General features: G+C 52.5%; 7 protein-coding genes across 13 annotated transcripts; 3 read left to right on the forward strand and 4 right to left on the reverse strand.

Annotated features, from left to right (window-relative positions):
* Positions 1 to 15,896: 15,896 nt before the first annotated feature.
* DQX1 (DEAQ-box RNA dependent ATPase 1) lies at positions 15,897 to 23,834 on the reverse strand. Of its 2 annotated transcripts, XM_063309773.1 has the most exons (11): positions 23,475 to 23,831; positions 22,168 to 22,361; positions 20,464 to 20,839; positions 19,887 to 20,123; positions 19,152 to 19,251; positions 18,890 to 19,048; positions 18,594 to 18,785; positions 18,308 to 18,433; positions 18,026 to 18,216; positions 17,180 to 17,370; positions 15,897 to 17,007 (listed from the first exon to the last, which is right to left on the reverse strand). In XM_063309773.1, exons 1-11 carry the CDS (start codon positions 23,721 to 23,723, stop codon positions 16,818 to 16,820), a joined length of 2,205 nt encoding a protein of 734 aa, XP_063165843.1. In that variant the 5' UTR covers positions 23,724 to 23,831; the 3' UTR covers positions 15,897 to 16,817. The 2 variants fall into 2 exon arrangements, with proteins under 2 accessions (XP_063165843.1, XP_063165844.1); XM_063309774.1 differs by lacking the exon at positions 17,180 to 17,370 and having other exon boundaries at positions 16,918 to 17,007; positions 23,475 to 23,834.
* Positions 23,835 to 34,802: 10,968 nt separating this feature from the next.
* AUP1 (AUP1 lipid droplet regulating VLDL assembly factor) lies at positions 34,803 to 38,240 on the reverse strand. 4 transcript variants are annotated; one of them, XM_063310845.1, is made up of 12 exons: positions 38,093 to 38,239; positions 37,870 to 38,013; positions 37,621 to 37,765; positions 37,349 to 37,536; positions 37,187 to 37,259; positions 37,020 to 37,093; positions 36,813 to 36,879; positions 36,604 to 36,712; positions 36,176 to 36,316; positions 35,436 to 35,581; positions 35,257 to 35,345; positions 34,803 to 35,142 (listed from the first exon to the last, which is right to left on the reverse strand). In XM_063310845.1, exons 1-12 carry the CDS (start codon positions 38,152 to 38,154, stop codon positions 35,094 to 35,096), a joined length of 1,287 nt encoding a protein of 428 aa, XP_063166915.1. In that variant the 5' UTR covers positions 38,155 to 38,239; the 3' UTR covers positions 34,803 to 35,093. The 4 variants fall into 4 exon arrangements, with proteins under 4 accessions (XP_063166915.1, XP_063166913.1, XP_063166914.1 ...); XM_063310843.1 differs by having other exon boundaries at positions 37,020 to 37,259; XM_063310844.1 differs by having other exon boundaries at positions 37,349 to 37,765.
* On the forward strand, positions 38,153 to 40,198 carry LOC134502422 (serine protease HTRA2, mitochondrial-like). The gene is made up of 5 exons (XM_063310762.1): positions 38,153 to 38,676; positions 38,765 to 38,969; positions 39,231 to 39,425; positions 39,899 to 40,007; positions 40,173 to 40,198. The coding sequence occupies exons 1-5, from the start codon at positions 38,153 to 38,155 to the stop codon at positions 40,196 to 40,198; spliced, it is 1,059 nt and encodes a 352-aa protein (XP_063166832.1).
* Positions 40,199 to 40,201: 3 nt separating this feature from the next.
* On the forward strand, positions 40,202 to 41,441 carry LOC134502473 (serine protease HTRA2, mitochondrial-like). Its single transcript, XM_063310847.1, has 3 exons — positions 40,202 to 40,329; positions 40,853 to 40,948; positions 41,053 to 41,441. Exons 1-3 carry the CDS (start codon positions 40,307 to 40,309, stop codon positions 41,216 to 41,218), a joined length of 285 nt encoding a protein of 94 aa, XP_063166917.1. The 5' UTR covers positions 40,202 to 40,306; the 3' UTR covers positions 41,219 to 41,441.
* A 1,579-nt stretch (positions 41,442 to 43,020) lies between these two features.
* On the reverse strand, positions 43,021 to 56,785 carry LOXL3 (lysyl oxidase like 3). Its single transcript, XM_063309879.1, has 13 exons — positions 56,368 to 56,785; positions 55,887 to 56,050; positions 52,552 to 52,763; positions 47,386 to 47,614; positions 47,096 to 47,276; positions 46,690 to 46,844; positions 45,708 to 45,881; positions 44,824 to 44,983; positions 44,310 to 44,553; positions 44,064 to 44,179; positions 43,797 to 43,933; positions 43,313 to 43,424; positions 43,021 to 43,190 (listed from the first exon to the last, which is right to left on the reverse strand). The coding sequence occupies exons 1-13, from the start codon at positions 56,780 to 56,782 to the stop codon at positions 43,117 to 43,119; spliced, it is 2,373 nt and encodes a 790-aa protein (XP_063165949.1). The 5' UTR covers positions 56,783 to 56,785; the 3' UTR covers positions 43,021 to 43,116.
* A 9,239-nt stretch (positions 56,786 to 66,024) lies between these two features.
* On the forward strand, positions 66,025 to 72,595 carry DOK1 (docking protein 1). Its single transcript, XM_063310337.1, has 5 exons — positions 66,025 to 66,151; positions 69,348 to 69,644; positions 70,571 to 70,667; positions 70,985 to 71,157; positions 71,383 to 72,595. The coding sequence occupies exons 1-5, from the start codon at positions 66,083 to 66,085 to the stop codon at positions 72,418 to 72,420; spliced, it is 1,674 nt and encodes a 557-aa protein (XP_063166407.1). The 5' UTR covers positions 66,025 to 66,082; the 3' UTR covers positions 72,421 to 72,595.
* A 447-nt stretch (positions 72,596 to 73,042) lies between these two features.
* On the reverse strand, positions 73,043 to 116,553 carry M1AP (meiosis 1 associated protein). 3 transcript variants are annotated; one of them, XM_063309797.1, is made up of 10 exons: positions 116,462 to 116,553; positions 113,753 to 114,036; positions 111,697 to 111,882; positions 94,043 to 94,217; positions 81,279 to 81,455; positions 78,187 to 78,334; positions 74,643 to 74,784; positions 74,110 to 74,319; positions 73,844 to 73,987; positions 73,043 to 73,574 (listed from the first exon to the last, which is right to left on the reverse strand). In XM_063309797.1, exons 2-10 carry the CDS (start codon positions 114,002 to 114,004, stop codon positions 73,347 to 73,349), a joined length of 1,662 nt encoding a protein of 553 aa, XP_063165867.1. In that variant the 5' UTR covers positions 114,005 to 114,036; positions 116,462 to 116,553; the 3' UTR covers positions 73,043 to 73,346. The 3 variants fall into 3 exon arrangements, with proteins under 3 accessions (XP_063165867.1, XP_063165866.1, XP_063165868.1); XM_063309796.1 differs by lacking the exon at positions 116,462 to 116,553 and having other exon boundaries at positions 113,753 to 114,910; XM_063309798.1 differs by lacking the exons at positions 73,844 to 73,987; positions 116,462 to 116,553 and having other exon boundaries at positions 113,753 to 114,910.
* Between the last annotated feature and the right edge of the window lie 13,842 nt (positions 116,554 to 130,395).

A 130,395-nucleotide genomic window follows, 5' to 3' on the forward strand; every position in this document is an offset into this window, starting at 1 on the left:
GAAGTAAAAAGAGGCAGCCTTTGACTTTACTGATGGTCCAGGATATGCTGAGTCATCTTGTGGGGAAAACACACATTTGTGAATGGGAAATATGACTACTGGCAGGTACAGCTAGATAAAGCATCAGCAGAGTTGCCTGTACTTAACTTACTGGGGGGGAGGTTTTATTTTAATCATTTGATCTTCTTGTCTCTCCTCTCAATCACTGAATGAATCAACCCAGAGTTCTCTCGAGAGGCATAAAGGCCCAGGTTCAAACTAGCCTGGCTTGGAGGTGTTATGCGTGGACCTGGCGCTCTGGCAAAATCGTAACGCTGGGAAAGGTGGGAGGAAAGAGAAGACAAGGACAACCCGCAGCAAAGGGGATGGACGCGTTGCAGCAACGGTGGATGCAGGGCCGCAAATAGGGTCTGTGTTACCTGGGACAAACATGGATTCCATGCCCATTTTGGCGCCCCCCAGCGCGGCGCCCAGGTCACATGCCCCACTTGCCCCCCCCCAGTTGTGGCCCTGGGTGGATGCCTTGATGGGAGACTTGGAGGTCGGAGGTCGGAGGCAGATCATCCTGGAGAAAGCCCACCTATGTGGTGGCTGACTTGATGGCACATAATAAATTGGTCAGCTGGGAGGGGCATGATCATGTCATACATTCTCCGAACCACACCTAAGTTGTGCAAATGGCACTACCCGACAAAGGTACACCTATTCTACCAACATATACTTCACCGTAATCACGCTTTCTGGTTTTGCTCATGCCCCTTCCCTGCCCCCAATTTCACCCAGGGATGCCTCTGTTGCACCAGCCCTGGAGGTGGTTTTTCTGTCTGCTGCAGAAGAACTTGAGGTTCAGCTCCTACCTCTCATCTAAACAGCACTGGCACAGCAGCCCCAGCTAGAGTGGCAGCCACAGGCCCAGGGTGCTTGAAGTGCTGGCTGCAGCACCTCCGCACAAAGCACCTCTTTGTCTCTTTTGGCCTGCTGACTCAGACTCATTTTGTTTCACACGCTTTTGTGAACGGTTTTTGCCAGAGCATTTGCCACACGTGGCACCCACAGCTAGGCAGTTCCTCGGGGCGTAAGCTTTTCCACACAGTGTGCAGGTAAACGCACAGCCGCTCCTTTCTGCCAGGAGCTTGCTAGCTGCTGACTCAGCTGGAGCATCCACAGGCTTCACGGCCTGGAGGGTTGCCCACCGGGTGTCTGTTCCAAAGCTAAGCTAACTCACAAAGGTGTTCATTTTGCCCCCGGGGCCCCCTTAATTTGCATCTGAGATCTTGTGGCTTCTTCTGCCCTGCCTATCTCTACTGTTTTATCCAGAATCACATCATGCACTTTGCACAACCTCTCTTTCAGGCTAAATTCACACCACACACAACCTTGCTCTTCCTATGTGACTCACAGAGTTATCTGAATGAACATTTCATTCCCAATTGAGAAAGTCTGTTTATAACATGCAAAGTACTTTCCTTTGCCATCTTGAATTCTAGCAAAGAACATCTATCTCTCAAAAGTCATGTCTCTCCTAGGGACAAATATGCAGCAAACTTTTCTGTTATTATTGGCAGTTTTTGCTTATCTGCTCCTGCGAGAAATGAAACAACTGGCAAATCTCCCAGGCCTTGTTGCCATCAAGATGCCAACCACAACATGCCAAAGCATTACTTCTTTTTGCTGAGACCTTCTGGCAGCTGGAGCCATTTACTCCAATTCTCTGCAGAGTTTTCTGTTCTTACATGGACACCGAGGTTTGGAAGCGAGGCTGTTTGGAGTCTGCTCACTTCCGACAGCATGGATCATTTGCTGGCCCAGCACCATCTCTGAAGTGCTACCTGGAACCTGGGATCCACGGAAGGACTGAAGACATTAGTGGCCTGCTAGGTCCACCTAATGGAGCAGAGCTTAACACAGCTGAGAAGCTGCACACAGAAAAAGAATATTATCTTAAATAGCTTCATTGAGCATGTCAGAGAAATATAGGTTATTGATCTTATACGCTTAGCTCTCCCAAGCATAAAGAATCACACGCTTACACAAAGTAGGTTTAAGATAAGTAAAAAGATTCTTACTGACTTTATTGTTGGCTCAGTTACATCCATCTTCGGTGGAAAAATGAAGTTCCTTGTTTCTTCTGTTCTTTCCTTATACTTGAGCAACCATCCATAGGCTAATGAGGCATGCTGGATTTGCCAGGACTTCCAACAAGGAAGACTACTAAGGGCACGCAGCAACTAGCAGACAAAAAATAATGGTGGGGGCCATCTCAGAGAGCCACACCATCCATATAGAACCAGTTACATGCATTAAGGGCATTTGCTGACCAACAACAAATCTTCTTAAAGATAGAACACCCATATGCCACACTTCTCATGGGCACTGCGGTCCAGTATGGTCCCTCCAACCCCAGCCAAGGGCCTTTGATTTTTCCTCTCCAGATGTCAGACTCTGCATCTGTGCCTGTTGAAAGTCATCTTGCTGGGTTTGGCCCATTGATCCTCTTGACTCTTAATGGTCCTCCAAGGACTGCTGAGAAGAACATGCAAGGCCCCTGACTGACAAATTTGACTGGATCTGCTCCAAATGGGACACTGGCCTTGATGCAGGTCCTATGGAGGTTACTGGGGCTTGGCCTGGGTCAGTTACCTGGGGGGAGTTTGACCCTGTTGGCCTGGGAAAGTGGCCAGGGTTCTTGTATTAGCTTGGCCACCTCTGTGCTAGACCCACATCCCTCCTGGCTGGTCAGGGCCACCTGGAAGGGGATGTACGGCTGGGTTCGGGTGGTGGTTAATTCTGCTTTGAGGAGCAGGGTGGTGATTTGCCCCCTCCTCAAGAGGCCATTGCTGGATCCAATCATTCTGGACAATATTTGTCTGGTTCCTAACCTTCCCTTTTTAGGGAGGGTTGTGGAGAATGTGGCCATGTTGCAAATACAGAAGACTGTGGAAGAATCAGGTTATCTAGACCCCTTTTAATTGGGGTGGAGTCAGGCCTGGGCATGGGACCAGGACTGTGTTGATTGTGTGACCTCTGTGGGGGTGGGATGGGGGTGGCATGTCCATCCTCACTCTTCTTGACCTCTTGGCAGCCTTCAATACCACTGATCAAGGTATCCTTCCAGACGGGCTCTGGGAGTTGGGAGTGGACGGCACGGTGTTCCGCTGGTTCTCCTCCTTCCTCCAGGGTCTGTTCCAGTTCATGCTGATGGAGGAGAGGTCCAGCCCATGGCCCCTGCATTGTGGGGTGCCTCAGGACTCGATGCTTTCTTCTCTCCTGCTTAACAACTACATGAAGCTGCTGGGTGAGGCCATCCAGCAGTTTGGAGTGAGTCATCACAGCATGCCGATGACACCCAGCTTTACTGGGTGAGGTTGCCTGAATGATGCTGTGGAGGTTCTGCCTTGGTGCCTGGAGGCTGCAGGGGCCTTGGCTGGTTGACCTTTTGCAAGGCTTTGAAGATGTGGCTCTGGGCTTGAACCTGTGGGACGGACTTGTCTCCTGGTTATGTGGAATGTCTGATTGTGGCTTTTATAATTTTTCTGGCTGCTATGAGTTTTATGTTTTTTGCATGATTTTAATCATTTTTTAATACTTTTAGCTGCCTAGAATCATATATTTGAAATGGGCAGCCAGATAAATCTATAAAGCAGATAAATAAATAAACACTGGCACTGAGCATTTCTGTCCGTGGCATCTTTCCCAGTATGTTTCTAAGCTTGCTGAAATGGGCAATTTTGAAATCTCCTGAGCACATATGACTGAAGTCCAATTTCCCTTTCGGTGGTATTGTGACACCCAAGACAATGTGGCCACTTCCTCAGAAAGTTCCTACAGACTCTACCTCTTCGGTCTCTCTGCCATGGAGAAGAGGGCTGGTCCCTTTGTGTCTTTTGAAACCTTCTGCAAAGAAACGGTCAGCAAGCCAGACATGGAATAGGAGGGCAGGTCACAGGCTAAAGAACAGAGAGCAAACAGGAGGAGTAAATGGGCATTTCTCACAACAGAAGGATGTAACTAGTGGGGTCCCCCAGGGTTCTGTCGTAGGACCAGTGCTTTTCAACATGTTTATAAATGGTCAGGAATTGGGCGTGACCAGTGGAATAGCCAAGTTTGCTGATGACACTAAATTGTCCAGAGTGGTAAAAAAAGTACAGGACTGCAAAGAGTTCCAGAGGGTCCTCTGCAGATTAGGGGAGCGAGCTTCAAAATGGGAAATGTCATTCAACATGAGCCGTGTACATTGGTGCCAAAAATCCTACCTACTCATACAAATTAATGGGATCAGAGCTAGCAGTGACTGATGAGGAAAGAGATCAACAGTTCAATGAAGGTGTTGACCCAGCATGCGTCTGCTGTTAAAAAAAGCCACAGCTGTAGAAATGACACCATCAGGGGACCTGAAGAGCTGGCTGGTTTAGTTCCTGGACCCTGACTCTACTCCACAGAGACCTGTTCTGGAATTGGGCTTCCAGAGGTGGGACCAGGTGCCCTCTGAACGTTAATTCAGGCTGGATGGCAGAACCTGACATCCAAAACTCTGGGGGGCATCGGGTCACTGTGCTCCAGAGTACTGTGAGGTGAGAGGCGTTGCAAGGATGCTTTGGGGTGGGGGGATGGAAAGCCGATAAAAGTGTTCCTCCCACAAAGGCAGCGTCCTTCCAAGGGCAGGCCTGAGCCTTGGGCTAAAGGATGATCCTGCTGTGCCAGTTGGATTCCTGGGGTGGGGGGGTTCTGATTTTTTTTAGGTCATGGAACCTGTTAGCTCAAAAAAGATCCCAGAATCCCCAGTCAAGGGACAAAGCTCTAGTAATAGAAAATGGGCTGCACTCAAGGGAAATTTTGTTTTTGCTGGTAGTCTGTCACAGAACCCCACCAGGTTCTATGTGACACAGTTTGGAGATCCCTACCTTGGGGAGCCTGGAAACTTACCCACAGCCTCCCTGAGGGCAGGGTAGAAGAACCCCCTTTGCTAACGGTCCTTGCTTCTTGGGGAAGGGGTGATGGCAGAGCAAACTGCAGTGGGGTCTATGCTGTGGATGAACAAGCAGGGGTGGGGAGGGGGAGTCATTTAATGCTGGGAAGCTTTTTCACTCTCCCGACCAAAACTTTTAGTGTGATCTTGAGATGGGAAATGACAAAGGAGAGGCTTTAGGAAAACAGATTTGGGGCTGGATGATAGTCTCATCCAGACTGAGCCAACCCAGAGGTAAAAGGAGGGAAATGGAGGGGAGCCTGCCCTGCATCCTAAGACACATCCAGGACTTCACGCAAAATGTAACTGTGGTTGAACCAGCTGGGAACAGGCTGAGCCTCAACTGACGTTTCAGCAGGAAATGCCAAAGGGGTCCTGTCCGGGCCCAGCTGACACAGGGACAGGAAATCTGGAGTCTTTCCCCGAGGTGAGCAAAAGGGATTTTAATGCTCACCTGAAGGAAATGAAAACAGGAAACAAGGGAGGCAAAAATGACTCTGAGGAGGAATAAATTGATAATAATATTAAAATCAACAATAAATCTGGCTGGACAGATCCCTGGACCAATAGGTTATAAGAGCATTGCATGAGTGCTAAAGGACGACCAAGAGAGTGCTGAAAAGTAGAATTAATTGGGTGTCCTGCACTGCTGGAAGCTCACGGCTGCTGGCCAGGACATGGCCGAGGGCTGGGCTGTCTGAGGGGCTGCCCGCCTCCTGTCGTCCCTGCCTGGCCAATCTGGTCCAATGCTCTGGGCTTCTTCCATTAGGCAATGCCATCTGTCGGGACCCCAGAAGTGTGCCCTTTGGAAGGAGGTTCCTCAAGATTTGGCTGACTCCCACCCTACCGGCTTTTCAAAGGGCTCTGAAACCTGAAACCCTGGCTTTCACCCAGGTCTTTGGCTGGGGCAGGTGCAGCCCCTTTCACAGGGTGGGTGTGTTTTGTGGCTTCTAGGTTGTGGCATTCTTGCTTCTTCTTTTACTCTTGCATTGCTTCTATAGTTCTATAGTCGCTGTAGAGTTGAGTGGCCTTATAAATTTCTAAATAAAATAAAACAAGGGGGAGAAGACAGGATTTATCAAATCTGTGGATGATGAAAAGAGGGGAGCTAGAAAGGATCCACTGAGCAAGTGCTCAGGACTCCGGCAGGGGGTTCTGTAGGGGAGGCCAAGGGAGCCCTTTGTTGCTGCTGTCGATTGCTCATCAGAGGATCACGTGGGGGGGGGGGCTGCTCGCATGGCCCGCAGGGGTCTGCTGCCTTTGCTTCCCTTCCTGAAGACGCTGGCTGCCAGTCTGGGCCGACTGCCCTCCGGGAAGGGTTGGGTACAGGGCGAGCTTTCATGGGGCAGCAGCACCAAGAGGACGGGAGAAAGCCAGGTGGAGGGGGCTGCGGGAAGAGCTTGGGCGCTTTGGGCCTTCAGGATACAGTTCCAGGAAGCCTGGATGCAGCTGCCAACTCCCAAGAGACATCAAGGGGAGCATCTCGGACCCTTGAGAGGGGCTGGAGCAGCCAGCAGTGGGCTGGGCAGCCTTTCACGAGAAGCGAGCCACTTTCCAGGGCCACGTGGTGGGGAGGCCCTCCAGATGCATAACTGGCTGACAAATATTCTGTCCTCCAGTCTGGGTGGAACAACCAACACAGCCTTGAAGAAACTGCAAGGAACTGTGAAGTGCTAGGCAGGAAAGGAAAAGAGCTGGAACCACCCGTGGTGTTTTATTGAAGGACGTGGTCCACGAAAAGACAGAATACCTCAAGCGAAGAACTAGCTAAGCCGATGATGCTCCCAGTGGGAGTTGTTTGGATTCTTCAATGCTAAGGTAAAAGACTTCTGCCAAGACAATGGGCTTGAAAACTAGGAAGAATGTTGTATTTTATGTTTATTGTTGATATGTTATTATATGTCTGTATTATTTGTGTAAATAATTTAATAAAGACTATTAAAAAAAAAACTAGGAAGAATGTGTTTGGAAGGGCCTCAGTGTCAGGGTAGCCTTGCTCCGAATAAGACACGGACTCACTTAAAGTGTTTAAGGATTTCCGGGTTTATTGAAGCAGAATGCATACGGAGAAAAAGACGGGAATGCGGGTGTGGTATCAGGGTATCCCGTTTATACCCCAGTGGCGGACCTTGTTCTCCCCCACCCCTTATTGTCCCCCAAGTCAGGTCCGGATGGGTGATTAGAGTTGGTATGGGTCTGACGATGGGTGATTCGGGCGATCTCCGACATTTCCCTTTGTCTCCTTGCCTTTGTCCGGTGCAGGTGCGTCCCCCAGGGTAATGGGTGGGAGTTCCCCCGATCTGTTAATGGTTTCCAGGTCCTGTCCGAGGTGCGCTCCTATTGTCCTGGTGATTTATTCATGGGTTTGGGTGCTTAAGGGATGATGTGTGTGTTTAAAGGATAATGGTTATCCCTTCCTCTTTCCTGATGTGCATGTTCCCCGTTGTGATGCACTTATGCCTTGCAACGGGGAACATGACATGCTGCCCCCCTAAGAGAATTCTAAGGTGCCGGTTTGTCCGGGTATGCTTTGTGGAAGTTTTTGATCAGCCGTTTTGCTGAAACATTTTGCACTTGGACCCACTCTGGATGTGGGAAATGTTGCCATTTGACGAGGTACTGTAGGGTGCCCCTTTGCCTCCTGGAGTCTAGTACCTCCTTAATTTCAAAATGTTGTTGCCCATCTATCATGATGGGTGGAGGTGGGGGGGTTTCATTGTGCCATTTTGAAGGGGTGGCCGGTTTCAGTAGGGCACAGTGGAATACTGGGTGTATGCGCCGCAAATTGTGGGGTAGGTCCAACTTGAAGGTTACTGGGTTGATAATTTGTGTGATTTGGAACGGTCCAATGAATTTGGGTGCCAATTTCTTTGAGGGCTGTGGGGACTTGATGAACTTAGTGGAGAGGTAGACCCTATCTCCCACTTTGTAGTTCAGTTGCGCCGCCCTGTGACTGTCTGCAAACTTTTTGTATGTAGCTTGCGCGTCTGCGAGAGCCAGCTGGATGACGGGCCACACCGTGGGCAGTTGTGCCACCCAGTCATCTGGGGAACTGGGCGGGGTGTCTGGTTGGGGCAGTTCTGGGATTGGCACGAAGTCTCTGCCATAAACCACTTTGAATGGGGTGTGACCTGTGCTCTGGTGCACTGCATTGTTTAGGCTACCTCTGCAAAAGGTAGGAGGTCCACCCAGTTGTCCTGTTGATAGTTGATGAATGATCATAGGAATTGCTCCAGGGTGAAGTTAAGAATCTCTGTAGAGCCATCTGTGTGGGGGTGCCAAGCCGTGGACAGTGCCTGCTTGGTCCCAATAAGTTTTAAAAATTCTTTCCAGAACCTAGATGTAAATTGTGTGCCCCTATCAGTCACCAAACGGGAGGGGGCGCCGTGGAGTTTATAGATGTGGGTAAGGAATAGGCAGGAGGGACGCGGTGGTGCTGCGGGTTAAACCGCTGAGCTGTCGATCGGAAGGTCGGCGGTTCGAAACCGTGCGGCGGGGTGAGCTCCCGTTGCTAGTCCCAGCTCCTGCTCACCTAGCAGTTTGAAAACATGCAAATGTGAATAGATCAATAGGTACCGCTTCGGCGGGAAGGTAACGGCATTCCGAGTCGTCATGCTGGCCACATGACCTGGAAGTGTCTATGACAACGCCGGCTCCAAGGCTTAGAAACAGAGATGAGCACCGCCCCCTAGAGTCGGATTCGACTGGACTTTATGTCAAGGGAAACCTTTACCTTTACCTAAGGAATAGGCATGCCAGCTGTTGTGCGGAGGGAATGGACGCGCAGGGTATGAAGTGTGCCTGTTTGGAAAAATAGTCTTTTACCACCCAGATGACCGTTTTTCTTTGGCTGGGTGGTAGGTCTACAATGAAGTCCATGGAAATTTCCTCCCAGGGACGGGAGGGGCTTGCTACTTGCTGCAGCAGTCCTTGGGGCTTCCCCACCTTTCGTTTTGACATGGCACATGTGGGGCAAGCAGTGACATATTCTTTAACGTCCTTTCTGAGAGTAGGCCACCAGAATTGTCGCCTCATTAAATGTAATGTTTTGACGAACCCAAAGTGCCCGGCTGTCTTGTCATCATGGGAGCGGTTTAAAACTTCTGCTCGCAATGTCTCTGGCACGTACAGGTTCTTCTGTCTCCAGGCTAGGCCATTCGTAACAGATACATGGTGTTTGTTGGTTTGCAACCATGTATCTGTCTTGAGGGCTTGAACGAGCCATTGTTGCCAGTTCGGTGAAATTGACCTGCGTCTCCCTCCGTTCGCGGGTGTTTGTGCTGGGGTGCGTTGGGTTCTTGTTTGGCTGTGTGTGACAGCAGGGCAGCCCAGCTGTGTGTCGGTCCACACAGTACCCACAATGTCCGATGCCTGGCTGGCATCCTGAGGCCGTCGGGAAAGAGCATCTTCTAGGAAGTTCTTCCTCCCCGGTATGAACTTTAATTTAAAGTTAAACCGGCTGAAGAATTGCGCCCAGTGTACTTGCTTTGGGCTGAGGCGTTTTGGAGTGCTGAGAGCCTCTAGGTTTTTGTGGTCTGTCCAGACCTTGAAGGGGCAGGAGGCCCCTTCCAGAAGGTGCCTCCATGTCTCTAGGGCTGCCTTGACTGCGAACGCCTCCTTTTCCCACACGTGCCATCTCCGTTCCGTTTTGGAGAACTTGCGGGAAAGGTACGCGCAGGGCTTCAGCTGATTGTCAAAATCCCGCTGAAGCAGGAGTGCTCCGATGGAGAAGTCGGATGCGTCAACTTGCACGACGAAGGGTCTGGTGGGGTCGGGGTGTTGCAGTACTGGCTCTGCTGTAAAGAGGCTTTTGAGGCATTCAAAAGCCCTTTGACACTCAGCTGTCCAGTTCAGGAGCGCCCCCAGGTTCCGTGATTTACGTGTGTCTCCCAGGCCCTTTGTCCGGAGTAGGTTAGTTAGAGGCAGCACAATTTCCGCCAGCCCCTGGATAAAACCCCTGTAGAAATTCGTGAAACCAAGGAAACTTTGGAGTTGCCTCCTCGTGCGTGGGCGCTCCCACGCCAGTATGGCTTGGACATTACTTGGGTCCATCTCGATTCCCCTTGCCGAGATTCTATAGCCCAGGTAGTCAATTTGGTCCTTGTGAAACTCACACTTGGAGAGCTTGGCGTATAGCTCTGCCTTGCCGAGTTTCCTGAGCACTTGCTTTACTAAGCGTTCGTGCTCTTCTTCGGTCTCTGAATATATTAAAACATCGTCGAGATAGACAAGCACCCCCTTAAATAAGTGGTTGTGCAAGACCTCATTAATTAACTGCATAAACACTCCTGGTGCCCCCGCCAACCCAAATGGTAAAACTTTATATTGAAAAGACCCCAGCGGGCAGTTGAAAGCCGTCTTCCATTCGTCCCCCTCCCGTATTTGTATTCGGAAGTAGGCTTCCCTCAGGTCCGGTTTTGAGAATATCTTGCCCTTTGCCAGGTGGGCAAGAATGTCCTTTATTATGGGTAGGGGGTATTTATTTGAGATGGATGCGGCATTCAAACCGCGGTAGTCGGTACAGAGCCTCAGTGACCCGTCCTTTTTTTCCTGGAAGAGGACTGGGGCTCCGACTGGTGAGTTTGCAGGCTCAATAAAACCCCGCGCTAAATTTTTATTGACGAACTCCCTTAATGCTGCCAGCTCCTTCTGGGTCATCGCATAGATTTTGGGCTTTGGTAGGGGTGCGCCAGGGACCAGTTCTATGGTGCAGTCTGTTTTCCTATGGGGTGGGTGTTTGTCCGCCTCCTTTTCGCCAAACACATCTGCAAACTCTGCATATCTGGCTGGCAGACCCACCAGGGTTGCTGCCTCCAGATGCATCGAGGTAGTCGCCGCCCTCCCCATTGCAGCATGGGGAACCCGATCCCCTGTGGATGCTTGATAGCGCCCATCCGAAAACGTGATTTCCCTGGTTGTCCAGTTTATTTGTGGGTTGTGTTGCACTAGCCATGGGATCCCTAGGATGATTAAGGGTTGGCCCACCGGTGCCACGATGAAGGGCAGTCTTTCCTTGTGGCTGCCGAGCTGCAGTGCAACTTTGTCCGTGTATTGGGTGACCGGGCCCCCTCCCGCTGCTGATCCATCCAACTGTGTAAAAACAATATGGTTCTGAAGTGGATGGCAGCGGAGGTTTAGCGCGGCCGCCAGGTCCGGGTGCATAAGGCACTTGAGCAGCCAGAGTCAATTAGTGCCCAGACTTTTTTCGTCTTTCCATCATGGGTTAGGGTGACTTTCACATACAGTGTGGGACAATTTTCACTCACCCCGAAGTTGTCGCGCCTCTTGTTTCTTTCCACCTGTCCTCTGGCGCTCCTTAGGGCAGGTGGCTGGCGTTTTCCGCTGGTTCGTTGTTGTCGCTTTCCTCTTCTTTGGTGCAGTAGGGGAAGTCCTTTGCTGTGGTTTCACCCATCGCGACTGGCATTTTTCTGGGTGCTGGGGTTGGCTTGGTTGGTGCCTTCCACGAGCTGTCCCTTGCCTTCACTTTTGGGCAAGCCGCCGCCTTGTGATCCTCCTTCCCGCACCTGAGGCACTGACCCTTGGCGAACCGTCGGTCTCTTTCTTCCTTCCAAGGTTGGGGTCTCGACTTCGCCGGTCCTGCAGCTGTGCGGGGACCTCTTGCTGCCTCTGCATGCTGCGCTTCCCTTTTTGCTTGGAGGGAAGTGTCCTGGGCGTCCTCTGCCTCTCCTGCCAGCCGGATCCACTCCACCAGAGTGTTGGGGTTATTTCTGCACAGTGCCCACCTGAGCACGTTCAGGTTTAGACCCTCCTTGAACGGCTCAATGACGGTGGACTGGGACCATACTTCGACCTTACCGGCCAGGGCTTGGAACTCCATGGCATAATCTGCCATGAAGCGCTGTCCTTGTTTGAGGGTTTTCAGGGCTCTTTTCGCCCTCTCCCTTTCCAGGGGGTCCCTGAAGTGCAGTTTCACTGCCCAGAGGAATTCATTGCAGTCCTTGAGTTCTGGGGCGCCTGCCTGGCATAACTGGACATACCAGTCGGCAGCCCGACCTTTTAATTTGATTGCTAAGGCATTTACCTTGCCCTTCTCTGTTCGGAAGTAGGGGCCCCATTCCTCCATATAGTTCCTCGCGTTGGTGAGGAAAAAGGAGAGTTTTGTGGGGTCCCCATTGAACTTAATGCCGAAGTCCTTGATCGCCGCTCTCGGTGGGCTCCAAGCCGCATCTGGGCGTCTAGGTGTGCTTTGGGCAGTCGGGGCTCCGTGGTCTTGACGTGGGGATTCCCTCCGTTGGGCGTCGGGTGGTGTTGGTGCCATCTCTTGCCAGCTCCCGCTTCGTTCCAGTCGTCTCGCCATTGGGGTGGGAGGGTGGGGTGCAGCCCATCTGGCGGGTTCCTGGAAGCGGACTCTGCCTGGTGCTGCGTCGTCCTCTGGACCTCTCCTCTGTCTCTCCGGCTGGTGCATCTCCGAGGGGGGGTAAGGGGTGTCGGGCATTTGGTGCCTGGTCCTTCCGCGCCCCAGCTGTGGGATTCGTACGCCTCTGCTAACCTCTGGAGCAGCTGCCGCATCGCCTCCAGCTTCTCCTCGACCGTGCTCAGCCTTGCCGCCGTTCGCGAGCCCTTCTTGGTGCGGTCGCCCCTCCGCTCTCCTTCGGGTGAACATCCCGCGGTTCCTCCGGGGTTCCGGGCGATCCGGGTGAGGATCTCGTCGATGGTGGCCCATGTGCCGTGGGACTCACGGTTGGCATTCGTCATTGCTTCCCCCTCCGAACTCGACCCCGAGCTCACCTGGACCTCGCGCCATCAGGGCCTCGAGCACCTTCCATTCATGGGGATGGGAGTTCCGCTGCTGGTTGCCAGGTAGCCACCTCGCCGTGAGATGAAATCTTCCATCACCAGCTTGGTTCCCTCACAGATTGGATCTGGACTGGTGCTAGTGGAAAAATTTTTTTCCGATTCCCATCTTTATGTCAGGGTAGCCTTGCTCCGAATAAGACATGGACTCACTTAAAGGGTTTAAGGATTTCCGGGTTTATTGAAGCAGAATGCATACGGAGAAAAAGATGGGAATGCGGGTGTGGTATCAGGGTATCCCGTTTATACCCCGGTGGCAGACCTTGTTCTCCCCCACCCCCTATTGTCCCCCAAGTCAGGTCCGGATGGGTGATTAGAGTTGGTATGGGTCTGACGATGGGTGATTCGGGCGATCTCTGATGTTTCCCTTTGTCTCCTTGCCTTCGTCCGGTGCAGGTGCGTCCCCCGGGGTAATGGGTGGGAGTTCCCCCGATCTGTTAATGGTTTCCAGGTCCTGTCCAAGGTGTGCTTCTATTGTCCTGGTGATTTATTTATGGGTTTGGGTGCTTAAGGGATGATGTGTGTGTTTAAAGGATAATGGTTATCCCTTCCCCTTTCCTGATGTGCATGTTCCCCGTTGTGATGCACTTATGCCTTGCAACAGGGAACATGACACTCAGGATCTTGGTCTAGATCTGTGTCAAAGAAGCCATCAAAGAATGGAAGCTACTCCATGGGAAGAAATGTGACTTGATTCCGGACTTGAAAGAAAGGAGACACAATCGGCAAGGACAGTGAAGCCTCCTTGCCCTCTTAGAGGGGATCATCTGATACCCCAAAGTAGGGATGACTTCACACGGCACAGGGACCACCTGTGGAACCCAGCCACTGCAAGATGAAGCAGGAGACACCAGTCTAGCCAGCTGCGTCAAGGAGATAAGAGGAGGCTCCTGGTGAACCTGACGTGAACCTGAGTGGCCAGCCTGATGGCTTCCCAGTCCTGCTTTGGGGCAACCATCAAGGCTGTTGGCGGCTCCAGCTCAGCACTCTTCGGATGCCTGCAAGCCCCTGGGCTTCAGAGTCCTTTCCCAGCCATGCCCTAAGCTCAGGCAGGGTAGCTGCTGGGGTCCCCAGGGCTGGGCTCTTCTGCCTGGGACAGTCCTGAGGGCCCAGGGCTTCCCTGCCTGCCCACGCACTCCCACTGCTCTTGGCTTGCTTCTGCCAGAAGGGGAAACTGTGGTGGTGATGGGAACTCCCCCCTCCCCCCAGCACAGCCTCCTCAGCTCCAAGCGCCTCCACCCCATGGCCCACCCACTGCAGTGGATTTCCCAAAGCTTGGAACCATGCGGGGGTGGGTGCGTGGGGTGTGGGTGGGGTATCCTTTGCTTCCTTCTTGCGGAACAGGCCTCTGCCACCATGCCCATCCAAGTTGCAGGCTTCATCCTTCAGGCTTTCCCAGCTCAGCTCTGCTCATGGTATGGACACCCCCGGGGTCCAGGGAGGGTGCCAGGAGCCCTCTGGGTGCTCTACAGAAAAGCCATTTTTTCGTCTTCTTCCAAATGAACCACAGGACAACTGCAAAGTGCTCCACAAGAGGTCAGGGCAGGACCCGGGGACTTCGCTGCAGCCTGCCTTCTTGGGTTACGCATCTGAATGGCAACTCTGCACCCTTACTGGCACCAGGTTCTGGCAGAGGCAAAATGCGCTTTGGGGACCCTTGCAAGCAGGTGGGCGGGACTCAGGCGGGCCATTCCAGAAGCCGAATGTTCAGAGGAGATTCAGAGCAACGCAGGTGGTTCCAGATCCTCCCCTGCCTAGCACTCCTCGTTCCTTGTAGTTTCTTCAAGGCTGCATTGCTTGTTCCCATGCACACTGGAGGACAGAGCCATGTGCGGGGCCCAGGATCTTGGCACGCAAGAAGCACATCCTCTCCCGTCTGCCAGTCACCAGGCACAGAGGAACAGCTGGTTTGGGGAACAGCAAAGGGGTTCCCCTACCTGTTACTGGGTCTTTCAAAAAAAGCACCGTTGCATGTCTTGACCCCCTGCCTTCCTTGAAATGCTTAGGAGCATCACTCCGACTATCTGTGGTTTCCAGCCCGCCCCCTCGAGGAAGTCATGCCACTCACGGAAATGATGCCTAGAGATAAGCACTCTAGAGATAAGTGGCTCAGTGGGGCTGTCCTGGGGGCTTCCTTAGCTGAGAGCTTCTCCAGCTGCACCTAGCCAAGGTGGTGTTTGGCCTAGGAAGCTGCCAACGGGCGAGCCTAGCAGCCCCAGCAGAGAGAAGGTGGAGATCCCGGCCACCCCCACACCCGAGGGGCCCCCTGCTTGGCACTGGCTGAGGGCAGCCTCTACCAACCGCAAGCAGCAGTTGGGACCTGCAAGAATGTGGGTGCACTTCAGCTTCTCCATAGGACTGAGACCCACCTTGGCGGCCTGCCCTCTTCTCCTGCCCAAGGCCCTGTGGCCATAACAGGCCAGCCCGTGTTTGCTGGCCCACGAGAGATGCAGGTGGGCCAGGGGGGCATTTTTTGGTGGTACTTGCCCTACAGGGCAGCCTAGGCAATGAAGGCCCGGAAGGGCAGAGGGCACAGACTGCCCACGTCTGGCCTCCAGCCTGCCCGGCAAAGGAAGCCCCAGCCTCTAGCCGAGAGGACTGGGGTGGGCCGAGTTGCTTGGCCTCCAGCGAGCTCCAATTTGACCTCCAGACAAGCCTGCCTTCATCAGAAATGCTGCCTGTCCCAGGCCTGCCCGGCCAGGATGCCACCTGGGGATGGAACCAAGCAAGGGTGCCACTGCTTCCTGCTCCCCCTTCCCCCAACTCCCTGAGGACAGACGCAGTGGCAGAAGAGGCCAAGCGCAAGGCAGCCTCAGCCATACTGTGTGGCAAAGCCTTACATGGCCTGGGCATTCCATTCGCACTCAGCCCCCCATGTAAACTGTGCGGGAAACTCTCCTGCCCTTCAAGCTGGAGATGTGGACTTTAATCCCATGCAGTGCACGGCCACTTAGGGCCCCAGGGGGCCTGGGCCAGCAGCCCTCTTCCCACCCAACAGCCTTTCCCAGGCAGGCAAGCGACCCCATGCCCCTCCCCACCATTTGTCTTTCTTTCCAGTGCTTCAGCTCCAATGCCACCAACCCCCTTCCCATTCCCAATCCACATCAGACATACATTTGGATGTTTAAAAGAATTTAATTCCCACAGGCAGGACTGTCCAGAGCAGCCAGGCCCTGCGGAGCCTGCTGGGGTTCGCCCCACAAGCGTACGCATACCCACTGTTCCCAAGGTGCACAAAATGCTTTTTAGGCACATACAAAAAAGGCAAGGCTGCTCCCCAGGCTTCTTCCCTATCCTCAGCAATTAACAAAAATGGTCAGGACAGCTCAGCAGGAGCCTCCAGTTGAAGCTGAAGGCAAGTAAGGGGGACAATAAAGCCCCCCCCCCCACACATGCTCTGAGAAAAAGGGAAAGGGGCTCTTTGGAGAATGGGGGAGTAGCTGGCAGCTTCTTCCTGTACCAAGCAGAAGAATGCTATAGGGGTCTCCAGGCCTGTCCCAAACCCCCAGCAGAGAGGGGAAAGACCACCACTGCTGGAGTGCCCTGTTGCTTGCCAAGGCTGCCAACTGAAGATGCCTAGAAGAACCTAAGGGGCCCCAGCTGCCTTGCACCTCTCCCTGAGGAGGGGATTGGGGCAGGGGGGCAGAAAGGCCATTCAGACCCCAGAGGAGAACCCCCTCGCATTGCCAGACAGTAGACCCATAGCTGGCTATCTCTGCCCAAATGGGAGCAGGGTCACCAGTCAAAAGGACAGGGCTCCAGGTGGCCAGATGCCCTCCTCCTGCCCTCCACCACCCAACGGTCCCAGCTAAGGTGCAATCCCAAAAGCGGCCAGTTTGCGGCCAGGCCACTCAAAGTGGCAGCCTCCCTGCTCTGCCCACTCTTCCCAGAGAGCATGAGGAGCTTCGCAGACATTCGGACAGCCTCGGTTGTGTGCTGGGGGAAACCAGGGCAACTCCCGGCAGGTCCAAGGCCTTTGCTGTCCTTGAGTGGCAACGGGACTCCACAGACCCTTCCTTCCTGCCTTCCTTCCGAGTCACTGCAGCGCACAGGAATCTTCCCCATCCTCGGCAGCCTTGTGGGTCTGGGGTTTCTCCCCTTGACCCGAGAGGGGGGCAGGTAACTCTGCATCCCCTGCCAGTTTCCCCCGCAGCTCCAACAGCAAGTCCCGGCTCTCGCTGGGGGGCAAATTACTCAGGAAGTACTGGGGGGCCAGTTCAGCCACACTAGAGAGAAAGAAAATCAGGACCAAGCTAAGTGCTGGCGCCCAGCACAGGATCCACATCGCCCCGTGGCTGCCCAATGACAGACCAGGCTCTACGCCTTTGGGAGGGGGAGAGCACAGAAATGCATGACTTTGCCCCCCTCCCCCCTGCCCCACCCCCAGTGGAAGCTTACAAGTCTGGCTGGACCTCAGAGACGACCCTCAGGCAGTTGTCCTGGGAGATGGTGAACTCATGGTAGAGCACCCAGGAGGGGGGCCGTGGGGGTGGGTGGCGCAGGCGGTAGCAGCAGCTGGGGGGCAGCTGGGCCAAGTGCTTGTGGGTCAACAGCAGGTAGTTGCCCGAGCCATCAATGTCCCGGGCGACCTGAACAGGGGAAAGAGGGTGGCTCTCTCCCACGCGCGTCTACTCATAGGGGGCACCTCCCTGGTGCACCCAAGAGCCCAACCGCAGCTTGAGGAGAGGGAAGGGAAGGATGGGCTGCAGAGGCCCCAGGCAAGAGGGAGGGGCATTCCACCATCTCTCGCCAACTGGCTCTGGAGCACAGATGCGCCAAGCCTGGGCCCAGGCTGGCAGGAAGGCTGGAAAGGGGGGCATCTCCACTGCTTCCGTAACAGTTGAGCCCCCAGCTGGGTGAGATCGAGGCCTTGGCGAGGGACCTCTGGAAGCCAGAAGAGCAATTCCTCCCTTCCTAGTGAGCCAATCAGGATGCTTCAAAATGCTTCCTTTTCGCCCGGGTTGAGCTCCCTTCTCCCTCTGGATGGCAGAGCTGCTCTCCCGCCCTCCCCAAAAGAGAGGACTTCGGCCGCAGGGCTTCCTTTGACTGACAGCATCATGGCCCTGGCCACGGCTTGGGTCTCGAAGCCTTCTTTTCTGCCTGGCAAGTAGCTGGGCTTGGCCCTCCCCATGGGGACCCTGCTCCCACTTCAGGCACCCACACCTCCCAGCCACATGCCCGAGAGGCGGCAACGAGATGCTCCAATCTTTCTTAGCCATGGCCGGGGCGCGCCAACAGCTCTACCTTGAGAAAGAAGCCCGCAAGGAGGGCTCGTTTCAGCTGCAGGACGTTGCTGTCGGTGCCAAAGGCTGGCGGGGAGACCGGAAGCTCAATCCGCCGCATCACGTCCAGGAGCTCTGCCCGCACGGCTCTGGCCAGCTGCAGGGCCACTTCGCTCACCGCGTGTTTCCGGCACCAGCTTTCGGGGTCACTCTCTAGAGAAAGAAGAGGGAAGGGGGGGTGGAGAGAGTTGGCCATTGACCCCTGCCCACCCTCGGAGCTGCCCACCCCTCACCTGGCACTCACGCTGGTGGAATGCATTGAAGACGTTGATGAGGGTGAAGTGGTCTCCTGCGGGGTGCAGCAGGGCTTGCTGCCGGGCCACCACGGCATCCTCCCAGCGCGCAATGGGGGTCTGGAAACATGGCCAGGCTGCAGGGAAGAAGGCGGCAGGGTTCAGGAGGCCGGGAAGGGAGGCCGGGAAGGGCCCCTCCCACAGCTGTGCAAGGTGTGCCCGTCCTCCCTCAGGAAGAAGGGCCGAGGGCCTTGCATCGGGCAGCCCAACTGGCCCTTGATGCACCGAGCCCCATACCCGTCAGCATGGCAGCCAGCGTCAGCATCTCCTCCACGCAGTCAAATTCGCAGGAGGCCAGGAGGGCCTTGGCCAGCTGGGGATCCAGAGGGAACTCTGACATAATGATGCCCACCTCAGAAAGGTTCCCGTCATCATCCAGGGCAGCCAAGTAGTCCAGGTCCTCCAGGGCCTGCATCAGGGACTCAGGTGCTGGCAGGGGAGGAGAGATGTCCATGAAATGGCTGTTGGAGCCTGGCAGCGATAGCTCTTCGTGCGTGCCCCACCCCCGCCAAAAGCCAAACTGATGCCCGCACCTGGCCTGTCCAGAAAGTCACACTGGCCCACGTCCGCAATGTCCAGCCTCTTGAGCAGCAAGATGGGCCGGCGAAGGTCAGCCTCCGTGAGGTGGGTGGGGGAGGCGGCTGGCAGCCTCTGCTCATAGCAGGCCTCTGAATAGAGGCGCAAGCAGGTCCCTGTGGGGCAGGGCAGGGTACGGTCACTTGAAGAGGGCCAGGAGGAGGCACCCGCTCTCTAAGGCCTCTGCAGGAGCAGCCAACACCCAACCCCACGGCTCACCTGGAGGTGTCCCGGCAGCCCTGAGCCGCCGGGCCTCGGCCTGCCGCTTGCTTATGGGGCGCAGCTCCTGTGACACAGCCCGGATCCGTGGGTTGTACACCTGTCCAGGCGAGAGCAGCCAGAGGCCGCTGAAAGAGGAGCTGGGCAAGAGAGAGGGGGAAGACCCGGGGGACTTTCCTTTCTCGTGCACGGCAGGGGTCCAAGTGGCTGGGAGGCTGGGTGCCCGGCAGGCTGTCCCTCCCCACGGGTGACGCTGGCTGCACTTTGGCTGCTGGGAAAGGGCCGCTGGAGGAAACGGAGGGACCTGGGAGGGGGACCCATGGCCGTGCTTGCCTTCACTTCTTCCCCACCCAAGGAGGAAGGCAAGCTCCCATCCCAGAGGTGCTGTGCCCGCAGGCTGCCTGGAACATGCCTGTGGGCTGGATTAAAGCCCCTGAAATTTCCCCTGCAGACAGAATGGGAGTGAATTAACGTGCCAGGATGGGGTGCATGCATGTTTGTGTGTGTACGCCTGCCTGGGGAGGGGGCAGAGGACCCCACGGGCTGCCTGCTGTCTCCACCTTCCACGCTGGGGCTGCAGGTCTTCCAGAGACGTCTCAACTGGTCCCTGCCAGCCTTGGCTGGTGCTCAGCGACACTGGGAGGCCCGTGGCATCTTCCCCCTTGAGCCTGAGGGCAGGAGGGGTGTCCCAGAGAAGGTCCCTTCCTGCTACAGACCAAACCTTCCACCACTCACGTTGCGCAGCTCCATCCCTGCATCGATGACATGCCTGACGCTCCCCACAGAAAAGGCTGCGTCTGCCAGCCAGTGGGTGATGATGACTCGGCGTGCCTGGTAGTCCAGGCTGTCCTCATACAACTTCTGCATGTCTCTCCCCACAGCCGGATGCAGGGGCAGCACCAGCAGAGGTCCCAGGCTGGCCTCCAAGGTCGCAGCCTCTGTCCGAAGGGCTTCACAACACACACAGATCTCCTGGAGGAAGACAGACAGGACACGGGACTAGAAAAACGCTCCTTTCCTCCATGAACAGAACCAGCGGCCCCCCAGAAGAGCCCCAGGTAGGATGCTCAAAGACTGGACAGTTGCTCCTTCAACTGGCCACAGCTCTTTTCGCTGCATGCATTGCCCAGCCCATTGTTTGCTGTCTTTAAGGCTGGCCTTGTTGGCCTCCCTTGCAAAGCGGCAAGAAACCAACCTCAGGAGCCCACGTTCCACCCGGGACCCTTGTGAGGTTGGCTGCATGCCCTGAGCCACCCGCAGTGCAGCTCTGGAGGGCAGCATCTGCCCTGTGTCAGTGTTACCAAAGTCCCACCTGCTCACTGGCCATGAAGATCATCACGTCGCCAACCTCCTTTCGCTGATGAAGCTCCAGCACAGCTTGGCAGGCGGCAGGGATGTGCCCCCCCGGGAGGGGTTCCCTGTAGGTCAAGCATGGGTCCGGGCTGAGCCCCGGGACCCGCACCACAGGGGCATCCTGGCAGAAATGGCGCAGCCGCTCCTCCAGGAGGGGCTCGGTCACCACCACCAGGCGCAGCTCCGGGCGCTGGTGCCGGACATCCTTCAGCAGCCCCAGCAGCAGCTCTGTGGCCACAGTACGCTCCTGAGCCTCGTCTAGCACCACCACCCCATACTGCTGCAGCAGTGGGTCCGAGGTCATCTCTTGCAAGAGGACTTCGTCCAAGCAAAACCTGCAACACACGAGTTCCTGTTTGGCACGTGCAGCAAGAGGCCGAGGGCAGGGCTTGCCAGCTGACCTGGGCGCAGGGAGGCTCCACCACGTCCTTTCCAGATCCTTCTGCTAAAGTTCCGAAGCCTCCGAAGGCCCCTGCCCTGCACGATCTGCCCCGAAGGATTGCAGAGCACCGTAGGGGTGGGGGGTCCCCCACTTCAGCACATGCCCTTCCCCCAGTGCCAGATGCTGATGGAAGAGGGCACAGGCCTGCCTCTCATCAGCCAGGGGCCAGACCAGCCACTCCCCAGGGCATGGGAAAGAGAAGGTGCCGGAAGCTGGTAAGAGGGGCAGCTCGGCCAGACTCCATGGCCGCCTCTGCGCTTGGGTCTCCGTGGCCCCTTCCGAACCGCCTGGGCGCCTCATCAAAGCCTTCTGTGCTGGAAGGATGGAACGCAAGGGCTGGGAGCTTTTGTGCCTCTGCTTACAGTTATCTGTCAGGACTCTGTGGTTAGCCTGTCTTGTTAGTTTGGGGCTTTTTGCCAGTTGGCAACTGCCTGGACAAGTCCCTGCAGCTTTCTTGGTAGCCTTTTCAGGAGTGCAGTGGCTTGGCTACCTCCTTCCCAGGGCCGAGAGGTGGGGAACGCCTCAAAGCCACCCAGCTGGGTTAGTGCCTAAGGCGGGCCTGGCACTCAGAGTCTCCTGGTTTCTTAACTGCCCCTGGTTCCCAGTCACGGATCAGTAGTCTCGTCTCTATATTTTTAATTTCTCTGACGGGAATAACAACAACAATGGTGATAATTTTCCTTTAATCCAAGGCTGGTTCATCTGAGAATATGGTAGCCAGCCACCTCTTTACAAATATCCAGTTTAGGCTGATATGATCTTCAAGACTTGATCCCACAGTTGCTTCTCTGCCCACCAATCAGGAAGGCAAATACTCCAGCCGACAGACACCAAGGGCACCAGGGCAGAGAAGCAGAAACCTCCAAATGAGGATGAGGGAGACCCTGCAGGGTCCTGTCTTAGACCCCCCAGAACATGATCGCCAGTAGGCTTTCCACAGCACACCCTTGATCTGCGCTCTGGGGAGCTCCTCATCCTGCTTGGAAGCACTGCAGGACATCAAATGGGCGGCCTGCTGGTCTGATGGAGCAGATGAGGACGGCAGCTTTGTCAGCCTGGCCCGCTACCCCAGACTTCTCCTTTTACCCCAAATGGAGAGCTTTTTCAGCACAAGAAACATTGGTCAAGATAACCCAGGCCCCAACACAGAGACCCCAGGAGAACAAAGAGGGAAATGGCTCCTCTGAATGCAAATGCCCTTGAGGCAAATGGGTCTCTTACCTGAGCAGGGTCTCTGGGACACAGCAGTCCTCGTAGGGCACACAATAGCCAACCTCATGGCCCACGTTGAGGTCCATCTCATCTGCCACACGCAGTGCCAGGCTGAGGGCTGCCAAGCTATGAGGTTGGGTGCAGACCACGCGGCCATGGGCAAACTGCACCGAGAGGGCTTGTTCTGCACACCACTGAGGCACCTGGGAAGAGAGGGCAAGCGTAATAGCAAGGCAGGTGCTGTTCCTACCCCCGCAGAGGGGCGCTTCCCCGCCCACGCCCCCAGCAACAGGCAGAATCAGTCAGCTCAGGGCCGGAGAGAGAGGAAGGTTGCCCACTCCAGTCTGGCAAATGGGTGAGCCAGGAAGATGGAGCTGGGGAGAGATCTTGAGGTTGGCATGGCAGGGCATGCCAGAATTCCAACAGCCTCCCGCCTCACACTGGGCCAGGCCTCAGCCCAGGATAGTCTACCTGCTGACAACAGGAAAACCTTCCATCTCTGCAGACTCAGACCTGCTTTACTTGCCAGTCTCCACATCCACAGCAGAGGAAATATCACCAAGCAGTGACCCACCACCAGCTGAGAAGCCCCTGTTCTCAGCTGCACCCCCCCCCCCCCCCGAGATTGAAGAAAGCTAGGAAAGGAAAAGCTAGCTCAGCACCGCAAACGTTGCTGCCAATTCCTTGCCGTTAAGTGCAGGAAACAAACGAGATCAACGTCCCCCCCCCCCCAAAAAGCCTAACCCTCAGCCAACTCCAGCCCTTAGACAGGCAGCTGAAGAGCCGCATAGGCCGGTTTCAAAACTGCCCGCCCGCCTCTGCCCAAGCCTCCGTGCACCTGCAAACATCTCCTTCCGTGCGGCGACCCTACACCTCCTCGCGTCCAGCGCGGGGACCCAATGGCCACCGAGCCGGTCCCAACGCTTCGAAGTGTCAGGGCTTCGCGGTCCCCCGCGCGCAGCTCCAGACCCACAAGCAGGGGAAGTCCGCAGCGATGGGCCGAGGAGAGTCCCAAGCCTCGCCACCTGCAAACCTGCAAACCGCAGGGCATGGACACCCCTCGCTTGGGCCGGGGCTTGACCGGCGGGGCGGCTCGGAGGAGCAGCAAACCCGGCTTGCATTCCGGCCTCCCTCCTGCCTTGTCTCGCCTCGCCCACCAGGGAAGGGAAAGGCCCCGCTCGGGCAAAGTCCTGCCGCGCGGCTCGCTCGCAGAGGCCAGAAGAGCCGCGCCCTGCCGTGCCGGGGGTCGCCGCGCCGGCCCGGCCCGGCCGCAAGGAACCCGCCGCTCGCAGCAGCCCCCCGGCGGTCTCGCTGACCTGCGTGCTCTTGCCGGTGCCCGGCTCGCCCGAGACCAAGACGGGTCCGGCGCCGCCCTCCAGCTGCTCCAGGAAGGCGAACCGGGCGGCCCAGATGGGGAGGCGGCGCCGCCGGCTCAGCAGCTCGTAGTAGCGGGAGGAGAAGGGCAGTCCGTCGAAAGGGTTGACCTCCAGGTCGCCGCCGCCGCTCGCCGCTTCCACCGCCTCGTCCCGCAGTAGCGGCAGGGCGCTCGGTTCCGCCGCCGCCATCGTAGCTCGGGCGAGGCCTGGCTCCGGGAATCCTGCGCGGTGGCCGGCGGGGCGAGGGCGGCTGCTGGAGGCCCGGGCCGGCCCAGTCTCCCTCCGCCGCCCGGGCGACTGCCTCTGCCTCCGCCTCCGCCGGCTCGCCTCGCCCGGTCGCAGGTCCCCGACGCGCTCGCCCAGGCCGGGCCGCCACTACCTGCCGCGGGCGCGGGGCGGGGGGGGGCTCTCGCGCGGCGTCGCGTCGCGTCGCGTCTCGGGAAAGCTGCGGAGGCGGGCGGGGCCTAGGGGCCGCGCCACGCCCCTTCTGCGCGTCAGGCACACCTGGCGGGGGGCAGGTCACCGAAGCCCCGCCCCCCCGGGATTCTTCTCCCGGACGCGCGGGAGTCCGCCGTGCCGGGCAACTCCGGAGGCTTCTGCAGGAGTTGGGTCCGCTCCGAGCGCCGCGCCGGTCAGAGTACCTGGGGCTGTCCGGTCGGCGTGGTTCATCGCCGGGGCACGCACCTGCCCTGCGAAGAACGAGGCGGTGGTTTGCTAAAGGGCAAGCCCAAAGAAACAGGCTCAACTTTGCGGCCCCGTCGCTTTCTACGCGGCAGCATCCCAGGCAGGCGCCGAGGAGGAGGGAGGTGCTTTAACGCGGCGTCTCCAATTAGCTCTCTAACCACGAGGAGCTGCGTGAAAGGGAGCGGAACCTTGGGTGCTCTTGACTTACTTTTGGCAGCTAGGGAGGGAGGGGAGGAAAAGCAAGCAGGTGAGCCGGTTTCCAGCGGGGTAGTGGACGAGGGGGCAGCTCCGGGTTCTGACAGGCAACCATTTCCTGGGCAAGTGCCCACTTCAGTTTGGCTTAGGGCTTTCGCTTCATGAAGGCTGAGCAAGGCAGAAGGGCTCCTCCTGAATCTCTTCCCCCTCCTAAAGGTGCCCCAGGATGCAAGCACCTCTGGGGCTACCAACAAGGCCGAGCCCAGCAAGAAGCAGCAGGCCCTGCACTGCCCACCCTGGAGGGAGTTCGGGCCTTCCGAACCCAGAAGGCTCTCCAGGCTGCCTCAGTTGGCAGGTTGGTCTCACAGGAGTGGGGGAAGAGCAGAGCAAGCCCATCCCTCCTCTGCAGCCATGGAATGCCCTGGCCCTCTTGGCACCGAACCAGAAGTTCCCTGGCCAAGGAGGGAGATGCTGGCTGACTGGCTCCCAGGGGCCCACGTGGGCCAGGCCTGAACTAAAGGGACAAATTTCAGGTGACCCCTGTTGGAATGATCAGGGATCAACTCAGCATTGTCTCATAAGCATAAGGGGGTCGCTCTAGCAAATCGCATCTCTATTCTGCTTGTGGGATATCACGTGGGTCACCTGATTTCCTCTTCCTCCTCCTTGGGCTTGGGGATTAACAATCTCCATTACCTCGTGGGGAGACATGCAAGTAGGAGCTGTTGCAGGAATGCAGCCCTCCCCCAACTACCCTCTGCTACCAAGAACCAGTGATGATTAAATGCTTTCTACTATGAATCTACTTGTATCAAGATCTACTGAATAAAAGTAAGCTATGTCTATTTTTCTTCATCTAACTACAATGTGAAGACTGAATTTATTTCTGAACATAATTAACCTTAATGTGCAAGTTCCTTTTGGTTCATGCTTCTACTCTGCAAGATTGCTGTTAGCTGCTTGGAGTTCTTTTATTAACCTTTAAAACTCCATCAAGGGTTATGGGCCTAGTACAGACCAGTGCAACCTAGCAGAGTCCAGTATACTAACCAATAACTGATTTTTGAAAAGGCTTTGGCCTCACAGCCAAAAGGAAAGCAGCTTGGACATTTAAAAAGCAAAGTTCAGAAAGTTTTCTTCTTCTCTCTGAACAATGGAGAGAGAGGAGGGAGTTCCCCCCATACTAAGACTGACTGAGGATAATTACTACAGCATGGCTATTCAGATTAAGGATGCAGCTAGATTTTGAAGATTGTTTAGATCCTCTGGATTTACCTGAACCTAAACCAGTGGATGAGGAGGAAGCCAAAAACCAATGGAAGAAAAAGGACAAGAGAGCTAAAATTCTTATTGCCAGATCCCTTCCAGATCACAGATTAGCAGAGATTAAAAATATTGCTACTGCTGAGGAAATGATTGAGAATTTATGCACCCTGTACTCAGAAGCTGATGCTCAGAATGTGATCTCTTTGTTATGAGAACTGCATGCATGCAATTTGGAAGACAATGTAAATGTAAATGACCACCTGATCAGGCTACAGGCAATCTTTGATCAGCTGAGCACAGTCCAGAATCTCATGAATGAAAAACTTAAGATGTCTTTTGTGCTGAGTACTTTACCAAATAATTTTTTTCCATTTGTTGCTGATCTGAATATAGAAGGGAAAAATCTCAATTTTTTTGAATGATCAGATCAGAAACTTGAAGATAAAATTTGCATATCAATAGAGATGCTGGCAGAGACATAAGTTACCTAGCAACGAAGGTGAGCCAGAGCAATCAGTGACACATCAGAAAAACAAAAGGAAAGAAAAGAGAGCTATTGTGTGTGATTCATGTAAAAAGCAAGGATATATTGCAAGGTTCTGCAGAAACAAGGATTTTTTCAAGGATAAATTCAAGGAAAAATCTTTTAAAGGTGAAAAGGCTTTACACACTATTTATAAAGCTGATACCAATAAATGTCGTAGATGATGGGTAATCGATTCAGGGGCCAGCAGGCATCTATGTGGGAATAAAAGTGACTTTTGTGAGCTAAATGAAACCACAGAAGGAAGCATAACGTTAGCAGATGGCAATTCAACTTTGATTCAAGGAAAAGGAAGTGTGCCATTGCGATGCATCAATGGAAGTTAATACAAAGATCTCATAGCAGAAGATGTTTTCTATGTGCCAGACTTAGAAGTTAATTTACTAAGTGTTTCAACATTGAATAACAAAGGCTTTGATGTAATTTTTAATGCTAATGGAGAATGTAAAGTCACCAGTGGAGAAAAGATTTATGTTACAGGCTTTCAAAAGGATGGCGTCTACCAGGTGCACTGCAAACAACTGCCACCAGATGTCAGCCTCGCCTGTCAGCAGCAAAAGGAGGACAACAGCACTACCACCTGGTACAGACGTTTTGCGCACCGTGATTTTAACCCAATTTAAAGAATAAAAACTGAAGGCATGGTAAGAGACTTTGAAATAAGCAACCATGATAAATGCCAATCAAAATGTGTGATATGCATCAAAGGAAAGGCAACAAGACCAGCCATACCCAAACAAAGGGGAAGGCAGGCAACCAAGCCACTCGAACTTATCCACACTGATTTGTGTGGACCTCTTCAAGCATCAGTGGGTGGAAATAAATGTGTCTTATGCTTTATAGACAATTTTTCCAGATACTATGGGACCTACCTAATGAAGGAGAAATCCCAAACAGAGGACATGCTGAAAGCATATGTAGCCATGGTGACCAACAAGTTCAACAGAACCCCTCAAGCCCTCCAAAGCGACCATGGAGGTGAGTTTATTTCACAAACCATGCAAATATATCTAACACAGCTAGGTGTAGAACACAGACTAACCACTCCATACACACCTGAACAAAATGGAGTTGCAGAAAGGAAAAATTGCTCACTGATGGACATGGTAAGATTTGCTTTTAGAAGCAGATCTGCCTGACAAATACTGGGCAGATGCTGTTTTAACAGCTACATACTTACAGAATAGACTGCCAACCAAAGCCAACAAGGTAACACCTTTTGAGCTATGGCATGAATGCAAACCAAGTGTAAAGCATCTGAGAGTGTTTGGATCCAAGGCTTATGCACACATACCAAAGGAGAAGAGATCCAAACTAGACCCCAGAGCTGAAGAAGGCATCATGATTGGGTATGCTCCAGGAAGCAAGGGATACAGAATCCTGAACCCAAAGACAGGAAAAGTAAGCACATGCAGAGTGGTGTACTTAGATGGGCGCGAGAGAGGCTACCATAGTCGTGCTGATGATGACTGCAGAAACCAACAGTGGCAGTTAGCAGCTTGAGATGTTTAGCCCAACGTTCGAAGACACAACCACCACGCCGACCCAGGGGGAAATAAAAGCCCAGGAAGAAACTCCACTAGAGTCAGATGATGAGGCCACAGATGCAGAAGGGGTTGAACCACCAAGCGCCACTCCTGAACCTGCTCCAAGACACGCATCACGACCCAACAAAGGAGTTCCAGCCAAGAGACTCACCTACCTCACAAGGTCATCGTTACCCAAAGAACCTGCATCGTGGAATGAAGTGCAGCAAATGCCACCAGTTGAAGCAAGCACAAGAAAAGCTAGAGGCTCTGCACAAGAACAAAACATGGACTTTGACAAAACTACCAACAGGCAAGAAAGCCACCGGATGCAAATGGGTTTTCAAAGCCAAACAAGATGAAAATGGAGAAGTACAAAGATACAAAGCTAGACTAGTTGCAATTCACAAAAATATGGACTTGATTACGATGAATGTTTTGCTCCCGTTGTAAAACATACCACAATCAGAATGCTCCTGAGTCTTGCAGCTTCCAGGAATGTGAGTGTTGAACACCTAGATGTAAAGACTGCATTTCTACATGGAGAGATAGAGGAAGAACTGTACATGCTTCAACCTCCAGGCTTCACCAATCCCAAGACACAGCAACTCATAAATCCACTAGTGGGCATGTATTTTTCTATGGGGGTGGAGCAGTAAGCTGGGGAAGCTGTAAGCAAGCTACAGTGGCACATTCATCCACAGAGGTGGAGTATGTGTCAGCAGCAGAAGCATGCGAAGAGGTTTCATGGCTCAAGCCTAACTCTATGAAAACAACCAAAGTTGTATTAGACTCTCACAGTCAGAAAAGATTAACGGGAGAACTAAACACATTGACGTTAAGTATCACGTAGTAAAGGACATGCAAGAGCAAGGAATAAGTCTAAACTATTGTCCCACAAGGAACATGACTGCGGACATTCTCACGAAGCTGTTGCCGAGGAGCAGTTACCAAGAACTGCGGAAGAAGCTGAACCTTCTGGACTCTGAGACATGCGAACTTGAGAAGTGGTGTTGGAATTATCAGGGATCAACTCAGCATTGTCTCATAAGCATAGGGGGGTCGCCCTAGCAAATCGCATCTCTATTGTGCTTGTGTGATGTCACATGGGTCACCTGACTTCCTCTTCCTCCTCCTCCTTGGGCTTGGGGATTACCAGTCTCCACTGCCTCATGGGCAGACATGCAAGCAGGAGCTCTTTTATTAACCTTTAAAACTCCATCAACCCCCACCAGTCCCCCCTCAGGTGGCCATGAACATTTTTTAATTTAAAACTTTAATTTTTTAAATAAAACTTCATTAAATTTTTCAACATTTAGTAGAAACTAAAAAGCATGAAAGAAAAAACCTACAAAGAAAGAAAAAGAAACTAAAAAGGTGTGAAAATAAAAGATTACTACAAAGTGACTTCCGACTTTCTATAGCAAAGATATACATAAATCTATATTAATCTCTTACTCCAATTTAAACTAAAATAAACATTTCTATAAAGCATTTCAATTCTCAATACAACATTCCCTCTAAAACAAACTTGCCTTCCCACTTGTTGTTTATTCATTCAGTCGCTTCCGCCTCTTCGTGACTTCATGGACCAGCCCACGCCAGAACTTCCTTTCGGTCATCAACACCCCCAGCTCCCCCAGGGACGAGTCCGTCACCTCTAGAATATCATCCGTCCACCTTGCCCTTGGTCGGCCCCTCTTCCTTTTGCCCTCCACTCTCCCCAGCATCAGCATCTTCTCCAGGGTGTCCTGTCTTCTCGTTATGTGGCCAAAGTATTTCAGTTTGGCCTTTAATATCATTCCCTCAAGTGAGCAGTCTGGCTTAATTTCCTGGAGGATGGACTGGTTTGATCTTCTTGCAGTCCAAGGCACTCTCAGAAGTTTCCTCCAACCCCACAGTTCAAAAGCATCGATCTTCCTTCTCTCAGCCTTCCTTATGGTCCAGCTCTCGCAGCCATGTGTTACTATGGGGAACACCATTGCTTTAACTATGCGGACCTTTGTTGTCAGTGTGATGTCTCTGCTCTTAACTATTTGATCGAGATTGGTCATTGCTCTTCTCCCAAGGATTAAGCGTCTTCTGATTTCCTGACTGCAGTCAGCATCTGCAGTAATCTTCGCACCTAGAAATACAAAGTCTTTCACTGCTTCTACATTTTCTCCCTCTATTTGCCAGTTATCAATCAAGCTGGTTGCCATAATCTTGGTTTTTTTGAGGTTTAGCTGCAAGCCAGCTTTTGCACTTCCTTCTTTCACCTTCATCATAAGGCTCCTCAGTTCCTCTTCGCTTTCAGCCATCAAAGTGGTATCATCACTTCAACATAGTTTTTCACCTAATAAAGAGTTAAATATTATCCTTCTTCACTATAGTATTACTCTGCCAACTAAACTAACAAAAAACAACCTGCCTACATCTTATTACTATTTGTAATAATAGTATCTTATACTATTGCATATATATGTAACTTTGTTAATCTCCTTTTACCAAAAATAAAAGCGTTATCCAGAAAGCAAAAGCATCCATCTAAACTAGCCTTTCTCACCCTTCTGACCCAGGAGGAACCCTTGAAATAATCCTGGCCCCAGGGAACGGTTGCACATTCAGGCTTAAATATGGGCCAGAAGTTACAAAATTCTTCTATGTGTTTCATGGGTAGGCCTGTATGTATACATTAACAGTGTTCTTAAACTGAAAATAAAGAGTGAAACTTACCTCTTTAACGTGAAGTTGCCCGAATTTGAAATAATTTTTTAAATAAATCATGATCTCCCAGGGAACCCCTAATGACCTCTCACAGAACCCGAGGGTTCCATGGAACCCTGGTTGAGAGAGCCTGACGTAAACCCTTAAAAAGCCATCCTGATAAACATATTTAAGCAATTATCCCACTTCAAAGTAAATGAAAGCATTTACATATCTCAACATTATACACAGAGCTTTCCCCCCATAAGTCTCCAATTTTGCAGCCTGCCTTGAAAAGTCCAAATATTCTTCATGAACCTTCCAGCATTTGAAGTCCAATTCTTTCTTGATCTTAATGTTGCAGTGACAGTCTTTCTCAGTTCCTTTTTTAGATCCAAATCAATTTCTTCTTCAGATTTCCACAATTTTTCCCCCTTCACTTTTTGATTCTGAGTCACAAATCCTCATCTTCTTCTTTGGAGAAGCAGGTTTGTATTTGGGATAATTCTCCACCTTATCAGCCTCTTCCAATTGTTGGCACAATTTGAACTCCAGAGGTTCTGAGAAGTGGTGGTGAACTTGAGTGACTTCAAGATAAAATTCTTTAAAAATTGTTTTAATTTCCTCCATGTCCCTCCACAGATTATGGCGCCCTCTAGTGACTCAAGAAGGTAAAGTCCATTAAGGCAGTTGTATTAAAAATATCCTCCAGCTCCTTATCTTTGGAAGTAACCAATCAGCAAAGTAGAAAGTGAAAACAAAGGCAATTCCCACAGGAAAGTAAAAGCAGGTCGAAATTCAACTCTGCAGATTCATTGAAGTAGGAAAAATCTTTCATAGTCCTCAAAACTTAAGTTTATGAAAAAAATGGCAATAGAAAATCTCAGCATTACACTATGTATGTAGTATATAACAACAGGCTTTGACTGAATCCTGGTAAGACGGAGTGGCTGTGGGTCAGAGGCTCCTCTGTATCCGGGAACTTACCATCTCTAGTTCTGGATGGGGTTGCACTGCCCCAGACAGACCCGGTGTGGAATCTGGGGGTCCTCCTGGACTCATGACTCCTGCTTGAAGAGCAGGTGGCAGTCGTGGCCAGGAGGGCCTTTGCTCAACTCCGTGTTGTGCCCCAGTTACGCCCTTTCCTGGACCGAGAGGCCCTTTGAACAGTCACTCATGCCCTGGTCGTCTCCCATATAGACTACTGCAATGTGCTCTACACAGGGCTACCCTTGAAGAGTATCCGGAAGCTACAGCTGGTCCAGAATGTGGCCACACGGGCAATTCTTGGTGCCCCAAGATCAGCACATGTAACACCTTTGCTGCACGAGCTGCATTGGGTACCAGTTTGCTTCCGGGTACAATTCAAGGTGTTGGTTATCACCTTTACCTACATGGCATGGGGCCAGGTTACCTAAGGGACCGCCTCTTCCCCATTACATTTACCCACCCCACCTGCTCCTGCAGAGGGCATGTTGCGGACGCTGTCTGCAAGAGAATTCCATCTGGCGGGGTCCAGGAGGCAGGCCTTCTCTGCAGTGGCTCCTGCCTCTGGAACACTCTTCCCCCAGAGGTGAGGCTAGCCCCATCGCTCCTGGCCTTCCAAAAGATCCTGAAGACCTGGCTCTGCCGCCTCACTTGGGGCAGGGAGGGGAGTAGTTATTCTTGAGTATGGCTGGTGCCTTAGAGTGCTCCTCACATAATATGAACTGAGTTAGAACTTTTACTGCCATCTGGATTTTATTTTTTTATGTTTATATTTTGTATTTGTATCTATATTTCATATACTATTTATGGTTATTGTTTTTAGCTTGTTAGCTTTATTGTAATCCACCTGAGTCCCTCTTCTGGGGAAAGATGGGCAGTGGCAAAATTTGAAGATATACTGTGTGTGTGTGTGTATATGTATATATATATATATATACTGTATATATACTGTATATGCCAAATTTCCCAATTAATAAATCCTGAAAATAATGAACATCACTGAAATTCTGCATTTCTTTGCTGTAAAAAGCCTGTCTTAGGTAACAAATATACAAAAGAAACCCTGGTTTTTTTAGAAATGGGGTGGCAAGATTTAGTGTCTGTTTTTTGACTTCGGCACAGCCCCAAACTCGAATTGATGACAGCCTTGCAGCAGTCTCAGTCACAGACTGATTGCAGGAACTCTGTTCCACAACACACAGCCCCACGCGAGAAACTGCTGTCTGGAGAACAAAAAGGGTGATTTCCCAGATTCTCCTTACCTTCGGAGAATATGCTGCACCACCGGCACTGCTTCCAAAAGCAGAACCAATCAGTCTACCAAATTGCACTGGAAGCCGAGAGGGTGAACTTCTTAACTTCTATTTTGCATGTGCCTTCATCCGGGAGAGAATTGAAGCCCAGCTGGTCCTCCTCATGGCACAGGGAGGAGGGAACTGTGAGTCAGGACAGACCAGGGGACAAGGACAAGAGACACTTAGCTACTTTAAATGAAATCAAGTCTCTATGCCCAGGGTACCGTTGGAACTAGTGCAGGTTAACTGCGAACTGTCATCTTTGTGAACGTGATGCAAAACGTACAGCCGCATTCTCTTTATAACATGTACCTCTTTATTCTATTCTCTAGTCGTGTTCTCCTGTTACACATTCCCCCTGAATGCTACTATGCTTTGTGTGTCTCCTCCTCCTCCTCCTCGCTGGCTGAAGAAGAGCAAAGAGAAGAACCGGTTAAGAATGCTGAAAAATACATTTAGAGCTGATAAACAAATGAAACATCTATCGTGGTTGCCTGGCTGAAACTAATAAATCTTTCCTTCCTTGAGAAAGGAACCAGCACATGAAGAGGAGAGGAGGCATGAGGCCCGAACCAAGAGTGCAAATCAGCACGTGTCCTGTCACAGTAGGGAACGTGGCAGCCTGCACTGGAGAGGCTGAGATTCTTCCACAGAGCTCTTGGTATCTTCCAACTCCCTTTTGGCCATGGGGCTGGCAGAGGAGAAAGCTATTCTATTTTTCTCTCTGCTTTTCTTCTCAGTGTGCATGCAGTGCACATGGGAAAGGACGTGTCTGCCTGCTTGTTTGCAGAATATGGTTGTAATTTATATGCAAGCAGGTGCAGCCTTTTGCACCATCGTACTGCTAGACTGCTTGGTGGAGCCATCTCTGTCCCCGTTCCGATATTGCCTTTAAGACCCTATACACGTTGCAATAAGCTCTGGGAGGACTGGTGGGGTCCCAGAACACTGGAGGGGAGCAAGTATTATTTCTATTGTCAAAAAAAGGGAAGGGGGAGAACCCAGCAAATTACAGACCTGTCAGCTTGATGTCTGTATTGGGCAAGTTCTCTGAACAGAACAACAGTGCACTTGTGAGCTCTTGGACAGGAATGCAGGGATTAATGACAGCCAAAGAGAGGAAGCTTAAAAAAAGCCCTTCCAGAAATGGCTTTGCCTTGGGAGGTTGTGCCCAGAACACTGTTTGGGTCCCCACTGGGTGCTGAACTGCAAACCAGCCAACCTTATTTTAGCTTAGTGTGTTGTGTGACCCCATCAGTGCAGCTGAGTATGGTTCAAAATGCCCCACCACCCTCACAATCTAGGTTAAGTGGTTTGTAGGCAAAGTTGCTGTACACACACAGTTAGGAACTGATAACAGTTGAGCAATCAAACTTGGCTACCACTCCTGGCAGCCTCCACCCACTTGGCTGCCAGCAAGCAATGCAGGGGCCCCTTTCAGCCCCCTGAGGGCTCTAAACACAGCCAGGGCCAGGCAGCTGGTCTGGAAAGCAACTACAACTGTCCATCAAACGTCCAACTCGATGCCTGGGTTTGCCCGACTCTGAGCCACAAGCTAACCAACCTTGGTGAAGCCCAGTAAACCATGCAGCCTAGACAAAGCCCCCTAACAATAAGCCAGACTCTCATCCTGTGGAAACTCTAATCATCAGCAGAAGGCAGCTAAGAAAATGCAACAGCAACTAACTTAATGCAAAAATCTCTCTCCGCAGCTGGCAATGATCAAACACCTTCCAGAAGCAACCCTCAGAATTTCCAAGCCAGTTTCGTGATTCCTAAAAAATCAGAGAGTTGGTCTGGACACCTGGAACATCCACTTTTTGGTAAAAAGCCCAAAAAGAACACGGTGGGAGTCCCAGAACAGGCTTAACACACAACATATATAGGCTGGTCCCCCCTGCCTACCCACCACTGACGTAAGATCAGCCACTGGTGCCAGAGCTTGTCCTCTGAAGCAACACCCCAGCAGTGCCGAAGACCTAGCAGGAGGCCGCATGGGGCAGTCAGGAGCCTCCAAAGGTTCTACAAGAAACGCGGCCTTTCCAGGGCACTCTCACACCAAAAGCAGCAGCACTGGGCCAAGAAGACGAGCGTTAAGAGTCACATTTATTTTGTTATTTAAAGCCCCCCCGCTCCCCAACTGTGCAGTCTTAGGCCTGGCAATGCTAGGTCCAGGCGTGGCAATGGCAAATGCAGGCAGGCTGGGAGCCTCCCCTTCGCTGGAGCTGCAGCCTCCTCATCTGCAGAGACAGCCCACAGATGGCACGTTTGCCAATACTTGTCGAGCACTGCCGCCAGGGTCAACCCAAGACAGCAGCGATCCCCACAAAGATCCATTGTCAACTGAGCCACAAGTTCAAGACAAGACACGCGCTGGTCAGCAGCCCCCCTCGGCGTGGGTCATTCCGTACTTCTCTGTGTACCTCCTGAGAAGAGAGGAAAAAACTTTCAGTGCAAGTTGCCGCTTTCTGCCACCCCTAAAGGGGCTGCTTCCTGTTCTACAGGTAACCCTCTGCCCACAGAAAAAGGGGGTCCACCACCTCCTGGCATAGTCCCGGAGCGCTTGCTTTCGTTCCTGGAGAGAGAGCTGCCTCGCTTCCGCAGACCTGGCGAAGACTTTCCCCGATGCCTGAGGAAAACAGACGCCTCTTTAGGAACCTGCCCAACCACGCTTCCCATAGAAAAACACACGTGGCCTCCTGGGCCTGACTGCAAGTACCGGGGCCATTTGGGAGGTGGAAGGATACTGAGCGCCATAGAAGGGTGGAGCCGCAGCCAAAAAACCTTCAGTCTCTGCCTCGGGTGTGAAGGGAACCCGCCCCTCCAGAAGATTGGCAATTGTGGTGTCCACGCAGTTAGTCTGAGCTGAGGAAGGAAGGGAATGAGTAGCCCTGTTTAGCGAAGACAAGCAGCGACTCAGGGTCCCCTCCCACAACCACACAATCCCTCGTAACAAAGGCCTCCTTCCCCACAAGCATCTAGGCTAAACTGACGCCCTACGTGTTCCTTCTGTTGTACTTTGTCCTAGGATGACGTGCACATGCTCAAGGAACTCAGTCAAACATGTGCCTGTGCAGAGAAAATGCTTCTCAACACTTCTGAAATATCTCAAATGGAAGATGGCAGAAAGAAAAATAACAGTTTTTATCCCTGAAAATACTTTCTCTCCCCTAAATGCACTTTTACCACCTGCTTGCTGGGTTCCCCCTACAACCGTTGCCCCATTATGGACACACGGACATCCTAGAAAGACACACTCTACCCTCTTCAGGACCTGACAAAGTGCTACAAAATCTGCTCAAAGCCCTCTGTGCTACAAACGGTACTTACTGTTCCCAGGTTCCCTAGCTGCAATCCTGTGCCTTCCCCTTAGACCCTAGGAACAATCTCAGCTGAAGGGCACAACAACACACATGGACCCTCTGGCTGCTGCTTCTTCCCTTTCTGGGGATCCCTCACCTAAGTCCTTGCGGATGGCTGCCATGGGCACATGGGGCAGAACTTCCCGGACGCGCTGGGCCAGGCCTATCAAGTGTACATCCTCTGTGGAGGCCACGCTGCGGGAGGCAGGAGGCCAGCCCCCAGAGGGCTGGCTTACAGCTGCAAAGAAAGGAAGGAATGAGGCAGTTTCCCGCAGCCCCCACCCCCACCCCTGCAGCGTGGGCTCCTTTCCCAGCCACTGCGCTCCCTGGTACCATACTCGGCAGGTCCTGTCCCGCTGCCTCTTGCAACAAGGTGACGTTAAGGATTCAGTGAGAACTTCCAGCTGCTGCTGTAACCCACAGAGTGGTCAGGGCAGCAGGGAGCTGCTCCCCCAAAGGCAGAGAGGCAGCAGGCGATCGTTATCGAAGCCAGACGGTCCACCCGGGGTGGACGCAGAGACTCACGTGGGGGAGGACGGGGAGCAGCAGGGTTGTGGCGGAGGCGCTTCAGATGCTCTGCTTTGTCAGCGGCTGTGAGACACGTAGACGCCACGCCCAGCTCCAAAGCTAGAAGCTGCAAACAGCAGAGACGCGAGCTGGGGAGCTCTGAGCTGGCTCTCTGGGGGCAGACCAGCCCAGTGTCGACCCCACCACCCCTGGGCCACCACACCTACCTCTTGGACCCGCAGGGCAAATTCTTCCCGGGTCTCCTCGGCTTGCCTGCACACAGATGGGAGCCACCTTGAGGGGAGAGAGAAGCCCCCAGGGTGTCAGTGTCAGACCACCAGTTCCTTGCTGCCCTTCAGGCTGAGGGATGTCTGAGTCTGGATCCAAAGGGCTCCTCTCGCCCACCCCCACCAAAAAGCAGAGAGTTTTAGTACCTTACTTGATAAACAGTGACAGGAACAAAAAAAGTCCAGAGCAGCTCAGTGACCCAGGAAGCGCCAGCCACGCTCTTTGAGGGAAAAGGAAAAGGAGGCCATCTGTCAAAAAACAGGCAAGAGCGAGGCAGCGCAAAGCCAAGCATCCTCCAGAGAGAAGCACTCACCACCGCCACAAAGGGCCTCCAGACCTGCAGCGCCAACGGCTGGACCGTGTCCACGATAGAGAAGGGCCAGGAGCTGGGGACAGAAGGGGCCGGTTAGTGGGGGGGGGGGGGTTCGGCGTTGCTTCTGGAGCCCCTGCCCCGCCATCCCATCCCCGGGCCCACCTGAAGCGCAGGAGCCCCACCCGGCCGTTGGTAGTGGCCTCTTCGGGGAAGAGCAGCAGCGGCGGGTTACTGCCCTGCGAGCAGTAGCCCTTGAGCGACTCCAGCAGCTCCGCGCGGCTCTCGGCGCCGGCGACCTCCAGGAACCCGCGGGACCAGCAGATGAAGCCGGCGGCGCCGTTCAGCACGGGCTGCGGGGGAGACGGGCAGGCGGTCAGGGCAGGCAGGGCGGCAGGCGGCGAGGGAGCCCGCCCGGCCCGCCGCCCCCCGCTCACCGCGCTGCAGGAGACCAGCAGGCTGAGGACGTTGTGGTCGAAGGGCGTGACGTGGTTGGCCACGAAGACGCGGGCGCGGAGGCTGCGCGGGCGGCTCTGCCACACGAAGAGGCCCAGCACCGAGCACATGGCGCGCACCAGGAACCTGCGGGCGGGACGGCGGGCGGCGAGCGAGCGGAGCGGAGCGGCGGGGCGCTCCCCCCGCCCCCTCCCCGCCTTCCCCCTCCCCCCGCGGGGCGCGCGGCTCACCTGCGCGGGGCGCCGTCCGGGAGCGCGCAGCTGACTAGGAAGACGTGCAGCCCCACGAAGAGGCGCACCAGCAGCAGGCACAGCCCCACCGGCGCGTACAGCAGCAACGCCAGCAGCAGCGGGAGCGGGCCGTCGCTCGGCAGCCTGCGGGGAAAGGCGCACGGAGTATGGCGGGAGAGCCCCGGGCGGCCCCCCGCCCCCCCGCGGACTCGCCCCCCCTCACCGGTGGGAGTCGAAGAGGCGCTCGGGCCCGGCGGCGGCGGCGGGCGGCGGCGGCGGCTCCATGCCTCCGCTGAGGCGCCTCGCCTCCCTTCACGGACGGACCGCGCGCGCGGCGGCCATCTTACGCGGCGGGCGAGCGGAGGAAGCGCGTTCGCGCAGCCCCTCCTCTTCCGGCACTGCGGTGAGGGCCGCCCGCACTACATCTCCCGGCCTGCCCCGCGGCTCCGCCTGGCGAGGAATGGCGGCGAGGCTGGCGGCGGCGGCGCGGGTGGCCCTCCGGGCGGGCCCCGGGCAGCCAAGGGCCGTGCTGACGGCGGCGGCCGGGGGCGGCCCGCGCGGGGAGAAGCGGCGCTCCGCTGCTCCGTCCCCGCGGTGGGCGGCGGCCGGCGGGGCGGCGGCGGGGGCGGCGCTGGCGCTGCTGCTGAGCGGCGCGGCCAGCGGGGAGCGCCCCGGCCCGCGGCTGCAGGCCCTGTCTGCGGCCGTGCCGGAGCCCCCGCCGCGCTCCCCGCGCAGCACCTACAACTTCATCGCGGACGTGGTGGAGCAGACGGCGCCGGCGCTGGTCTACATCGAGATCCTGGGCAGGTGGGCGCGGGCGCGGGCGCGACCCCGGGGCCCTGGGCGGGGAGGCGGCCGCGCGCGCTGAGTCCCCGGCTTCTCTGCTCCGCGCCAGGCACCCCTTCTCGGGGCGGGAGGTGCCCCTCTCGAACGGGTCGGGCTTCGTGGTCTCGGCGGACGGGCTGGTGGTGACCAACGCCCACGTGGTGGCTAACCGGAGGCGCGTCCGGGTGCGGCTGGCCAGCGGGGAGCTGTACGACGCGGTGGTGCGGCAGGTGGACCAGGTGGCCGACATCGCCACCCTCAAGATTGACCCCAAGGTGACTCGCTCCGCCCCGATCCTCCCGAGCCCCGGGGCTGGCATCGGGGCCCTGCCCGGGGCCTCCGGGGGGGGGAGGTTGCGCCCTCCGAGGGGACGGACCGTGGCGCGGGTGTTTCGCGGCTGGGCGCTGTGCCCGTGAGGCCGGGTACGGTGAAAGAGCCGCGGGGAGGTGGGCAGGGGTCCCGCGGCCCAGGATGCCGAGGGAGGCGGGGCGGGGTCCGCTTTCCGCCGCTCAGGCCTCTCTCCTCCCTGCGCGTAGCGCCCGCTGCCGACGCTGCGCCTGGGCCGCTCTTCCGAGGTGCGGCAGGGAGAGTTTGTTGTTGCCATGGGCAGCCCATTTGCCCTGCAGAACACCATCACCTCGGGCATTGTCAGCTCGGCCCAGCGCGGAGGTCGAGAGTTGGGCTTGGCCTCCTCAGACATGGAGTACATCCAGACGGATGCTGCCATCGATGTAAGTTCCCTCCCGGAGGACAGGCCAGAGGAATGATGGGGGTGTGCGTGTCAGTATGTGAGATGGGCGGCCATGTACTTTTATCAAACGAACAAAGAAAAGGGGCCTGGGTAAGGTGCTGCTGCTTTGGCTGATTCCACCTTCTCTTTTGCAGTTTGGGAACTCTGGGGGCCCTCTTGTCAACCTCGTAAGTTTTCTGCTGGAGGCGATTTGGGGGGACCCGGGAGCTGGTTATTCTGCTGCAGGGGGCTGTTGTCTGTGGCCAGAGAGTTGGTAGTGCCCCCATGGGAAGGCCCTGCAGCCACTGCCATCCCTCCGGTTTGGGCAGGCTTGGGAGAACCATAGCCCGGATGGTTCGTTGAGGGCTCTGCGCTCTTGCTTCAGGGGTGCCCCTGACCGACTGTTGTACGAGATGGCTTCCTGTCTCTCCCGCCCCCTCCCCAGTAACTGACCAGACCTTTGTCATCTCTTAGGATGGGGAAGTGATTGGCGTGAACACTATGAAGGTCACGCCTGGGATCTCTTTCGCCATTCCCTCCGACCGGCTGCGAGCCTTCCTGGAGCAGGAGGAGAAGCACAAGGGTGAGCCATGGCTAGAAAAGAGGCTGGGCCTTGGGTGCCTCGCAAGGCTGAGTGGGGTGGCGGGGGCCAGCGTTTCGACTTAGCTCCCCCCTCGCAGGCGTCCTGAAGGCTGCTGCAGAGGCCCCCTGCCCCCCCTTCTGGCTCTCCTCGGCTCTTCTGCCCCAGGAGTGGCGGGTGCTTCACAGGTGTGAGGCGTGGCTGGGGCAGGGTGGGTTGGTGCCCCTCCAGAGAGAGTCGCCTTTCCTGTTGCAGAGTCCTGGTTTGGCTGCTCCGAGGGCAAGCGCCGCTACATTGGGGTGATGATGCTGACCTTGACTCCCAGGTAGGACTTCCAGCTTGAATCGATCCAATTCCAGGTTGCGGGGTGGACTGCCTTGCCCTACCGAAGTTCCGTCTGACAGAGCCGGTTGTTCCCAGCCCGTTTTCAGCCGAGGGTCTCGGTGTGGAACCTGAGCAACTCGGCTTCCCCTCCCCACAGCTGAGATGTGTGTCCTCACGTCCTGCCTTGTCTTTGGCCAGAGCTGCAGCAGTGGCAGTACAGTGGGCACGTCTGGGCCGCTGGCGGCAGAACAGGCGATGCGGTTGTGTGTGTGGGGGTGCAGGTTGTCCTCCTCCCTCGCTTCGAGGAGCCAGGCGAGAAGGTCTCTGCTCAGGAGGCCAGATCCCGCTCTCTGGGGAGGGGCCTGGGGCTGCCAGGGAGGCTGGTTCAGGCCTGGGAGCCAAGGTGGCTGTCGGGCACAGAGAGGAAGGGGCGGAAGGGGCCCTCTGGTGCAGCGGGGCTGCTGCCCATCCCTCCTGCACTGGGCATGCTGGCGGGCCCTGTGATCCTTCTGTTTCCTTCCCAGCATCCTGTCAGAGCTGAAAGGGAGGAACCCTTCTTTCCCTGATGTCCCCTATGGTGTTCTCATCCACAAGGTCATCGTGGGCTCCCCAGCGCATCAGTAGGTGCTGGGCTCTTGAGGGGAAAGGTTGCTGGGCCTCCTTGTGCCCCAGTTAGGGGCCAGTGACAAGAGCCTTCTGCTGGTGCTGCTCTCTTCTTCCACAGGGCGGGCTTAAAAGCAGGGGACGTGATAACGGAGATCAACGGGAAGGCGTCTCGGCGGGCAGAAGACATCTACGAGGCTGTGCGGACCCAGACCCGCCTCACTCTGCTGGTCCACCGGGGCTATGAGGTGCTGCTGCTGACTATCACTCCCGAAGTCACAGAGTAGAGGACTCGGGGCAGGACTCAGCCCCCCGACCTCTGGATTCTGAAGGCTGTTTCCCACAAGCAGAGAGCGGGCTGGGCCTCTGCCCCCTGTGACCTTGGCAGGGAATCGACAGCACCACATGGTTGTGGGCTGGGGATGGCAAGGGGCCCAGCTGGCATGGCAGAGCCTCTCATCCCTCTGCTGGGGCCGCCTCATTAAAGGACCACGCGGTGCTCTTCCCAAGGAGGAGGAAAGGGCGCTGAGGCCATCTTCTCCTTTGCCTTCAAAAGCATTTGGTGGAGAGCTCATGTCTGGCTTTTGTAATGAAATGTTTGTTAAGCGTGGCCTTGCCTGCGACGGCAGCGTCTTCTGCATGCGCTCACGCTGCTCCTGCCTAGAAGACTGGCCAGCGCGGGACCTTGCTGTAGCTGATCTTTCCTGGACTGCAGCCTTGCCCAGCCTGCCCCTCTTGGGGGCACTCCCTGTTGGGTGTTCTTAAGCCCTCTAATCCCGGTGTTTCGGATTCTCTTGGGCACCGGCCTTGAGAAGGAGACATGGCTGTTCAGGCATGCGGGGAATTCCTTCTTGTCCCAGAGAAGCCCCGGCTGGCTGGCTACACACCCCCTTCTCCTCTTGCGGTGAGGTGGGGTACGCTGTGTGTTCTGAGGCGGGGCTGTGGAGGCCCGAACCCAGATCAGGGCTTCTGGAGCAAAAAGGGTGCTGGGCTTTGTGCCAACCTGTGGAAGTGCATCCCATCTGCAGGGACATCAACTATCTCTGGGCTGGGGATGTTGGGAGTTGGAGTCCAACATTTCTGGCAGCTGCAAACTTTGGGAAGACTGATGTAAGGCTGAAGTCAATTACATTTTCCAAGCCAGTTTCTGGTTTTCCTCTGTTTTCAGAGGGGAGGCAACTGTCATGAGGCACCCAGGCAGCTCTCCTTTCGGCTGGGCTGCTGTTAGGGGGCAGGGGGTGCTGTGCCCTCCTTGTGTGGGGTTCCTCCTGGGGCGTCCTGAGCTGCAGGAAGCCAGAGAGATCAAATCCTGGGCTTTGGGAGGGTGGGGGCCAGGGAGTCAGCACGCCTCTCCTCCCAGTGGCCAAACAGGACTTTCCTTCTGCATCCTGCAGTGGAGTGTCTCCTCTTGGCGAAGCCAGATGGAGCTGGAGGGCTGCTGAGGCAGGGGGCCATTAAGCCCCAACTTGGGAGGGGGACTGGTGGCTGCGTGTAGCCCTCCAGCCGTGTCCACCCCTTCTCTTGGGCTCTGGTGGGTGGGTCATTCTGCAAGTCAGTGGAGCTGGTGTGCGTGTGAGTCAGCATTTCCCTCCCACAATTACCCTGCAGAGAGCCCCATGTGGCATTTAAGCTCCTCATTCCCACGCAGCTGCCCCATCATGCTCCCCAGAGCTCGAGCAGGGTGAGGGAAATGCCTGTGGGTGCTTGCATCGGGTCCTCTCCCTTCTCCCAGACACCAAGTCAGTACACACATTGGGACACAAACGATTAACTTTATATATATGTATGCGAAGGCCCAGGCCTGCCCCCAGCACGGGCAGTGCTGAAGCCCTGGATAGAGGCAGCTGGGAGGAGCTGCCCTCCTTTGCCTTCCGCCTCCCAGCTGGGTGCAGGGGTGGTTTTCCTGGGGTGCCAGCAGCTCCTCTGGTCAGGGAAGGAGCAGCAGCTGAGAAGAAAGCCAGGGAGGATTGTCTTGGCTTCAGCCCGGTCCTGGTTGCTCTGGGAGATGAGGATGGGTGGGTGGCAGGTGGCACATTTCAGCTGCCCAGGAATTGCTTCTCCCTTGCAGTAGGACAGCTGCTGAATTGCCAGCTGGGGAACTGGGGGGTATCAAGCCCTCTTGCCTGCTGCTGTGCTGTTGGTACCATCCAGGTCTGCCTCTTGCCTAGTGGGAGGCAGCTGCCGCCTATGCGATCTGGTTGTTCTTCTGTCCTGGGTACCGTTCGGAGGACCCACTGGCCTCGTTGCTCAGGGTGTCACCTGAAGCAAGGCATTGGGTAAGTGGGAACTGTTTTGGCACAAGAGCCCCTGAAGCCCCCACTCCCAGCCACCTGCACTGTGCAGCTCTGTCTGCATCCCCCCTGCCCTGGGCCCCATGGTACCTATGTGGCAGCGATGCACCCAGATCCGGTGTCCATCGTACTTGCAGTTGCATTTCATGGCGTTGTTAGTGAAATCGCTCTCTGCAACTTCGTATCTGGGGTTGATCACCACCTGGGGGGCAGAAGGTGAGGTGGGAGGGGCACTGCATCCAAGGCAAGTGAAGGCGAGGACCACAGGGTTGGGGGTTGCTGCTGCTGCATGTGAATAACTGGCCGACTGTGGGGCTGGTGGGGCTCCCCCCCCATTTGTCGACCCGCCATTTCTCTGAGCCACAGGATGGAAGGACCAGTTTCTGGATGCCCAGTTCTGCATTTTTCTCTGCTGGCCCACATGGGGATCTCTGCCCTATGTCTGGCATGGTGGCCAAGGCCTTGTGTGCTTGAGGCTGCCTCTGTTTAACCTCCAGTGCACAGATTCCTGATGCTGCTGGCTGAAACCACCAAAGGCTGCTCCTGCCCCCTCCCACAGCCCCTTGCCCCTCACCTGCAGGATATAGTTCCCAGCCTTGACATCGGTGATATCAATCCACTGGCAGTCGATGTCGTGCCTGTAGAGGTCCCAGCAGCCCACCGTGATGCCCTGCTCTCCAAAGTTGGCACACTCGTAGCGCTTGCCCACCTCTGCCCAAAGGAGGGAGGGAGAGAAGGCAAGCTGGTGTGACAGGTGGGAAAGGCCTTGCTGGCAGACCTGGGGGTGGCATGGCTTGGGCAGCGGCCTGGCCCCCTGCCCTCCCCACCCAGGGCTACCCACCTTCCTCGCATTCTGTGTCCTCCAGGCAGAAGCTGGCTTTGTGCCCTTCAGCCACCCTGGTTCCATTGGGCGTCAGGAGGTCGTAGTGGGTGAAGATGTCCATGCTGTGGTAGTGTCTGAAACAGGAGGGGGCACACAGCATGAGCACTCCTGGGCTAGCGGGGAGGAGCAGTGAGGGTCCCCATTGCTTTCTCCTGGCCTGTCTACCAAGCTGACCGGGCCACCACTGCCCCTCTTTGCCCTTACCCGTGGCACTCATGCCAGACCCAGGAGTGGCGTCCCGCCTTGGGGCGGAAGTCGGCCCGGCCATTGTTGTGGATCTGAGAGGAGAAGCGCAGGAGACGGCGGTGCCCGTAAGGCCAGTTGGCGTCGCGGGCGCTGCTGGACAGGCAGTTCTCCTCTGCAGCGCAGTAGAGCATGTGCAAAGGGCGGTCCTCGATGTACGCTGTCTCTTGCACCAGTGCTGCGTGGAGCAGCAGATCTGAGGCAGCTGTGAGGAGGGAAGGAGCCAGGTGCTGCCCGGGGGACCAAGGGAGTCCCCCAGGAGGCCAGCGGTGCCTCGCTAGTGGGGTGGGGTGGGGTGGGGTGGGGTGGGAGGATCTGGCCAGAAGGGCCCTGGACCTCTGTCCCTGAAGGAGCCCCCTGCCCACCCACAAGAGAGGGCTGTGGGGAGAGTTTGTGCCTGTGGTGCCCGGGCTCTGGCCAGGCCAGAAAATTGGGGCATGGCCCCTGGAGAGTCCCCAGACCCAAACCTCCTTACTCTCGGAGCAGATGACACCTGCAGCAAAGCGGGTCCCCGTCCTCCGGCAGGAAACTCTGCTGTCGTGCTGGCAGTGGCGCAGCGTCATCTCATGCCCGGCACACTTCACCCCGCTCAGCACCATTTCCGTCACATTGCTGGCATCCCAGTACCAGGTTTCCTTGGGGGGAGGGAGTGGGACACTCGACCACTGAGCCAGCCCGTCCAGAGGCGGGAGCACTGCCGGGTGGCTGTGCGCTTGCTGGCTGCTGCCCACTTGGGGGACTGGCCTTCTAGCTCTCTGGTGGAAGTGCCTGTGCCCCAGCAGCCCCCTCTCCCTGGGCCTCCAGGGTAGAAGAGCTGTGGCAGAGCAGGCCTGAACCCCGGTATCTGCTTTCCAGCATGACCCAATGCCCCATGGGAAGCCTGCCTTCATTTCCAGCCTTGGATGGCCTTCCCCTTCCTTTCTGTCTCATCCCTCTGGGCACCTCTCCCACTGCCCTGCCTTGGCTTGTGGCGGGGAGTCCCTCCAATTAATTTGACGTTATGGGAACAATTGCCCCCCCCCCGCCCTGCCATCTCCTTCAGGCCAGTTGCTGCTGCCCACCCATGCATGGCATAGCCTGGGCCCACTGGTGATGCATGGCATAGCCCTGGCCTCTAGGGTGGTCCAGCCTGCACTGGAAACAGAGAGACCCCCACACACCACTTGCCCCTCCAAGTTGGTTCAGCTGCCAACTATGCAGATTAGTGGAAACATCCTGTGGGATATCAATGTGCGGCCCCTGCCTCTCCCCTGGGCTGGGCCCTGTCTTCCCCCATTGAGATGCCCAGGCAGGGTAGCAGGTCACCTGCCCCTGCCAGCGGGCAAGCTTGACCTCAGCAGCAGAGCAGAAGTGGCATACTTGCAAACCGTGGTTGGCATAGCCCAGGCCCAGCTGGCGGCAAGCCACCATGGCTTCGAGGGTCCCCCAGCCTTCTCCGCAAATCAGCCCCCACTGGCGGGCACGGTGGCTCCTGGGTCCCACAGCCACTTCAACTCGCCCCTCAAAACGGCTTCGGCCCCCGCTCAGGCGGATCTGTGGAGAAGGGGTGGGGGGAGATCAGAGGCCTGAGCCGGGGATGTGGTGGCAGCCCAGGGAGACTGTGCACTGCTGCCCCTCCAGCTGGCCGGGGGTGGGAGGCCCTTTCTCTGGCTTCCCCAAGCTGTACCCCAGGCACCCCCATTCACCCCCTTTGTAACTTCCTCTCTCAAGTCTGCCAGAGACTTCCTTTGGGGGGTGTAGGGGAGGGGTGGGGGAGGAAGGGCAGACCCCCAGTGCATATCCAACATCTTCCCTGTCCCTGGACCCGGCCCCTGCTTCCCAGAAAGCCAGAGGGTGGGAGTGGGTTTGGATGGCACAGGGGCACCAGAGTTGGGCCCTGGTCCAAATGGGGGGGGGGGGAGAGCAATGGAAGGGGTTCTCCAGCAAGTGCCCTGCAGAGCTGGAAGTGGGGAGAATTCCTGGGATGCTTCTGGGGAGAGATTACTCATGGACAAATGGCAATCATGCTTTGGAAAGGGGGGAGAAAAGGGGACCAGCAAAGGTGGCCCCTTTCAAGGAAGAGGCCCTCAAGCAGGACTGCTGCGGGCTGCTGGCAGTACAACCTAAAGGCAGGGACAGGGTGAGGGGTGGGGCGGGCACTCAGGCAAGCTTGCCCACACAAGGCACTCCCCCTCCCTCCCTTCCAAGAAGCCTGGCCGTGGGCCCCCAGGGGCAGAGAAAGGCTTGCCCCACTTTGGGGCTGTGGGGGAGGGGCTCCTGGCTCTGGGGCTATCCCCAAGAACCTTGGCTGGGCTGCTTGCACCCCTCCCTGCCCCACCCTGCTCCCTGCTGTCCAGCCAACCGAGGTTTCATAGGCCATATAAGGGATGTTGCAGCGGACTCCCGCATCCTCTGAGTGCTTGCAATCCTGCCGGGTGACGTTCCTGCGGGGGCAGCTCCAGAGTGACTTCTCAGAGCCCAGGCACTGCACCTCGCTCAGGTGGATCTGGCCCATTCCTGCCAGGAGATGGGGAATTAACAGCGCCTGCCTCCCAGCTGAGCACACACACGCAGACCCCGCGTGGCTGCTATGTCTTGGCTCCTCAGCAGGGGCCACTCAGAAGGCTTTTGAGGCACAAAGGAGAAGCCCCCCCCCCAGTCCCCTCCAGCAGCAGTGCTGACACCCCCAGCGCACTGGAGAAGCCATGCCTCGGAATAAGCCCAGGGCTGCAGGTGGCACAAGAGGACCTGGCTGATGTCCCCCTCACCTTGGCCCATGCGTGCTCCTGTCAGGGCTTCCTTGGCACTACCAAAGCCCAGCTCACGGCAGACGACACTGGCCGACAGCAGGCTCCAGTGATCATCGCAGATGGTGCCCCATTCACCATTCTTCAGCACCTCAACCCGGCCCTCGCCAGCCTTGGCCCCCCCTTTCAGCCGGACCCGCAGCTGTGGGGAAGCACAGGGAGACTCGGCTTCAGGGGGCTTCTGTGCCCAGCCCGCCCTCTCTAGAGGCACCCCTGCAGTTCCTGGATGCCTGCCCCCCCCCTTTGCTCACCTGTCCCTGCTGCTGATGCTGCTGATGCCCCCGCCTCTTTTTCTGGGCATTCCCTGCAGCAAAAAGGGGGCCTGACACACAGCTCACCACCACTGGCATGCCACCCTTGCAGGCCCCAGTGACATTGCTCTTGTAGAACTTGAGAGAGCAGGTGGAAAGATGCACCTCATGCCCGACACAAGCAACCGAATGCAGGAGGTAGTGATGCTGCTGGCGCTGCAGGTACAACCTGGAAGGAGAGCACACAGATCCCTTGGGAGCTGTGCAGGAGCCTCATGGGCCATGGACAAGCCCTTTGGGCTCCTCTGGCCACAGGGCTCAGCCAGCCCAGCCACTGCCCCTCAGCCACTCTGGGTGCACCAGGAACACTGGGTGCAGGCTGGAGAACTGCTGCTGGTCTCCCATAACAGGCCTGGGCCCCTTCAGCAGCTGGGCAAATACCTGCTTGAACCCGGGAACCGCTCACCTGCCCAGCCTCAGTTGCCTACAGGCGCCCCACAGACCTCCCCACAACTTCCTTTCTGGGAGCAAGGCTCAGCAACGCCAGGAAAGCTGAAAACCACAGTAGCGGAAGCTGCTCCCCAGCAAGCACTCTGGCACCAGCGGCTGGGAATACTTTGGGCCAAGGGTCAGTCTGGCCGTGCGCAGAGCAGCACGGCCAGACTGGGGTGGGCCAGCATGAGAGATGCAAGTGAAGCTCAAGGCACGACTCTGCTTGCAGGCCACAAGGCTGCCCTTGACACCCAGGACACGCTTTGGCGGGCTCTGACAGCGGCGCTGCTTCCAAATGGGCTGCTCAGCCGCTCACGAGTCTTGATAGCTCAGAGTGGGGCAAAGGGCCGTTCTCTTTGGTCCTTTGCACCCGGTCGCCACAAATGGCTGCCACCAGAGAAGCAGCCCTTGTGCAATCCATGTGGCTTCCATTGCCTCGCTTTCTGAGGGGGAAGAGGCAGAAGATGGAACAGCATCATCATCCGTGTGTGGCTGGCAGAAGGCTGCCTTGGTTGGATCTGGGCCTGCTCTTCGCACCCTGCCTGACTGGCAAAGAAGCACTTTCTTCTCGAAGCAGACGGTATCCAAGGAGGGCCCTTGTCCGCGCCAGTGAGTCACTGCTCAAACTTCCCTGGGCAAGACAGAGCACACTGGGCGCTCTGTCTGTAGGCGGCTGCCCAATGCCAGGCTCGGGGACTCCCACCTCCTTCTGAGCACACTCCTCCCCCCGCCCTGCCCAGAGGGAAAGGCCTCCCACGTGTGCCTGTCCGCAAAGGTTCTGGAATCAGGACGAGGATGGAGGCACCTCTTCAGGCTGTTTCGTTAATGGCAGAAGCTTTTCTTGGCAGCCTAATGCTGCAGCTTACAAAAGCTTCTGCCTTTTAATAAAATTATCTACTGGTTCCTTGTTGAGGAATGCCTGCTTTACCGATGACCCATAGTTAAGAACGGAGCCCATAGTAGCAAAATTTGAGTTAAATACACCATGGATCAAGTTAATTACACAATACTACTTATACAGTGTTATACAATAATACTGTTCCAGCTTACATACAAATTCAACTTAAGGACAGGCCTTGGGAACAGAACTCATTCTTAAACTGGGGACCACCGTGGTCAGAAAAGGGGCTACCAGATGCCTCCAGATTTTTGGCTACTGTAGACTAACCCGGCTCTCTTCCTATAAGGGGTCTTGGTGCCCCAGCTAGGAAGCCCCTTCTCACAGCCTGTTTTTCAGAAGTGCCAAGGCTGCTTTTCAGCCCAGGGACTCTCTGGGTGGTTCTTGGCTGGGCACCTTACAGCAGAAAAGACCGTGGTGCCCATCAGGGACACTGGCACCACCTGTTACTTCAAAGGTTTATTAAGTGAATTAATCATCACCAGACACTTAACTGCAAAGCCCTACACTTAGCCCCTCCCGGAGCCAGTTGACCTCACGGGGGTAGGACCAAATGCCAACCATCACCCCCATCGGGTGCCTTCTGGTTCTGGGAACAAGGGGCTCTGCTTGGTGTCTGCTCCCAGGGAACTGACAATCCAGAGAGGAGATGGGCTGCCCTTAGTGGGGTGATGGAGCAAGGGTGGAGAGTCCACTGTATGGGAGGCTTTAAGTAGGATTTTTGCCGAGTGGCAGGTTGGACTGGATGGCATCAAGGGCCCATCCCCGTTCTGTGATGCTAGGCCTTTGCTCAGCCCACTGCGTCAGGAGGACCATTTCCAGTTCAGGTCTCATGGGCCAAAAAGGGTGACCTGGGTGCTCCAAATAGGTTTGAAGTTCTAGACACTGCTGAGAAAATGCCTGATGAACTATGGCAAGAAGTTAAATCACTTATCATTGGCACAGCAGATGATTACATACGACCCAAGAAGGCAAAGAAAAGGTGTAGATGGCTCTCAGGGAATACCATCCGAACAGCCGAGAGGAGAAAGGCAGCTAAAGCAGTGGGCAATCATGAAGAAGTAAGAAGACTGAATGCTGATTTCCAAAGGGCAGCAAGGAGAGAGAGTGAAGTTTACAGGGAGAAGTGTTGCAAACAATTAGAGGAAGATTATACAAAAGGACACACTAGGAATGCTTTTGCACTAATCAAAAAGATCCAGGCACCGTTCAAGGCTCGCAAAGGTATCATCAAGGATAAGCAAGGGAAAGAATTGTCTGACCAACAAGGTATCAAGAATAGATGGCGAGAATCTGCGGAAGAGCTGTATGCTACTAGTATAGAGGAGCAACATCGAAGAGAGGAGAATAAGGAAACAGAATTAGAACCAGCCATCCTTGATGAAGAAGTCAAGTGGGCAGTGAACCAACTGCCAGACAAGAAGGCCCCAGGAGTTGACAACATCCCTGCAGAATTGCTAAGGCCAGTACCAACTGCAGTTATCAGAGCTTTGTGCCAGAAAATTTGGGAAACCAACACATGGCCACATAACTGGAAACAATCAGTGTTTATTCCATTGCCAAAAAAAGGGGGATTCAAAGGAGTGTTCCAACTACCACACTGTTGTTCTCATATCTCATGCTAGCAAAATTCTACTGAAAATCATACAACACCACCTGGCTCCAGTCATTGAAAGGGAACTGCCAGATGTCCAAGCTGGTTTCAGACAGGGATGTGGAACCCGTGATCACATTGCAAATGTACGATGGATAATGGGAAAATGTCACAAATTTCAAAAGAACATTTATATGTGCTTCATTGACCACAGGAAAGCTTTTGATTGTGTTGACCATGACAAACTATGGAGCGCCCTAGCAGACTTTGGGGTGCCACTACTTTTGGCGAAGTTGGTAAAATCACTGTATGTAAATCAGGAAGCCACTGTACAAACTCAATATGGAGACACTGATTGGTTCAAGATCAAGAAAGATATGCGACAAGGTTGCACTCTGTCACCTTTCTTATTCAACTTGTACGCTGAAGTGATCATCAGGAAACTGGAGCTAGACGAATCAAAAATTGGGGTAAAAATTGGCGGAAGAAACATCAATAACTTTCAATATGTGGATGATAAAACCCTCCTCTCAGAAACCCAGGAAAGCCTAAAGCACCTACTCATGAGACTCAAAGAAGAAAGCGAGAAGTTTGGCCTCTTCCTGGATATCAGAAAGACCAAACTCATGACAACTGCAAGGAATGGAAACATCACAATAGTAATTGGTGAAGGGGTGGAATGCGTGGAAGAATTCACCTTTTTAGGATCACTGGTCAATCAAAATGGCGAATGCAGCCAAGAAATTAAACGCTGAATCATGCTGGGTCGCACAGCAACGATGAGTATGAGTCAGCTTGACAACTAAGTGTAGACTAGTCCGCGCTATCGTGTTCCCCATAACTACATATGGCTGTGAAAGTTGGACAATGAAAAAGTTGGATAGAAGGAAAATTGATTCGTTGAACTATGGTGTTGGAGGAGGCTCTTGCGCATCCCTTGGACTGCAAAGATAACAAATAAAGACGTGTTGAAGCGCATAAAACCGGTTGTGTCACTAGAAGGAAAAATAACAAAACTTAGTTACTTTGGTCATGTCTTGAGATCAACATCGTTGGAGAAAGACGTTATGCTTGGAATGGTCAGTAGCAAAAGACAAGGAGGATGCCAAAAAACACACTGGTTGGATGTAATCAAAGCAGGCACAGGCCAAAATATAAAGCAACTGAAAGAAGCTGTACAAGATCGGAAATCATGGAGAGAGCTGGCTTATGGAATCACCAAGGGTCGGATACGACTGAATGGGTAATTCGATTTGGGTGCTCCTGGCCCCGAAGGAGCAGAGGTGCCCAGGGCATTCCCTTCTGTCCTGGGTCCCCTCGCAAGGGTCTTGGCCAGGGCCCTTTGCTCTCCAGATGCACACCGTTCAGTGGGTGCAGAAAGGCAGAAAGCGCAGCGGAGCCACCAAGGTGTGTGAAGAACCTTGTGCCCACAAATCCAGAAGCCTGCTGGGGTGCCCAGGCTTCTGGAGGAGGGCACCAGGGTGCTGTGGGGATGAGGCTTGCCCTTGCCAGGCTGGGCCCACCGTGTCTCAACCCCATCTGGGAAGGGCTGGGAGGCTGTGGGTGGCCAGGGCAGCCAGGCACACGACCCGTACTCTGGCTGGGCCGGGCTTCCTCTTTTGACCTGCCTGGAGAAGGGAAGGCAACAGCCCCTTCCTGGGTGGGGGGGCACTGCCCTCATCCCAGGGACCCAGGCAGCCCCTCCCTCTCTCCAGATCTGCCCTTCCCCCCAGCCTCAGCTGGACCCAAAGGGAAAGGGACCTTCAGGAGGACAGCCCCACTGAAACACGCTGGCATTTCCCCCAAGCCCTCCCTCCGCCTGTCCTCCCAGGGGCTGGTCAGTGCTATTAAATGGAGGCTGAGGGGAAGGGGCAGTGCTGGAAGACCAAATGGGCCACCCCTGCTTCTGTCACTGACTGGCAGTCCCACGGCAATGGGTGGGATTTGTCAAGTCCTTGTCTCCCCGGGAGCTCAGAGCGAGGGGCGTGACCCCCCCACCCTTCTCCTGTAAGGCAGGTTGCTGTGTGGCAGGGGAGCAGCTCAGGGTCACCAGTGTGGAAAGGTCTCCCCTGCAGAGAACAGGGAAGGGGGACCCAGTGTCTTTTGGAGGTTCCCACGCTCCCCCCACCCCTGCCCGAATCAAGCCGAGCAAGGAGCCCCAGTGACTTCCCCCCCCACTCACTTGTAAAAGCTGCGGTTGGCCTTCCTCTCGGCAGGAAAGCCCAGCATCCCGCAGACCACGCGGCTTTCCTGGCTGCCCCAGTTCTCATCGCAGATCTGGGCCCAGCTGTTCTTGTGGCCGACTTCCACAATGCCCTCTGTGACAGGCATCGGGCGCTTGGCCTGAGACACCACTGGGCGCAGCCGCAGCTCCTCCACCTGGTTCTGCTCTGCCTAGAGAGGGGGAGAAGACATCACCCGACTGGCACCCTCCACCCCAGCCAGGCCGGCCCCAGGCTCCTCCTAGGAGTAGCCTGCTGGCCTCTCCCAGCCAGAGCGTCTAGACAGGAAGCTTTCTGCCAGGGCAGACCACAAGCTCCTTGGGCCCGCTGGGGAGGGGGGCTTCAGAGAGAGGCAAGCCAGGGGAGCCTCCAGGGAGAAATTGCCCCCTCCCCAATAAGCAAGCAGCCCTTCAGTGTACTTCATGGCCCTCGGCTCAAGAAACACACACTCTCTCTCTTACTCCACCCCCCCCCCCAAATTATTAAGGAGCAACTACACTTAGAGGGTGGAGAATGAACTATCTGCCAACAGACTGGATATAAGGAAAGAGGATATGGAAGCTGCCTGGAATAGAGGAAAATGAATGACATTACATAAGCCACAAAAGTGTGTAGAGTTACACAAGGAGAAGGATAAAAATGGATGCTAGATAGAATTAAGATCTGAAAGAGATGATACATGGGGGAAATGCACTCAAGACAGTGATTTCTGGAAGAGGGAAAGAAAATAAGTTTGACATTAATACTTGGAAAGATAGAACAAATAATAAGCAGGCCATTTGGAGGTGTTTGAAAGAAATTCCATGTCTACTAAAAGTAGGTCATGTGTGATCAATCCCATCTCCTTCTTTGACAAAGTAAGAAGTGGAAAGGGGGAATGCTATAGAAATAATTTACCTTGATTTCAGCAAAGCTTTTGAGAGCCAGTTTGGTCTATCAGTTAAGGTTCTGGGCTAGAAACCAGGAGTCTGTGAGTTCTAGTCCTGCCTTAGGCATGAAAGCCGTCTGGGTGACCTTGGGCCGGTCACCTTCTCTCAGCCCATCTCGGTGCAATGTAGACTAGCTTCCTCGTGGTGCACCCTGCTCAACGTGACTTGTCATGGCTAAATAGTCTACACATCTGGCTGCTGGACCTCACAAGGATGTCCCAGCAAGATAAAGCAGCATGAACACTGAACTGCTATGCCATACAATTAAAAAAAAAGTAAAGCTTTTGACAAGATTCCATGTGACATTTTAGTCAAGAACTCTTAAACTAGGTTGGATGGCACTATAGTAAGCTGGGCCTACAACTGGTTGGCCGATTTCACTTAGGATTAATGGCTCAAGTTGGGGATGAATAAATAGTGGGGACTTACAGGGGTCTGTCTTTGGGCCAGTATTGTTGAACATTTGCATCAATGACTTGAATTGATGAGCCAATGCAAAGCAGCACTGCAATCTAATTTGGGCAGGCTAGAAAAGTGGGCTGAGAGAAAGATGTCCTTCAGCAGGGAGAAATGTTAACTATTACATTTAGGGTGGAGAAATATAGGGCACACATATTGGATGGGGGTTCATGGTTTGGGAACACTACATCTGAGAAGGACTTGTGGGGGGTGGTCACCGACGACAAGCTGAACATAAGCCAGCAGTGTGAGACAGCCGTTAAGGGCTAACACAGTCCTGGGCTGCATCAGAATCAGCAGCATCTCAAAGACTTGCAAGGTCATTATTGTTCTCTGCTCAGCACTGGGGAGCTCACACCAAAAGTCCTGCGTATGATTCTGGGTACCGCATTTTCAGCAGGTGGTTGACAGGTCACCACAGGTTCACTGATGATATGGACACCCGGGGACATGTCCTGTGAAGTCAGACTGAAGGAACGTGGAATGCGTACTCTGAAGGAAGAAAAAACCCTGAGGGGAGACAGGATAGCTCTGCTAAAGGGGAGATGGCAGAGAACTATGTTCCATGGCCATAGAAACTAAGGTAAGAAATAACAGCATCAGTTGCAGCTACCTAGATTTCATTTAAATATAAAGAAAAATGTCCCAATGATAAAACCTGTAGAACTATGGATAATCTACCTATGGAGGTTGTGGTTTCTCCATTTCTGAGATATTTAAGAAGAGGTGGTCCATGGATGGTTTAAATGGTTTTTCCTGCACAGTGCAAAAGGTTGGGTTGGATTAGAGAAGGTAATGTCTGCTGGGAGACATGATTTATTTATTTATTTATTAATCAAATTTATCACCGCCCATCTCCCAAAAGGGACTGTCTTCAAGCATCTGAAGGGCTGCCAGGTAGAAGATAGGAGACAATTGGCCTGTCTTCTGGAGGTTTTCCAGAAGACAGGGCAAAAACAAGAGGTTGAATTACAAGAAAGTAGATTTTGGGTGGGCATAAGGATGAATTTCCTAAGGGAACGAGTTGCTCAACTACAGAACAGACTTCCTCAGGAGTTGGTGGGCCCTCTTTCATTGCAGATGCTTAAACAAAGGCTGGATGGGGATGCTGTAAGAATGCTGTAGCGCTGGGCACAGAGCGTCATCGGAGGCCTTCTTTCTAGCCGAGGCTGGCATAGCAGCTGCGGTCCTGCAGGGATCAAGATCCCTGAAACATACAGTAGAATGCCAGGGTTGGAAAGGGCCTGGGATGTTAGCTAGTCCATCTGCCTGCCCAGCACCACCACATCCCTGCAGCATCCCCATCCAGTCTTTGTTTAAACATCTGCAGTGTTTGAACAAAGCCAGGCCCACTTTTCAAGATACACCCCTCTTCCATTGGAGGGTGTGCTGCACCATCCACAACAGGCCGACTGCTCTGTCCTGGGCCCAAGAGCCGCCTGTCCAGAGCAGCTCCGCCATCTGCACTTAACCTCAGTTTGACGGTCCTGCTGGGGAGGGTCTCTTCCGAGAGGTCTGGAGGGCATCAGCAAGAGGGGCTCGCTTGGCCTCAGACTCAACCTAATCATGACCCTTTCACATACCACACCTTTGGGGACCACGCTGCCCGAAGGACCGCCTCAGCCGGCTGCCCGGCAGGATCAGCACCCACGTGAACAGGTTGAGAGAGGACAGGAGCCTCCGGTTGTTGGCCTCTGGCCATGGCTTCCTCCTGCAGGCCTCTGAAAGGCCTTCAAGGGCTGAAGTGGGTTGCCGCATCCCTGAAACGGTTTGCAGCAACTGCAGACGCGATGCTGTTGCTCTAACTGAGCTCTGCTCTGCGTGGCCCGATGTTCATTATGTCTTCCCTATGAGTCTTGCTTTCAGCGGCGTCCCCTCTTGGGGGTGTTCCTTCCCTTCCAGCTCACCTCAATTACGTTGGAGTCAACAAAGCCGGCAATGCGCTCATCCTTGCAGACAATGCCTGCGTCTTCCTCATGGGAGCAGTCGCTGTTGCCCCAGCCCCGCGATGGGCACTCCACAATGCTCTTCTCATTGCCCCCACAGTTCACGTTGTCCAGCCAGATGCGCCCTGCGAGGTGACACCAGAGAACCCAGGACTGGACACGCTGCCTGGGAGTCAGAAGCACCTGGAGCTGACGAGCCAGGCCTTTGGGGACTCCGTTGCACAGGGGAGGTGCTTTGCACATGCTTAAAGGCATGCTCGTCCCTTCAGGTGAGGCTTTCAGTATGCTTCAGGGCTGAGCCTGGAGTCTGAGGGAAGGGGCCTTCCCTATTCTGTAACAACACAACGTACCCAGCCCCAGGGCCTAGGATCAGGCAGGTCTGCCCTAGATGGGCCCACCCTACATCCCTGTTATTTCCTTGCCCTAGTCCGGTGATGCTCACCAACACCTTTGCCGTATTTTGCACTGTGAGTCCAGCCTGTGGCAGCCACAAACCCCAGATGCCGGCAGAGGATGTGGGCATTGGCCAGTGTGAAGTCGTCGTCACAGATGGTGCCCCACTCTTGGTTGTAGAGAACCTCAATGCGCCCCTCGTTGTGCTTGCGGGGATAGCCAGCCAGGCGGAAGTGCAGGGTGGGCGACGGTGGGCTCTGCCTGGTGGGGGGCCTGGTGGGGGGCTGTGTGGGCGGCTGGGCCAGGCTCACCCACAGCCAGGGGCCACACAGGAAGCCCAGGAACGGCTGCTGAACAACGTGCATCTTCCTCGTGCCAGGGCCTGCGTGGGGTGGAAAGTGAGTGTCCGCTGCTGGTTGAGAAGAAGGACCACCTGCCTGGTCCCTTTTGGTCTCGCCCTCCATGCAGCAGCATGTAGGTGCTCAGAGCCCTGGGGGTGGGTGCGCTCTGGCTGAGAGCCCCAACCCCTGAGGGTGCAGAAGGAACTAATCTGGCAAAGCCCGCAGGCAGACCTCCTCCTCCTCCTCCAAGCCTTCCCTGACAACCCCACTCCTGCCACTGCCCCTGCCCCCTCTTGGCCCCACCTCCCCTCGCTCTCTCCTGCCTTACCTGCCCCTCCCTCAGCTCAGCCCTGCGGTGATGCAACGGCAGGCCCAGGCCACAAGAGATCCCTGGCCAGAGGAGGTCCGTGGGGCACACAGCTTGGTGGGGCTGTTTGTGCTTGTGCAGCTCAAGCAACTTCCTTGGGGCCCTTCTTGTCAGGAAGGGCAACAGCTTCCCCAAGGAGCGGGGGGCTGGTGAGGTGGGAATAAGCTGAGGAGGGTGAAGTAGCAAGGCTGGGGGGCTACTCAGCTACCTGGACACCATTTCCTGCTATTGACTCATCTGCCTTCCTGCCTCCCACCTTCCTCCTTTTATTTTTGGGGACCAGTGGAGCCAAAGGAGGGAATGGTGAAATGGACTACATTGTGTTAAGGAAAGTTCCTGAAATTCATGACTCTTTTGCCATTTTGAAATATCCTTTTCTCTTTTACTCATGTCTCATCGCTCTGTAAAAATTTCCCTCCTGGGGGAGGCTGCAATGTGATTTGCGGGAGTGTGTGATGAACAGATGGTTGTGTTGGGGTGGCATGAAAAAAGGAAGGGGGTTGGAAGAAGCAAGGAGGCTTATATAATGCTAAATGTCCTCCAGCTGTCAATAAAAGGGAAAGCTGAGGTGGGGTGGGCAGGCGGCTGGAATTCTGACAGAGAGGGCAAATGCTGGATGAGACCTGACCCCCAGGGAGGCTGGCTGGTGACCAGGCCAAAGGGAAGCAGCCTGACCACACACCTGGAAATGCAGGCCATCTGACCCGTTGCCCTGAAAAGAGGCTTTGAAGCAGGGTACAGGTTACACTTTATGCCATGATGACTGGATCCTGCTGGTTGAAGCAGGAAGCAGCTCTTTTCATTTTCAGCACAAGCATGATGGCAGAAGACCGCCATAAGCTCCCTTACCCACTTGGAGTCTTGAGTGACACGGTCACACCCTCAGGCCACCTTGCCTGAGCCTGTGGTCCTGGGAATCTCCTGGATCACCCCTTGTATCAGGCCCTGTTCTGCCAGGGCTTCAAGGTCTGGGAACCTGCAGGTGCTGCACTCGATGCAGCCCTGCAGGCAAGGTGGGGTGATTTGGCCAGTCCCCTCCCCTCTGCTGCTGCTGCCCTTTTGCCTTCCTGCCCTGCTCCGCCTTTACCCTGTCAGTCAGCACCTGCTTCCCAGAGTCCCCATCTGACCTGCACCTTCCCTCACCTCCGGGGCTCTCTGGAGGTGTCTTTACTGGGGGGAGGGGGGGTTTCAGTTGCACAAGGTGGTGCAGAAGCAGTACTGGTCTGTGTTGCAGCAACCTGAAAACGAGTGACCTCTAACCGGCCTTGGGCATATTATTCCTTTGCCAGCTTCAGTTTTGTCAGGCCTGGGGGTCCTGGGGGACCGGAGACTTGTTTAGATGGCTCCAGTATTAAAAGTTATTAAAATTAAAAATATACAAACCCCAGGCAGAAGAGAGAGTGGATATGCTCTGCCTGGGGTTTGTATATTTTTAATTTTAATAACTTTTAATTTTTAAGGTTGGCTTTTTATATTTTTAAATGCTTCTTTTATATATGTGTTGTTTTTTACTTAATTATTGTACCCTGCCCAGAGTCACTTCCTGTGAGATGGGCGGCTATATAAAGTTGATTAATCATCAATCAATCAATCAATCAATATCCATCATCTTCTCCCAACTCTGTGGCCCAGTGCCTACTCCCTTTCTGTTCTCTGGCTCCACAAAGTCTGGCTAGCGGTGCTCAGGTATCTCCCTCGGTGAGTTTGGCTCTCTCTGCCCAGTGTTTACCCATTGCTCCCCTTATTAAGAAAGCCTCTAGACACACATCTAGGAACGGGGGCCGTCTTCCCATCGGTTCCATCAGATCAACTTGTGACATGCTCAGATAGCATGTCAGAAGAATGACAGACAAACCAAGGGGGAGTTCTGAAATTGTGGAATTGCCCTGTAATGTCAGAACCCCCCCCCCCCCAAATCATGCTACAGCTTTTAAGTAGTGCCACTTGCACAGCCACAAGTCCTGGGGGAAATTTAGTATGGAGCTGCAGTTTTGCTGGCCTTCCATTCTGACAGGAGGAGGTAGATTGCACTCGAGAGTAGGATGAGGAAATGGCTTAATGCCAAGCTGGGATTTAGAAAGGCTGGCATCCTATGCTTACAGGGCAGTCACTGGGGGCTCAGCTGCCAATTTACAAGTTGAGATGAAAGAGCTTCTGCCTCTTGGAAGAGCCAGCAGGGGGCGACAATACACCTTCCTCACAGAACCTCTCTGCACAGCCACTGAAGAATGTTGGAAAACTGGCAAGGTCCCAGAAGACATCCCCACCTTCAAACAGGGGAAGAAGAAGAAGAAAGGGGACTATAGACCTGGTAGCTTGATTCCTGGTAGAAGATTCCAAAAGATCTAGATAGGATTGAGCAGGACACTGAAATGAATATGCTGGAATTTAACAGGGAGAAATATAAAGTCCAGGACATGAAAAATGAAAGTCACAAGTATTGGGCTGGGGAGACTTGACTTGGCAAAAGTATATATAAAGGGATCTGGTGTCCCCAAGTTGAGCATAATCCAGCAATGTGGTACAGCTGCTAAAAAGGCAAATGCTGTCTTAAGGTGCATTGACAGGACAAGGGATGGTTCCCCTCTGTGCTGCCCTGGCCAGACCCCATTTGCAGTCCTTGGCACCACGGTTCAAAAAGGAGAATGACACAGCAGGGCCAGTTGAGAGGAGGGCTACCAAGACTGTGATGGGCCTAATGAGGAAGTGGGTAAGTTGCATGTATAGAAAAGAGGCCAGAGCAGAGATATGATAGCCACCTTCAGACTCTTAAAGGGCTGCCATGTGGAGGAGGGGGTGGACTGATGCTTGATTGGCCCTGAGGACAGGAGTGGAATTAGTGGATAAAACTACAAGGAGGTTCTGGCTAAACATCAGAATGTCCTGATGGCAGGAGCTGTCATCTAGTGGGCCAGGCCGTCACACAAAGTGGTCATTTTCCCTTCACTGGAGGTCTTCAGCAGTGGCTGGTTGGTAATCAGAGATGCTCTAATGCATCTGGCACTGAAAGACAGTTGGACTAGATGACTTCTACAGTCTCTTCCAACTCTATGATTCCAGGGAAATTACTGGCACTTGGCCTAGATGGCAAGACTCATCCACAAGTCAGAAAGGGATCCTATTTTCTGACACAAAATCAGCCTCTCTACAAGAGAACTGGAAATTAAGCAGAGCACTACACAGGCACACAGGAGTTTCCACAACCCTTTCCTATCTCATGTATGTCAGAGAAAAGCAGCCTTACAGGAAGATTAGAGGCCCAACCCAGTTCAAGAAGGAGAAATCCGAAAGGGCTGCATAGCAGGATGGGACCAAAATCCCCTCGCCCAGGCTGCACAACGGCCAAGCCTACTCTTCGGGAGGGGACAGGCTCCAGTCAGGGAGAGCCAACATGGTCTTTGTCTGCCTGCACTAACCCCACCCTGCACTACCTGGATTTTTGCCCCGGTCAGTAGCTTTCGGTTCTTCCCCACTCACTCCCATCTGAGACACAGTTGGGGAAGTCTATGCTGCTATCATCATCATCAGCAGCAGCAGCAGCAGCAGCAGCAGCAGCAGGGTTGTGCTGCTGTTTGGCGGGGTGGCAGTGCTGGCCTCTGGCCTTGAGCAGCGAGACGTCATCTGCCACAGGGAAACCAAGCCCAGCCTTGGAGCCCTTAGGAAGAGAACTAGACCCCATCGCCCAAGATAATCCTGCTGACGCTGGGCACCCTCCAGCCACAGCATTTCCAAAGCCCCCCCAAAAGAACCAAAGGGTGGGGAGGGAGGCAGGGGTCCCCCCCCCCCAGCAGAATGACTCCAGCATCCGGGCCTTTCTCACCTGCAGCATGACACCCAGCAGGCTCAGGAAACGGGGCTCCTCCCTCCCCACTCTCCCTCTCCGTGGAAAATGAGAGACGGGGCGGGGGCCTGGCGGGGGCCTCATCAGCCGTCCTGTTCAACCGTGTGGTTCGCTGCTCTCGCTTGCCATGGGGTTGGGAGGGTGCGCAAAAGGGGCGCTTCGGGCGAGGAGGGTGGCTGCTGCTGTTGACCCCACCGCTCCTTTCTTAAAGCCCTGTCGCTGGCCGGCCCGGGAACGTCCTGGATGCTTTCGCTCAGCCAGCGGGGCCTTGGCCGGAGCCGCCCCGGGCTCTCCCAACGGACCCAGCTTGCCGGGCGCCCGCAAGGAGGCAGTGGCAGCCTTGCTACTGAGCAGGAACCTCCCCACTCGGAGGCAGTCTATCTCTGAGGCTCACCGCGAGCGGGGCTAACTTTACGTTCCGCGTGAGACTTTCGGAGAGGGGGCTTGACCTGTTCTGCAGCCCAGCGCTCCGCCTCCAAGCCCCCTTCCCCCTCGGGCGAGCGGCAAAGCTCGGAGGGGAAGTGCCGTCGGACTCTCTCCGCCTCCCATCTTCGAGCAGGCAGCGCCCGAAAGCCTTCCCTGGCCGCCCGCTCCCGCGTCGCTTGCGGAACAGGACAGGGAGCCCTGCTCGCGACCCCCACCGGGCCTCCTGCCGCCTCCGCGACGGAGCTTCTCGCCGAGCCGCAGCAAGGCGGAGGCACCGCCGCTCGCTCCCCGGCCTCTGTCGCCGAGCCTGCCCGGCAGCCGAGAACCCGAAGACGCGCCCGCCGCCCGGCGCCACAAGCCCGCTTTATCCCGGAGAGAGGCCGACTTCTTCCCCTCCCCGCCGCGCCTCAAGGAGCCTCCCTCGGCTGACCTGCTCCGTCCAGCCGCTCCGTCCGCCGCTCGCAGGCCAGAGACTAAGGGCCGCCCCGGCCGGCCTCTTCGTCACCCCGCCCCCGTCCTGACGGGGCCTTGGCCGGGGGCGTCCTGAGAGCGGCGGGTCCAGCGCAGGGCGGAACGGAGTGGGATGCCTTTCGGACGCGGCGGGACTTTCCGACCGCGGCCGGCCCCGAGCGCGGGAGCGCGGCCGGGGCAGCCAGGAGGGAGTTAGGGAGCGGCGGGAATTGGGGCGGAGGGTCCCGCGAGGGCGGCCTCTTACCCCGCCGCGACGGACTTGCCTTTTCGCCGCGAGCTGCCCTGCAGCGGAGGGGCGGGCCGGCGCTCCTGCCCACCCCCTGCACGGCATCCCTGGAGTCTGCGCTTGAGGGCTTCCCAGAGCCGTTACTTGCTCCCAACCCGGAAACTTCCCGAAAGCTTGTGGGGGGGTTCCCTCTGAGGGTCCCAGGGAAAGGCATTGTACAAAGGGTAAGCAAGGTGGGCCGCTGGGCTTGGCCCTCCTTCCCACGGCCCAGAGACAGCCTGCAGCTCCCACTACAGCTGATGGATTGCAGGAAGACTGGCCTGCAGGGCCAAAGCACTGGTTTCCGCTGCAGGCGTGTCCGCAGTGGTGGGCAACCCACAGCCCTCAGCCTGATTCTAAGCCCTCTCCAGGCCCCAAGAGGACCAGAGATGCGTCTGGTCCTTTGCTGAAACAACCAGCCACGTGGCCTCTTCAGCAGGATCACAGAACCTGTGGCCAACCGAACCTCTCCAAATGTTGGCATCAAAAAGGGAAAATATTATGTATTGAGATGGCATTGATACACTTGATTACCTTTGGCAGAGCTGGGATGGTGGTGGTGCCACCATCCTGGTCCTCCTTGATCTTGCAACAGCTTCCAATGCCATCGACCTTGGTATCCTCTGGGACAGCTGTGGGAAGCAGAGGCCCAGCATCAGGATGGTTCTCCTCTTTTCTCTGTAGCCAGTTCCACCTGGTGTTGGCTGGAGGGGAGAGGCTGAGCCTGAAGCCCATGATTTGTGGGGTGCCTCTGGGCTAACCCATCAGTTAGGGGTCAGGTAACATCAGGACGCGGATGATACTCAGGACTACAGATCAACCCTGGCCAAGAGATGCTGTCAAAGGACTGTCCTGTGCCAGGAGGCTGCAGGGCCCGAATTGGGAGGAACAGGCTCAGGCTGAGCCCTAGCAAGACCAAATGGCTGGAAGGTGGTGGTGGTGGGGAGGTCGATCTTCTGGTGTTGTGGACCCCCATCCTTGGCCCTGCATGGGGTGCACAGCCTCATTCGGGACCAGTGTGCACTCTGGGAGTCTTCCTGAACTCTGCTTCTACTCAAGGAACAAGTAACTGCTGTGGCCCTGGAGGCCTTTGCATGGATGCAGCTTGTGGATCTTCGGCATGAATGGAGAGGCCCTCCTTGTGATCACTCATGCCGATTTCCTTGTAGGTGGACTATTGCCAGCTGGCTTCCGGGTGCAATTTGAGCTACTAGTTATCAGCATAGAGAGCTTCATGGCCTAGGACCAAGCTATTGGAGGGACCCCCATCTCCCATGGTGTACGCCCATCCTGTGCACTCTGACAAAGCTGGCTTGCTTTGGCCCCATTGATCAAGCATTATCATCCAGTGAGACCCAGGAAGCAGGCCTCCTCTTGCCACCGCACCTGCCCTTTGGAGACCTGCATGCCCCTCACCTTGCCCACTTTCAAGCATCCTTTAAAAAACAGCCTTTTCCTCCAGGCCTTGGGCTAAGATGGGCCTCTTTGAACTGGAGATGAACCTTTGCATAGTGCAGGACTTGCTAGCCATCTCAGGAGAGCAGAAACCATCTCTTGTTAATCTCTGTACTAGTGAACTGATATAAATGCTGAAGAGCAATGAGAGCAATATGCATCCCTCCTTCCATCTCCTTCATCAGGGGGGCAAGCCCAAGGGCATCCTGCCTGCCCGCCTGTTCTTTCTAATTCCAAGGAAGGCACTATGATAAATGCCTTTAATCAAGCTGAATTAGGCTGTGTCTTGACCTCTGCAAGACCCCTAGGAAGAGCTCAACTGGGACAGATGCACACCCTCCCCAAGGTAGGTATCCCCTGCCCTCACTGGGGGAGCATGCTGTGTCCCCAGAGCCAGTCACTGGCGAGTGCTCATTCTGCCTCTGTGCCCGCTTCTCCTGCTAGGGTGCAGGATAGTCCATGCCTGCCACACCCAGCCCATGGCCACCTCCCAGCGCCTTGTCTAGGTAGGCAGCTTTGCCTGTTGGAGGGGGCAGGGTGGGGCGGGATTCTGCGGGGTGCCTGGGTGCTGCTTTCTCTCCAGGGCCATATGTGGCTCTTCTGGTTGGGCAGTGACTCATGGGAAGATGTGACACCCCCTGCCTTCTGGGCAGCGTCCCCCTTGCATTTGGGTCAAACTCTATGCAAAAGGACATGCAGAAGTGGCTGGTGTGAAAACTAGTAGGATTATGTTTCATTTACTTTTAGCTTTGCAGTCTGCCCTTTAGAACCATTTTTTCCCAGGGCAGCTAACAACAGGTAAAATCAGACACCTTTCTAACATAATTAAAATGATAATTTTTGAGTTGTACTGTGTAACTGAAGAATTAAGATACAGAATACTAAACCATAGGACAAGAAAAACAACAGCCTTAATTTACAAAAAATCTAAATGGCAGCATGTTAGAAATCAACATTATTTTTTTTAAAGGCTTGGGAGAACAAAAGTGTATTGACCTGGCACTGAACAGAATAAAATTGGCACAGGGTGGGCATTCCAGAGGTGGGGGGCAAAAGTGGCCCAATCCTCAGTAGCCCCGCAGGAGGGCATCCAGACCAAGGTCCCCCATAATGTTCTCAGAGGCACTCCTTTCAGTCCTGGGCCCTGAGAACCTGGACTGGGACAAGAAGTGAACTCCAGTGAGGAGCATGCGAGACTGGAGTATTATCTCTGGAGTATTATCTTCTCTGACGAACGCTGAGGTCCAGTTCATCAGAGAAGCTTCCAGACCATTTTCAAGGGCAGATCCCACTTGCCATCAGCTGCAATTCCCTGGCTGCAGTGCTGCAGTGCGCCCGTCTGTCCAAGGGAGACCTCCAGGACACCAGTTCCAAGGGCTGGCTTGGCCCTCTAAAGCCCTATAGCTCGACACCAAGGTACTTTGTCCAGCCAGGGCACTCCCTCAGGGAGAAGCGGCTGGTAGTGCCTCACTGCCCCCCAGGAGGCAATGCCCAGAAGTGAAGTTTCTCTGCTGCAGCTCCAGCAGGATGGGAGATACCAAGCTCATCCCAGCGAGAAAGTCCTGAGGATGGCATGATGGGGGGAGAGGGTTGTCTTCTTGGTGGCAGTCAGTGTTTACTGCTGGGATGTTATCAAGGTATAATGTGGGTTTCAATTTATTCGTTTTAGGGTGCTCTTGATTGGTGTTTGTGGGCTTATTCTTGTGGACATTGTTATTCTGTCCCAGTGGTGCCAATTGGTTTAGGTCCTACTGTGGATGTTTATTGTTCATCAGTGTTGTGCCCCAGAGTCTCTGTTGTAAGCTGGCATGAGCCTGAAAGAGTGGGCGGATTATAACCAACTAAGGAACTACGGAGATGAACCCCAAAGCGCCCCCAAGCTACGGGGGACAACCTCGGGGAGAGCACAGACCTTTCCGGAACCGTTCGGACAAGAACCACCCTCAAACCGCATGTCTGGCCCTGCTTGAGTCTGTGGGCCACATGGATTCCACCTTCCGCGGCCTCCAGTCATCCCACTCGGTGGCTTCGCCTCAGTGTGCAACCGCGGGGGGATGAACCACGTCCCCAGGAAAGCGCCCGCAGCTCCTGCCTTGCCCCTGCCCAGGAGGCCTCGATGTCCAGCGAGGCCGAAGGTGCCCCGCGAGTCCAGCAGAACCGAGGCGCCTCCTTCCCCTCCGCTGCCATCTCCTGCCAGGACAGGGCCCGCGGCGGTTTGGCCGCCCAAGCCGGACCTAAACGCGTCTCGCCCAAGAGCCTCTCTCTACGGCCGTTCAGATCGCCCGGGCCCAGAGCTACTTTCTCGCTCAGGACTGGTCTCGGGTCTGGCGCCACGCCGGCAGAATGCGGGTGGTCAGCCGCGCCTCTTCCTTCCCGCAGGCAGGACGAGGCGCTCTGCACGCGCTCGAAGGCACGCATTTCTTCCCGGCCGACGAGCTGGCGCGCAGACCCGCTCCAGCGGCTGCCTCAGCCCACAGCCCGGGAGAGGCGGAGCGAGTGACGCGCCCTCGAGGAGCCGCCCTCTTCCGACGGATCCGGAGTGGCTCCGCTTCGCTGTCGCCCGTCGCCGCGCCCGGTCGCGCTCAGCCCGGTTTCCGAATGGACCCACCGGTGAAGGCGGGGCCGCTCCTGCTCCAGCAGCCGCCGGGGCTTCTCCTCGGGGCCAAGGTAGCCTGCGCGAGGCTGGGGCTCCGGAATCAGAGGGAGGCGGGGAGCCCCCTGGGGGGGGGGCAGGCTCCTGCGCGCCTTCTTCGCCGCCGCGCCCCCGCCCCCCGGTGCAGCGGGGAGGGCCGAGGCGGGCGGTCCTGCTCGGGAAACGGCTTCCCCGCCTTCTGGTTTGGCTCCTGCTGCACGGGGGGAGCGCCTCCCCGACTGTGCGCGGTGCGGCGGCGAGGGGCCGCCTCTTCTGGCCAGAAGGCTGCCGGGCTAGGGGGAGAGCCGGTGGTCTCGTCGCGCTCGCCGAGTCGGGCTCCACGCGCGCCCCCTCCCTTTCCCATTCCTGGACGGGGCGCTCCGGGAGGGCGGCTCCCCCGCCGTTTGGAGAGCTGGCCCGGATGGGGCCCCTCCGCTCTCGGGGAGGAAGGCGGCAGGGCTCGCACTTCCTGGTTGTTGGACTGCGGGGCAGGGGCTGAGCAAACTCCTGTTTTCGGTGCGTCTGCGCAAGCCACGAGCCGCGTTGGGGTTCCGCAGCAAACGCGCCCTGCCAGTGCCCCACCCTTGTGCCAGTTGGCGGGGCGGCTGAATTTGGAAACGACGCCGCTCCCAGGAGAGGGCAAGGGCCGCGCGCAGTTGAGTGGAGCCCCCACTCAACTTCGTGAGCACGAAGTTACCACCTCGCCTTTAGCTGTGCTGCAACTTCCAGGCTGGCTCTCCTCAGGCTCTTCCCCGCAGCCCTGCGTGCAGTTGCTTCCGGGCCTTGGGCGGAGGGCACCCGACCTTCTGCCCCCTCCTGGGAGTGCCTGGACAAACCCAGCCTACGGCTTCTGGGCTGAGCGTGCTTTATTTATTTGGATGCTGCCTCTGGAGCTTCCCACTGGATAGCGTGCATTGGGTTCTTCAAACTGTTCTGTGGAACCGGTCTGTGTGTGGGGGGTGGGGGAGGCGGTTTCCTGGGAAACTGATGGGAGAGCACAAAAGAGTTCTCTCAAACTCAGCCAGTTTTCTATCACTAGAGCTTTGCCTCTCAGTTGGGGTTCCAGAATGTTTTCTTCAACTGCCTTGTTGCACAGCCTGTAAAAGTTTGAAAACTGCTGGTGTACATGAGCAGTCTAGGCATTAAGTATCTCCATTTACTAAAACAGCCCACACTCAGTATAATTATAAGAGAAAAACCATCACTAACCATAAAAAAGAAACATCAACAATCCCAGATATCCAGATGATACCACTGATGGCTGAAAGCAAAGAGGAACTGAGGAGCCTTATGATGAAGGTGAAAGAAGAAAGTGCAAAAGCTGGCCTGCAGCTAAACCTCAAAAAAAACACACAAGATTATGGCAACCAGCTTGATTGATAACTGGCAAATAGAGGGAGAAAACGTAGAGGTGGTGAAAGACTTCGTATTTCTAGGTGCAAAGATTACTGCAAATGCTGACTGCAGTCAGGATATCAGAAGATGTTTAATTCTTGGGAGGAGAGCAATGACAAATCTCGATAAAATAGTTAAGAGCAGAGACATCACACTGACAACAAAGGCCCGCATAGTTAAAGCAATGGTGTTCCCCGTAGTAACGTATGGCTGCGAGAGCTGGACCATAAGGAAGGTTGAGAGAAGGAAGATAGATGATTTTGAACTGTGGGTTGGAGGAAACTTCTGAGAGTGCCTTGGACTGCCAGAAGATCAAACCAGTCCATCCTCCAGGAAATAAAGCCAGACTGCTCACTTGAGGGAATGATATTAAAGGCCAAACTGAAATACTTTGGCCACATCATGAGAAGACAGGACACCCTGGAGAAGATGCTGATGCTAGGGAGAGTGGAAGGCAAAAGGAAGAGGGGCTGACCATGGGCAAGATGGATGGATGATATTCTAGGGGTGACGGACTCGTCCCTGGGGGAGCTGGGGGTGTTGACGACTGACAGGAAGCTCTGGCGTGGGCTGGTCCATGAAGTCATGAAGAGTCAGAAGTGACTGAATGAATAAACAACAATAAAACCGTAAAAAAAAAAAGATACGAGCCAATAACACTTTGGGCCCAAAGATCTTCCTGAATGCAATGGGGGGGGGGCTAATTTCATCTCTGGGGAGGGGGGATGTGTTCTGTAAAGGCAGGGCTGTTCCCTTTTGCACGTGGGAAACCCGATTCAGTCTCCGGAGCAGTGGAAGGCAGACTTCAGACCCAGTGCTAGAGAAGGCAGCTTCCTACCCAATCCAGAGATTAATTTTGAAAGGGGCAAAGAATGGCAACCCTGAAATGTGTGGTGGTGGTTGCAGGGGAATTGAAAAGAGAGCAGGACCCAGCAAGCAATGCTGCCGGTGGCTCCAGTGCTGCTTCACCCATTCCAGTCCATCTTGGGAGCTCATGGCCTGCTTTACTGGTTGCTGGTAAATCACCCAATTCCCCAGGAATCCGCTGGCTCCGTTTCTGTCACGGGGTTCATTTCCCAGTGTTGGAGAGTGAACTGCTGAGCTGGTTAACGTTTCATCTTTAGTCCTGAACAGGGTTGCACTCTCCCCTTTTATTTAATCAATTAAGTTATATGGCTGCCCATCTTGAAAATGTGGCTAATCACAAGTTAAAACAATAAAAAACAATATGATGATGGGCATGTGTCATTATGCCCAAGTTACCCCACTGCTCTACAAGATGTACCAGTTACCAGTTGGCTTCTGGGTGTAATTCAAGGTGCTGGTTATCACCTATGAAGCCCTTTGTGGTATGGGGCCTGGTTACCTGAGGGACCACCTGTCTCTGATAGCTTTTGCCCATCCAGTAAGACCCATTAGAGGTAGGGCTGCATTTCGGGTCCCTTCAGTTAAAGTGTTCTCCCAGGGGACCCCAGAAGTGCACCTCCCCTGTCATGGCACCTGCCTTCTGGGGTAGGATTCCGCTGAAAGTATTCTGGAAGTGACCAAAAACCTAGTTATATTTTACAAGGCCTTGGGGGAGGCGGGTGGTGAGCCCTCGGAAGTCTTGATTTTGTTTTGTAATGTGGTGCTTTTTTCTGGACACGCGTGACTTTGCTCCTTTGCTCCTTTGCTCTGGCTTTCTTGTAGTGCAAAGTGCCCAGAGGCTTCCAGAACCAGGCATTGTTAAGTCTATGTAAGATGAGTGAATGACTTGGAAGGCAGACAGGCCAGCTGGCTACTTTCTTGCTGGCCCTCTTTTCATGACCTGTTTTCACGGGCTGTCTTTGCTTGCAGCGGTGGAAGAAAAGCTGGTTTGTGCTCTATCCAGCGAGCGCTCATGGAGTCGCTCGCTTGGAGTTCTTCGACTGCAAGGAGGGGGCCGCTCCAGCCGACCGAATCAGCACCAAAAGGCTGGACAAGAAGATTGTGCGGCTGGCAGACTGTGTGAGCGTCGTTCCAGTTCCGGACTGCAGCCGCAAGGAGGGCTTGGCTGCCTTCCGCCTGGAGACCAGTGACCGCACTTACGTCTTTGCCACTGACCCGCAGGAGGCGGCGGACTGGGTATCTAAGCTCTGCGAGACAGCCTTTCTGGTGAGTGGCGACTGGTGAGCACGCAGTGGCGGAAGAGGGGCAGCAGGCAGAACAAAGGCAAAGCAATAAGCGATCTCTGCACAGACCCGCCCAGGCAAGGGCAGATGCTCCTGGGTGGCCTGTGCCCAGACCAGAACATGCTTTTGCCCAGCGTGTGTGTGTGTCATCTCGTCAGGGCCTGAAACGTGTGTGTTCTCGGCAGGTGTGTTTTGGGGTGGGAGAATGGGAAAAACACAAAGCTGCTGGCAGCGACAACAGCTAATGGGAGGTAGGGAAAAGAAGGCCCTGAAGAATTGATGGGTGGGCTGGTACATGCAGAGGATGAGGGGAGTGGGACTGAGGTGACCAAGCTGTGCCCCACTTGCCCTGTTGTGAGTCCTCCAAGCAAGGTGTTTGGGGTTTGGTCAAACCTGAATTTAATACTATGTCTAGCTCTGGGGACTGTACTTTAAAAAGGGTTCAGCCAACCTGGAGCAAGTTCATAGAAAGGAACAGTCTTGATCAGGAGTCCTGTAAGAAGATGGTGAAGAAATTGGGAGGGTAACTTGAGAGCTCTCTTCAAGCATCTAAAGGTCAAGGCCCCCCTCTCTCATTCTGGAGGGCTGGGCACAGGACTGCGAATTTCAGGGAAGGAGACTGGCTGAACGTTAGGAAAAGCTCCATGGCAAGAATGGTGCCCTTGTGAGCTTCCTGTCACTGGGTAAGTTCATCTGGAGGCCAGAGAGCTCTCTGCTGGGGAGCTGAATTGGACTCCTGCACAGAGCAGATTGGTCGACTTGAAGGCCCCAAAGATCAGGATCTGAACTCTTGACACCAGAGCACTTGCCAATCCCATCAAAGCCTCTGGGGTGGAAGGAAGATACAGCTCTTTCCGCTTAAGCACTAGGCCAGGGCCGTCACTGAACCCTTTATGTCTCTTGTCACAGACTAACCCTGGGAAAACAGCCCTGTCCGGCACAGAGAAAGTTGGAGAGCAGGACCTGGAAATGGCCACGAACTCCATTTACTACTCAAGAGAAGAAGGTAGGACTTGGCCGAGCAGCAGCTGGCATGTCTTGTTCTGTACTTTGGGTGTTCCAGCTGGTCCCCCTTGGGAGCTTTTATTCAGTGGCACAGGCGTGGCTGTCGTACATCACGGCTGGGAGGTGGGATTGCTCCCCGTTTTAAAAGTGCACCCTGGATTGGGGGCTATTGAGCTGGGCAGGAAGTGCAGGATGCTCTTAAACTGTCTCTGTGGCATGCCAAGTGCTCTCCCACCCCCACTTCTGCAAGCGATGGGGTGGTGGCGCTTGGTTTTCCCTGTGGGGTAGCCTTCCACTCGGACTCTCCCCCTGCTGCAGTGAGTGAGTTCTGGGTCACAGTGCAGAAGACTGAAGCTGCTGAGCGTTGCAAGCTGCAAGGGACATACGTGCTGAAGGCCTCTCGGATCGGCCTCATCCTCAGGGAGGCCCACTCCAACCTGCCGCTCTACACGTGGCCTTATCGCCTCCTTCGCAGATATGGTAGGGACAAGGTGAGCTTGTTGGGCAGGAAAGGAGCTGGGGTTTTGGGGCGGAGGATGCTGAAGGCCCGTCTGGGAGACCTGGGAAGCAGGGGAGAGTCGGAATTGGTCAGCCAGAGGGGAGCTCCCTGTGAGCTATCCCCGATGCTTGCCTTGCGAGGGAGGGGCTCATGGGGTGTTCCCCCACTCACCCTGAGGTGGCCCTGGCTGATGGTGGGGCAACTTCCCCCCGTGCAGGTGATGTTCTCCTTCGAAGCTGGCCGGCGCTGTGAGTCCGGTCCTGGCAACTTCACTTTTGAGACCAAGCAGGGGAATGAGATATTCCACGTCGTGGAGGCTGCAATTCAGGCACAGAAGGCCCAGGTGGAAGAGCATCGACAAAGCAACAGCTCCCTTGAAATGGAGGCCCCTGGTGTCTTCTACCTCCAGAGCGCCATGGCGAACTCCCTCAGCCTGGAGGGTGAGGGTGCTGCTGCTCCCGAGAGACGGGTACCCAGGAGCGCACTGGCAGCCAAGCCCAGCATTGCCACGGAGGAGAAGGAAGCAGCTGCATCCAAAGGGCAGAGCCTCCGAGACCCGTCTGGCCAGTGGCCTATTTCCTCCCTGTGGTCCCCGCTCCCTGGGACGACCAGCCCTTCAGAGGATGCCGCCAATGTTTACTCCGAGCCCCTGGATGCCGTGAAGGGCTCTCGGCTCAGGCCGGACTCCCTCTATGCCGACCCGGTTGACAGCCAGCGCGAGGAAGAAGGGCGTGCCCAGGACCCTGGCCTGGCAGAGGAGCAGCTGAGGTCACGGCCTGGTGGGGGCCACAGGCTCCTGAGCGGCAAGCTGCACATCTACGATGAGCCTGAGGGAAGGGCCCCGTTGCCAGCTCCTGCTTTGGCTGCCATCTATGATGAGGCGCGCCTCCCCTGCGAGGCCTGGCGGACTCAGGGCCTGGAGAGCCAGGCTGGCTATGAGTTGCCGTGTCGTCCTGGAACTGGTGAGTATGCTGTCCCCGCCTTCCACCCAAAGGCCGGACCAAAGCCTCCGCGGCCAAGCCCTGCCCCCAAGCCTCCCCGGGCACACAAGAAGTCCACCCAGCCGGAGGCCGGCAAGCCCAGAGTGGCCCCCACCCTGGAGGGGCCCCGTAACAGCAACAACAGCAACAACGGCGGCGACCCCGTCTATAGCCACGTGTTCAAGCCACCCCCGGCCCCTGGCCCTTCGGGACACGAGCAGTCTGTGGACGAGAGCCGGCCCGTCGCTGTGTACGAAGACCTGGGGGAGATATGAAGCAACCTTTGGAGGCGTCCGGAGCCACCTTTCCAGGGGACCTCTCTTTGGCAGGCTGCCTGCTTCTGCTGCCCCTTCCTGCCAGGGAGGGAGGCCAGGCAGCCTGGCACACTCACTTGCTTTTGGAAGAGGGGAGGAGCCGGCAAGAGACAGGAGGGAGCGGCCCTGTTGGGCACCAAAGGCAGCCTCCTGCAGGAGGACTGCGGCCCGAGCGCTACACAGGCTGAGCCCTTGGGAGGGTCCGTGCTCCACCCTGGACCTCCACAGGCAGCAGCGAGCCCCTGGGAACATGCAGCCGCCTTGCTTGGGCCAGGCCTCCTCTGGCCCCCAAGAGGTAGCTCCTTTGGGATGCAGCCTTCTGCGGTGAGCCGAAGAAAGGTCTCCTTGGCGCCTTGCGAACCATTTAGAGGATTGCCACTCCCTTCTGTTGCCAAAGAACTGGGAAAACCTCCTCTGCTGAGCCTCCCCCCCACCCCCGCGTGTGCTAGATGCAGTGGGGAGCTGTGGCTGCTGCCCTGCTTCTGCGGGATGCTGAGAAGGGCTCCAGGGCAGTGGATGCTGTTCCAGAGTTGGGGGGGACGCGGAGCCTTTGTGGGAAGGAGCTGAAGCAGATGCATTTGCTCAGGGCTGTAACGAGGTTTATTGACGCAGAGGATGTGGCAGAGCCTGGGCCGGAAGGGGGCCGAACAACAGAAATGAGGAAGCTGAAAGTGTCACAAACAACCCCCCTCCCCGGGGAGATACTTCCCTGACCGGCCCAGCATTTTGTGTTGGAGGGGGGAGTGGGGAGAGACAGGCAGGCTGGCCCCTGCTGCCACCCAAGCCTTGCTGGTAACGTTCAAACCCATCCCCTTGGGGAGCTCCGCTGGCGTCTGGGTCAGGTGGGGAGGCAGGGGCTGCTCCCAAGGAAACAGGGCCTGAGCCATTCAATGCTGGCCCTCGGGCGCGCCTTCCCCATGGCTTTGAACGAGGCAGGACTCTCGCTCTGCTGCTGCTGCCACCGAGACAGGTGGGCGAAGGCTGCTACATCGACCTGGGGTCTCCTTTCCTTTGCTTGGACAAAGGGGGAGGGTGCCGGAGCCAGCAGTCGGAGGGGCCACCCACAGCGGAGCCACTGTGGCCCTGGCCTTGCTGGGAGGTGCACGACCCCCGTGCTGTGGGGGAAGAACCACTGTCACTGCTGGGTTAAAAGGGGGGGCTCCTGAAGGTCCTAGCCTTCCCGCTGCTGGGGTGGCAGGAAGCCTGCTTCTGTTAGCAAAAGGCTGAAAGGTGCCATGGGTGTTGGAGCAAAGCCCTTCCTGGAGGGCTGGTGCATTTGCACCCATAAACAGCCACACGCAGAGCCCCTTCCTCCTGGGCCAGTTCTTTGCTGCTGGGCCCATGTTTGCCAGCCCTCCTCCCCAGGTTGTGTGTCCCCTGCTACCTGGCGGGGCCACTGCCTGGGTGCCCAGCGCTGAGCCCGGGAGGCAGGCAGGCGACCAAGGCACCTCTTCATGGCCTGGTACAGATGACTCGTCACCCGCAGGGGGTTGTAGCTTGCCTCCAGCTCTAGGCTGTTAAGGATGCCCTAAAGGGGAAGAGGCCAGGCAGTCCCACAAGGAAAGCTGCTTCAGCTGTACAGGGGAGGACTGAGCTGAGGAGTGGGGTGGGGGGTTGGATCCCTCCCCAGCCAGGGTTTTCTTCTTTTACCTCCATTTTAGCAAGTGCTGCTTCTGGGGGGTCAGCAGGAAGGTGAGAAAAGCTGCAAGGCAGAAGCAGCTCTCGGGTCACCACTGGGCGTAGCAGCAGGGTGGAGGAGGCCGAGGGCAGCAGGACCTGGAAGGCGCTGGCCAAGAGGCCTCTGCTGAGATCTGGCCTGTCCTGGGTCTCATACTTGGCAAGCAGCAGCCATTCCCGCTTCTGGAAGACAAAAGGAATGTCCTGGGCATTGCGTGCGCATGCTCCCTTGCTGGGGGCTGTCCACTGACCAAAGGCCAAAGAAGAGCGGTGCTCCGGCCTGGTGGGCACGAGGTGCCGTTGTCACCCAGCCAGTGGCACGGCTAGCCTGCCTGCTGGAGCATCTGCAGGCTCCGGGAAGACCACCCCTCTGTCCAAGAGGCTGGGTGGCTTCCACTGCACCTCTTTCTGCACATTGGCTTGCCCCTCTGGGCAGAGTGTGAGCCTCACCAAGAGGCCGGCTTTTTCGCCCCTGCCAGTTGCAGACCCTCCTGCTTAGGACTCACCCATAGACAATGGCAAAGGGCCTGGAAGCTCTGCTGGTTGGCCTCCAGTTCCTCCCAGCTCAGCTGCCAGCAGCTTGTGGGCCTGATGACCAGCGGGAGACCAGAAAGCACAGATGCACATACCCCATCAGCCTTCAGCGCCCTGTAACAGCAAAGTTGGGCAGCTGCAGCATGGGCAGCTGCCAGAAAGGGTCACTGCAGCAGCTCAACGCTGCTTGCCACTGCTCTTGAGAACCATTTTGCTCACAAGATGGCACCCAGCAGATTGCTGGCTGGAGACCCAGGGAAGGTGCAGAAGAAAATCTCTGCAAGGCAACTGCAGGGACAGAGGGACCTCCTGCAGATCAGTGGAAACAGCCACTGAGTGAGTCAAAGGGGAGAGCAGGCCCTGCCTGTTAATGGCTCTGCAGATCCTTCCCCCTCACCCCCCTGTACCTGCCTCAGTGGGGTCTGAACCTGCAGGAAAGGGCAGGAACTTGTGCAGTTACTTCTCTGGAGACCCAGCAGCTTCACTGCCTCGGTGGTGGTGCTTCCTCCCTTGAAGGGAGGCCAGGAGGATGGCCCTTGTCTTGCAGCCATGGCTGGCTAGGCGTATGGTGGGTTGGAGGAAGTGGTGGTGGTGGTGGTCCACAGAGCTGGCTTTTCTGCTCCCCTTTTCTTGTTTGGGATGAAAGCAACTTTCAGCGGGCAGGGGGCAGCCCTCCCTCCGCAGCCCAGGTGATGATGGGCTTTCCGCTCTTCTGGAACTAGTTAACTGAACAACCCAAAGGGAGATGGAAGGAGTGGGCAGGCGGGTCCCAGGAGAAAGAACAGGAGGCTCAAGAGCTGTACAGCCCAAAATGCTACAATTGGCGCACGCCTTGCGCAAGTGCTGAGAAGTGGAGGGCAGGCAGTCTTCCTGCCAGGCAAAATCCTCGGGGCCTGACAGGAGTCTGCGGCTGAGCTGCGAAGCAAAGGCTGCCCTGGGTCCTTGTCTTGACCAGGCCTGGAGGGGGCACCGGCCATGGTGACCCCCCCTGCCCCCACCCCTGGAAAGAACATCCCTAACCACAGACATGGCCCCCTGCTAGACTGAGCTGGCACTGCTTCCTGTCCCCCCTGCGAGAAGTACTTCTCGCATGGCCAGAGGAAACCAACTCAGTATCAGATGTGTCTGCTGGGAAGACCAGAGGTGGATGGAAATCAGTTCTGCCTCAAAGCGAGGACCATCTGGGGAGGGAGAGACACAAGAACTGGAATGCTGATTGCAGGAGAACAAGAGTTGTGGTTGCTGCAGGTTTTTCAAAACAGCCTCTTAGCTTTTCTGTAATAAAACTAGAAGTTCCTGGATTCTTGCATGTCTGTTTAATGGCTTCCAGTCTAGCCAGTGGGGAGAAGCCTTCTCCATGTGCCACCTTCCATACAGCCCCTCAGCACGCTTCCCTCGTCCTTGGGGTTAACACAACGTATGTTGTGTCACAATTTGTGCCACTCTGTTGGCTGAGCTTGACCACCTCAGCAGCAGGGCTGCCCTTCCCCAGGCTAATGCAGGGCTGTAATTGGCGGATCTGGGCTTCCTAATTTCTTCAATAAATATTACAGGTCTTGGATTTGACGGAAGCTTCCTAAAGGGCCCATTCTGCCTGCAGAGCAGGCTCCCCGTCTGCACAGGTATACCAGCCTTCTGAAAAACCACTTGAGCTGTTATCTCTCACACGTTTGGTGGTCTTTCAAAACACCAGCCAGCTCGTCTAAGGGCTGCTGGTTCTTTGAAATGGGAGATGAGTGCTGCTGCCGCTGCTGCCACGAAGTGCTCTGCGTGGCCGTGGATGAGTGGGAGGGAGGCAGCGCCCTTTTTCCTTTGCCAATGGCTTTCTGGGAAATTTCTCCATGGAATGCTGCCCAGCGCTGCCATTTGGCAGGCTGGGGTGGAATTGACAAGAGTTCTGCCACTTTCCCCTTCTGGCCAAAGTTCCAGGAAGGTTGCCAAACCCACCTGTCAGTCTTCTGGAAGACGAGTACATCTCTGCCCAGCTGCCCATTCCATGGAGTGAAGGGGGTGCATGGAGAGAACTTCCTCATCTCAGCCAATGTCCCTCCACCTAGCCTGTCGGACCATTTTTGACACAGGTCACCTGTGGAGCACCTCTGCGCTGGCTCTTGTCGTTCGGGCAACGTAAGAGGTGGCTGAATCATCTTACCCAGCTGCCTCTCCTGACTCACCCAGGCCTGCCCTGCTACTCTTTGAGGAGAGTGGTTGGTGACAGGTTTTCCTCCGGCAGCTGGCACTGGGAAAAAGGGGGATAATGCCAGGGGATTCCACCATGTGCTGCACTTAAATTGTCCCACAGCAAAGCTGCACTGGCCGCCTTGTTGCTGAGGCAGATTGGAGCTCAGCTGTCTGGGCCATGTAAATTTCGGCAGGGCGGTTCTGCTGGCTTGAGGACTGGAAGAACGTGCAACCATGAGGAAGAGCCCTGTGGGAAGGCAATGTAGCAACCAAGGATGCCGAAGCTTGAATAAACAGGAACTAGGCGACTGGCAGGCCCATCTGTCTTCCAGAAGGCCAACAGTCCAGCCCTGTCTTCAAAGAAGGCACCTGATCTGCCGTTTTTTACAGTTCTGTTTCAGGAGGAGAAGAGCCATTGCTCCACAATTGCAAAAAGAGACGTTGCCCCGCTGAAGTCTAACTGGCTTGCTAGAAAGCCACTTCTGCTCCTCCTGTTCTAGGAGAAGGAGATCTTTTTCCAGATCAAAAACTGAAATTCTCCAATCTATGAAAGCAGTGGTATGGCCAAAAATAGCCAGTAGTTTTCAAAGCCACCACACTGTAATTTTTCTAGGAAATGCTCCTGCACTACTAAGTGCTTGCTCAGATGGGAGAGGAGGCTGCCAAGCAAGTCCTCCAGACTAGATGCATCTCCAGCAGCTTCTCCTGGTGGCAGGCAGGAAGGAGGGGGGACATTGCCGGTCTCCTGCACACACGCCTCTGCTGACGTGAGTACAGCTCACTCGAGGTCTACCATGACTCCATTTCTGTTTAATGATCTATGAACTCGAATACGTTTTAGGATTTTAATTCTGGGACATAAGAAGAATGATTTCCTGAAAGACTGCATTCAGTCTTTCATGAAATTGATATTCCAATGACCAATCCCACCCACCCCAAGAACTGGATGCACAACCCAGGTATCCAGTCTCTGTCACAGCCAAAGTCAAAATGACAATGGAGGGCAGCGCCCAAGAACTGAATGGAACAGAAATGTGCCTGCATCAGATTTGAGCCAATGTGGATGGGCAATTCCCAGCTCTAATTGCGCCATCACTAGCAATATTACCAAACCACAGCAGGGTGCTTGTATGGCAAGATTTATGCTGAGTGAAGAGGAAACCCCACACCAACAGCAGAGCGATTAAAGATGACTCTAGGTTTTCTCTGTGCAGGGCTGGGGATGAGATGGAAGAAGTGTCCGAAGTGTCAGACATATTCTTCAAAAATGCTAAGAAGCAGGATATGATGAACCCAGGTCTGTGCAACCACAAAAACCCTCACCCAGTCAGTTACCTGAGTACTCTCAGTTTGCACGGGGCCAGGCCAGACGCCATCCAGAATGGACTGACAGCAGTGTCCACTCTTGCTGTTCCACCATCACAAGCTGCAGGAAGCTGGGCAGGGCTGAGAAACCTCTCCTGGATGTCACACTTCACCCACACTGCAGAGGCAGGAGAGCAGAGGCAAGGGCTGAATTCGCAGAGGTGCTGTGCAATGCTTCACATATCACTGGAGCATGAGGGTGGGTGGCAGGAGAGCTGCTGTCTTCTTTCAGAGCTGCTGTCCAACACCCCCTCCCTGTGAAAGCTGTTTCTGTAGCCCAGGTGAGCCGGGTGTGTTTGGGGGGGGAGGGGCTCAGCATGCTGGCAGAACACCTGTTGTGCTGCAGGAGAGTTTAAGGTCAGTCCCTGCTGCCAGCAGAAGCTGCAGCTGCAGGGAGAACATGGGAGGGAGCTACTACTGGTGACGGGTGCAGACAGTCTCAGCCTTGTGAAAATGAGGGGGTGCCTGGACTTGAGAACACGTCACCCAAAGTCCCACCTGGTCCAGCCCACTTTCCGACAGGGGTTAACCAGATGGCTCTAGGGGTCATCCATGAATCTGATAGCACTCTCTTGATCTTGTTCCCCAGGAACTGGTGCCTGTTCTTCATAGATGGCCCAGCCCCTTTTAAAACTGCCCAGATTGGTGGTATGAGCAAACTCCAGACACGTGAAGAAGTCCTTCCTTTTATCTGTCTTTGCTTTCCCATTGTTCAGCTTTGCAGGGTGACCCCACTTCAGAGAGATGATCAATTTTATTTATGTATGTCTGTATTTATTAATTAAATTTAGAAGGCTGACTGATTCCCAACTGATGCTGGGCAGGTTTCATAATTAAAAGAAACAGAATGAATAAAAAAGAAAAGTACATGTGCAACTGGATGAAGACGACTTCTATTCCTTGCACCTTTCCTGAAGTGTAATTGTAGTATGAGTGAGTCTCACCATTTTTTAAAAACTGTAATAGCCTGATGTGGCTAGAAGAAGAAAGAAAAGGAAAAGACCCCCTCCCCACACCCGAGGCCTGGAACGTGGCCAGTGTAACATGACGTTGAGACCTAGGGGCAACTTAGATTAGGAGGCTGATTCCTATACTTTTCAGCTAAGGGAAGGTAAAGGTACATCCGAATTTAATTAATACATTTCAGAACATTGCTACAGTGCAACGATGCAAAAAGACCCCTTCCTCTTCTCCAAATACAATAGTGAGATCTGCTCTCCTCTCCTTGTCGGAAGCCTGAAGAGAAGCTGGTGTCCCAAGTGGGGCAGGTGGGAGGGAGGGGAGACGGGTTTGAGAGGGACTCAGGAAAGAGGTGCTGATGGGGAGTGAAATGGCTGACCACAGACTGGAGAGAGGAAAGGGGGTGTGCCCATACTGCTCAGCATTCCCTCAACTTGCCTCTGACCATACCAAAGTGGTTAACCTTAACTTCACCTCTATGATAATGTGTGGCAGAACACTACAGATTTGACCTATCTGGAGGCTGTGGTGGGATAGTTGGCTTAAGGCGTAATCTACTACCATCACGACTGCTACTATTACTACTAACAGGTTTGTTTGTTTATTCATTTATTTAACAAGTTTATACCAGAGAAACTGTAGGGTTTCTCTTACCTGTTTAAGAGATGAGCAAAAATGGGGGCTGAGGTATTGTGGGGTGCAAGTGGGGACTGGGCCTTAAATGTCCTCATCTAGGGGGAAACATACATTATTGGCCAGAATTTGCTTTCCTGACCTGTGATCTACTACATGCCCCAAAACCTTGCTATACTACTAAGGCAATACGTAGTGCCTCAAATGATCATCCTAAGTGGCTGGTGGATGCTGCTGTGAACCCAGATTCACCCGGTCCAGTGGGGGAAGTGGGAGAGAGAGGGAGGCCCACGGTCAGCCCAGGGAAGTCGGAGGCAGAACTCCTCCACCCACTGCTGGTTCTGTGCCACCACCACCTACCCTGCTTACACCACACGTACATCCAGCTGACTCTTTGCTGATGGGATTGCCCCAAACTCTGACTCTCTGCCAGAGAGATTACTCAACAGAAGAGGACACCCCCCACTCCAGGTCATGGGCTTTTGCGAGGGATGCTGTCTCTGAGACCCCCTTCCTGGGACAGCCACCCTGGGAGTAGAGGACGCTCCTATAGATTCTCTCACTGGGCCTCCTTAGCTCCTCTCTGAGAAATGCCGTGCTGACTCAGAGGTACATAAGAACACCCCGAGAGCCAGGAGCACCTGGCACACAACGCTCAGTCTCTGGCTAGCAAGAAACACTGTATGTGTGTTCACTATCCTGGACAGCACCCACCACTGCTTGCTGGTCTCTTACGTGCTTTGCTGTTTTATTACATTTGTTTACCAAGCAAACTGCACCAGTGTGTCCGTGAGGTCACTCACCCAACTCGAAGAAGGCTTTGTGAAAGGAAGTCAACCCAAGAAGGCCAGAGTAAGCTTGGCTGCTGGCTGACAGTCTGCCCAGGCTCTTCCGCCTCCTTTTTCCAGCCCTATCCACCACCACCCCGGTCATAAACCCACTGAGCTTCTTACATCTATATCTGACGGCCCCCAATTACTGAAGCATCCACTTCCGGCAGCAAAAGGCCTTGCCAGCAGAACTGTGTGCCTGAGGAGGTGGAGGGAGTCAGGTTTTCAGCCGGGCTTGAACAGCACGCGAAGAAATCCTCACTGAAATGGAACAGAAATTCCCTAAACCTGCTCTGGACAAGATCCTCTTACAGTACATACCAGAGCCACAAACATGGAAGGAACCTTGAAATTTATTTATTTATTTATAAGATTTATATGGCCACCTATCTTGAAACAGCTCTGGGCAGCTCACAACAACAACAAAGCTACAAAAACCATAAAAACCATATATCAAAAACAAAGAACCTGTTGCCTCAATCAGTCTCCCAGGTGCCCCAACAACCACCCACAGGCTCCACCACTCCACCCCAGAGCCGGGGTAAAGAGCCAGGTTTCAGTGTGTGGTGCTGCCTTCAGCTGCTTCACCAAGATGGTCACGGATGCCACTGATGGCATGGGAGAGTAAGGACAAATTACCTGCATTGGTGCTAGGTGCAGCAGAGGAGCTGATGGTCCCAGCAGGCAGGAGGAGATGAAGGTGCTCTTGATCGGAAGCATGGTCATGCAGCCAGGCTTTGAAGAAATCCTCTAAGGCTACCACATCGTTCTCCACAGTGTGTAGGTTAATCTCTGTGTTCAAGATTGTGGTGCTCTCTGCAAGGGAAGATGAGATTGAATAGAACTTTCTTACACATTCTAAAAGCAGGGAGGATGGGGACCCAAATACCATTCTAACCCCCCAAAATGCCTGGGATAGGCAAATGCTACTTTGGGGTGTATTAACAGAACCAAGAATCCACATCATGGAATCACTCTGTTCTGCCTTGGTCAGCCCCCATCTGATGTACTGGATCCAGCTCTGGGTGTTACAGCCATTGATGAAAGGGAGCAGGTTGAAGGGATCCTATGCATTTAGCCTGCAGAAGAGAAGACTGAGCAGAGATATGACAGCAGTCTTCAGAAATGTAAAGGGCTGTCATATAAAGGAGGGAGTGGACTTGTTTTCTGTTGCAGAACCAATGGGGAAAAACTACAAAGAAAATAGATTCAGATAAGATATTAGGAGGAATCTCCTGAGGATAGGAGCTGCCAACCAATGGAATAGGCTCCCTCATGAAGTGGTGTGATCCTCTTCACTAGAGGGGCTGGATAGTTAGCAGATCCTGCACTGAGCAGGGAGTTGGACTGGATGTCTTCTGAGGTCCCTTCCAACTCCATGGGTCTATGACATAATTTCAGTTCATTCACTCTTTCCCAGTCCATTATGTTACTAGGCACTGTTGTTCTTTGAAGTCAGGTCATGACTGGGAAGAGTTGAACTAAGTGTCAGAAGCATACTGGGAGCATCAGTGTTAGGGGGAACTTAGACCTCTAGGAGATACCACGGGCCAACAGCTAAGGCATTATTTAATATGACTACAGTGCCAACTTCTGTATTTGGTCTGGCAGGAAAGACCCATATGATCACAATGCAGTGCCTCCATTCCTGTCAGGGAACCCAGAAGCATAGTACGGTTTATGGTATCAAAAACAAATGAGAAGTACTGGAGAATTCATAGTTTCTGGTCACCAACCAAGGCTGCCAAAGCGGTCTCAGTCCCATATTGCAGTCAAAAACATAATCTCTAACTTCCAGATTTGGAAGATCTGGAGTTATGAAACCACCAGCAACTCTTTTACCACCTTGGCCCTGGCTGGCATAATTAACAAGCTAAAACTTAGAAGCAGAAAAAAAATGCTCATGTTGTACTTTGGCATGAAGCTGTGTCAGGTTATCAATTGGGAGGGGAACTGCATTCAGAAGATTGCAAAACAATTAGTGAAGCATGAAGCTGAGAAAGTGAAATTGCTTGACTATTTTGATAAACCTTGGCTGAAACTGCTTCTGATTTTTAAGTGAAGGAAAAAAGGGGGGAGAATACCTGGAAAACTGTGTGGCTCTCCTTAACCCTGTTTCAATCAGCTCCTCAAACACTCCAAATTAAGGAACTGTGGAAGTTCAGTTTATTGCTGAGAAAATGTCTGCATTCGTTCTGAATTATCAGTTCCCTCCACTTCAACCACCGATAAATTTGCCCGCCAGTAAAGTTCATCCTCAAGAAAACTGAACTCAGAACCACTGGATCGTAAGAAAAATGAAATGGGCTACCTCAGCTGGGTCTATCAGGAAAAAAGCCAAAACTGCAGACTTTTGAGTGTGGTTCCTTTTCCAGCTGGCAGAACCCATGAAGAAAGCTCATCTCTTGTGCATACATTCCTGATCCATATTCCCTTGAGATGCAGCTCTTAGCCATATACAGGTAGTCTTGCTTAATGACTACAACTGGGACTAACAACTCTGTTGCTAAGTGACGTGGTCATTAAGTGAGGCCAGTCTAGTCAGGAATTTACATTAGATTTTTTATTTCTTTTTTTCTGTGTGATGCTAAGTCAAGTCTATTTGTCTTTTATTTCTCCATACAAATAAAACAATTGTGTGTAATCAGAGAGATTTTATTTGTATCTCAGGCTATGCATAAGTATAGTACTATCTTTAAACCACTCTAGTAATCTGTAATATAAATTGGAATCTCTGTGCAATATCATTTCTGAGACACTGGCTGGAATTGCTCTGTCTTCAACAGATCATTGTCATTTTCCAGTCTGCCTGGAGCACTGCTTTTTTTTTTTTTGCATATTACCATTTGCAAAATGAGCAGCTCTATAATTTATTTTTTTCAACACTGAATGTTTGCAATACTTAAAGGGGCATTGTTGCATGTTAACTTTTCTTCTTTTTAAATAACATTTGATTTTGTTTATCTCTTGTGAGATTTGTTTATTTCTCAAAGAGGAATAGAAAAGCTGAACCATCTACTTACATGCTACTATGCTACATGGCCAGGAAGCTGTCCATATTTTTACCTTTTAATCTCCAGAAAGGCAGAACAGATGTGAAACCTCTATCCTATTCACACACCAGGTTAATGGGGTGGATGCAAGGTTGCCCCAGGCCGTCAGCAGGAACTACCAAGCCACTACAGGTAGTTCTTGCTTAATAACCATTTGTTCAGCAACCATTCAAAGTTATGATAGCACTGAACGAATAGTAGTTACAGCCAGTCCTCAAAGTTACGGCCATTGCAATGTCCCTGTGGTCATGCAATCAAAATTAAGGTGCTTGGACGCCTGCCTGCATTTACGGCATGCCTCATCAGCTGCTGGAGAAAGAAGATGGTGAAGGTCAGTTGGGGGTGGCGGCAGGGATAGGTGGCAGCAGTGGAGTGTGGGGTGGCCAAAAGAGCAGAGATGGGGGGAGATAGGTGGGGGGGGGGGAGTTGAAGCAGAGGCAAGCATGGCAGGGCAGGAGAAGTGTGAGATCCTCCCCTAATGACCGCAACTGGGACTACTGGAACTGTGGTCGCTAAGTGGTGTGTTCATGTGATGTTTTGCCTAATGACTGCTTTGCTTAGCAACAGAAATTCTGATCCCAGTTAGGGACGTTAAGTGAGTATTACCTGCAACCCAAAACAGAAGGTGACACCAAGATATGAAGATCCAGAGGGCTTCTTGGAGAGGAAATTTTATTCCTTAGCCTTCTACCTTATGGGTTCAGCCATCCACTGCATAAGTGAAAATACAGCTAAGTCCAGGCTCAGCAGCAAGGGGCATTAGATGAAGGTGAATGGGGTGGAGGAACAAGTGCCAAATGAGACGAATTTCAGGTGGCGATGAGAAATTGTCACATGTCCTAATAAGTAGCTCTGAGAAAGCTATAAACACACAGGCCATTTCCCCATTACCAAGTTATAGCCCTTGCCACCATCCTTGAGTTCACAGAAAACTATCCCAGCATTTAATTTGCTGCCCCCATTGCTCATCCTTTCTTGCCTTGTCTGTTTCAAGTTACTGCAGTCTCCCAACTTCCCACACAGTAATGGGCATAAAAGATTTTACCTACCTTGAGGCAGCCCTCAAGTGTTGTTGAAATAAGGGGGAAAACTCTAACACTGAAAGGGCTAAGGACTTAAGCTTGCCCCATGCTTGGGCTTGGAAGAAGATGAAGGCAAAATCATGAGAACAAGATTCCTCAATAAGCCTTTGTTGGACCTGACTCTTCTGGACAATCCAGTCTCCAACCTTCCCTTCTGTCCTGTTCAGACTATGCAACCAGGCGGAGTAATATCAAAAATACTCTTTATTAAATAACTATTTACAATAAATAAGTCCTTGATATACGAAAACTTAACTGGAACACAGCAAGGCAGCGGACAGGACTTCTGACTGGAACTGGAGGCTGAATGAGACTGGAACGCAAGGTACTGAAGACAAGAGTTCTTGAACTGGAACAATATTGGAACTGTTCTGGCACTGGAGCACTGGGTGGCTGAAGACTTGTGCTGGTCTGGAAGCAGCAACCGGAACCTCAAAGCAGGACTAGGAACTGGGAAAAAGGCAGGACTTGACTAGAGACTCTGAACTGGGTTGAAGACTTGAAGGAAGACGGGAATTCGAAGCAAGGCTAGACTCGATTGAGAGCCCTGAACTAGGCTGGATCCTCTGAACTGGAGGCTTGGAGCAAGGCTGGAAACTAGGAACAAGACTGGATTCGGCTGGAAGCCCCGGACTAGGCTGGATTCTCTGGACTGGAGACTTGGAGCAAGGCTGGAAACTAGGAACAAGACTGGACTTGGCTGGAAGCCCCGGACTGGGCTGGATACCAGATCCTGAACAAGATAGGTGTGAAACGCCTGGACATGGCTGAGCACACAAAGCACGGTTGGCTGAAACTGAAGGCACGTGACAGCACTGGAGTTTCAAGGCATGAAGAAGCCGCTTGAAGATTGCAGAATTTCAAGACTGGAAGCAAAACCGAGACTGCTTGGCAAGCAAAGGATTCTCAATGGCAGCAGCAGGATTCAAGTCCTCTTCAGAGCGAAGCGAAGGCGCTGATTCCCCTTCGGCCACAGACGCTGTCTCCGACGCAGGTAAGGACTCTTCCATGAATGCTGCAGGCTTGGAGGATTGGTTGTCTCCGGCAGCTCACTCTTCGCGTGCCTGGACCCTTCTGCAGCCAATCTGGCTGCCTTCTCCTTTGCGCGCTTTTCTGCCCATCGTTGGTGCACACTGATTGGAGGATTCGAATCCTCCTCCAAATCCTGGCCAATCAGCGCCTTGGACTCTTCCCGCACTGCTGGCTCATCCTGGAGTTTTGTTTTCCCTGTTTCAGCCCGCTAAGTTTCCAATTCCTCCTCTGACTCCGAAAGAGTTTCACTTTCCGAATCACAGGCAGGCTTGACTCTGACACCTTTTGTGGGAAAGTTGTTGAGAAGATGATCAGACTACAGATTCAGAGGGTCCTGGAGGATACAGTTTACCTAGATCCTTTTCAGTCAAGTTTCAGAATGGGACATAATACCGATACAGCGTTGGTTGTGCTTGTTGAGCTTTGGCAGAGCCACACAGCGGTAGTGCAACCATCCTGGTTCTACTTGATCTCTCAGCAGCTTTCCATACCACTGACCATGGTATCCTTCTGGTTTGCCTACAGGAATTAAGAGTGGAAGGCATGGTGTTCCTGTGGTTCTCCTCTTCTCTCTGTGGTCTGTTCCAGTTAGTGTACAAGAGGGAGAGAGATCAAACCAGAGATCTCTCCCTAGCCCTAACCCTCTCATGTGGGATGCCCTGAGAATCAACACCCTCACACCTTCCGTTTAACATTAACACTTGAGGCTGCTAGGTGAGGTCATCAATTGGTTTGGGTCAAGATTCATTAGTATATCGATGATACCTGTTGTAACGGTATCTTGAAGGGCTAGTGGAAGCAGAGAGAGTCCATGTGAGTGTAATTCAACCTCTCTGCAATATGATGGATATTAGGCTTGATGATGATAGATTCCAGTCTAATCTACAAAGAGTCCTTTGGATTCACAGGTGCATGGAGAGGGCAACAGTATGTATGTACATAAGTGCCAAAGGTCCTAAGTATTCATGCCAGCTAATGGGATCAGAGCTAGCAGTGACTGATGAGGAAAAAGACTGTCAGGATTTAGAACCCTTCCAATACATATGAGTGGTTTTGTAGTAGCTGTTTTAGCATGCTGTAGTCGCCGTTAGGAATGTTGATTAGAATTGTTTAGTCAGAAAAGACTTTGACATTGAGACAGCACGGCACCAGGAGTGGGCAACTTCTAACCCAGACCTGTTTAATTTAGTGTCTGATCCAGCACAACACCCTTACAGCTTTGATCTCCCAAGGAAAAACTAGACCGCACTTAATTGGATTCAAACTAATCATGGCAGATGCCAATATTGGAAACATAAATGGGGGCTGGTTGATAATCCTAACTGTGACTGTGGGAACGTCCCGCAAACTTTACATCACATTACGATGGAATGTCCCCTCAGAAGGTTTCCTGGCTCCCTGCAAGAACTACATCATCTCAAGGGTACTGCTGTCCAATGGCTAAACAATCTAGATATTCAGCCATAGGCTTAGTTACTTTAGTAACTGCTCATGCATGACTTAATTTATTCTTAATTTTATTCATCATTTGTATTGCGTGTTTTTAAAACAATTTATTGTCCCAATGTCCTATATTTTATACACTTTTATATATTGTTTCTGTGATTTTTATGCAACAATGCTGCATTCTGCTACGCCATACAAAATAAAGAAATAAATTAGAATTGTTGAGATGGCCTGCATAGCTCCAAGGTCAGCTCGACCGGCACTATCAGTGCTTGTTAGCTGAAGTATTTGCAGCTGGGAGTTAGATGAGTTGTTAGAGGAAACCTAGAATTTAGGGAGGGGCTGGTACAGAGGGGGATTTTGTAACAGCAATTGCGCGGATTTTCCTTAGTCTGCTCTTTGCCTTGGACTGATCACCTGTATTAATAAAGAACTCTTCCACATCCTTTGATGGCTTGTGATTTGAGAGACTCTGAATTAATAACTGAGGACCAGAACCATCACAAAGATCTTGGAGTAATGGTAAACGGTTCAATGAAGGTGTTGACCCAGCAAGCATCTGCTGTTAAATAAAGCCAACAGTATATTAAGGATAATAAGGAATGGTATTGAAAATGGAAAGGCGATATTGTAACGCCCTTGCATAAATCAATGGTGTGACTGCACCTGGAATATTGCATGCAATTCTGATTGCTGAACCTCAAAAGGGATATAGTGGAGCTGAAGAAGATTCAGTGGAAGGCAACTAAGAAAATCAAGAGGCTGGTGCGGCTTCTCTATGAGGAAACGGAAGCATTTGGGGCTTTTTAATCTAGATAAATGGCTAATGAGAGGAGACATGATGGAGATGTACATAATCATGCCTAGTGTCATGAGTACTGATGGCGAGCAGGAGGGGGCCCCTATCCAGGGGGGAAAACGCATGCGTAGTACTGAGGAGTTAAGCAGCCATTCAAAGAGACACAGAACAGACCCGCCTTGACTTTTGGGGTTTATCTGTCTGGGTTTTTCCCACGCTTCTTCAGTTTGTTAGGATTTTCTGTCTAACGTAGCAGTAATAAACACTAGAGACCTATTCCTCGTCTCAGCGTGGTTTCCTGTTAGGACACATAGTGTGGATAAAGTGGACACGGAGAAGCTATTTTCCCCTTCCCAAACTAGTAGAATCAGAGGTCACCCAATGAAATGGCATCCTGAAAGAATTGTGACAGATAAAAGGATTTTTTTTTACACAACATGTAATCAAACTTTGAAATTCACTACTAACCCTAACCATGAGATGTGGTAGCTTGGATGGCTTAAAAAAAGGGCTGGACCCATTCATGGAAATCATGGGGATCCATGGCTATTAGCCCTGATGGCAGTGGGGCTGCCTCAGAAGGCCATTCTGCTAGAAAACTCATGGGCTTCCTTGGGCAGTAGGTTGGCCAATGGGAGAACAGACTGCTGGACTAGATGGGCCAAAGGTTCAATCCAGCAGGACACTGCTTATGCTCTTAGGTATGCCAGGATGGACTAAACCAATGACATGCTACAAAACCAGATCAAAGTATGATTAATTGTTAGAAGTAACAAGAGGCACTTCAGCAAAGGATTGTTACCTTGTGGTGGTGCTGGAGCTTGAGCACCTCAATGATGCCATGAGCTAAACTGTGAAGGGCCACCCAAGACGGGAAGGTCATGACAGAGAGGTCAGACTAAATGCGATCCCTGGGGAAGGTAATGGCAACCCACCCCAGTATTCTTGCCGTGAAAATTAAATGGATCAGTACAACCAGAGATATGTCGGTATACCATTGGAAGATGAGACCCCCAGGTCGGAAGATGGTCAAAATGCTACTGGGGAGGAACAGAGGATGCGCTCAACTAGCCCCAGACGTGATGACACAGCTAGCTCAAAGCCGAAAGGGTGGCTAGCGGCCGACGGTGCTGGTGGTGAACGGCGAATCCGATGTTCTAAGGATCAACACACCATTGGAACCTGGAATGTAAGATCCATGAGCCAGGGCAAATTGGATGTGGTTATTGGTGAGATGTCAAGATTAAAGATAGACATTTTGGGTGTCAGTGAACTGGAATGGACTGGAATGGGCCACTTCACATCAAATGACCACCAGATCGACTACTGTGGACAAGAGGACCACAGAAGAAATGGAGTAGCCTTCATAATTAATAGTAAAGTGGCTAAAGCAGTGCTTGGATACAATCCAAAAAACAATAGAATGATCTCAGTTCGAATTCAGGGCAAGCCACCTAACATCACAGCGATCCAAATATACGCCCCAACCACAGATGCTGAAGCAGCTGAAGCAGAGCAGTTCTATGAGGATCTGCAGCACCCACTGGACAACACGCCTAAAAGAGATGTTGTTTTCATCACAGGAGACTGGAATGCTAAGGTGGGCAGTCAAATGACACCTGGAATTACAGGTAAGCATGGCCTGGGAGAACAAAATGAAGCAGGACATAGGCTGATAGAATTTTGCCAAGACCACTCACTCTGCATAACAAACACTCTCTTCCAACAACCTAAGAGACGGCTTTATACATGGACTTCACCAGATGGACAACACCGAAATCAGACTGACTACATCCTTTGCAGCCAAAGGTGGCGGACATCTATACAGTCGGTAAAAACAAGACCTGGAGCTGACTGTAGTTCAGATCACGAACTTCTTATTGCACAATTTAGGACCAGACTAAAGAGATTAGGGAAGACCCACAGATCAGCTAGATATGAGCTCACTAATATTCCTAAGGAATATGCAGTGGAGGTGAAGAATCGATTTAAGGGACTGGACTTAGTAGATAGGGTCCCGGAAGAACTATGGACAGAAGTTCACAACATTGTTCAGGAGGCGGCAACAAAATACATCCCAAAGAAAGAGAAAACCAAGAAGGCAAAGTGGCTGTCTCCTGAGACACTAGAAGTAGCCCAAGAAAGAAGGAAAGCAAAAGGCAACAGCGATAGGGGGAGATATGCCCAATTAAATGCAAAATTCCAGAGGTTAGCCAGAAGAGATAAGGAATTATTTTTAAACAAGCAATGCGCAGAAGTGGAAGAAGACAATAGAATAGGAAGGACAAGAGACCTCTTCCAGAAAATTAGAAACGTTGGAGGTAAATTCCAGGCCAAAATGGGTATGATCAAAAACAAAGATGGCAACGACCTAACAGAAGAAGAAGAGATCAAGAAAAGGTGGCTAGAATATACAGAAGACCTGTATAGGAAGGATAACAATATCAGGGATAGCTTTGATGGTGTGGTTGGGGAGTAGAGCCAGACATCCTGAAGAGTGAGGTTGAATGGGCCTTAAGAAGCATTGCTAGTAACAAGGCAGCAGGAGACGATGACATCCCAGCTGAACTGTTCAAAATCTTGCAAGATGATGCTGTCAAGGTAATGCATGCTATATGCCAGCAAATTTGGAAAACACAGGAATGGCCATCAGATTGGAAAAAATCAACTTATATCCCCTACCAAAGAAGGGAAACACTAAAGAATGTTCAAACTATCGAACAGTGGCACTCATTTCACATGCCAGTAAGGTAATGCTCAAGATCCTGCAAGGTAGACTTCAGCAATTCATGGAGCGAGAATTGCCAGATGTACAAGCTGGGTTTAGAAAAGGCAGAGGAACTAGGGACCAAATTGCCAATATCCACTGGATAATGGAAAAAGCCAGGGAGTTTCAGAAAAACATCTATTTCTGTTTTATTGACTATTCTAAAGCCTTTGACTGTGTGGACCATAAGAAATTGTGGCAAGTTCTTAGCGGTATGGGGATACCAAGTCATCTTGTATGCCTCCTGAAGAATCTGTATAACGACCAAGCAGCAACAGTTAAGAACAGACCACGGAACGGACTGGTTTAAGGTTGGGAAAGGAGTACGGCAGGGCTGTATACTCTCGTCCTGCCTATTCATCTTGTATGCAGAACACATCATGCGACATGCTGGGCTTGAGGAATCCAAGGCTGGAGTTAAAATCACTGGAAGAAACATTAACAATCTCAGATATGCAGATGATACCACTTTGATGGCTGAAAGTGAAGAGGAACTGAGGAGCCTTATGATGAAGGTGAAAGAAGAAAGTGCAAAAGCTGGCTTGCAGCTAAACCTCAAAAAAACCAAGATTATGGCAACCAGCTTGATTGATAACTGGCAAATAGAGGGAGAAAATGTAGAAGCAGTGAAAGACTTTGTATTTCTAGGTGCGAAGATTACTGCAGATGCTGACTGCAGTCAGGAAATCAGAAGACGCTTAATCCTTGGGAGAAGAGCAATTACAAATCTCGATAAAATGGTTAAGAGCAGAGACATCACACTGACAACAAAGGCCCGCATAGTTAAAGCAATGGTGTTCCCCATAGTAACACATGGCTGCGAGAGCTGGACCATAAGGAAGGCTGACAGAAGGAAGATCGATGCTTTTGAACTGTGGTGTTGGAGGAAAATTCTGAGAGTGCCTTGGACTGCAAGGAGATCAAACCAGTCCATCCTCCAGGAAATAAAGCCAGACTGCTCACTTGAGGGAATGATATTAAAGGCAAAACTGAAATACTTTGGCCACATCATGAGAAGACAGGACACCCTGGAGAAGATGCTGATGCTGGGGAGAGTGGAGGGCAAAAGGAAGAGGGGCTGAGTGGAGGGCAAGGTGGATGGATGATATTCTAGAGCTGACGGACCCGTCCCTGGGGGAGTTGGGGGTGGCGACGACAGACAGGAAGCTCTGGCGTGGGCTGGTCTGTGAAGCCACGAAGAGTCGGAAGCGACTGAATGAATAAACACACACACAAGAGGCAAGACATGGACTCCCATGACCAAGAACAATCCAGGAACAGCTAGATCCCTCCCTAAATTCCTTTTTGAACCCTAACAATATTCCATGATATGATTGATCAACCGACTGGTCAGAGTCCAACACTTTTAAAGGAAGATACAAAGAGGAGTTAGGAGAGCAAGTCACGTATGGCATGTGTAGAATGTAAAGGGGCGTCAGCTTGTTCCTTCCCTTTGCTATCTCTTCTATGCTGGGAACTACTCCTGGAAGCAGGAGCTACAAGACAACTTGGGGTAATTATCAGACAATCCCTTTGCCTACCTTATTTGGGAAAGTTGTGTTGGTCAGTGATGTGTATCTCTATGTGCGGAAATTGAGAAATGTACTAAAGCAAATGTATTAATAGATTTGTGCAAAACTATATTCAAGCTGTGATTCAATGAACATAAGCAGTTGTTGGGTTTATTATTATTGCCATCTGTGGTGAAAGATAAAGGTCCTAAAAAGGAGGGGGAAAGGGTTTATTGAAAAATACCCAGCTATATATCCTGACCCTGGGCTGACCTAGCAGTGCTCCCTGCCTCATCCCAGGGTCTGCAGGCTGGATGGATCTGATGGGGAGGAACAGGTGCAGGCTCAATCCCGGCCAGTCCCAGTGAATGTGGGCGTTTGGGGTTGCTCCATCTCGAACGGGGCGGAAGGGTTGTGCAGCAGGGTTGCATTTCCCCTTCAGGAACAGTATGCAGTTTGGGCTCACAGCTCCCACTTGAGGAGCAGGCAGCAGATGTGGCCAGAAAGGCCTTCATACAAATTCATACAATGTGTCGCTGCGCCCAGACACTCACTCATGCTTTGCTCACAGAATACAGTGGCACAGGCCATGTAACACCTCTGCTTCATGAGCTGTATTAGGTACCAGGATGCTTCTGGGTGCCATTCAAAGTGGTAGTTATCACCAATAAGGTCCTTCTTGGCATAGGGCCTATCTTCTCTGCCCTATACACTCTGGCAGAGTCAACATGCTTCCATTGATTAAACAGTGCCATCTGATAGGACCCAAGAAGTGGGCCTTCTATGTCATGGCACCTGCCCTCTGGAAAAGCATCCCTCCTGAGATATGTATGCCCCCATCCTGACCTATCTCAAGATGGGGGCATACATATACGCTCAAGACCTCACCCTTCCCTCAGGCCTCGGACTATAGAGGGTGGTGGACCCCTTGTGGGATGGTTAATTAGATGCTCTCATTATTTCCAGATGCTTTCTTTTAGGCTATATATGTTATTGTTTTATATTGTCTTATTCTGTAAGCCACCCAGAGTTGTGATGGAATTGGGTAGCTTATAAATCAAACAAACAAACAAGACAAGAAGGCTTCATGGCCTCTTGTGCTGTGATGAGGTGCAGCTGGAGAAACAGCCAAAGAGATCCACTCAGCTAGGGATTTCAGGATAGTTTTACAAAGGGAAATACTGTAAGATGGAACAAAAGAAGGTTTTTATCTTTATCCAGTAGGTGGCAACAATCAGCATCTTAGCCCATTTTTACAGATTCACTCTTCTAAAAATGAGAAAAACTTCCTCTGAACCAATTCCAAAATGAACAGTTGAGCAAGTACCTTTATTAGGATCAGCTAAAATGCACAAAACTGTGCCAGGTTTCGAGTTCTTCATCAAGAGAATGTTACAAAATGAAAGAAATGGGGAAGAGGTTAAAAATCCAAAGAATAGGCTCAGGGTTGCAGGAACTTTCCCCACCTGCACCTAACCTGCACACTCTGGCAATGGGGGCAGCCAATTTAATGCCTGCATACTTTTCTGAGAGTTCAAGGATGGATGGAGAACACTTCAGCTGATCAATGGGGCGAGGCCCACAGTCACATGTTCTATGGCCCAGATTTGATTTTTGGTGGGTGTTTGTAGACTGAATGCACTTACCAGTACTAGGTGCAACTGGTATCAGGTTTTCCCACATTGAGGCACAACATCAGGCTGCTGTACTCACCACCACTGCTGCTCGGTCCTCCTCCGCCCCACTCTGCACCGGAGAGTTCCTGGACTCCCCTCTGGGAAATCTCAACCACCTGCAGCTGGTGGAGGTTAACCAGGTCAATACCCTGCAAGCCAGCATCCAGCTGGTTGGCCACATGTCTGCTGGGCTGGCTAGTCAGGACTGTAATCTGGAAGAAAAGTCAAAAGTATAGCAATTCAGAGGGAGAATGTCCTTCCTAATTCCTGATGGTACGCTCCAGCTCCTCATGCTATCTGCCCCAAGCACAGGCCCAGCATGATGGCTGCTTCTCAACCCTTGCCATACCCAGAGGGCAGCCACAATGCCAGTCAGATGCAATGGAGAAAGAGATGGGGTGTCCAAGGGAGATTGGTTCAAGCCCCTATTTAGTCAGAAACCTCACAAAATCTCCTTGGTCCAAAGTTGCTTTTTATTAAGCTAACCTACTTCCCAAGGAAAAATTGCTACCCAGAGTTGTTTGGATCTGGGTGGCCTATAGATATATTAAAATAAATAAATAAATAAATAAAATGGGAGGGAGCATAGGAATTCTTTGAAATGATGTTTTTAGTATCTCCTTATTTTAAACTCTCACTCACCTTGAGATCCTTGAGTTTTCAGTATTCATATACTGCCAACTCTACAAGGCTTCCCAATGGCTTACAAAACTGACACAAAATCAGGCTTCTGGTGGGAACATGGCCGACTGAGTGGCTGTGTCTGTGGGCTCTGCGGACAAAGCTGACAACGCGCACTGTTTTTGGGCTCGGCAGGCTTTTTCCTGGAGCCCCGAGCTTTTTCATGAATGAAGAAAAAGCTCGGAATCACCCCATCTGCTCTCCTGAACGCCATCTTGCAGCCAAAGAATCGCAGTGTTTGCGACGATCTGGTAAGGGACAATGGAAGGCAGGGATACCATTTCCAAGCTGCGTTTGTAGCCTTAAAGGGACAGTACGTTGAGCCACCCCATTTCTAAACCACCCAATTTAAATTTTTCTTTTAAGTTTATGTACCCCAAGAGAGGCTTTCTGCATCAAGAAGAAGCGAACTCTCTTGGTGCTTATCATTATTTCTGGATTAAACTTTTAAAAATCTTTTAAAGCTTTGGCTTTTTTTCATGTTTAAAGATTAAGGATCCTGAAGAGTGAGGTTGAGTGGGCCTTAAGAAGCATTGCTAATAACAAGGCAGCAGGAGACGACGGCATCCCAGCTGAACTGTTCAAAATCTTGCAAGATGATGCTGTCAAGGTAATGCATGCTATATGCCAGCAAATTTGGAAAACACAAGAATGGCCATCAGATTGGAAAAAATCAACTTATATCCCCATACCAAAAAAGGGAAACACTAAAGACTGTTCAAACTATCGAACAGTGGCACTCATTTCACATGCCAGTAAGGTAATGCTCAAGATCCTGCAAGGTAGACTTCAGCAGTTCATGGAGCGAGAATTGCCAGATGTACAAGCTGGGTTTAGAAAAGGCAGAGGAACTAGGGACCAAATTGCCAATATCCACTGGATAATGGAAAAAGCCAGGGAGTTTCAGAAAAACATCTATTTCTGTTTTATTGACTATTCTAAAGCCTTTGACTGTGTGGACCATAACAAATTGTGGCAAGTTCTTAGTGGTATGGGGATACCAAGTCATCTTGTCTGCCTCCTGAAGAATCTGTATAACGACCAAGTAGCAACAGTAAGAACAGACCACGGAACAACGGACTGGTTTAAGATTGGGAAAGGAGTACGGCAGGGCTGTATACTCTCACCCTACCTATTCAACTTGTATGCAGAACACATCATGCGACAAGCTGGCCTTGAGGAATCCAAGGCTGGAGTTAAAATTGCTGGAAGAAACATTAACAATCTCAGATATGCAGATGATACCACTTTGATGGCTGAAAGCGAAGAGGAACTGAGGAGCCTTATGATGAAGGTGAAAGAAGAAAGTGCAAAAGCTGGTTTGCAGCTAAACCTCAAAAAAACCAAGATTATGGCAACCAGCTTGATTGATAACTGGCAAATAGAGGGAGAAAATGTAGAAGCAGTGAAAGACTTTGTATTCCTAGGTGCGAAGATTACTGCAGATGCTGACTGCAGTCAGGAAATCAGCAGACGCTTAATCCTTGGGAGAAGAGCAATGACAAATCTCGATAAAATAGTTAAGAGCAGAGACATCACACTGACAACAAAGGTCCGCATCGTTAAAGCAATGGTGTTCCCCGTAGTAACATATGGCTGCGAGAGCTGGACCATAAGGAAGGCTGAGAGAAGGAAAATTGATGCTTTTGAACTGTGGTGTTGGAGGAAAATTCTGAGAGTGCCTTGGACTGCCAGAAGATCAAACCAGTCCATCCTCCAGGAAATAAAGCCAGACTGCTCACTTGAGGGAATGGTATTAAAGGCAAAACTGAAATACTTTGGCCACATCATGAGAAGACAGGACACCCTGGAGAAGATGCTGATGCTAGGGAGAGTGGAAGGCAAAAGGAAGAGGGGCCGACCAAGGGCAAGGTGGATGGATGATATTCTAGAGGTGACAGACTCGTCCCTGGGGGAGCTGGGGATGTTGACGACCGACAGGAAGCTCTGGCGTGGGCTGGTCCATGAAGTCACGAAGAGTCGGAAGCGACTAAACGAATAAACAACAACAAAAAAGATTAAGGAGGATTGAGAATAAATAATTGCCTTCCTGATATTATTTTTGTACTGAATTTGAAGGATTGATTGTTTTCATGCACGCTGGATTTGCCATTTTGAATCTTCAGCTTTCTGTTCCCTTTCTCTGGGACCTGCTTGTTAGTGCACTTTCCTTTGTGCCAATTTCAGTCGGAAGCGTTTTATTAACTCATTAACTCCTATCTGGGTGAGTCAAGTATCCAGGGGGCACTACAATCTACCTCCTGAAACATGGAAGATTTCAAGGAGATTTTTTCAGAGCTTTGGTGTGAGCTTAAGCAGACCTTCAAAGAGACTCTCTGAGTGCCACCAAACTATTCAGCAGAATATACGGGACATTGGAGAAGATATTATTTCTGAAGTGTGTCATCTGGCTGAAGATGTTATGGAGGACGATGGAGATGTTGATAAAGATGGAGATGTTTTTATTGACAATGAGATAGAAGTAATGCCAGGTGAAGACTACATTTTGGTGCTTTTTTTTTAAATGTATGGCATAGCAGTTCAGTGTTCATGCTGCTTTTTTTCTTGCTGGGAAATCCTTGTGAGGTCCAGCAGCCAGGTGTTCTGGTGCTGAAGGAGTTAAAGCGACAGTCTGAGCGGCAGATTACAAAGAGAGTTGTTTCTGTTATGGCTTTCTGAGGGACTGTTACGGGAGAGAACAGAACTCGATTTGTGGGAATTGTTTTGCTGAGAAGTCTGAGTTTTTAAGGGGGGCAGTTGGGCTGTTAATTAAGAATGCTTAATTGGATTGACAATGAGGTCTTCCATGATTTTATGTCTTTTTAATGATTTGAATTAAGATTTATTGGTTTCTTTTTAAAGTTTGATTTTTAAGATTTATAAGGCATCTATAATAATGTTTGGTTTTAGGTTTACTAGAAAGATAGTTGTAGTATTATTAATTATAAAAGTAGACAATTTATATGTTTTTATAATTTGATTTTTATTATAGTAGACAGAAATATAAAGAATAGTGTTAGGAAGGAAATGATTGAATAAAGGTTATGTTTAGGGGAGGGAAGCTGGTTTAGAGATGATAGACAAAGATAGATAGATAGATAGATAGATAGATAGATAGATAGATAGATAGATAGATGAAGATAGGTATTTCTTTTTTAATATAAGGGAAAGGAGCAATTATTTAGTGATTCCTGTGTGTGCTGATGGATTGATTTATAGAAATAATGTGATCTTGGTTTGATATAGAATAAGGGATTGATTATTGAAATTGCTGTATATTCTTCTTGTTGGAAGTCGGAAGTCACTTAAGTAATCTTTAAACATTTTCTTCTTGTGTTTCTCACTTTTTAGGTTTTTTTGTAGTTTTGCTTTTTTGTGGTTTTTATCTTTGCTTTAAACTTAATAAAATTCTTATTAAAAAAACAAAACTGACACAAAATCCTTAAAAGAATTCAAGTCTACATAAATTCCCAAATCCCCTAGTGACCATGCCCAGTTCTCTTGTTATTTATTCGTTTAGTCCCTTCCGACTCTTCGTGACTTCATGGACCAGCCCACGCCAGAGCTTCCTGTCGGTGGTCAACACCCCCAGCTCCCCCAGGGACGAGTCCGTCAGCTCTAGAATATCATCCATCCACCTTGCCCTCCAATCAGCCCCTCTTCCTTTTGCCTTCCACTCTCCCTAGCATCAGCATCTTCTCCAGGGTGTCCTGTCTTCTCATGATGTGGCCAAAGTATTTCAGTTTGGCCTTTAATATCATTCCCTCAAGTGAGCAGTCTGGCTTTATTTCCTGGAGGATGGACTGGTTTGATCTTCTTGCAGTCCAAGGCACTCCCAGAATTTTCCTCCAACACCACAGTTCCAAACCATCTATCTTCCTTCTGTCAGCCTTCCTTATGGTCCAGCTCTCGCAGCCATATGTTACTACGGGGAACACCATTGCTTTAACTATGCGGACCTTTGTTGTCAGTATGATGTCTCTGCTCTTAACCATTTTATCGAGATTGGTCATTGCTCTTCTCCCAAGGATTAAGCGTCTGCTGATTTCCTGACTGCAGTCAGCATCTGCAGTAATCTTTGCACCTAGAAATACAAAGTCTTTCACTGCTTCTACATTTTCTCCCTCTATTTGCCAGTTATCAATCAAGCTGGTTGCCATAACCTTGGTTTTTTTGAGGTTTAGCTGCAAGCCAGCTTTTGCACTTTCTTCTTTCACCTTCATCATAAGGCTCCTCAGTTCCTCTTCGCTTTCAGCCATCAACGTGGTATCATCTGCATATCTGAGATTGTTAATGTTTCTTCCAGTGATTTTAACTCCAGCCTTGGATTCCTCAAGCCCAGCATGTCACATGATGTGTTCTGCATACAAGTTGAATAGGTAGGGTAACCCTAACCCATTCAACCTCACTCTTCAGGATGTCTGGCTCTAGCTCCCTGACCACACCGTCAAAGCTATCCCCGATATTGTTATCCTTCCTATACAGGTCTTCCGTATATTCTTGCCACCTTTTCTTGATCTCTACTTCTTCTGCTAGGTCCTTGCAATCTTTGTTTTTGATCATACCCATTTTGGCCTGGAATTTACCTATTAAAAATGTTGATTTCTAATTTTCTGGAAGAGGTCTCTTGTCTTTCCTATTCTATTGTCTTCTTCCACTTCTGCACATTGCTTGTTTAAAAATAATTCCTTATCTCTTCTGGCTAACCTCTGGAATTTTGCATTTAATTGGGCATATCTCCCCCTATCGCTGTTGCCTTTTGCTTTCCTTCTTTCTTGGGCTACTTCTAGTGTCTCAGGAGACAGCCACTTTGCCTTCTTGGTTTTCTCTTTCTTTGGGATGTATTTTGTTGCCGCCTCCTGAACAATGTTGCGAACTTCTGTCCAGAGTTCTTCCAGGACCCTATCTACTAAGTCCAGTCCCTTAAATCGATTCTTCACCTCCACTGCATATTCCTTAGGAATATTAGTGAGCTCATATCTAGCTGATCTGTGGGTCTTCCCTAATCTCTTTAGTCTGGTCCTAAATTGTGCAATAAGAAGTTCGTGATCTGAACTACAGTCAGCTCCAGGTCTTGTTTTTACTGACTGTATAGATGTCCGCCACCTTTGGCTGCAAAGGATGTAGTCAATCTGATTTCGGTGTTGTCCATCTGGTGAAGTCCATGTATAAAGCCGTCTCTTAGGTTGTTGGAAGAGAGTGTTTGTTATGCAGAGTGAGTTGTCTTGGCAAAATTCTATCAGCCTATGTCCTGCTTCATTTTGTTCTCCCAGGCCATGCTTACCTGTAATTCCAGGTGTCATTTGACTGCCCACCTTAGCATTCCAGTCTCCCGTGATGAAAATAACCATCTCTTTTAGGCGTGTTGTCCAGTAGGTGCTGCAGATCCTCATAGAACTGCTCTACTTCAGCTGCTTCAGCATCTGTGGTTGGGGCGTATATTTGGATCACTGTGATGTTAGATGGCTTGCCCTGAATTCGAATTGAGATCATTCTATTGTTTTTTGGATTGTATCCAAGCACTGCTTTAGCCACTTTACTATTAATTATGAAGGCTACTCCATTTCTTCTGTGGTCCTCTTGTCCACAGTAGTCGATCTGGTGGTCATTTGATGTGAAGTGGCCCATTCCAGTTCACTGACACCCAAAATGTCTATCTTTAATCTTGACATCTCACCAATAACCACATCCAATTTGCCCTGGCTCATGGATCTTACATTCCAGGTTCCAATGGTGTGTTGATCCTTAGAACATCGGATTCGCCGTTCACCACCAGCACCGTCGGCCGCTAGCCACCCTTTCGGCTTTGAGCTAGCTGCGTCATCACGTCTGGGGCTAGTTGAGCGCATCCTCTGTTCCTCCCCAGTAGCATTTTGACCATCTTCCAACCTGGGGGTCTCATCTTCCGATGGTATACCGACATATCTCTGGTTGTACTGATCCATTTAGTTTTCACGGCAAGAATACTGGGGTGGGTTGCCATTACCTTCCCCAGGGATTGCATTTAGTCTGACCTCTCTGTCATGACCTTCCCGTCTTGGGTGGCTCTTCACAGTTTAGCTCATGGCATCATTGAGGTGCTCAAGCTCCAGCACCACCACAAGGTAACAATCCTTTGCTGAAGATGCCTAGTTCTAGAAATAATAAATACTTAATATGAATTAAAAACCCTGTGGAGAAGCTCAGGTTTAGCTGGTTTCCTGTGTATCACTGAGCAGGGTGCCATCCAAATCCCTTGCATAAGCTTGGAGCATAAGGTGAAAAGCCCCGCATCCTCCCCTCTTCCCCGCATTTCCATTAGGTTCTCTGACCTTGTTCTGTTTACCACCTGCCCGGTTTCAGTTTCCCTTCAGATCAAAACTCCAGCATTACGTGGTCCTTCCCCAATGTCCCTGCTATTTCTTTCAGCCAAAACTTTCCTATGATTAGCATCAACTCAAAGACCACCAGTCCTCATTTGCCTTCCTCCATTCTTTGAAGGGGAATGTTGTCAGCAAGACAAATCAAGAATTTCCTGGAAGGACTTTATTTGTCATAAATGTTGGGTGAATAAAAAACTCCCATCATGAGTGTTTTATGCCTCTTCAAAAGATCTACAGTATGTACTGTATGTATTTGTCTGTCTATCTGTCTATTTATCTATCAAATTTATATGGCTGCCCATCTCACAAAAAGTGACTCTAGGTGGCGTACAACAATTGATAAAACAATAAACATATAAAAACAGTCATTATTAATTTTTAAAAAAAAAATAAGGCACAAGAGAGAATAGACGTTAACCACAGTAATGGAGCCACCTCAAGATTTCACTGGTCCCCTTGGATCCCCAGGCCTGATGACATAGCCAGGTTTTGAGGGACTTCAACAGAGGTGGAGCTAATCTCACGTTGGGGGGGGGAGAATGTTCCATAAGGCGGATGCCACAGGAGAAGGCCCATCTCCTGGGACCCCCCAAGTGTAGTTCCCTAACAGACAGGACCTGCAGCATGCCTTCTCTGCCAGATCTGATGGGATGGGCAGATATAATCGGGGAGAAGTGGTCCCTCAGATAACCTGGCCTCATGCTATGAGTTTTTGTAAGGTATAATACAAATCTTTGTCTTGGCTGGGTGAGTGAAAGCGATCACTAGTACAAACAACAACAGTGCCTTTACTGGTCCTTTGTCATGCCCCGTTCTAAGGCATGCATGCCTCACAACGTGATCATGCCTTCCTGTTGGAAGGGAGGGGCAGGAAACACGCATAGGCTTATCCCCTCAAGAACAGATTGCACGGGTGGCTCGCCCAAGGCCGGGCGGCCATCAACATAATCACCGGCCACTCCAAAGGGCCCCAGGGTATTCACCTGGGACGCACACAGAAGGAGGAGAATGGCAGTCGGACGGCACCCGCCTGAATCACCCATCAAGGCTATTGTCTGACCAGGATCACCCATCAAGAGGGCCGGGAACGGACACACGGATGGGGGGGGGCGGAAAGGGGCAAGGCCGACACACGTGTATATAAAGGGAAGGAGCCCAACACGTGCTCATTCCCGTCTTTCTCTAGTGACCGTATTCTTCTCAATAAACCAGCTTTCCTTAGCCAGTCTAAGTTCGAGTCTGCGCCTTATTGGGGAGAAGCTACGCATCACATAAAGACGGGAATCAAATTTTTTTTTTTCTCGCTAGCACCTTTCCAGGTACTCCTGTGAGGGAAGAACGCAGCGATGACCCATCTCCTGACACGACGCGGCGGAGGCCCAAGAACCAGCGTCGGCACCCCAACCTTCGCAGAAAGGGCCAGCGGACGCCAGGCAGAGGAGGAACTGAGCCGCAACATCACCTTGACGCCCACCGGTGAGACGCTGCCGGAATGGGTCACCCTCGATGTCACGGGGGATTCCCTGCCCGTGATCCTCGGGGCGGCGTGGGAGCCGTTGCACGCAACCTCAACCAGCGGCAGGGATCGGCAGCGGAACAATCAAGCCGTGGGAGGCCTCCTGGAGGACGCAAACTACGGGGCCATGGAAGCGCGCCTGGCGAAGATCGAGTGGCTACTCCATGACCTGGTGCGGGAACGCGGAGGCAGCGAACGGGGTGCCAGCAGCGCATCCCCGCCCCCATGCGGCGGCAGTGGCAGGAGGAAGCCGAGGATGCCGACGCTTACCGCGCGGAGCTGCCGGGGAAGGAGTTCCCCCCCCCTTTCGCAGGGCGTCAGCTGGGAAGAGGCCTACAATGAGTCGAGGGCAGCGAACGGGGTAAGTATGAATGGGGCAATGGAAGCGCGTCCCCGCCCCCGCTCGTCCCCAAAGCATGGTGGCTGCGGTGGCAGGAGGAGGCCGAGGGCGCCGGCGCACACAGTGCAGGGCTACCGGGGAAGGGTTTCCCCCCCCCTCTTTTGCAGCTCGTCAGCTGGGGAGAGGCTGGAGACGAGTGGAGGCGGAGCCAGCGCCACCCGGAGCCTGGTCGAGGGAATCCCCACGCCGGAACCACAGCGGCCTACAGGAAGTGGGGATGGCGGCACGCCCCTAACCCTAACCCTAACCCGCCTGAAATCTTCGGTGCGGCATGGGAGCCACCCCCCATGCCCACAGGCAGTGGCAGAGGCCGGCGACGGAGCGAGCAAGCAACGGGAGGTGGCCCAGAGGACGCGTGCTGCGGAGCCGAGGAAGCGCGCCTGGTGAAGATCGAGAGGCTGCTCCAGGACCTAGCGCTGGAGCGCGGAGGCAGCGAATGGGGTGAGTGTGACCGGGGTGCCAGAAGCCCGCCCTCACCCCCGCCCAACCCCGAAGCATGGCAGCCACAGCAACAGGGTGTAGTGTGGCAGGAGGAGGCAGAGGACGCCGGCACACACCATGCAGGGTTGCCGGGGAGGGTTTCCCCCCCCCCCACTCTTCTGCAGCGCATCAGCTGGGGAGTAGCTGGGGACAAGGGGAGTCGAAGCCGGAGCCACCTGGAACCTGGCTGGGGGGACCCCCGCATCGGAACCACAGCTTCGCACCGGAGGGGGGAGTGAACACGCATCCGGAGGTACCCTGGAGTCCACCAACGATGGCAGTGAGAGATCTCGCGGCGAGATTCAACAGCGATCCGGCCACACTGTCATTCTTTTTGATCAACGTGAAGAACTACATGGCGGAATACGGACCCTGCTTCCGAACGGAAAGGGGAAAGATCAACGCTATTGCAAATAGACTCAGAGGGAGGGCGGCTGACTGGTACGTTCACCTATGCCAGGCAGACGCTCCAGAACTCAAACACGTGGATGCATTTCTCAGTGCCCTGGACTGCCATTTCCGAGACCCCCTCGAGGCCGAGACGGCGAAGAGAGCTCTATGGGGAATCCGGCAAGGGCAACGCTCCGTGGCTGACTATGCCAGCGAATTTCAAGCGCTTGCGGGCAAAGTGCAGGACTGGTCACAATCCACCCTCACTGAAAAATTCAAGGAGGGACTCAACCTAACCATTTTAAGGTGGGCACTGAACCGGGACGACCCCGCCACCCTCCGCGAATGGATTGGACTCGCAGGAAGGGCGGAGAACGCCCAGGAGACCTTTCGGCATGTCCAGAGGTCCCTGCAACCTGCAGCAACGGCGAGAGGACCCCAACTCAGCGGTGCTCCAGCAAGACTGACACCCCGGCCCTGGGGGGAGGAACGAGAGCGCCGGTTTGCCCAGGGACAGTGCTTCCTGTGCGGCAAAACGGGCCACAAGGCAGCAACCTGCCCAAACGCAAAGCCACCAGATCGGCAGAGATGAGCAGCGAACAAACCGGCCGCGACAGGAAAAAAGACCGCAGCAGCCAGTGGAGTAGTAGGCGTAAAAGCCCTACATTACTCCACCGAAGACGACAGCGAGGACGGCGAGCCGGCGGGAAACGCCAACCACCTGCTTTAGGAAGCGCCACGAAGCAGGTGAAGCCGAACAGCGGGCGCAGCAGAAGCTGGGTGAGCGACGACTGCCCCACTTTCTACGTAAAAGTCAACCTGAGGAGCGAGGCCAACTCAGTTAACGCATGGGCCCTCATTGACTCTGGCTGCTCATGGTGCCTCATGCACCTGAGCCTGGCTACTGACTTAAAGCTCCGCCGCCACCCGCTACCGCAAAGCCTTACGTTCACCCAGCTGGACGGCTCAGCCGCGGGGGGGGGGGGGCGGTCACCCACTGCACCGAAAAGGTGACTCTGCAGCTCGGCAGCCACCGAGAAAGACTGCAATTCGTGGTGGCACCAGTCGGCCACCCCCTAATAATTCTCGGGATTCCGTGGCTGGTGCGCAGGAACCCGCACATAGACTGGGCGACCAGAACCATTACGCTTCCCGATGGCAGCTACACAGCACCCACTGGTGAGCAGGTCCCCCGTGCGGCAGTGGGGAGGGTGACCTCCACAATGGTACACCCAGTCCCAGAACTCCTGGAAGGCCTACCCCCCCAGTACGCACATTTCGCAGACGTCTTCGGGGTCAAGGAGGCGGACAAGCTCCCACCCCACAGGAAAACGGACTGCTCCATACAACTGATCCCGGACGCACCCCTACCTAAACCGAGGATCTACCCGATGTCCCAGAGAGAGCTGTCAACATTGCGGGAGTTCATCGATACAAACCTGGTGCGGGGTTTTATCGAACCCGCAAACTCGCCCGTCGGGGCCCCGGTCCTCTTCAGGGAGAAAAAGGATGGCACCCTGAGGCTATGTATGGATTACCGGGGCCTCAACGCAGCGTCCATTTCTAACAAATATCCCATGCCAATCATAAAAGATATCCTCTCCCATTTGGCCAAGGGCAGGATTTTCACAAAACTGGACCTGCGCGAAGCATACTATCACATCAGAATAAAGGAGGGGGATGAGTGGAAGATGGCGTTCAACTGCCTGTTGGGAGCATTCCAGTTCAAAGTCTTACCCTTTGGGTTGGCAGGTGCACCTGGGGTCTTCATGCAGTTGATCAATGAAGTCCTGCACGAACACTTATACAAAGGCGTCCTCGTCTATTTAGACGACGTATTAATCTACACAGAATCAGAGGAGGAGCACGAGTGCCTAGTGAAACAGGTACTCAGGAAACTCCACAAGGCTGGACTCTGCCAAACTCTCCAAATGCGGGTTTCATCAATCCCAGATCGACTACCTGGGGTACAGAATTTCAGAGAGAGGCGTCGAGATGGACTCGGACAAAGTCCAAGCCATCCTGGCGTGGGAACGCCCACGCACAAGAAGACAATTACAGAGTTTCCTGGGTTTCACAAACTTCTATCGGGCGTTCATACCGGGCCTATCAGAAATCGTCCTGCCCCTCACCGACTTGTTACGCACCAAGGGTTTAGGGGACACGCGCAAGTCACGCAACCCGGGAGCGCTCCTCAACTGGACTCCGGCTTGCCAGATGGACTTTGAGCGCCTCCAAAAACTCTTCACCACTGAACTGGTCCTCCTTCACCCCGACCCTACGAAGCCCTTCGTGGTTCAGGTCGATGCCTCCGACTTCTCGATCGGGGCAATACTCCTGCAGAAGGATCCCAACGACCAGCTGCGGCCCTGCGCGTACCTCTCCCGCAAGTTTTCCGAAACGGAACGGAGATGGCACGTGTGGGAGAAGGAGGCTTTCGCCGTCAAGGCCGCCCTGGAGGCATGGCGACACCTATTGGAGGAAGCCGCCTGCCCCTTCGAGGTCTGGACGGACCAGAAAAACTTGGAAGCTCTCAGTACCCCAAAACGGCTTAGCCCCAAACAAGTCCGATGGGCGCAGTTCTTTAGTTGTTTTGATTTCAAACTAAAATTCATACCGGGGAAAAAGAACTTCCTAGAGGATACCCTCTCCCGTCGGCCGCAAGACGCCAGCCAGGCATCCGACATTGTCGGAACCGTATGGACTAACTCGCTACTGGGCTGCCCAGCGATCACATGCAATCACACGGAAACGCAATGCACCAAAGCGCAACCACCAGCGAGGGTGGGGAGAGGCCCACACATCCCCTCCGATATACAACAACAGTTTGCCCAGGCACTAGACACGGACGCCTGGATGCAAGCAAACCGCTCCAACGTCACTGTCAAAAACAGCCTGGCATGGCGGCACGACAAGCTATATGTCCCGGAACAACTGAGGCCCGAGATCCTGCAGCGATCACATGACGACAAAACGGCTGGCCACTTCGGATTTGTTAAGACACTGCACCTCGTCCGACGACAATTCTGGTGGCCTCTACTGCGGAAAGACGTAAAAGACTATGTCGCAGCTTGCCCCACATGCGCCAGGATCAAGCGCAAACCGGGGAAACCTCAGGGTCTCCTACAACCAGTGTCAAAACCCTCACGCCCATGGGAGGAAATATCCCTGGACTTACGCGCCTCTGTAAGCTACCAACAGGACAATTGGGTAGACCTACTCCCCTTCGCAGAGGTAGCGTACAACAATGCCGTGCACCAGAGCATGGGCCACACCCCCTTCCGGGTGGTATATGGCAGGGAGTTTGTCCCCATTCCAGAACTCCCACAGGCAGACACTCCACCCTGCTCCCCCGACGACTGGGCGACGCAGCTGGCCAATGTTTGGCCGGTCATCCAACTGGCCCTCTCCAAGGCCCAGGCAACATACAAGCGCTTCGTGGACAACCACCGAGCAACACAACAAGACTTCAAAGTGGGAGATCAGGTCTACCTCTCCACGAAATTCATCAAATTCCCGCAGCCCTCGAGGAAACTGGGGCCCAAGTTCTTCAGCCCATTCCCAATCCTGGAGCGACTCAACCCAGTGACGTATAAGCTAGACTTGCCACATAACCTGCGACGTATACACCCGGTTTTTCACTGTGCTCTGTTGAAACAGGTCATCCCGTCCAAATGGCACAGCGACCCCCCCCGCCTCCTCCCACCATGATCGATGGACACCAACACTTCGAGGTGAGGGAAGTATTAGACTCCCGCAAGCTCCGCGGTACCCTCCAATACTTGGTCCACTGGAAACACTTTCCCCATCCAGAGTGGGTACAGTCCCGACAAGTCGCAGCGCAAAGACTCGTAAACCGTTTCCATGCAACCCACCCGGACAAGCCAAAGCGATGACTTCCTTGGGGAGGCAGTATGTCATGCCCCGTTCTAAGGCATGCATGCCTCACAACGTGATCATGCCTTCCTGTTGGAAGGGAGGGGCAGGAAGCATGCATAGGCTTATCCCCTCAAGAACAGATTGCACGGGTGGCTCGCCCAAGGCCGGGCGGCCATCAACATAATCACCGGCCACTCCAAAGGGCCCCAGGGTATTCACCTGGGACGCACACAGGAGGAGGAGAATGGCAGTCGGACGGCACCCGCCCGAATCACCCATCAAGGCTATTGTCTCACCAGGATCACCCATCAAGAGGGCCGGGAACGGACACACGGACGGGGGGGGCGGAAAGGGGCAAGGCCGACACACGTGTATATAAAGGGAAGGAGCCCAACACATGCTCATTCCCGTCTTTCTCTAGTGACCGTATCCTTCTCAATAAACCAGCTTTCCTTAGCCAGTCTAAGTTCGAGTCTGCGCCTTATTGGGGAGAAGCTACGCATCACATCCTTCCATTTAGAACTGGAAGAGATCTTTTAGGCCAAGGGCAGGAATGAAATTTAAAGGATCCCGGAACAATGCATGCCCAGCCTCTGCTTGAATGGATCCAGTGAACGGAAGTCCACCACTCTGCTGGGTCACTGGTTCTATTGTTGAACCAATCTTAATGTTAGGAAATTCTTCCTGGCAGTGAACTGGAATCTGTCTTGCTCTAACTAAATTTGCCATTCCACATCCTGCACTCTGTAACAAGACAGAAAAGGTCTTAGCCTTCTTCACTGTGCCATCCTTGCTTTCATAGACCCTCTCTGTTTTCTCTTTCCAAGGCTAAACAGCTCCTTCAATCTCTGTTCATAGTACTTAAGGCTATCCCATATGATCCATTAATTGTGGCTCAGAGACACCCCACTGTTGGGCATTTTTTTTGCCAAAGTAAGGAGCACAACACTGAAAAGAACCATGTTTTTTGCAATGATTTTTGGGTGCCTGCTCTACGAAAGCAGAAAGAGGGACCGTGAACAATGGGAAAGCAAAGATTTTTATAGAAGTTGAAGGCTACAAGGCAGGAAATCCTCAGGATCTGATTGGCTGGCTAGTTTTGGGGAAGCTAGGCAGGTCCTTGTCCACATACTTGGGATTATTTCTATTGTTAGGCAAAACAGGCCTTTCTGGAGGGCAACAAAGCTGAGGAAGTTCACTGTTAAGGAGATGGAATGTTGGCATCATGGTAGGTTGGGGTTTCTCTAGGTTGCAATTCTCTTGGCAGGGCTGCCCTTGGGCCCCACTGTGGGCTGGTGGGGAGGCTTTTCTCTGATCTGGATGGGGTGGCAGGGGGCTTTGTTTGGGGTGGGGAGGGTCAATTTGAGTCTGATGGGATCAGGCAGACAGAGAAACTGGGCTGGACCTTGGTCATATCCAAAAGACGGACAGGGGTGAGGAGGGGTACAGCCTCCATTTTGTTTGTTAGGTTTATTTTTTTCCACTACACCATGACCCACTTTCAAATGACATGACATGCTCTTATGACACAGCCATTGTCTCATCCCCAGCCCATCATGGAGGCAACCCAAATTTGTCCTTAGCTGTTCTTGTTTGAAAGTAGTTTTTTTTTTCATCTTCTCCTGACACACAATGCAAGAAGAGGTATTGTAGCACCGTATCTCAGGAATGAATTTGCGTGAACAGAGGTCCACTGGCCTGATGATAACACAAGTATGGACTGCACTGGGTAAGGGTAAAGGCCTAGGCACAGAACTAAGACAACACTGGTTGCACCCATAGGTGATCTCTGGCAAGACCAGGATAAAAACAGCATGATTCTGCTGCTGCTTGATCTGTGGCCTTCAGTACCATCAATGATGACATCCTTTTGGCCTTGCTCTAAGGGTTGGAAGTGGGGAGCTTTGCTCTACAGTGGTTCTTCTCTTCCTAAAGGGGCAGTTCCTGTCAATGGTAATGGTGTGTGTGTGTGTGTGTGTGTGAGAGAGAGAGGGAGAGAGGGAGAGAGGGAGAGAGGGAGAGAGAGAGAGAGAGAGATGGAATTCGAGGATCCTCAGGTGTGGCATACTGCAGGGCTTGAAATCCTCCCTGATACTGTTCAACATTACATGAAGATGCTGGATAAAGTCATCCATTGACATAGAGAGCCAGTTTGGTCTAGTGGTTAAGGTTCTGGGCTAGAAACCAGGAGTCGGTGAGTTCTAGTCCCGCCTTAGGCATGAAAGCCGGCTGGGTGACCTGGGTGACTCTCTCTCAGCCCAACTCAGTGCAATGTAGACCAGCCTCCTCGTGGTGCACCCCGGGCAATGTGACTTGCCATGGCTAAATAGTCTACACATCTGGCTGCTGGACCTCACAAGGATTTCCCAGCAAGAAAAAGCAGCATGAACACCAAACTGCTATGCCATACGATTTCGCTTCAATTAGTACCATACGATTTAAAAAAAAAGGGGGGGGGAGTCTCATTCCAGAGGGCAGGTGCCCCAACAGAGAAGGCATGCTTCCTGGGTCCCAATAGATGACATTAATTGAAAGAACTCAGTGTGTGCAGATCAGACTGGCTGGGCTGATACCACAGGAGATAGGCAGTCCCTCAAGTAACCAGCCCTATGCCAGGTAGGGATGCTGATGATGCTCAACTTTGCATCTTGATCCTGGGCTGAACAAGTGATGATATCAAAGTGCTATCCAGATGCTTTGAGGCTGCTTGGGTCTGGATGGGGAGGAACAGGGTGATTTTAGCAAGACAGAGAGGTTCCGCCCAGAAGACAGAGTAGGTTTATAAACCATCTGACTCCAGGGAGATTCCAACTTTTTATGCTTCCTCATGACAAATCAGCTCATAACTTGGGAGTCCTCCTGGACTCACAGCTCCTGATCAAGCTGTGCCATGAAATTTCTCGGTTATGAACATTCCGGGAATAGGAGACTTTGCTCAGTCACTCAGGCTTTGGTTGAGTAAATGACTGCAATGTGCTTTATGTGGGGCTGCCCTTGAAGAGCATTTGGAAACTCAATTGGTCTAGCATGTAGTGGCCTGACTAGTTACAGGCACTCCTCGTTGTGCCCACATATCACCATTGCTGTCGGAGATGCACTGGGGACTGGTTGGCTTCTGGATACAATTCAATGCACCTTTAAAGCCCTTCATGGTTTTGGGGCCTGGATTCTCCCAACAACATATGTCTGCCCAATAAGATCAAGTAGGGTAGGCACTCTGTGTCCCCTCACTCAAGGGGTGCTATTTGCAGGGACCACAGAAACATGCCTTCTCTATCACTGCCTCCTTCCACCCTACCACTAACCCTCTTCCCTTTTGGCAAGGAGGATGTCTCTTAAGACCTGGCTATTTAGACAGGCCTTGGGGTTTGCATGATTGCGTTTTTTCCTTGAGCTATTGAAGCTATTGATTATATTGAAGAATGATGTAACATACTACATCATTCTGCACATTATTATTGTAACTTACGGATAGGGAATTGTATGCCACTCGGAGTTGGTTGTGATTGGAGCAGCCTATAAGCCTTGTAAATGTAGCAATAAATTTCTCTTTCAAAAGGTGGAGGTGGGCACTATAATTGATGTTTTCTTCTAGAAAGTTCATTGTAGAAACATTTCTGAACATCCATTGGGTGGAACTGTGCAACCAACTCCAAATCCACTGAACTGGACGAACTCCTACTTCACTTTTGCCCAGAGGATATATGGAATGATCTTGGCCAAAACATTACAGTGCACAGGACATGCAACCTTCACCGCTTTCCCTTGACTTACCCAAAGGGTCACTGTCAAAAATGAGAGATGACAGATTTGTTTGTGACACCCCCAGGCTGGCTGCTGGTAATGGTCACATTCTGTTGGTGAGAGGAGAAAAGATGCAGTGGCTATTCTGCCAGGTTTCCTGCTTCTGACCATTCTGCAGATGCGCTGGACCCTAGGAAGAGTGTGGCCCCTTTGCCCTTGCTGCCATGTCCACCTCTTACCTCAACAGAAGAGCTGCTCAGAGAGGCTCCTGCCATGCCTTGACCAGTGTATTGTTTAAACTGCTGCAGTCCATCCAGCACTGCCTGAACCACAGCATCTTCCTTTGGCTGGAACACCCCCTCCCTCGGCAAGGCACAAAGCTCTGCCATGCAGCTCTGGAGCCGAGCAAAGCCTCCTTTAACCGCCTGCAGGGAAAACGGGAAAGACCCATTACTTCCTTGTGAGGGATTTCTGGATCTCCAAGTAGCAGCAGTAGCAAGGAGGGCACTTCCACAACAACTCGTAGTACACCACGTACAACCGTTCTTGGGTTGGCTGGATCTGAGAACTGTCACTCAAATGTTGGTTACCTCCTGATACAACTACTGCAATTGGTCTACATGGAACTACTCTTGAAAAACTTCACTTAGTGCAAAATGTAACAGAAGGAAGTAACACATGTGTGGGACTAAATAAGCTTGTCTGCAAACTATGTTTTATATCAGAAGAAGTTAAAAAGGAGTAAACAAGATGAGCTAGATGTCATAAGGCACCAGGGCAAATATGACACAATAGGGCTTAAAGAACCATTGGATGAATTCCACTAGTGGAATATTGGGCTTATACACCTTGTTAAAGAGGAAGAGACAAAATAAGAAAGGGAGTGCTGAAGCATTATATATCAGGAATGAACTTATTTCCTTCTATGTCAAAATAAGTACTTTAGTGGAAAAGGGGAACGCTATAGACATAACAACCTTGATTTCAGCAAAGCTGAATCCCAACCTCTGGAATGAGGTTCCCCCAAGATCCAGATGGTCCCCATTCTGCCATTGTTCAGAAGACCCATGAAGACTTAGCTCTTCTCCCAGGTCTCATGAACACCAACTAGCAGTCAGAAGACATGGTGAAACTCCTTAATCTCACAACACTCAACCACAATTTCAACTGGGAACCTGTGAGCATCCTGGACCAAGCCAAATCCAAAAACACTAGGGAATTCCTGGAAGCTTGGCATTCAAGCAAATCAGCCATCAATAGACACAAAGAAATAAGCCATAGTTACACACCATTCAAAAGAGACAACAAAAAGCTAAGAAGGAAACAAAAAGACCAGAACACATCCTCTCCATCAGCCTACACCCAGATAAACGGGGATTAACACCAGGCAGACAATCAAGCAGAAAACAATACCTTAATCAAGGAACCACCATGGAGAAAACCACTGGCAGGGCAAGCTCCTGTATATAAACAGGCAGTACACCCCACACTCACTTGCACTGATGATGTTACCTAGTTAGATAACGAAACGTCTGCCAGCAAACAACCAAACTCAAAGAGCACCAAGGACTCCAAAGGTCAAAGTTACATAATGGATTATAAAGAATGAAAAAGGACATAAAGTATTAAAAATGACCTTTAGCTGGACAGTTTAGGAGAGCCATGTTAGGCTATGGTGGCCAAAAATTAGGAAGAGTCTGGCAGCACCCTTTCTAATGCATTTTATTAAAATGCATCATCAGCTTTTGTGACCTGCAGCTCGCTTCATCAAATATACCGAGTGGTTACACTAAAGTAGGTAGTGTAATGGAGACCCGCATCTCCATTACCAACCTGTGTGTCCCCTCCCTTCCCTGTCTCCCCGTGATTTTCTGATCTTTAGCTGGACAGAATATAGCTTAGTGAGCATATTTGATAAAACAGAGCTGGAAACCCAAGCTTAACATACAAATAAAGACTGGAGCTGGCAAAGAATGATGTCACACCCACACATGGCCAAGCTGGGCTCAGGATACAAGCTTCACCACTACAGCAGGTGGCCACCGATTGTGAGGCCTGAGTATCTTAGGCCTGTGGGCTGCCAACCACCATGGGTGAAGGAAACCTAAACTCGTAAAGATCCTTAAATGTAAACCATGAAAGCTCCCCAGAAACCAGACCCCAAAGGACAAAAGGTTATACCCCTTATATAGGAGCAAGAACAAGAATAGCACTGAGGAAGAAGAGGAACAGGTACTTTCAGATGTTTCACTCTGCTTTAAATGGGTTGACGCGTGTAATGCAGCCCCCACTCACCACGAAGGGCAGCAGGCATTCCTGCTGGTTCTGGACTACATAGAGGCTGAATGAAGGGATGCGGGGTGGGCCTGTCAAGCCGCAGGCTAAGCAGAAGACATTTTCCAGGGCTTCACAGAGTTTGTGGCAGGTGTGGTCCCACTGTGGGGGATGGATGTCTACCACCAGGATCCGCGGGGACTGCCGGGAACAAGTAGTGGTGGCGGCAGGATGTTTCTCAACAGCATTAGCCCTTTGTCTTCCAGGATTCATGGTTTTCTGAATGAAGTTGAGACTGTGGCTGCCTGGGAAAGGAGAAGCCAAGAGCTGACTCTTTCCTCATAGTGCACTGTCATGCGTGAAGACAGATGTAGAGGATGCCAGGGAGAGAAAAGTTGGAGGGGTGGAAGAGGAACATCAGGGGCTGGAAATTCAAAGAGCTTTGTATCTGATGGGGCAGACAGGAAAGGCAGGACAGCACCCCACCTGTCCTGAGAGAAGGAACCATGAGCTTTGAATGTTGGCATTACATACGGCGGTTTGTATCTTGAGGTCTGTTCTAGTTCAATCTCTCCCAACTTGATAAACCTGGTGCCCTCTAGAAGTGTTAGTATTATACTCCCAGGATTCTTGGCCAGTAAGGTTAAGGGGGGTTCTTGTTAGGAATTTTGGCTGCTATAGTCCCAACATACCTGGGGGCTCTTCCATACAAACCAACAATTCCAAAAGGATTCTTATATACACACAGGCTAGGTTTATACATTATATCAAGCCATGGTTTGCTTAATCATGGTTTGTTGAATTGCCTGGGTTCACACGCAATATGTTAAGCCAAATCCAAATCAAAGAGTGATGTGTGAACTCCTCCAACACACATTCTCTCTAGAAGACAGACATGGGACGGTGAATTCCAAACTGCCAAGATAACAACCTTCTTTTATTTTTTTCAAGATCATGGACAACCCAGTGAGGACTGTCCAAAGAGTTGTTGAGAGGTGATCTTGTGCCAAATCGCACCTTTCAATTCTCCTCGGTCAGAGCAAGGAATGCATTCTGAGGTTACTCACAGGGTCTTGCCTTCAAAAGTGCTGGAACATGTTTAGATGTGAGAGGCCATTGTATAGGTAGTCCTCACTTATTGACTGCAATTGGGACCAGAAACTCCATCACTAAGTGAGGCGGTCACAGGACCATGCCTGACTTACGTTAGTTCAGCAGTTCTGGCTGCGGTCGTTAAGCAAATCACATGGGTCATTAAGCACGATGTCATGTGCCTGCAACTTGCAACTTCATGCTGGCTTCCCCACTGACTTTGCTTGTTGAAAACTGGCTGTGAAGGTTGTAAATGCTACTGAGGGACGCTGCAACTGTCGTAAATGTGTGCCAGTTGCCAAGCATCTGAATTGCAATTACCTGCCCGCGGGGATGCTATGAGGGCTGCAATTTTGAGAACTGGTTGTAAGTCTCCCTTTTCAGTGCCCTGGTAACTGTGAATGGTTGCTGAATGAGTGGTTGGTAAGTGAGGACTACCTGTATTTGCTGTGCAACAGTAGGTTCTAGGTTCAAGATTTGGCAGCATCTCCAGCCAAAACAAACCAATGACTAAAAAGCTCTACTCCATGGGGAGTAAGCAGTCATGAGTTAGTCAGACCCAAGTTAGTGTTAGGCCAGTTTAAGAGGTTTTTTAAGCCACCAAGAAGCTTCATGGTTTCTCCCTCTGACCCTAATTGTGTTAAATTCACTGTTGAATCTAAGAAGAGAAAATGCAGGAGAAAGAATGAAGTAAAATAGCTTCCTCGGTTTCCAGCCTTTCTTTTCATTGCTGTCTGCCATCATTAGTATGGAAGTGGGAGAGATTTCCCCTTCCATCTCAAGATCTTTCCTGCTAACTATAGCCCCAAACTAAACTAAACTCAAACTAAAGCCTAAAAACTGATCTACTTAAAACCAGAAACAGTACAAACATAACAGGACAGGATTTCAGGATGATATGGATCACAGGGCCCAGCAGCATTTTTATACAAAGGCCAGGGTGAACACTAAGTCTTAAAGTGGCCCTGAAATTCACAGTATTTAGCATAAACCATAACTGAACCAAGAGGGAATTACACAATCAGGAACTTAGAGGAAGATGTTTCTTTCTCATCAGCACACAATGAACCACTGACAGATGCAGAATTCCCAGGAGGATGTTCCCACTGGATCACAGTTTACATGGCAGTTACATAAAGGTAATTAAATACTAGATCAAGTGCATCTCTCTGGAACTTAGCCTGGGAACATTCGGGAAGCTACTGAAGGGGCATTCAGAATAAATGGAACTTCTGCATTGGGTTTCCCCCTTCAGTTATCTATTCAATGGTGACATTTTTCATTAGTTGCAACCTAAAAATAGCTCTCAATACAGCACAGTACTATAATTCAGACCTGAGCTGACCAATTGTGAAATGTCACTCTACTTGGGGTTAACAAAGTTGTTGAAGAAAAGGGCATCATTCTGTGCCCAGGACTCAGCCAAGAAGATCCATGAAGTAGGTCATGATTGTCAAGACCAAGTAGTGACCTTTTCCTTTAATTTGCAGCACCTTACAGTATTCCTCTGGGCAAAGGGTACTGCATCCAGTTCAGAGCCCAGCAATTTTGGAAGGGCCCCCTCAAACTAAGCCCAAAAGGCCAAGATGATGAGAGACCTCAAAGGAGAAAGCTACATGTGGGACGGCCACTCTTAACCTGGAGAAGACAAGGATCCGAAGGGCCGTCAGGGCCAGGCGACAGGAAACGGGGGTTCCCGGTTTCTGAACCGCGCTGCGCTGTTCTCTTCATGCAAGTCTGGGGAGGCCTCCCCGCGCGCCGTCTGGAGTCGGGCGGCACCCAGTTCAACTATATTAAACTTAAACCTTGGTTAGCCGTCAGAAAAAGGACTCTGGCGTGGCCAGCAGAGGGGAGGCCCTCAGCTCCAGCCTCGGTCTGCAATCCTCTCGGGGGAGCCGGGCCGGGCGGCGGAGCCGGCCGCGGGAAGGGCCGCCCTTCACCCCCGCAAGGAAGGGCTGGCCTAACCGCGTTCGCCGGCGGGGCGGGGCGGGTCAGGCGAGGGCCGCGCGGCCTTCGGGGCCCGGCGGAGGGGAGGGGAGCCCCGGCCCCGCCCCGCGAATTGGCGGGGCTCTCCCCCGCCGGCCTCGCTCGCGCTCTGGGCCCGACGGGCTGCCTGGGGGCGAAGAGTCGGTCCCGCCGGGGAGGGGAGGCCGGGCCGGCTGGGAGGTGGGCGGCAGGGGAGGCCCCCGGGGGTCCTCTGCCCCCTCCCCGGGCCGCTCTCCCCCGTCGCCGCCGCCGCCGCCGCCGAGGAGGAAACGTCCCGGGGCCTTCCCGCGGCGCCCCTGGAGGGCGGGGGCGGCCGGGCTGCGGGCGGGGACTCGGCTTCTCCGGGGCTGGGGGCGCTGCCGGAGCAGGGGGAGCGTCGCCCAGAAGGCGCGCGGGAGTTCGCGGCAAAGCCCGCTCGCCCGCCTGAAGGGGCCGGTTCCCCTCGGCGCGGGAGCCCCCGGCGGCGCCCCCCCCCCGCGTCCCGCGCAGGGCCGGAGCTGCCCCTCCCGCCGTCGGCCCCCCACGCTGCCAAGGCGGGAGCGCAGCGCGGCCTGGGAAGGGCCCCGATCGCCCCACCGGGTGGCCCTCTCCCGCCCCGGGAGGTCCGTCCGCGGTGCTCAGCGCGGGGAAAGAAGCCGGCTTCCCGGCCGAGCCTTCTCGCTGTCGCCCCTCAGGGTCAGTTCAGCTCGCCGGGCGAGTTTCCTTCAGGGCACTTTCAGCCGCCCGCGGGGGGCGGCGGGGCATCTCACCGGTTTGGTAGGGAAGGCCGCTCACACGTGTGCGGGGGTGGCGGCGGCGGCGGCGTTTAAGCGGGGTTAGCTAAGTACCGGGGATAGCCCTGGGCGAGAGGAGGGTAGGAAGTGGAAAGTTTGCGAACTGTTGCCAAGAGTTGTTTTTTTCCGAATTCCTGCAAATATTCCTGTGCAGAGGAAAAGAAAACAAACCACCCCCTCATCTTTGTCTCTGTGACGCAATTACCCTCCTAGCAGGCAGGCAGGTGCACGCATGCGCACGCCCACACACCCCCTGCTCCAAAAGGACCCCGGTCACACTGGGACGGTTCTGCCCAAATGCGATCACAAAAACATCCAGTGGAGAAAGAATTGAGAAAAGTTGTCATTACATTTTTAGGGTAACTTATAGAACACGCCAAGTAGGAGCCACCCTTTTCTTAAAAAGGTACAAGTTGCCATTAGTCCTGTCTGACACCAGGGGGCGGTGCTCATCTCCATTTCATGGCCGACAAACTTTTCAGCAGGCTATACGCATGAGAGCGAGAGCGAGCGAGCGAGCTTCCCAGACATTCCTTCCTTACCGGAGCCTTTTAGAGCCAGCTGCTGATCAGACGGACAGCTGGAAGCTAAACCACTCTAACGAATTAACAAACTGGGAGGGGGAAGTCAGGAGTGAGAAAGAGCTTGCTTACAAGACAGGGAGGAGGGATGAGGTCACAGGGAATGATTTAGTTGCAATGTTTTGGCGCCAAAACCTTATTCAGAGCTTTGCAACTTTCCTGTGTTAATAAAGGATTCTTTAAGCTTTCTAATGGACTGTCTTGAGAATTTCTAAGATTAAAATCCTGGTACTGGGATCCTCACACAAGGATATACAGACTTTCCATAATCTCTTACTCTGTATTAAACCAAAACATCACATTATTTCTATAAATCATTCCCCTTTAACATAATAAAAATCACTAAGTACAGTTACTCTTCCCCCTTACATTAAAATGAAAAAGAAAAGAATTTCCGTATAAACCTCCTGAACATCTTTCTCCCCTCCATAAGATAAAACATATTTAATTATTCTCTTCCACTATTCTATACATTTCTAATATAATAAAAATCAAATTGAAAGGCACATAAATTGTCAGCTATTATACTTAATGATATGACAGTTTTAATAATCCCAATCTTATTAAACCTAAAATCTTAATAAACCCAACCCCCCCCCCCAACAAATCCAATTCAAAACAGTAAATCCAAATCTTTAAAGGCAAATAACTGTGGCAGAGTGCTGGAAAACGTTTGGCCCAAGAGATCAGAAAAATCACACACCAGGCATTTCTATAAAAATAAATGTATTTACAGAAAGCACAAAAACATATTTTCAAGCTGTGCATTCACACATGCTCAGAGAGGACTGGGAAGAGAGGCTGTGTAGAAAAAGGAAAATGAAACTAGTAAGCCCAGGCAAGCTGCCCTCCAGGCAATTTCCTTATATGGTCATTCTTTTCACACCCAAAACTAAGGATACTTAAGTTTGACCTGTTCACCCTGCCAGAGTGATTTGTTACCATAGTAACCTTAATAGCTTGGTCCTTGCAAAAACAAATACCAACAATAACATCAGTCAAATCCTAAAGCAAACCAAACAAACCTTCTTCAACCCTTACCCCACTTCAAAATAAACCAAAGCAGTTACATATTCCCAAATTACGCACAGAGCTTTCTTCTTAAGAAAATCAAACAGCCCAGCTGCCCCCATCAAAAATTCCAGGTTCTTTTCATGGCATTCCACCATGAGATCAACCCTATTTAAGGCTTGCTGATCACTCTCTCCTCTAGATTTCTCCAACTCCAATATCCAGTCTTCATCCAGCATGACAAAAATCCCAGTTGCAGTCTTAAAAGAAACCTTTCTATCACTCTTGGATTCCTCAATTTCATCCACCACATCCCCAACCTGATGGCACATTTTAGCTCTCATATTTTCCACAACATCCTGGATCTCTTGCATAAAGGTTTGATAAAAGTCAGAAGTCTTCTGTGGGGTGCCACAGGGTTTGGTACTCTCCCCACTCCTTTTTAACATCTACATGAAACCACTCGGTGAGATCATCCATCACCACGGGATGAGGTATCATCAATATGCTGATGATACTCAGTTATATATCTCCATCCCGGGTGAGGTAAGTGATGCGGTGTCTGCCCTATCTCAGTCCCTGGGGGCTATGTGGGCCTGGATGGGGAACAACAGGCTTCAGCTGAACCCTGGTAAGATGGAGTAGCTGTGGATTAATGGCTCCTCCATATTCGGGACTTTGTAATCTTTGGTTCTGGATTGGGTTGCACTGCCCCAGACAGACCCAGTGCCTAATCTGGGGGTCCTCCTGGACTCACAGCTCCTGCCTGAAGAGCAGGTGGCAGCTGTGGCCAGGAGAGCCTTTGTGCAGCTACGTGTTGTGCACCAGTTATGCCCTTTTCTGGATCGGGAGGCCCTTTGAACAGTCACTCATGCTCTAGTCATCTCCTGTATAGACTATTGCAATGCACTCTACATGGGGCTACCCTTGAAGAGTATCCAAAAGCTACAGCTGGCTCAAAATGTGGCCGTGCGAGTTATTTTGGGTGCCCCAAGGATGGCACATGTGACACCTTTGCTGCGGGAGCTGCATTGGGTGCCAGTTTCCATCCTATGGAACACGTTACCCCCAGAGGTGAGGCGGGCCCCCACTCTCCTGGCCTTCCGGAAAGGGGTGAAGACTTGGCTCTGCCACCTCACATGGGGCATGGGGAGGGGTAACCAACTCGGGATGGTTAGCGCCCTGAAGATGTTCCCATAAATTAAGAACTTTTTAACATCTACATCTTGAAATATACTTTTTATTTAAGAATATTGTCTTATTGTATTTTAACCATTTATTCTTGTTTTATTGTAAACTGCCCAGAGTCACTCTGAGTGAGATGGGTGGTGACTAAATTTGAAATATAAATAAATAAAAATAAGAAATGTAAGTTGTTACGTTGGTGTCAGGATACATCCTTATGCCAGGTCGCTGTTGGCGGATATCCCTACCAATGAATGCCCAAGGGGTGCCCCTTGAACCCCCCTGCCCTGTTCTGTGTCATCCTGAATGGCACGTGCACATGCCTGCCTGGCTCCCCTCCCTCTGGGAAGGCTGGCCGGGGCACTACCAGATCCATGCTCCAGGGAGACTCCGATGAGGGCCTGGAGACATCCTCTGGGTGCAGAGGATAAGCCAGTGCATCAAGACAGCAGCCACGCAGGAGGAGGGAAAAAGCAGAGGGGGCCCGCCATGGAAAGAAGCCGAGGCTGCCCGCGCTGTGTCCATACCACCCCATCTCGCCACTTCTCTGCAGTCACAGTTGGCTCTTTGCTGCCACTGCAGGCTTCTCTCCAGCCATTTGCTGTGGACTGCCCTGCTGGGAAGAGAGCTGGCTTCAGGAGGCTCAGGTGCGCCTTTCACCTGGGCTGCCCTCTGGCCTGCGCAGCAAGGAATTGGGCTCGCCTGCTGCCACCTCTCTGGCCGCCCTTGCCACTCCTCTGGCTGCCAGTGGTCCCAAGGATTTCTCCCCCACAACTCCACACCGCGCGACACTTCTTCAGTAAGGCTCTGTCTGCCAGCTGGACTGGGCTATCTTTGAGGTACAGTCAGTGAAATAAACATGGTGGTTTGCTGGGCCACACCACAGATGCTTTGGGCTTTTGAAGGGAGGGAGGGAGGGAGGGAGGGAGGCCTGAACAGACCAGGGACTTTGGGCTGCAGGGAAAAGGCCTGGTAGCCTCTTTGAAGACTGACATGCTTTCGCAAGGCACGCGTTTTCATCAGCTGCAGCTCACTTCCTTCGCAGTTAAGAGTATCTTAACTGCTGCAGGATGTAAAATAGGATGTGGGGGGTGGGCAGCGTGGTTATGCAAATGAAAGTTCAATGAAGGACAGGCTACGGGTACCTGATCAGTGATGTTAAAAACCTACTTACTCAGACCTTCTGCACGAGTGTGAAACCTATAAGCGTATATGAGTTCAGCAATCTCTTGCTCATGATGCCATGAGCTAAACCGTGAAGGGCCACCCAAGATGGGAAGGTCATGACAGAGAGGTCAGACTAAATACAATCCCTGGGGAAGGTAATGGCAACCCACCCCAGTATTCTTGCCATGAAAACTAAATGGATCAGTACAACCAGAGATATGTTGGTATACCATCGGAAGATGAGACCCCCAGGTCAGAAGATGGTCAAAATGCTACTGGGGAGGAACAGAGGATGAGTTCAACTAGCCCCAGACGTGATGACGCAGCTAGCTCAAAGCCGAAAGGACGGCTAGCGGCCGACGGTGCTGGTGGTGAACGGCAAATCCGATGTTCTAAGGATCAACACACCACTGGAACCTGGAATGTAAGATCCATGAGCCAGGGCAAATTGGATGTGGTTATTGGTGAGATGTCAAGATTAAAGATAGACATTTTGGGTGTCAGTGAACTGGAATGGACTGGAATGGGCCACTTCACATCAAATGACCACCAGATCGAGTACTGTGGACAAGAGGACCACAGAAGAAATGGAGTAGCCTTCATAATTAATAGTAAAGTGGCTAAAGCAGTGCTTGGATACAATCCAAAAAACAATAGAATGATCTCAATTCGAATTCAGGGCAAGCCATCTAACATCACAGCGATCCAAATATACACCCCAACCACAGATGCTGAAGAAGCTGAAGTAGAGCAGTTCTGTGAGGATCTGCAGCACCTACTGGACGACACACCTAAAAGAGATGGTTATTTTCATCACGGGAGACTGGAATGCTAAGGTGGGCAGTCAAATGACACCTGGAATTACAGGTAAGCATGGCCTGGGAGAACAAAATGAAGCAGGACATAGGCTGATAGAATTTTGCCAAGACAACTCACTCTGCATAACAAACACTCTCTTCCAACAACCTAAGAGACGGCTTTATACATGGACTTCACCAGATGGACAACACCGAAATCAGATTGACTACATCCTTTGCAGCCAAAGGTGTCATGGTCACCATTGCGATGTTCGCTCCATCGTAACGGTTCGCATGCCAGAGTGTTGATGTGTGTTCCTGGCTGGGAGGGTGCTGCTGATAAACCTTGTACGGGGAGATGTGTGGGGCTGTGCCAGGAAGGAATGTGTTTGGGTTATCTCTTAAATGTCAAGGTCTTTTTGCCCGTCGATCAGCAGAGCTCCTTAGGAGCACCTGGGAATGTGGGATTGTTCTGTATGCAAGGGGGGTGGGTGGGTCGTTGTTGGAAGCGGAGCTATTTAGTTTGAGTTTAGGCGCGCTTTTCTCATTCTCAGCTTTCTCTCTGTTTGCACTCTATTCTAAATAAAACCAGACCTTAAACTTAGATTTGGAGTCTGAGCATTTTATTTGAGTAAGGCAATCGTTACATAAAGCTGAGAATCATTCCACGAACAAACCTCGCTAGTCTCTACCAAGAAACTTTCTTGCGAGAGAAGAAGTTAGCGACGGCAGAATTGGGGAAGGAGTCAACGGGGTTTGGGGAGGCGACCAGACAGCTCTTGGAGACGGCGTTCCCGAGCAGGGACTCGAGCCCCCTCCCATCCCACCCCGCACCCATTCTAGAGATTCAAGCTCCAGCCCGGAGGTGAGGAACCCGACGGATGATGGGCTCGCCGAACACCAACAGTTCCTGTGGGATGCCATGGCAGACCCCCGGCTGGGGACGTCTCGCACCACATGGAAACTACGATGCCCACAGACTCCCGAGAGAGAGTCCACAAAAGTGTCGGGGAGTCAGCAACCTGAAGTCAGCAACCTGGAGGACTCCACCACACCGGATAGGATCAGAGTCCTTGAGTCCAAAATTGAATCCATAGAGTACATGCTACGCTCCCTTTCAACCGCAGTGAGTGACCTGGTAAAGGTTGTTACTGGTCCGGGGCAGCAGGGGGTCCCAGCATCCCACCTACTCCATCGCCGGCTCCGAGGGGAAGGGGCCGGGCACGGGACTTTCCCCCGGCTCTCCGTGGTTCCACTCCGGTGGTAGTTACCCCGGCTCGTCCACCAGTTGGGGCGCCTCCGAGTGGCGGGGTAGCTAAGGACTTTTCAGTGAAGTTTGATGGCGACCCCACAAACTTGTCATTCTTCCTTACCAACATGATGAATTATATGCAACAATATGGACATTGTTTTACCTCGGAAGGGGCTAAAATCATGGCTATTGCCACAAAACTGAAGGGCAGAGATGCTGACTGGTATGTACAGTTATCCGAATCAAGAGCCCCAGCGCTGGCTGCCTTCGATACCTTTCTAGCCGCTTTGAAACGGTATTTTGAGGATCCCCTTGCTAAGGAAAGGGCTAAAGATGCTCTGAAGGAACTGGTTCAGGGACAAAGGTTGGTTGCTGATTATGCCCTAGAATTCAAAGTTTTGGCAGGGAAAGTTCCCGAATGGTCGGAGGCTACCTCAATCGATAGATTTAAGGATGGCCTCAATCGGGAGGTGTTGCGGTGGGCGCTGTGCAGAGATGATCCAGACTCACTGCATGATTGGATCTGTCTGGCCGGGAAGGCTGAGCATGCCCAGCACACCTTTATGCAAGCTACGAAAGGAGACAAGCCCCCCTCCAGTGGGAAGGGGCCAAGGATGCAGTCTGACTCAAGCTGGGCTGAGGAAAGGCAACGCCGTTTCGCCCGGGGCCAGTGCATCAAGTGTGGCAAAGCGGGTCGCCGCGCAGTGGAATGTCAAAGAGCTAAGACGGTGGATCGCCCCTCTAAACCAACCCAAAAGATACCACAAAAGGCACCTAACCCTCCTCGCCGGATGGCGGGGGCGCTGGCGACCGTGGACGAAGAGGATGATGTATACTTTACAGGAGACACTTTGGCCGCCCTGGAGCAGCCGGTGGGAAATGCCTTCCACCTGCCTTAAACAGCACCGCTGGGCAGGTGGTGGAGAATGGGCGCGATACCAACATGGTGAGTGCTGATTGCCCCATCCTAGCTGTAAAGATCCAGTTGGCCTGCCGATCCAAAACCGTCGACGTCTGGGCTTTGGTCGATTCAGGGTGTTCCAGATGTTTAATCCATCCCGACCTGGTCGCTGCTTTGGACTTACCCTGCTTCTCTCTCCCAAAACCGCTGATTTTTCAGCAGCTTGATGGTTCCACGGCGGGAGGGGGTCCAGCCACCCAGTTTACTGGGGAGGTTACATTGTGAATGGGCACGCACATCGAACTGATCCAGTTCATAGTTACCCCAGTGGGCAATCCTTTGGTGGTTTTGGGAATTCCCTGGCTAACCAGGCACAACCCATACATCAATTGGAAAACCCGTACTCTAACGTTTGAGGATGGGTTCTACCAGGCTCCTGTTGTGGGAAGATCCCTCACTTTGGCTGCGGGGAGGGCTGAAATTGTCGACCCTCGAGCTCCCGCTCTCCCCATGGAGGGGCTGCCGGCAAGGTACTCTGACTTTGCTGACGTCTTCGGGGAGGAGGCAGCTGACCAATTACCCCCCCATCGCAAGACTGACTGTGCCATTGAGCTTCTTCCAGACATTCCCTTGCCCAAGCCAAAGATTTATCCTATGACCAAGAAGGAACTAGAGGCGTTGCAGGAGTTCATTGATAAAAACCTTGCTAGGGGTTTCATTGAACCGGCAACTCCCCGGTTGGGGCTCCCGTTTTATTCCATGAAAAAAAGGATGGCACCCTAAGACTGTGCACGGACTATCATGGGTTAAATTCCGCCTCACTTTCGAACAAATACCCTCTGCCTCTTGTAAAAGACATGTTAGCTCATTTGTCCACTGGTAGGATTTTTTCCAAGCTTGACCTTCGCGAAGCATACTATCGCATTCACATTCGGGAGGGGGATGAATGGAAAACGGCTTTTAATTGCCCCTTGGGTTTGTTTCAATATAAGGTTCTTCCTTTTGGCCTAGCAGGAGCCCCAGGGGTTTTCATGCAGCTGATCAATGAGGTGTTACATGAACATTTGTTTAAGGGGGTTTTGGTTTATTTGGATGATGTTCTCATCTATACCAAAACTGAGAAGGAGCACGAAAGGCTCATTACACAGGTTCTCACCAAGCTCAGGGAAGCTAAGCTTTATGCTAAACTTTCTAAGTGTGAATTCCATAAGTCTCACTTAGATTACTTGGGCTACAGGGTTTCTGACAAAGGCATTGAAATGGATCCTGTGAAGGTTCAGGCGGTTCTCAACTGGGAGCGCCCGCGCACCCGTCACCAACTTCAAAGTTTTTTGGGGTTCGCTAACCTTTACAGGTCCTTTGTCCAGGGGTTTGTGGAGATTGCTCTGCCCCTGACTGATTTATTGCACACCAAGGGGATTGGGGAGATGCGCAAAGTAAAAAACCCGGGGGGCGTGCTCAATTGGACTCCTGCCTGTCAGGCTGCCTTTGATCAATTGAAAACCCTTTTTACAGCGGAGCCCATTTTATTCCACCCTGACCCTGAACGGCCTTTTGTTGTTCAGGTTGATGCCTCTGATTTTTCTATTGGAGCTATTTTGTTGCAAAAAGATTCTGCTGGGTTCTTAAAGCCTTGTGCGTATCTCTCCCATAAGTTTTCTGAAACGGAGAGGCGCTGGCATGTTTGGGAAAAGGAGGTGTGAGTGGGGGGGGGGGCAAGGTAAAGAAAAACCCCTGTACGTGCCTCAAACTCATGAGAGAAAAAAGGGAGTTAGCCACAGATGGGTGAACAGACCCTGAACACTGATAAAATTGCTTAGGTTAAGAATTTGTAGCTGATTGTGTGTAGGATGGCTGGCCAATAGAAATATGTGTTTGAGTAGAGATAGACCTTGAAACAAGGATGAGAAAGGGGGTGTGGAAATCATCCCACAGACCCATAAATCTAGTAACTAGTTCAAAAGTGTATGAGATAATGCTAAATGTCTGGGAAAACAGGAAGATTGTGAGCTGAGCCCTCGGAGGAGGGGGAGGACAGATAGGGTATAAAAATACTGGCTTTGGATGCATTCAGGGTTCCTTCTTGCACGGAGGGACCCGCCTTTGCAAACGCGTTACAAATAAACTCTTTTCTCTGTATCATCGGACCTTGTTGGTTGAAGTTCTTTTGGGAGGTTTTCCCGCTGACAGAGGCTTTTGCGGTTAACGCTGCGTTGGAGGCTTGGTGTCACCTTTTGGAGGGGGCTACTTGCCCTTTTGAGGTTTGGACGGATCACCACAACCTAGAGGTGCTCCGCACGCCCAGGCGTCTCAGCCCAAAGCAGATACGCTGGGCTCAGTTTTTTAGCCGTTTTAATTTCCAACTTAAGTTTATCCCGGGGAAAAAGAATTTTTTGGCTGACGCACTTTCCCAATTGCCACAGGACGCGGAGCCTATCTCCGATGTTATTGGGACTGTGCTAACAGAGCCACAATTAGGTTTGGTCGCTGTCACCCGGAGCCGCGCTCGGGGGCAGCCTCCTCCCCCCTCGCAAACGGCTCCGGTGCAGCACTCTCGTGCCCGCAGGCAACCGCAAATGCCTGGTGGGTTGCGTGCAGATTTTGTCTCAGCTTTGAAATCTGATCCCTGGCTCCTTGCTAACCCTGACAAGGTTTCGCTTGAGCACGACCTGGCTTGGGTGGGGGGGCGTTTATACATGCCTGACTCTCAATGAGCTACAATACTTGCCCGTTCTCATGACAGCAAGCAAGCTGGTCATTTTGGTTTTCTCAAATCCATTTGGTTCGGCGACAATTTTGGTGGCCCTCATTGAGAAAGGATGTCAAGGCTTATGTCACTTCCTGCCCTGTCTGCACTATGGCTAAGCGACCGTCAGGTAAACCCCAGGGGCTTTTGCAGCCTGTGGCTGACCTTCTCGCCCTTGGGAGGAAATCTCCATGGATGTTATTGTTGACTTGCCCCCCAGTCAAAAGAAGACTGTCATTTGGGTGGTCAAAGACTATTTTTCTAAGCAGGCCCATTTTGTTCCCTGTGCGTCCATTCCATCAGCGCAGCAGTTGGCAAAACTCTTTTTGGTGCATGTGTACCGCCCCCACAGCTGCCCCTCTCGTTTGGTGACCGATAGGGGCACACAATTTACCTCACGATTTTGGCGGGCTTTTTTGAAGCTCATTGGCACCGAACAGGCATTGTCAACCTCTTGGCATCCCCAGACTGACGGATCTACTGAGGTCCTTAATGCCACCCTGGAACAATTTCTTAGATCTTACATCAATTATCACCAGGATGACTGGGTTGATTTGCTCCCTTTTGCTGAGGTTGCTTACAATAATGTGGTGCACCAAAGCACTGGTCAAACCCCCTTTCGGGTTGTTTCGGGTCGGGATTTTGTTCCCATCCCTGAGTTTCCCCAACCTCCTGCCCCGGCTGTGGCGGCCTGTGATTGGGGTTCTAAGCTTGCTGATTCCTGGCCCGTAATTAAGACCGCTCTCAAGGAAGCTCAGGCTTCCTATAAGCTCCACGCTGACAGGCATCGGCGCCAACAGCCGTCTTTTCGAGTTGGGGACTTGGTCTATCTCTCTACCAGATTTATCAAGTCTACTCAGCCTTCCAAGAAGCTGGCCCCTAAGTTTATTGGCCCCTTTCCTGTTACTGCTGTTGTGAATCCTGTCACTGTCCGTTTGGATCTGCCGCATAATTTGAAGCATTTGCACCCTGTTTTTCACTGCAGCTTGCTCAAGCCTGCCCATGACTCCTCTCGTTGGCATCCACGGCCTCCTCCCCCTCCGCCTGTCATGATTGATGGCCAGCAGCACTTCGAGGTCAAGGAGATTCTCGACTCTCGCAGGCTTTGGGGGTCTCTTCAATATTTAGTTCGCTGGAAACATTTTCTCCATCCTGAATGGGTCGCTGCGCGCGATGTCCTGGCACCTAATTTGGTCCGTGATTTTCATGTTGCCTATCCTTCTAAGCCCTCTGCATAATTTTTGTCTGGGGGGGCGGTATGTCATGGTCACCGTTGCGACGTTCACTCCATCGTAACAGTTCGCATGCCAGAGTGTTGATGTGTGTTCCTGGCTGGGAGGGTGCTGCTGATAAACCTTGTACGGGGAGATGTGTGGGGCTGTGCCAGGAAGGAATGTGTTTGGGTTATCTCTTAAATGTCAAGGTCTTTTTGCCCATCGATCAGCAGAGCTCGTTAGGAGCACCTGGGAATGTGGGATTGTTCTGTATGCAAGGGGTGGGTGGGTCGTTGTTGGAAGCGGAGCTATTTAGTTTGAGTTTAGGCGCGCTTTTCTCATTCTCAGTTTTCTCTCTGTTTGCACTCTATTCTAAATAAAACCAGACCTTAAACTTAGATTTGGAGTCTGAGCATTTTATTTGAGTAAGGCAATCGTTACACAAAGGTGGCGGACATCTATACAGTCGGTAAAAACAAGACCTGGAGCTGACTGTAGTTCAGATCACGAACTTCTTATTGCACAATTTAGGAACAGACTAAAGAGATTAGGGAAGACCCACAGATCAGCTAGATATGAGCTCACTAATATCCCTAAGGAATATGCAGTGGAGGTGAAGAATAGATTTAAGGGACTGGACTTAGTAGATAGGATCCCGGAAGAACTATGGACTGAAGTTTGCAACAGTGTTCAGGAGGCGGCAACAAAATACATCCCAAAGAAAGAGAAAACCAAGAAGGCAAAATGGCTGTCTCCTGAGACACTAGAAGTAGCCCAAGAAAGAAGGAAAGCAAAAGGCAACAGCGATAGGGGGAGATATGCCCAATTAAATGCAAAATTCCAGAGGTTAGCCAGAAGAGATAAGGAATTATTTTTAAACAAGCAATGCGCAGAAGTGGAAGAAGACAATAGAATAGGAAGGACAAGAGACCTCTTCCAGAAAATTAAAAACATTGGAGGTAAATTCCAGGCCAAAATGGGTATGATCAAAAGCAAAGATGGCAAGGACCTAACAGAAGAAGAAGGGATCAGGAAAAGGTGGCAAGAATATATGGAAGACCTGTATAGGAAGGATAACAATATCGGGGATAGCTTTGACGGTGTGGTCAGTGAGCTAGAGCCAGACATCCTGAAGAATGAGGTTGAATGGGCCTTAAGAAGCATCGCTAATAACAAGGCAGCAGGAGACGACGGCATCCCAGCTGAACTGTTCAAAATCTTGCAAGATGATGCTGTCAAGGTAATGCATGCTATATGCCAGCAAATTTGGAAAACACAAGAATGGCCATCAGACTGGAAAAAATCAACTTCTATCCCCATACCAAAAAAGGGAAACACTAAAGAATGTTCAAACTATCAAACAGTGGCACTCATTTCACATGCCAGTAAGGTAATGCTCAAGATCCTGCAAGGTAGACTTCAGCAATTCATGGAGCGAGAATTGCCAGATGTACAAGCTGGGTTTAGAAAAGGCAGAGGAACTAGGGACCAAATTGCCAATATCCGCTGGATAACGGAAAAAGCCAGGGAGTTTCAGAGAAACATCTATTTCTGTTTTATTGACTATTCTAAAGCCTTTGACTGTGTGGACCATAACAAATTGTGGCAAGTTCTTAGTGGTATGGGGATACCAAGTCATCTTGTCTGCCTCCTGAGGAATCTATGTAACGACAAAGTATCAATGGTAAGAACAGACCACGGAACAACGGACTGGTTTAAGATTGGGAAAGGAGTACGGCAGGGTTGTATACTCTCACCCTACCTATTCAGCTTGTATGCAGAACACATCATGCGACATGCTGGGCTTGAGGAATCCAAGGCTGGAATTAAAATCGCTGGAAGAAACATTAACAATCTCAGATATGCAGATGACACCACTTTGATGGCTGAAAGCAAGGAGGAACTGAGGAGCCTTATGATGAAGGTGAAAGAAGAAAGTGCAAAAGCTGGCTTGCAGCT

Source organism: Candoia aspera, chromosome 8, assembly GCF_035149785.1.
Source record: "Candoia aspera isolate rCanAsp1 chromosome 8, rCanAsp1.hap2, whole genome shotgun sequence".
NCBI classification, from domain to species: Eukaryota; Metazoa; Chordata; class Lepidosauria; order Squamata; family Boidae; genus Candoia; species Candoia aspera.

Excerpts from the sequence above, each read along its gene's own strand:
- DQX1 (XM_063309773.1), bottom strand. The coding sequence starts at position 23,723 with ATGGCGGCGGCGGAACCGAGCGCCCTGCCGCTACTGCGGGACGAGGCG. Across the intron at positions 18,434-18,593 it reads GCTGGCTGCCATGCTGACGG|CCTGGCCATGTTTCCAGACC; the intron begins GTATGGGGCTCG and ends TCTTCCCTGCAG. Across the intron at positions 17,008-17,179 it reads TCTGAGGTCCAGCCAGACTT|TGTGGCTGAACTGGCCCCCC; the intron begins GTAAGCTTCCAC and ends CTTTCTCTCTAG.
- LOC134502422 (XM_063310762.1), top strand. The coding sequence starts at position 38,153 with ATGCCTCCGCTGAGGCGCCTCGCCTCCCTTCACGGACGGACCGCGCGC. Across the intron at positions 38,677-38,764 it reads TACATCGAGATCCTGGGCAG|GCACCCCTTCTCGGGGCGGG; the intron begins GTGGGCGCGGGC and ends GCTCCGCGCCAG. Across the intron at positions 39,426-39,898 it reads AGACGGATGCTGCCATCGAT|GATGGGGAAGTGATTGGCGT; the intron begins GTAAGTTCCCTC and ends GTCATCTCTTAG.
- AUP1 (XM_063310843.1), bottom strand. The coding sequence starts at position 38,154 with ATGGAGCCGCCGCCGCCGCCCGCCGCCGCCGCCGGGCCCGAGCGCCTC. Across the intron at positions 36,317-36,603 it reads TGCTCCCCGTCCTCCCCCAC|CTGTAAGCCAGCCCTCTGGG; the intron begins GTGAGTCTCTGC and ends CTTTCTTTGCAG. Across the intron at positions 35,346-35,435 it reads CCACCTCCCAAATGGCCCCG|GCATCGGGGAAAGTCTTCGC; the intron begins GTACTTGCAGTC and ends TGTTTTCCTCAG.
- LOC134502473 (XM_063310847.1), top strand. The coding sequence starts at position 40,307 with ATGATGCTGACCTTGACTCCCAG. Across the intron at positions 40,330-40,852 it reads ATGCTGACCTTGACTCCCAG|CATCCTGTCAGAGCTGAAAG; the intron begins GTAGGACTTCCA and ends TTTCCTTCCCAG. Across the intron at positions 40,949-41,052 it reads GTGGGCTCCCCAGCGCATCA|GGCGGGCTTAAAAGCAGGGG; the intron begins GTAGGTGCTGGG and ends CTTCTTCCACAG.
- LOXL3 (XM_063309879.1), bottom strand. The coding sequence starts at position 56,782 with ATGGAGGGCGAGACCAAAAGGGACCAGGCAGGTGGTCCTTCTTCTCAA. Across the intron at positions 46,845-47,095 it reads AGGAGCACGCATGGGCCAAG|GAATGGGCCAGATCCACCTG; the intron begins GTGAGGGGGACA and ends ATCTCCTGGCAG. Across the intron at positions 43,425-43,796 it reads CTGGGAACTATATCCTGCAG|GTGGTGATCAACCCCAGATA; the intron begins GTGAGGGGCAAG and ends TCTGCCCCCCAG.
- DOK1 (XM_063310337.1), top strand. The coding sequence starts at position 66,083 with ATGGACCCACCGGTGAAGGCGGGGCCGCTCCTGCTCCAGCAGCCGCCG. Across the intron at positions 66,152-69,347 it reads GGCTTCTCCTCGGGGCCAAG|CGGTGGAAGAAAAGCTGGTT; the intron begins GTAGCCTGCGCG and ends CTTTGCTTGCAG. Across the intron at positions 71,158-71,382 it reads GCAGATATGGTAGGGACAAG|GTGATGTTCTCCTTCGAAGC; the intron begins GTGAGCTTGTTG and ends CCCCCCGTGCAG.
- M1AP (XM_063309797.1), bottom strand. The coding sequence starts at position 114,004 with ATGAATCCTGGAAGACAAAGGGCTAATGCTGTTGAGAAACATCCTGCC. Across the intron at positions 94,218-111,696 it reads TGAGCAGCTCTTCTGTTGAG|ATTACAGTCCTGACTAGCCA; the intron begins GTAAGAGGTGGA and ends CTTTTCTTCCAG. Across the intron at positions 74,320-74,642 it reads CCCTTTGCCATTGTCTATGG|AAGCGGGAATGGCTGCTGCT; the intron begins GTGAGTCCTAAG and ends TTTGTCTTCCAG.